The sequence below is a fragment of the Macaca fascicularis genome, chromosome 1 (genome assembly GCF_037993035.2).
Source record: "Macaca fascicularis isolate 582-1 chromosome 1, T2T-MFA8v1.1".
NCBI lineage: Eukaryota > Metazoa > Chordata > Mammalia > Primates > Cercopithecidae > Macaca > Macaca fascicularis.
In genome coordinates this window covers 123,115,799-123,259,977 of record NC_088375.1, presented here as the reverse complement: position 1 = coordinate 123,259,977, position 144,179 = coordinate 123,115,799, and the positions used below count along the sequence as shown (strand labels likewise).

The 144,179-nt window shown below is 39.4% G+C and overlaps 3 protein-coding genes and 1 long non-coding RNA gene across 86 annotated transcripts; 1 reads left to right on the top strand and 3 right to left on the bottom strand.

Annotated features, from left to right (window-relative positions):
- Positions 1-37,522: 37,522 nt before the first annotated feature.
- On the bottom strand, positions 37,523-60,919 carry DRAM2 (DNA damage regulated autophagy modulator 2). Of its 46 annotated transcripts, none has more exons than XM_065548105.2 (13): positions 60,797-60,919; positions 60,274-60,470; positions 59,838-59,895; positions 58,366-58,429; positions 57,505-57,666; positions 52,521-52,665; positions 47,337-47,404; positions 45,841-45,980; positions 41,625-41,802; positions 40,994-41,076; positions 39,933-40,025; positions 38,203-38,241; positions 37,523-38,074 (listed from the first exon to the last, which is right to left on the bottom strand). In XM_065548105.2, the coding sequence occupies exons 5-13, from the start codon at positions 57,518-57,520 to the stop codon at positions 38,039-38,041; spliced, it is 798 nt and encodes a 265-aa protein (XP_065404177.1). In that variant the 5' UTR covers positions 57,521-57,666; positions 58,366-58,429; positions 59,838-59,895; positions 60,274-60,470; positions 60,797-60,919; the 3' UTR covers positions 37,523-38,038. The 46 variants fall into 46 exon arrangements, 39 of the variants coding, with proteins under 39 accessions (XP_065404177.1, XP_045221488.1, XP_073855337.1 ...); XR_012416569.1 differs by lacking the exons at positions 37,523-38,074; positions 38,203-38,241 and adding exons at positions 39,037-39,397; positions 41,160-41,220 and having other exon boundaries at positions 41,641-41,802; XM_045365553.3 differs by lacking the exon at positions 38,203-38,241.
- Positions 60,234-106,714, top strand: CEPT1 (choline/ethanolamine phosphotransferase 1). Of its 34 annotated transcripts, none has more exons than XR_012416497.1 (11): positions 61,007-61,032; positions 68,821-69,235; positions 80,964-81,111; positions 82,746-82,887; positions 88,397-88,481; positions 94,424-94,568; positions 96,175-96,259; positions 103,947-104,078; positions 104,550-104,708; positions 105,188-105,313; positions 105,917-106,714. XR_012416497.1 is itself a non-coding variant. In XM_065548040.1 (9 exons), exons 2-9 carry the CDS (start codon positions 68,897-68,899, stop codon positions 106,034-106,036), a joined length of 1,251 nt encoding a protein of 416 aa, XP_065404112.1. In that variant the 5' UTR covers positions 60,234-60,520; positions 68,821-68,896; the 3' UTR covers positions 106,037-106,714. The 34 variants fall into 34 exon arrangements, 13 of the variants coding, with proteins under 13 accessions (XP_065404112.1, XP_065404121.1, XP_015307313.1 ...); XR_012416494.1 differs by having other exon boundaries at positions 61,007-61,035; XR_012416499.1 differs by having other exon boundaries at positions 61,007-61,067; positions 104,047-104,078.
- A 2,212-nt stretch (positions 106,715-108,926) lies between these two features.
- On the bottom strand, positions 108,927-126,238 carry DENND2D (DENN domain containing 2D). 5 transcript variants are annotated; one of them, XM_005542394.4, is made up of 12 exons: positions 125,996-126,238; positions 121,314-121,489; positions 120,307-120,419; positions 119,595-119,664; positions 118,818-118,895; positions 117,542-117,682; positions 116,205-116,353; positions 113,793-113,970; positions 110,944-110,985; positions 110,450-110,534; positions 109,882-110,121; positions 108,927-109,429 (listed from the first exon to the last, which is right to left on the bottom strand). In XM_005542394.4, the coding sequence occupies exons 1-12, from the start codon at positions 126,051-126,053 to the stop codon at positions 109,353-109,355; spliced, it is 1,407 nt and encodes a 468-aa protein (XP_005542451.1). In that variant the 5' UTR covers positions 126,054-126,238; the 3' UTR covers positions 108,927-109,352. The 5 variants fall into 5 exon arrangements, with proteins under 5 accessions (XP_005542451.1, XP_073855150.1, XP_073855148.1 ...); XM_073999049.1 differs by having other exon boundaries at positions 125,858-126,107; XM_073999047.1 differs by lacking the exon at positions 125,996-126,238 and adding an exon at positions 122,088-122,329.
- Positions 126,239-133,931: 7,693 nt separating this feature from the next.
- LOC141409283 (uncharacterized) lies at positions 133,932-137,562 on the bottom strand. Its single transcript, XR_012428991.1, has 3 exons — positions 136,891-137,562; positions 136,479-136,558; positions 133,932-135,131 (listed from the first exon to the last, which is right to left on the bottom strand). It is a non-coding gene; the product is annotated as an uncharacterized lncRNA (long non-coding RNA).
- Positions 137,563-144,179: the final 6,617 nt, after the last annotated feature.

The following is a 144,179-nucleotide window of genomic DNA, read 5'->3' as shown; positions in this document are numbered from 1 at the left end:
TTTCAATCTACTGCCTATGGCTAGCCAGTTATCACAGCACCATTTATGGAATAGGGAGTCTTTTCCACATTGCTTGTTTTTCACAAATTTTGTGAAATATCAGACGGTTGTACGTGTGTGGCATTATTTCTGGGCTCTTTATTCTGTTCCTTTAATCTATGTGTCTTTTTGGTACCAGTATTGTACTGTTTTGTTTACTGTAGCTTTGTAGTATAGTTTGAAGACTGATAATGTGATGCCTCCAGCTTTGTTCTTTTTGGTTAGGATTCTCTTGGCTATTCAGGCTCTTTTTTGGTTTCATATGAATTTTAAAATAGTTTTTCTGTCCTTCTGTGGAAAATGTTGGTACTTTGATACAAATAGCATTGAACCTACGAATTGCTCTGGGCCATATGGCCATTTTAACAATATTGATTTTTCCTATCCATGAGCATGGAATACTTCTCCATTTGTTTGTGTTGTCTCTAATTTCTTTCATCAGTGTTTTGTAATTCTGGTTATAGAGGTCTTTCACTTATTTGATTAGCTATATTCCTAAGTATTTTATTCATTTTGAGGCTATTGTGAATGGGACTGCATTTTTGATTTGGCTCTTAGCTTGGATCTTGTTGGTGTATTAAAATGCTACTAATTTTTTTTTTTTTTTTTTTTCTAAACGAAGTCTCGATTTTCTGCTCAGGCTGGTGTGCAGTGGCATGATCTTGGCTCATCACAACCTCCACCTCCTGGGTTCAAATGATTCTCCTGCTTCAGCCTCCTGAGTAGCTGGGATTACAAGTGTGTGCCACCACACCCGGCTCTTTTTTGAATTTTTAGTAGAGACAGGGTTTCATCATATTGGCCAGGCTGGTCTTGAACTCCTGACATCAAATGATCCGCCCACCTCAGTCTCCCAAAGTGCTGGGATTATAGGTGTGAGCCACTGTGCCTGGCGTATGCTACTGATTTTTGTACACTGATTTTGTACCCCAAAACTTTGTGGAACTTGTTTATCAGATCAAGTAGCTTTAGGGCATAAACAATGGAATTTTCTAGGTATTTAATTATATCATCTTCAAACAGAAATTTTGTTCTCCTGGCTTCCTATGTGGATGCCTTTTATTTCTTTCTCTTGCTCGACTGTTCTAGCTAAGACTTTCAGTACTGTGTTGAATAGGAGTGGTGAGAGAGGGTATCCTTGTCTTGTTTCAGTTTTCAAGGAGAATGCTTCCAGCTTTTCTCCATTCAGTATGATGTTTGCTGTTGGACAGTCATAAATGACTCTTACTATTTTGAGGTATGTTCCTTCAATGTCTAGTTTGTTGAGGGCATTTAATATAAAGAGATACTGAATTTTATAGAAAGTCCCTTCTGCATCTGTTGAGATTATTGTGTTTTTTGTTCTGTTTATGTGGTTAATAACATTTACTGATTAACGTATGTTGAACCAACCTTACACCCATGGGTAAAGCCTACTTGATCATGGTGGGTTAGCTTTTTGATGTGCTGCTGGATTCGGTTTGTTAGTAGTTAAAGATTTTTTGCATTTGTGTTCATTAAGGAGCTTGGCCTAAAGTTAGTTTTGGAGCTATTGTGTCTCTGCCAGGTTTTAGTATCAGGATGAGTACTCATAGAATGGGTTAGGAAGGATTTCCTCCTCCTCATTTTTTTTTTTTTTTAATAGTTTCAGCAGAAATGTTACCAGCTCTTCCTTATGTATCTAGTAGAATTTGGCTGTGAATCTGTCACTTCCTGGGCTTCCTCTGATTGGCAGAACTTTAATTACTGATTCAATTTTAAAACTCACTATTGGTCTGTTCAGGGATTCTATCTCTTTCTCGTTCAAGCTTGGGAGGTTGTATGCATCCAGGAATTTATCCATTTCTTTTGGGTTTTCTAGCTCGTGTGCACAGACAAAACCTTATTTTCATTATAGCCTTTCTAAGCCTTTCATGGTAGTTTTTTCTAGTCACTCAAGCAGAATTTTAATACCAGAAATATACTGTACTTTTATGTAGTGTATGTATATTTTTGACCCCTAAGAACCAATTTTTCCTGATTGGTGGCAATACCATTTCCATTGATAATGCATATAAGTATGTGTTTTTTATATTAATGACATTGGAGCTGATGGAATCTTTGATACTTTCACTATTTTAGGACACTTGGTAATCTCTTAATGATAACATTTAATTTTGTATATTTTTTACAATTTGGTGTGACTTAGGGTCACAGCTTATAACATCGTTCATTCTACTCATTACATCTTGAGGTATGAAGTGCCTTCTGATTGATGTATGTATGTATCCCATTTATGTATTCTTTTAAAATAAAATAATTGAATTCACAGTCATAGCATGACTAACAAAATTGAACTATAACAAAAAAATTCTAGTTAACTTTATTAAAGTTATGCAATTATGTTTGCAGAAGGGCAAGTATCTGTGTAACCTTGGCCAATCCTACACTTTCCACTCTTGCTTGCAGTTCTTGGGTAGGATGTACCAAGAATGCAACATCCAGAGATAAGGAGGAACTGTACAGAACAGCTCAGTCATTGTCCTCATCTCTCCTAGAATAGGATGTCCACAAATCTGTAGCACAGAAATCCCAGTTACACCCAGAATATAAAACCCAGAGCAAAATGTTTTTGGGGTCTCTCACCTGTGGTACAATGTGGCACACAAAGACAAGACCCTATCCATCCTGGGAAGTTTCCTTGATCCACTGGGGCACTGGCTCAACTTATTTTCATTCTTACTACCTACCAGGGAGTAATGCCTGCCTGACTTATAAGAGTATTCTGTTTTAAAAGACTAAGTTTAAGAAGGAAAGTGGTAGCAGTGTGACTGCTATGCATCTGGGTCTTCTATGAACCCCTGCCAGAGTCAAGAACACTTGCAGATCTCTGGCAGATTGTTCTGTGCAAAATATTCTGCCAAACATAGGAATCTTAGAATAAATTAGTGAGGTATTTAGAGTCCTTTTCTCAGATTAGTGACTAGTACATGGTGCCCCTATCCCAGGGGTGGATACCAGTGCACGGTATTCTGTTTAACAATGTTTAGTGCTTCTCTCTTTTTTTGTACATTTCAGTAGAAGAGCCTCATGTATTTTCACAAAATCAATATATTTTAATCAACCGCAATCAAGTTTTCTTCTTTTGATGCTCAAATGGTAATCCCTGGCCACTTAGAATTTCCTTTATGTTAGGTCTCATTTTCTTTTGACATCACTTAAGTTATTGTTTTTCTTTCCGTCACAAAAATTATTTAAGGGTCTTCTTGTTCCTTCCTGGTCCAAACATAAAATCAGAAATTTCTTAAGGTAGCCATCCTTTCAATAGAAAAAAAGTATTAGAAATAATGATTTGAGCATCTTTAATGTTTATTAAAGATGACAATTTGCTTTACAACAGCTCGAAATAAAGAGCTATAAAATAAACATTGTGAATTTATATTTTGTCATAAATTTATATTGACATTTCCTATTTACTTTTAACATTGTAATGCTACTAAATTTTTTGATCCAATATTATTCCTTTTTAAAAATAAAAGCGTTTATTCTTAACTATTTGATAAATGTTTCAAAAACATGATGTTTTTTTAATTTATGTCTTATTTTTAACAAAAAATAATAGTATATATTTATGGGGTACAATGTAATATTTTGAAATATGTACAATACATTGTGGAAAAATTAAATCAAGCTAACATTGCATCTCATGGGGGTTTGGTGTACAGATAATTTTGTCACCCAGGTAACTGACATAATACCCAATAGGTAGTTCTTCAGTCCTCACTCTCCTCCCAGCCTCCATACTCAAGTAGAAAACAGTGTCCATTGTTCTCTTCTTTTTGCCCATGTGTGCTCAATGTTTAGCTCCAACTTATGAGAACATGTGGTATTCGGTTTTCTGTTCCTGTGTTAACGTGCTTAGGATAATGGCCTCCCACTCCATCCATGTTGCTACAAAGTATAAGATCTCATTATTTTTTATGACTGTGTAGTATTCCATAGTGTATATGTACCACATTTTCTTTATCCAATCTACAATTCATGTGCATCTGGGTTGATTCTACATCTTTGCTGCTGTGAATAGTGCTATTTAGTAAAGACGCCATGTGTTTATGGTAGAATAATTTATATAATAATTTATATTCCTTTGGATATATTCCCAGTAATGGGATTGTTGGGTCAAATGGAGTGAGTTCTCATGAGCTCTGATTGTCTTATAAGGAGCTCTTCCCACTCCAGGCTTCTCTCTCTCCTGTTTTCTTGTGAAGAAGATGCTGGCTTCCCCTTCTGCCATAATTGTAAGTTTCCTGAGGCCTCCCCAGCCATGTAGAACTGAGTCAACTAACTATCTTTCCTTTATAAATTACCCAGTCTTGGGTATGTCTTTATAGCAGTGCAAGAACAAACTATACATATGACTTTACTCATCTTAGAGATGAGAAAAATTTCATTACATTCAGCTCTGATTTCAGTTATTTCTTTTCTTTTGCTAGCTTTAAGGTTGGTTTGTCCTTGTTTATCTAGTTCCTCTAAGTGTGATGTTGTTAATTTGAGATTTTTCTAACTTTTTGATGTGGATGTTTAGTGCTATAATCTTTTCTCCTAACACTGCCTTAGCTATGTCCTAGAGATTCTGGAATGTTGTCTTTTTGTTTTCATTAGTTTAAAAGAATGTATTGATTTCTGCTGTAATTTTGTTGTTTACCTAAAAGTCATTCAGAAGCAGATGGCTTAATTTCCATTTATGGTTTTGAGGGATCTTCTTGGTAAAGATTTCTATTTCTATGGCACTGTGGTCTGAGAATGTGGTTGGCATGATTTTGGTTTTTTAAAATTTGTTGAGAATTGCTTTACCACATGGCTGAGCATGTGGTCAACTTTAGAGTATGCACCATATACATATGAAAAAATGTATATTCTGGTGATGCTGGGTGGAGTGTTCTGTAGGTGTTTGTTAGATCCATTTGGTCAAGGGTCAAATTTAGACCCTGAATGTCTTTGTTAGTATTATGCCTCAATGATCTGTCCAATATTGTCAGTGGGGTGATGAAGCCACCCACTATCATTGTGTGGGTATTTAAGTCTCTTCGTAAGTCTGTAAGAACTCTTTTTGTGAAGCTGGGTGCTTCAGTGTTGAGTGCAGATGAATTTAGGATAGATAAGTCTTCTTGTTGAATTAAACCTTTTATCATTTTGTAATGCCATTCCTTGTCCTTTTGATCATTGCTGGTTTAAAGTCTGTTTTGTCTGAAAAAGGAGTTACTACTTCTACTGTTTTTTGTTTTCTGTATGATTGATAAATCTTTCTCCATCTCTTTACTTTGAGCTTATGGATGTCAATGCATCTGAGACAGGTCTCTTGAAGGTAGTATACAGTTGGGTCTTGCTTCTTTATCTAACTTTGTCACTCTGTGTCTATTAAGTGGGGGTATTTATCCCATTTATGTTCAAGGTTAATAATGATATGTACAGTCATCCCATCATCATGTTAGTAGCTGGTTTTTATAGACTTAATTGTGTAGTTACTTTATAGTGTCAATGGTGTATGTACTTAAGAGTGTTTTTGTGGTGGCCAGTAATGGTCTTTCATTTCCATCTTTAGCACTCCTTTAAGGACTTCTTCTAAGGCAGATCTCGTGGTAATAAATTCTTTTAGCATTAGCTTGTCTCAAAAAAGAAAAATCTTATTTCTCCTTCACTTATGAAGCTTAGTTTGCCTGGATATGAAATTCTTGGTTTGAATTCCTTTTATTTATGGATGCTGAATATAGGCCCCCAATCTCATCTGACTTGTAGAGTTTCTGTTGAAAGTTCCACTGTTAGCCTATTGTGATTCCTTTGTAGGTGACCTGCCCCTTGTCTCTAACTGCTTTTAATATTTTTTCTTTCACATTGACTTTGGAGAATCAGATGACTATGTGCCTAGTGGTCACCATGCATGGTATCTCACAGAGGTTCTTTGAATTTCCTGAATTTGAGTGCCAACTTCTCTAGTGAGGTGGGAAAAAATTTTGTAGGCAACATCCTCAAATATGTTTTCCAAGTTGCTTACTCTCTCTCCCTTTTCATTATGCCAATGAGTCATAAATTTAGTGTCCTTACATAATCCCATATTTCTCAGAGGTTTTGTTCATTTAAAAATTATTTTCTCTTTATTTTTGTCTCACTCAGTTAATTCAATGAATCAGGCTTTGAGCTCTGAGATTCCTTTCTCAGCTTGGTCTATTCTGCTCTTAATACTTCTGATTGTTTTATGAAATCCTTGTAGTGAGTTTTTCAGCTCTATCAGTTCAGTTTGGTTCCTTCTAAAAATGGTTATTTTGTCTTTAATCTATTAAATCACTTTTGTTGCGTTCTTTAGATGCTTTAGATTCAGTTTCAACTTTTCCTGAATCTCGATTATCTTAATTGTGAGGCAGATTTGAATTCTATACTATTTCAGCCATTCCATTCTGGTTGAACATCATTATTGAGGATCCACTATGATCATTTGGAAGTAAGAATATATTCTGTCTTTTAGAGTTGTCAGACTTCTTGTGCTCATTTTTTCTCATCTGTGTGCAATGATGTTCCCTTAACAGTGGTATAATTTGAGTACAGACAGTTGGCTTCATTTTTGCAGGTTTTAAGAGGCCTGGGGCTTTTTCTTGTGGCTAAAATCATGTCCTTGGTTTCACAGGGGAGTATATTCGTAAAGTATGTTTGGTGTTGAAGTTTGGGCTGTGATCCTGTAGATGGTGCTTAGTGTAATGGCCAGTGATAGGCTGTTATTCAGCCATATGAATCCTCTATATTTCCTCACACTTGCAGCTGTGCTCCCTCTCAGTGCTTTAAGAGTTTGAGCTCCTTTCCCACTTAAGTGCTGTTTACAGATCTTCAGTTGGCACTCCCAGGGTGCAGACCACAGCCCTGGAGAGTTCAGTCTTTTTATTCTGAACTCAGCTTGGAGCCAGCAGGCTCACAGACCTTGGTAGTGGCAATGGCAGAAGGCCTTTCACTTGTCTTTTTGGGCTCCCCCCCAGAGAAAAGGAGAGCCATTGCCAATCAAAATAATCAGCCCACGGTGGGGTTTCTGCATATCAGGCCCAAACTGGGAAGCCCCGCCTGGTGAAGGGGAAGGGGGAAGGGGGAACATGGGGAAGATAGTATGTCCTCTTCTCCATAGGGCAGCAGTGGCATGCGGGAGGTGTGAATAACGCACTCAGGCTCTTTGTTTCTTCCCCAGCCTGATGGCGGCAAGGGCATATACTGCAGCAGCAGCTGCGACATAGGGGATGTCAGTTGCCTATGTGAACTCCACCCCAAAGAGACACAAAGCCACTGCCAACAGGAATGTTCAGTCAGGGATAAAATGGCTGTGCTGTGGGCCCAAGGCAGAGGCCCTACCTGGTAAAGAGTAGGAACTGGGGGCTTACAGGGTAGACAGATTGGGTTCCTCTCTGTATGGCAGCTGTGGAGTGCTAGGGGTGCAAGCAAACATCAGAGGCTTTACTCTTTCCCCAGCCTGAGGACAAAAGGGGAACTACTGCTGCAGCAGCAATGACAGAGATCCTGTGGGTTGTCTCTGGGATTTCTTACACAGAGGAACAAACAGCCCGTATTGACTGAAGTGATCAGGATGGGGCAGGGCGATTGTCCTGTCTGGGGTCCCAGATCAGGAGGTTCTACCCAGTGAGAAGTAGCATGGTCAGAGAACCACATGGAAAACATTCTGACAGCTTTTCCTTAAGGCAGCTGCAGTGTGATATAGGCTGGTGAGAGTTCTTTAAAAATCTTCTGGCTGGGTGCGGTGGCTCACACCTGTAATCCCAGTACTTTGGGAGGCCGAGGTGGGTGGGTCACCTGAGGTCGGGAGTTTAAAACCAGCCTGATCAACATGGTGAAACCCCATCTCTACTAAAAAAGATATAAAATTAGCCAGGCATGGTGGCGCATATCTGTAATGCCAGTTACTCGGGAGGCTGAGGCAGGAGAATCACTTGAACCCGGGAGGCAGAGGTTGTGGTGAGCCGAGATCGTGCCACTGCACTCCAGCCTGGGCCACAAGAGCAAAACTCCATCTCAAAAAAAAAATTTTATATTTAATTTTTGTGGCTATGTATATACATTATACACACACATTATATATAATGTATATATTATGTATATATACATATATGCATATACATATATTATGTATATATACATATATGTGTGTACATATATAACGTATATATTATGTGTATATATAATGTGTGTATATATACACACACAAACATATATGGATTACATGAGCTATTTTGATACAGGCATGCAATATATAATAATCACGTCACTCACATTCTGTGTTGGCTTTTCAACTTGCTGATCGTTTCCTTTGCTTTACAGAAGCTTTTTAACTTGATGTGATCTCATTTGTTCATTCTTGCTTTCATTTTCTGTGCTTATGGGGTATTACTCAAAAAATCTTTGCTCAATCCAATGTCCTGGGGAGTTTTTCCAATAATTTCTTTTAGTGGTTTCATAGTTTGAAGTCTTAGATTTAAGGCGTCCATCAATTTTGATCTTTTATTCAAACTTTTATTTTTGGTCTTTTTTCGTTTGGTGGGTATCAGGGTATTCCTATGTTACCCAAGTAGGTCTTGAACTCCTGGGCTCAAGCTATCCTCCCACCTCTGATTACCTAAGTAGTGAAATTACAGGCATGAGAAACCACATTCAGCTGATTGTTTTATATGGCAAAAAATAAGTGTCCAGTTTCCTTCTTCTACATAAAGATATCCAGTTTTCCAAGCACCATTTATTGAAGAGACTGTCCTTCCACTAACACATGTGGCATCATTGTCAACAAATAAAAGTTCACCATAGATTTATTTCTGGGTTCTCTAGTCTGCTCCACAGTTCTATGTGACTGTTTTTATGCTATTAGTATAATGTTTTGGTTACTATAACTCTGTAGTATAATTTGAAGTCAGGTAAAGTGATTCCTCAACTTCTGGGGTTTTTTGCTTAGTCTAGCTTTAGCTATTGGAGTTTTCTGAGGTCCCATACACATTTTAAAACTTTTTTTCTATTTTTATGAAGAATGTCATTGATATTTTTGATAGAAATGGCATTGAATATGTAGATTGCTTTGGGTAGTATGAATATTTTAACAATATTGATTTTTTTAATTCATGAAAATGGAACATCTTTCCATTTTATTGTGTCCTCTTCAATATCTTTCATCGATGTTTTATACTTTTTATTGTAGAAATCCTTTATTTCTTTGGCTAATCCCTAGGTATTTAATTTTATGTACAGCTATTGTAAATCAGGTTACTTACTTGATTTTTCAGATTACTCACTACTGGCATATAGAAATGTTACTAATTTTTGTATGTTGATTTTGTAACCTGCAACTAAACTGAATTTAGTTTATCAGTTCTAATAGTTTTTTTGGTGGAGTCTTCAGGTTTTTCCACCTGTAAGATCATATCATCTGAAAACAAGGATAATTTGACTTCTTCTTTTCCATTTTGGATGCCCTTTCTTTCTTGCTCTTGTCTGATTGCTCTAGTGAAGACTTCCAGTAATACGTTGAATAACAATGGGGAAAGTGGGCATTCTTGTTGTGTTCCAGATCTTAGGGAAAAGACTTTCAGTTTCTCCATTCAGCATGATAGCAGCTGTGGGTCTGTTGTATATGGTCTTTCTGTTCTCCAGGAATATTGGCCTGTAGTTTTCTACTTTTTTTTTTTTTTTTTAATGTGTCTTTAGTTTTGGAAACAGAGTAACAGTGGCATCATAGAATTAGTTTGGAAGTATTCCCTCCTCCTCTATTTTTCAGAATTGTTTGAGTAGGATTGGTATTAGTTCTTTTTCAAATATATGGAAGAATCCAGCCATAAAGTCATTGGGTCCTGAGGTTTTCTTTGCTGGAAAACGTTTTATTATAGCCTCAATCTCATTACTTGTTAATTATCTGTTCAGGTTTTGAATTTCTTCATGGTTCAACCCTGGTGCATTGCATGTGTGTAGAAATTTATCCCTTTCTTCTAGATTTTCCAATTTATTGCCACATAGTTGCTCATAGTAGCCACTAATGATCTTTTAAGAAAGTTTTCAATGTTCTTCTTAATTTCATTGACCCAGGAGTACATTGTTTAATTTCCATGTGTTTGTATATTTTCTGAAATGCCTTTTGTTATTTTTAGATTTATTCCACTATTGTGAGAGAAGATGCTTGATATTACTTCAATTTTTTGAATGTTTTAAGACTTGATTTGTGACCTAACATATGTTCAATCCTTGAAAATGACCCCTGTGCTGAGAAAAAAATTCTTTTGCAGCTGTTGAAAAAAATGTTCTGTACATATATATCATGTCCATTTATTCTATATTGTGGATTAATTCAGATATTTCTTTATTTTCTGTCTGGGTGCTCTGTCTAATGTTGAAAGTTGGGTGCTGAAGTCTTCAGCTACTATTGTATTTGCATCTCTCTCTCTCTCATCATCTCTAATGTTTGCTTTATATATCTGGGTGCTACAGTGTTGAGTGCATATATATTTACAACTGTTATATTCTCTTGCTGAATTGATCCCTTTATCATTACAAAATAACCTTCTTTGTCTCTTTTTGTAGTTTTTGTCTTGAAATATATTATTTCTACAAATACACAAAGAACTCTAATAACACAATTAAAAAAAACAACCTGTTTTAAAAATGGACAAAAGACCTAAAGCAGCAGCACATCAGAGAAAATACACATAGTAGAAAAACCATCTGAAAAAATGGTTGACATCATGTGTCTTTAGGAAATGACAAACTAAAATGATGAGATTCCACTACTACCACACAACTATTAGAATAAGCAAATCCAAAAATACTGACAACATCAAATACTGTGAGAATGTGGACCAAAAATAACTCCCATTCACTGCTTGTGGAAATGGAAAATGGTACAGTCAATTTGGAAGACTGTTTAGCAATTTCTTATAAAACTGAACACACTTTGACCATAAAATTCAGCAATTGTACTCCTTGGTTTTTACCTAAAGGAGCTGAAAAACATGTGCACATAAAAACATCCACATGTATGTTTACAGCCGTTTTATTTATAATTGACAAATGTTGAAGGGTAACATGATGTCCTTCAGTAGATAAAAGGGTAAACTCTAGTACATCCACACAATGAAATATTATTCATTTCCAAAGAGAAACGAGGAATCAACTCATGACATGATTAACCTTAAAAGCATATTACTAAGTGAGAGAACCTGATCTGAAAAGGCTACATACTGTATGTTTCCAAATATAGGACATTCTGGAAAAGGCAAAATTATGGAGACAGTAAAAAGTTGAGTGGTCGCCATGATTTAGAGGAGAGGAAGAAATGAACAGTATGCTCTATGGCAAGGGTCCCCAACCCACAGGCCACAAACTGGTACTGGTCCATTGCCTGTTAGGAACCAGGCCACAGGGCAAGAGGTGAGCTGCTGGGGAGTAAGCATTACTGTCTGAGCTCCACCTCCTGTCAGATCAGTGGTGGCGTTAGATTCTCATAGGAGTGTGAATCCTATTGTGAACTGTGCATGTGAAGGATCTACGTTGCGTGCTCCTTATGAAAATCTAACTAATGCTTGATGATCAGAGATGGAACAGTTTCATCCTGAAACCATCCCCCACCCTAGTCCATGGAAAAATTTTCTTCTACAAAACCAGTCCCTGGTGCCAAAATGGTTGAAAACCGCTGCTTTATGGTACTATAATGATAGATACATGTCATGCATTTGTCAAAACCCACCAAATAAATACCAAGAGTGAAACCTAATGTAAAATATTGACTTTGGGTAATAACGATGTGTCAATGTAGGTTCGTCGATTTTAATATAGGTACCATTCTGGTTAGAGGTGTTGATAAATAGCAGGGCAACCCTACAGGTGTGAGGACAGGGAGTATATGGGAAATATCCGCACTTACCACTTAATTTTATTGTGAACCTATAACCACTCTAAAACATAAAGTCTATTATTTTTTAAAAGCCAGTTAACAAGTGTTGGTGGGCACATGCAGATAACAGAATATTCACACACTACAGAATGTAAAATGGCCTAGCTGCCTTAGAGAACAGTCTCACATTTCATCAAATAATTAATATAAATTTACCATATGATCTAGTGGTCCCTGTCTTAGGTAAATATTTCAGAAAAATGAAAATGTATAGACACATAGAAACTTACACATAAATGTTTATAGTACTATTATTCATTATATCTAAAAAGTAAAAATAACCCACATGTCCCTGAAGTGATGGATAAAGTTAAATAGAAGTGGTATAACTTAAAACCATGGAATTAATTATTCAGCCATAAAAAGGAAAGAAGTACTGATGCATGCTAGAGCATGGATAAACTTTGAAATATTATGCTAACGAAAAGAAGCCATTCAGAAAACACCACACACTGTATGATTAAACTCATATAACAGTCCAGAATAAATAAACCTAAAGAGACAGAAAGTAAATTAATGGCTACATAAGGCTGAAGTAGGGGTTAAGGAAATGAGAGGTAATTGTTAAAAGATACAGAGTTACTTCCTCAGGTAATAAAGTGTTCTAAAATGGTAATTCCTTACATACTATCTCCAATATACATTTAAAAGTTACAAGATGGCCGGGTGCAGTGTCACATCTGTAATTGCAGCACTTTGGGAGGCCTAGGCAGGTGGATCACGAGGTCAGGAGTTCGAGGCCAGCCTGGCCAACATAATGAAACCCCGTCTCTATTAAAAATACAAAAAATTAGCCAGGCATGGTGGCAGGTGCCTGTAATCCTAGTTAATCGGGAGGCTGAGGCAGGAGAATAGCTTGAACCCAGGAAGCAGAGGTTGCAGTGAGCCAAGATCACACCATTGCACTCTAGCCTGGGCAACGGTGTGAGACTCCTTCTCAAAAAAAAAGAAAGAAACTACAAGACATTCTAAGAAAAAAGACAATGTTACTAATAGTTCAGAAAAAAAAAATAGACAATATAAACAGATACACTGTTGATAAAGATGTTGAAAACAGGAACTATACAATAAGTATTATAGTAAACAGAATAAGAGGTGGATAACATGGATGAAATATGTAAAGACTGAACCAAGGTAAATCTTACACATATTAATTAATGTATTATGTCTACCTAAAATATTTAAAAGCAAGCTGTATCCTGAACATTTGGGCACACGTTGTCAGGACCTCCTAAGGTTGCGTTACAGGCGAGTCCTTAACCTTGGCAAAATAAACTTTCTAAATTGAATGAGATCTGTGTCAGATATTTTGGGCTCACATTATTATAAAGGTACACTTGAGACTAGGTAATTTATAAAGAAAATAGGTTTATTTGGCTCATGGTTCTGCAGGCTGTACAAGCCCATCTCACGTGCAAAGACGTACATAGGTTCAAAATAAAGGGATGGAGGAAGATCTACCAAGCAAAGGGAAAGCAAAAACAAAAGCAGGGATTGCAATCCTAGTCTCTGATAAAACAGACTTTAAACCAACAAAGATCAAAAGAGACAAAGAAGTTCATTACATAATGATAAAGGGATCAATTCAACAAGAAGAGCTAACTATTCTAAATATATATGTACCCAATACAGGAGCATCCAGATTCATAAAGCAAGTCCTTAGAGACTTACAAAGAGACTTAGACTCCCACACAATAATAATGGGAGACTTTAACACCCCACTGTCAATGCTAGACAGATCAACAAGACAGAAGGTTTACAAGGATATCCAGGACCTGAATGCAGCTGTGCAACAAGCTAACCTAACAGACATCTAACAGAACTCTCCACCCCAAATCAACAGAATGCACATTCTTCTCAGCACCACATCGCACTTATTCTAAAATTGACCACGTAATTGGAAGCAATCCTCAGCAAATGTAACAGAGCAGAAATCACAACAAACTGTCTCTCAGACCACAGTGCAATCAAATCAGAACTCAGGATTAAGAAACACTTAAAACGGCAAAACTACGTGGACACTGAACAACTTGCTCCTGAATGACTACTGGGTAAATAACGAGATGAAGGCAGAAATAAAGATGTTCTTTGAAACCAGTAAGAACAAAGACACAATGTACCAGAATCTCTGGGACACATTTAAAGCAGTGTGTAGAGGGAAATTTATAGCACTAAATACCCACGAGAGAGCAGGAAAGATCTAAAATGGACACTCTAACATCACAATTAAAAGAACTAGAGATGCAAGAGCAAACAAATTCAAAAGCTAGCAGAAGGCAAGAAGTAACTAAGATCAAAGCAGAACTAAAAGAGATAGAGACACAAAAAACCCTTCAAAAACATCAATGAACCCAGGAGCTGGGTTTTTTGAAATGATCAACAAAATTGATAGACCACTAGCAAGACTAATAAAGAAGAAAAGAGAGAAGAATCAAATAGATGCAATAAAAAATGATAAGGGGGATATCACCACTGATCCCACAGAAATACCAACTACCGTCAGAGAATACTATAAACACCTCTATGCAAATAAGCTAGAAAATCTAGAAGAAATGGATAAATTCCTGGACACATACGCCCTCCCAAGACTAAACCATGAAGTTGAATCTTTGAATATACCCATAACAGGCTCTGAAATTGAGGCAAAAATTAATAGCCTAACAACCAAAAAAACATCCAGGACCAGACGAATTCACAGCCGAATTCTATGAGAGGTACAAAGAGAAGCTGGTACCATTCCTTCTGAAACGATTCCAATCAATTCAAAAAGAAGGATTCCTCCCTAACTCATTTTATGAAGCCAACATCATCCTGATACCACAGCCTGGCAGAGACACAGCAAAAAAAGAGAATTTTACACCAATAACCCTGATGAACATTGATGCGAAAATCCTCAATGAAATACGGGCAAACCAAAGCCAGCAGCACATCAAAAAGCTTATCCACCACAATCAAGTCAGCCTCATCCCTGGGATGCAAGACTGGTTCAACATATGCAAATCAATAAATGTAATCCATCACGTAAACAAAACCAATGACAAAAACCACACGATTATCTCAATAGATGCACAAAAGGCCTTCGACAAAATTCAACAGCCCTTCTTACTAAAAACTCTCAATAAACTAGGTATTGATAGAATGTATCTCAAAATAATAGCTATTTATGACAAACCCACAGCCAATATCATAATGAATGGGCAAAAACTGAAGCATTCTCTTTGAAAACCGGCACAAGACAGGGATGCTTTCTCTCACCACTCCTATCCAACATAGTGTTGGAAGTTCTGGCCAGGGCAATCAGGCAAAACAAAGAAATAAACGGTATTCAATTAGGAAATGAGGAAGCCAAATTTTCCCTGTTTGCAGATGACTTGATTGTATATTTAGTAAACCCCATCATCTCAGCCCAAAATCTCCTTAAGCTGATAAGCAAATTCAGTGAAGTCTCAGGATACAAAATCAATGTGCAAAAATCACAAGCATTCCTATACACCATTAACAGACAAACAGATAGCCAAATCATGAATGAACTCCCATTCACAATTGCTACAAAGAGAATAAAATACCTAGGAATCCAACTTACAAGGGATGTAAAGGACCTCTTCAAGGAGAACTACAAACCACTGCTCAATGAAATGAAAGAGGACACAAACAAATGGACGAATATTCCATGCTCATGGATAGGAAGAATCAATATCGTGAAAATGGCCATACTGCCCAAGGTAATTTATAGATTCAATGCCATCGCCACCAAGCTACCAATGACTTTCTTCACAGAATTGGAAAATACTACTTTAAACTTCATATGGATCCAAAAAAGAGCCCGCATTGCCAAAACAATCCTAAGCCAAAAGAACAAAGCTGGAGGCATCACACTACCTGACTTCAAACTATACTACAAGGCTACAGCAAACAAAACAGCATGGTACTGGTACAAAACAGGGAGATAGACCAATGGAACAGAACAGAGGCCTCAAAATAACACTACATGTCTACAGCCATCTGAACTTTGACAAAATTGACAAAAACAAGAAATGGGGAAAGGATTCCCTATTTAATAAATGGTGCTGGGAAAACTGGCTAGCCATATGTAGAAAGCTGAAACTGGATCCCTTCCTTACACTTTATACAAAAATTAATTCAAGATGGATTAAAAACTTAAATGTTAGACCTAAAGCCATGAAAACTCTAGAAGAAAACCTAGGCAATACCATTCAGGACATAGGCATGGGCAAGGACTTCGTGACTAAAACACCAAAAGCAATGGCAACAAAAGCCAAAATTGACAAATGGGATATAATTAAACTAAAGAGCTTCTGCACGGCAAAAGAAACTAACATCAGAGTGAACAGGAAACCTACAGAATACGAGAAAATTTTTGCAATCTACCCATCTGACAAAGGGCTAATATCCAGAATCTACAAAGAACTCAAACAAATTTACAAGAAAAAAACAACCCCATTAAAAAGTGGGTGAAGGATATGAACAGACACTTCTCAAAATAAGACATCTATGCAGCAGACACATAAAAAAATGCTAATCATTACTGGTCATCAGAGAAATGCAAATCAAAATCATAATGAGATACCATCTCATACCAGTTAGAATGGCAATCATTGAAAAGTCAGGAAACAACACATGCTGGAGAAGATGTGGAGACATAGGAATGTTTTACACTGTTGGTGGGAGTGTAAATTGGTTTGACCACTGTGGAAGACAGTGTGGCAATTCCTCAAGGATCTAGAACTAGAATCACCATTTGACCCAGCAATCTCACTACTGGGTATATACCCAAAGGAGTATAAATCATGCTACTATAAAGACACATGCATGTGTATGTTTACTGCAGTGCTACTCAAAATAGCAAAGACTTTGAACCAACCCAAATGTCCATGAATGATAGGCTGGATTAAGAAAATGTGGCACATATACACCATGGAATACTATGCAGCCATAAAAAAGGATGAGTTCATGTCCTTTGCAGGGACATGGATGAAGCTGGAAACCATCCTTCTCAGCAAACTATCAACAAGGACAGAAAACCAAACACCGCGTGTTCTCACTCATAGGTGGGAATTGAAAGAAGAGATCACTTGGACACAGAGCGAGGAACATCACACACTGGGGCCTGTCTGGGGCTGGGGGGCTAGGGGAGGGATAGCATTAGGAGAAATACCTAAATGATGAGTTGATGGATGCAGCAAACCAACATGGCACATGTATACCTATGTATCAAAACTGCACTTTGTGCACATGTACACTAGGACTTAAAGCATAATTAAAAAAAAAAAGAAAGGTGAAGGGGTAAAAGGCATGTCACATGTCAAGTGAGGGAGTAAGAGAGTTGAGAGGAGGGGCAAGGCTGCTTTTTATTTTTATTTATTTTTTGAGATGGAGTCTCACTCTGTCGCCCAGGCTGGAGTGCAGTGGTGCAATCTCGGCTCACTGCAACCTCTGCCTCCTGGGTTCAAGCAATTCTCCTGCCTCAGCCTCCTGAGTAGCTGGGACTACAAGCATATGCCACCAAGCCCGGCTAATTTTTTGTATTTTTTTAGTAGAGATGGGGTTTCACCGTGTTAGCCAGGATGGTCTGGATCTCCTGACCTCGTGATCTACCTGCCTTGGCCTCCCAAAGTGCTGGGAATGCAGGCGTGAGCAACCATACCCGGCCGGGCAACACTCTTTTTAACAATCAGATCTTGTGATAACTAATAGAGTGAGAACTCACAGATTACCACAAGGATGGAACCAAGGCATTCATGAGGGATCCACTCCCATGACCAAAACATCTCCCACTAGGTCCCACCTCCAACAATGGTGATTAAATTTCAACATGAGATTTAGAGGGGACAAACATCCAAACTATATCATTTCACCCCTGACCTCCCCAAATCTCATGCCCTTTTCACACTGCAAATTCACATTGGGGGACTATTCTCAATAGTTCCCTAGTTTTAACTCATTCCAGCATCAACTCAAAAGTCCAAAGTCCAGTGCTATCTGAGACTCAAGGCAAGTTACTTCCACCTATGAGTCTGTAAAGTCAAAAACCAGTTATTTCAGTTATTTACTTCCAAGACACAATGGTGGTACAGGCATTGGGTAAACATTCCCGTTCCAAAAGGGAGAAATTGGCCAAATAAAATGGGCAATAGGCCCTACAGATATCCCAAACCCAGCAGGGCAGACACTAAACCTTAAAGCTCTAATATAATCCTTGACTCTATGTCCCATATCCAGAGTACTCTGGTGCAAGGAGTGAGTTCCCAAAGCCTTGGGCAGCTCTGCCCCTGTGGCTTTACAGGGTGCAGCCCATGTGGCTGCTGTCACCACAGGGTTGGAGTGCGTTTAGCTTTTCCAGGCTCAGGATGCAAGCTGCCAGTGCTGGATTATTCTCAGGTCTAAAGGGCAGTGATCCTCTTCCCACAGCTTCACTAGGCAGTGCCCTGGTGGGTACTCTGTGTGCTGACTCCTTGGGGAAATGGAAATATGCAATTGGAGCCCCCACACAGAGAAGCTGTGTAGAGACACAGTAGAGGCTTTCTTGCAGCAGGCTTCTGCCTGGGCATCCAGACTTTCCAATACATCCTCTGAAATCTAGGTGGAAGCTGCCAAGTCTCCACCATTCTTGCATATGCTTGCATTCTGCACCCCTGCAGACACCGCCACATGCAAGCTGCCAAAGCATAAAATGTGTGCCCTCTGATGCAGTAGCCCAGGCTGTATCTGGGGATGTATAGCTATCGCTGGAGCTGGAGTGGCCTGGATTCAAGGAGCAGTGCTGAGGCTGTGCAGAGCAGCAGGGTGCTAGGCCTGCTCCCTGAAACCATTCTTTCTTCATAGGCCTCTGGGCCTATGATGGGAGGAGCTGCCTGAAAGACTTCTGAAATGCCTTCAAGGCCTTTTTCCCACTGTCTTGAATGTTAGAATGTGGGTCCCTTTTAGTCATGCAAATCTTTCTAGCCAGTTCTTGCTCTGCATCCACTTAGATTCTGAAAATACTCTTTCCTTCTCTAGCACACAGCCAGACCGCAAACTTTCCGAACTTTTATGCTCTGCTTCCCTTTCAATTGTAAGTTCCAACTTTAAGTCATTCCTTCACTCCCAGATCTGATCATAGGCTGTTAGAAGCAGGCCACATTACTTCTTGAATGCTTCACTGCTTAGAAATTTTTTCTGCCACATACCCTTGGTCATCACTCTTAAGTTCAACCTTCCACAAATTACTAGAGGATGGACATAATGCAGCCAAGTACTGTACTTGGCGAATGGGTAACAAGGATGACCTTCATTTCAGTTCCAAGTTCTTAATTTCCATCTGAGACCTCATCAGCATGGCCTTCACTTTCCATATTTCTATGAGCGTTGTAGTTACATTTAACCAGTCTCTAAGAAGTTCTAGACTTTCCCTCATTTTCCTGTCTTCTTTTGAGCCCTAGAAACTCTTCCAACCTCTCTCCATTACCTAGATCCAAAGCAGTTTCCACATTTTCATCTGTCTTTATAATAATGTCCCACGGTTTGGGACCAATTTTCCACCTAAGTCCATTTTGGATTGCTAGGAAGAAACACCTGAGACTGGGTAATTTATAAAGAGGTATATTTGGCTCACAGTTCAGAAGGCTATACAAGCACAGCACCAGCAACTGCTTTCTGTCAGGACCTCAAAAAGCTTCCACTAACGGTAGATGGTGATGGAAAAACACACATTTTACAGGGCAAGAGAGGGAGTGAGAGGGTGAAGAAGTGGTGCCAGGCTCTTTTTAACAATCAGATCCTCCACTACCACAACAATGGCACAAATCCATGCACAAGGGATCTTCCCCCATGGCCCAACACTTCCCGCAAGGCCCCACCTCCACCACTATGGAAGGTTATGATTCTACTTATATTACATTCTTGAAATGACAAACGACATGGAGGAAAAAAATTGTGTTTTCAAGTATGAATTGTATTGCATTTATGAAACATGCTGTTCAACTATTCTGTACTTTTTTTTCCACTTGACGTATCATTAACTAATACTGAATCTATGTAAAGCAGTTCACTTTTCCAATCTGTTGTTCCATCTCAGGCAAGAGATGTTAAAAGTTTTGCTTCTGTCCCATCTACTCAATAGAGTTCCTTTGTGTAAGACAAACCTCATGATCAGTTCCTGACCAGAATCAGTGAATAACCCCCAGGGTACAAAATGGCAATTACAAGGTCACCCTCTTTCTGGAATTCCAATTGTTTCAAAATCCATTGTCTTGACAACTTTCCAATTTATTTAAAAACATATTTTTTGAAATTTTTATTTTTTAAGTTGTTGATGTGGGAGCATTGGGCTCCCATGGTCTAAAAGATTATACTCAGAAATGTAAGTTTATGATCTATGACACTGACATTTTTAAGAAATGGTGCCAGTTGTTTTGCTTAATATACCAAATTAAGAATTTTTCTGTTATCTCATTGTCATTTAACTTTTTTCTCTAACTTCAATATTTTTGGTAAAGTGAAATTTGGTATAAAGACTTGTAGGAGATTGGTCAGGGTGGTGGGAGAAACTATAGAAAAAGGAGCAGGTCTTCTGAAAGGTCAGAAGGCTCTACATAGCTTTGGGGGAGAATAGCTGGAGGCAGCTGTTCTCTGACCCTGAGGCAGAGGGCAAAAAGTAGGTACAAGGGAGCGTAGGGGAATTTATCCTGATCAAGCTCGTTTACTTATGTTGACCAGGAACTGACCTGTGTGTGACATTTCCTGAAAGGGGAACAATAAATGTTAATTACCTGCAGGCTGTGTTGGCTTCAGCTTTTTGGCATTGTGTCTGCACTGAATAAAAGCAAGCAGCACCAGCTTCCTGGGGCTGCATTTTGACCACTTGAGTCAGGCAATCCCCTAGCTGCTCTTACACTGCATACTTGTGTCTGAGTACCCCTTTCAGTCTTTTTGATGTCACTGTTTAGGGCTATCAACTTTCCTCTTAGCAACACCTTTGCTGTATCCCAGAGGTTTTGATAGATTGTGTCACTAGTGCTGTTCAGTTTGAGGAATTTTTAAATTTCCATCTTGATTTTGTTTTTCACCCAATGCTCATTCAGGAGCAGGTTATTTAATTTCCATGTATTTGCATGGTTTTGAAGAGTCCTTTTGGAGTTGATTTCCAGTTTTATTCCAATGTGGTCTGAGAGAGTGCTCAATATAATTTAAATTGCCTTAAATTTATTAAGGTTTGTTTTATGATCCAACATATGGTCTATCTTGGAGAAAGTCCCATGTGCTGTTGAATAAAATGTGTACTCTGTGGTTGTTGGATGAAATGTTCTGTATATATTTGTTAAGTCCATTTGCTCCAAAGTATAAATCCATTGTTTCTTTATTGACTTTCTGTCTTGATGACCTGTCTAGTGCTGTCAGCATTCCTATTATTGTTTTATAAATTTGGGAGTTCCACTTTTAGGTGCATGTATGTTTAGGATTATGATATTTTCCTGTTGGACAAGGTCTTTTACCATTATATAATGTCTCTCTTTGTCTCTTTTAATTGCTGTTACTTTAAAGTTTGTTTTGTCTAATAGAAGAATAGCTACTCCTGCTCACTTCTGGTGTCCTTTTGCATGAAATGCTTTTTTCCATCCCTTTACTTTATGAGTCCTATGTGTTAGGTGAGTCTCCTCAAGGCAGCAGATAGTTGGTTGGTGAGTTCTTATCCATTCTGCAGTTCTGTATCTTTTAAGTGAAGCATTTAGGCTATTTACATTCAATGTTAGTATTGAGATGTGAGGTACCATTGCATTCATTGTGCTATTTGTTGCCTGTGTACTTTGGTTTTTTTGTTTCTTGTTTTTGCTTTTTAACTTGTATTTTTGTTTTATAGGTCCCATGTGATTTATGCTTTAAAGAGGTTCTGCTTTGATGAGTTTCCAGGATTTGTTTCAAGATTTAGAGCTCCTTTTAGCAGTTCTTGTAGTGGTGGCTTTGTAGTGGTGAATTCTCTCCTCATTTGATAGTATGAAAAAGACTGTATCTTTCCTTCACATATGATGCTTAGTTTCACTGGATACAAAATTCTTGGCTGATAATTGTTTTGTCTGAAGAAGCTGAAGGTAGGGCTCCAATCCCTTCTTGCTTGTAGGGCTTCTGCTTAGAAAACTGCTGTTAATCTGACGGGTTTTCCTTTATAAGTTACCTGGTGCGTCTGTGTCACAGCTCTTAAGATTCTTTCCTTCATCTTAACTTTGGATAACCTGATGACAATGTGTCTAGGTGGTGATTTTCCCAGGTGTTCTTTGTGCTTCTTATATTTAAATGTCTAGGTCTCTAGCAAGGCCAAGGAAGGTTTCCTCGATTATTCCCCCAAATATGTTTTCCGAGCTTTTAGAATTCTCTTCTTCCTAAAGAACACTGATTATTCTTAGGTTTGCTTATTTAACATAATCCCAGATTTTTTAGAGGCTTTGTTCATATTTTCTTTTCCTTCTTTCTTTGTCTTTGTTGAAGTGGATTAATTCAAAGACCTTGTCTTTGACTCTGAATTTATTTCTCTACTTGTTCAATTCTATTGCTGAGACTTTCTAGATCATTTTGCATTGCTATAAGTGTGTCCAATGTTTCCTGAATTGTTGATTATTCTTTAAGCTATTTCCTTGAATATTTCTCCATTCATTTCTTGTATCGTTTCTTTAGACTTCCTTGCATTGGGCTTGACCTTTCTCTGGTGCCTGATAAGCTTAATAACCTACTGAATTCTTTTTCAGGTAAACCATGGATTTCTTCTTGGTTTGGATCAATTGCTGATGAATTAGTGTGATTCTGGGGGGGTGCTAAAGGGTTTTGTTTTGTCATATTATCTGAGTTGGTTTTCTGGTTCCTTCTCATTTGGGTAGGCTGTCAGAGAGAAGGCCTAGGACTGAAGGCTGTTGTTCAGATTCTTTTGTCCCACAGGATGTTCCCTTGATGTAGCACTCTTCCCCTTTCCTATGGATGTGGCTTCCTGTGAGCAGTACAGTGATTGTTGTCTCTTTTCTGGGTCTAGCCAACCAACAAGTCTACCCAACTCTGGGCTGGTACTGGGGGTTGTCCACACAGAGTCCTGTGATATGAACCATCTACGGGTCTCTCAGCCATGGATACCAGTGCCTGTTCTGGTGGAGGTGGCAGGGAGAGCAACGGACTCCATGAAGGTTCTTAGCTTGGTGGTTTAATGCTCTATTTTTGTGCTGGTTGGCCTCCTGCTGGGAGGTGGTGCTTTCCAGAGAGCATCAGCTGTGATAGTATGGAGAGGAACCCATGGTGGGTGGGGCCCTAGAACTCCCAAGGTTATATGATCTTTGTCTCCAGCTACCAGAGTAAGGAGGGAAGGACCATCAAGTGGGGGCAGGGCTAGGCATGTCTAAGCCCAGACTCCCCTTGGGTGGATCTTGTTGCAGCTGCTGTGGGGGATGGGAGTGAGGTTCCCAGGTCAATGGAGTTGTTTCCTAGGAGGATTATGGCTGCCTGTGCTGAGTCATCCAGGTTGTCAAGGAAGTGGGGGAAGGCCAGCAGTCACAGGCTTCACCCAGCTTCCATGCAAACCAAAGGGCCGATCTCACTCCCACCACGCACCCCTTAACAGCCTCGAGTCTGTTTCCAGGTGGTAGGCAAGCCAGGCTTGAGAATTTGCTCCAGGCTACCTGCCTCCCAGTTGAGAAAGGGCTTGGTTCTTCCCCTGCCTGTGGAGTCTGCACATTGGATTCACACTCTCCCCCAAGTTCTGGCCAGACTTCTCAACCCATTCAAATTATTACAAAGTTCAGCTGGAAATGGCCTTCTCCCTATGGTGCTTATCTCCCCACCTTGCCCTGCTCCTCTGGCCACCCTCCTGATGGATTCCTGTGGTGCCAGGTAGGAGTGGCCTGCTTGGGAAACTGGCAAGCTCTCAGGGCCTTTCTGCTGTTTCCTCTACCCCTGTATTTTGCTCAGCTCTCTAAGTTGACTCACCTCCAGGTTAAGGTTGGAAATTTCTGCAAACAGACCTTCAGTTTCTCCAGTGGGGGTGTGTGTTCAGAAGAGGAGCCTCTCCCACTTCCACAGCTGGGGCATTCACAAGATCTGGAGTGTCTTGTGGGTCTTGCAGGAGCAGTCTGCTTCCTTCAGAGGGTCTGTGGGTCCTCTCGGGATTGCTGGTTCATTCTTGCAGTCGATCTGGTGCTAAAATTCACAATGTGGGCCTCCACACACTGTTCTGTCCATCCAGTCAGAGCTGCAATCTAGTCCTGCCTCCTGTCCACCATGATGACCTGCCTCTCCCTTGGGATTTTTATATCCAAAAATGTCTTCCTATATATTTGATATATAGATTTAAGTTGGCAATATCTTTTTAGGTCTCTGACTGAATCACTACCTTCATTACCTTCTACTTTCTACTATTTCTGTTAGGAAATCACTTTTGAGTCTTATTTTCCTCTCTTAATGATAATGTATCTCTTCTTCCATTATTTAAAACAATTTCTCCTTGACATTGATTTTTAGTAATTTTAGTATGATGTAACTCAGTATGGTTGATTTTCATTGACATTACTTTATAACATTTTTTTGAATTTTCGGATTTCTTTATTTGGTCTTGTATCATTCTTTAGCCAGTATTTCTTTAAGTATTGTTTTACCCTATTCTGTCTCCACCATCCTTCTTCACTCCACTGACGATAGTATTTCTCATTATATCAATGCATCTCTTATAATGCTTCATCTAAAACAATTTTTTGTCTCTCTGCAACTCCACCTAAATATTTTCCCTGACAAATCTTTCAGTTTACTATTACTTTTTCCTCTATGTCTACTGTGTTTTCAAATGAATACACTAGTTTCTTAATTTTATTTGTCAAATTTTACTTCTAGAATATCCATTTGGTCCTTCGTATGACTTCCAGTTCTCTGCAAAATGTATTTGTCAATCTTGTTATTTCATTTTAACATCCATGTTTATTAATTCCATTATTTGGGTTTCCTTGTGGTATAAAATGGTTTCTTGGGTAAGTCTTGTTTTCCCATATACTCAAGTGGTTGCCAGATATTTTAATGTCAGATGTAAAGCAAAAACTTATAGATGAACTCTAGATGACTTTATCTTCCACCAGAGATATTTTACTCATGCTTTTGTTAGGCAGATGGGCTACAGAAACTAGAAATCCAGGAGTACATTGATTTATTCAAGAAATAATATCTGAAGTTGGAATTCATACTCTAGGAAGAAATCATATACATCCACTTCAGCCTTATGCTTGTTTAGAGTCTCAACTGAAAGTTGGGCTTGTTTACCAAAGTCTCATCTCCTTCCCAATTATTTCAACAATTGTAATTGTACCATGAGTCTTCTTAGCATCTGCTGTCAAAACTGGCATTGCCACAAGTTGAGAAAAAAGCTGCATCAATGATAGGCTTACTTCATTGGGCTTCCTTTATTTGTAAAGGTTGGCTTCACGATTTACCAGTACCTGTGTACCTCTTTGATGCCTTCTAAAAGACTTCTATATTTCAACACAAAGCTAATTAAAATAAAATTCACAAAAAAATGCATCTATCATAAGTAATTTTTTTTTACAATACAAAAATGTAAGCACTATCACAATCAAGAAGTAAAAGCAAGCCATAACTCCAAAAATTTCCTTTGCAGTCACTTCCCCCACTCCCATGCACAAACACTGTTTTACCTTGTATAATTACAGGTATTTTTGTCTTTTCTAAAGTATCATAGGAATGAAATTATACATCATTTCTAGCTACATTAAGTATGTTTTAAAATTTCATCCACGTTTTTAAAATTTCATTTTACTTTTTAATGTTTAATTCTTATGAATACTCTTGATATAAGCATACAATATGTTATAATCAAATTTGGGTGATTAGGATATCCACTACCCAAAACATTTATCATCTCTTCGTGCTGGGAATATTCCAAATCTTCTTTTATCGTTATTTAAAAACATACAACAAATTATTGTTAACTATTTCACCTTGTGCTATCAAACACTAGAAATTATTCCTTTTAATTGTTCTTTTGTACCCATTAACTGACCTTTCTTCATTCGATCCTCCCCACTACTACTCCTAGCCTCTGGCAACCACCATTCTATTCACTGCCTCCATGAAATAGGTTGTTTTAGCACTCACATGAGTGAGAACATGGAATATTTGTCTTTCTGTGCCTGGTTTATTCCACTTAACTTAGCGTCATCGAGGCTCATCCCTGTTGCTGCAAACAAGAAGACTAGATCTCACTCTTGGCACACAGGCTGGGGTGAAGTGAGGTAATCATGGCTCACTGCAGCTTCGACCTCCTAGGCTCAAACAATTCTCCCACTTAAGCCTCCCAAATAGCTAGGACTACAGGTACATGCTACCATGCCCAACTAATAATTGTTAACTTTTTGTAGACACAGGATCTCACTGTGTTGCCCAAGTTGGTCCTGAGCTCCTGGGGTCAAGTGATCCTCCCACCTCAGCCTCCCAAAATATTGAGATTACAGGAAAGAGCCACCAAGTCAGACCAATTTCATTCTTTTTAAGGCTAAATAATATCCCATTGTGTATATATACTGCCTTTTCTTTCTTCATTCATCCATTGATGAAACACACAGGTTGATTCTATATCTTGGCTATTATGAATAGTGCTACAATTAACATAGTGGTGCAGATATCTCTTCGGTATGCTGATTTCCTTTCTTTTGAATATACACCCACCAGTAATATTGTTGGATAGTATAGTAGTTCCATTTTCAGTATTTTCAGGAACCTTCAGAGTATTTTCCATAGTGACTGTACTAATTTACATTCTCAGCAGTGTATAAGCATTCCCCTTTCTCCATGTTTTTGGCAGCATTTATTTTCTTTTTGATAAAAGCCATTTAACTAGGGTGAGGTGATATCCTCTGGTGGTTTTGATTTGCATGTCCCTGATTATAAGTGATGTTGAGCAGTTCTTCATATATCTGTTGACAATTTGTGTCTTTTTACAAATGTCTATTGAAATCTTTTGCCCCTTTTATATAGAAATATTTTTATTGCTATTGAGTTGTTTAAAATCCTTATACATTCTGGTTATTAATCCCTTCTTGGATGACTAGTTTTCAAATATTTCCTTCCATTCTGTAGGTTGTCTATTCACATTGTTGTTTCTTTCTGTGCAGTTTTTTAGCTTGATGTTATCCCATTTTAAAATTTTGGCTTTGGTTGCCTGTCAGGTCTTACTCAAGAAATCTGCCCAGACAAATGTTCTGAAACATTTGCCCAGTTTTCTTCTAGTAGTTTCATATCTTATATTTAAGTGCCATCTTTTCCCTAATGTATGGTCTTGGCTTGTCGAAAGAGTTGACTGTAAATGTATGAATTTATTTCTGGACCCTTTATTCTATTCTACTGGTTTATGTGTCTGTTTTTTGTTCCAGTACTATGCTATTTTGTTTACTATAGCCTTGTAGTATATTTTGAGGTAACATAATGTGATACACTTGACTTTGTTACTTTGTTACATCTGACTTTTGTTCAGGATTGCTTTGGCTATTCAGGTCTTCTGTGTGTCCATACAAATGTAAGGATTGTTTTCCCACTATCTATGAAGAATGACATTGGTTTCATTAAATCTGTTGATCACTTTGGTTAGTATAAACATTTTAACAATATTAATTCTTCCAATGCATGAACATGGGATATCATTCAATATTTTTGGTATCTGCTTCAATCTCTTTCATCAGCATACTATAGTTTTCATTGTAAATACTGTTAACCTCCTTGGTTAAATTTATTCCTAAGTATTTAATTTTTTGTAGCTATTATAAATGGGACTGCTTCCTTAGTTTTTCAGATAGTTCTTTATTGAAATATACAAATATCATCACATTATTCACTGACATGCATGTTGATTTTGTATCCTGCAACTCTATTGAATTTATCAGTTCTAACAGATTTTTGTCAGAATCTTTGTTTTTCTGAAAATATCATCTCTGAATAATGACAATTTAAGTCCTTCCTTTTGAATTCTGAAGCCCTTTCTTCTTCCTCAGTAATTACCCTGGCTAGAATTTCTGGTGTGAAATTGAATACAATTGTTAAAACTGGGTATCTTGTTTCAGATCTTGGAACAAAAGGCTTCCAATTTTTCCGTTTGTCAATATCATGCGATGAGTTTCTCATACATGGCCTTTACTGTGTTTCAGTATGTTCCTTCTATACCCAGTTTGCTGTTTTTATCATAAAGGAATGCAGAATTGCATTAAATGCTTTTTTTTTTTTTTTTTTTTTGGCATCTATTGACATGATCTATGGTTTTTGTCCTTGATAACGTTAATGTGATATTCAATTTTATTGACTGGGCCAGGCATGGTGGCTCACACCTGTAATCCCAGCACTTTGGGAGGCCAAGGTGGGTGGATCACTTGGGGTCAGGAGTTTGAGACCAGCCTGGCCAACACGGTGAAACCCTGTCTCCACTAAAAATACAAAAATTAGCCAGGTGCAGTGGTGAGTGCCTGTAATCCCAGCTACTCAGGAGGCTGAGGCAGAATTGCTTGAACCTGGGAGGTGGAGGTTGCAGTGAGCCGAGATCACGCCACTCCACTCCAGCCTGTTCTTGCTTGTCTAGTTCTTTAAGGTATACCATTAGGTTATTTATTTGGAGTCTTTATTGATTTGGCATTTATTATTATAAATTTCCTTCTTAGCACTGTTCTGCTGTATTCTTATAGTTTTGGTATGTTATGTTTCCATTATCATTGGTTTCAATAGATTTTTAAAGTGCATTTAAAATTTTTTCACTGACCTATTGGTTGTTAGGAACATGTTTACTTTTGATGTATCTGTATAGTTTCCAACGTTTCTCTTGTTATTGGTTTTTAGTTTTATTCCAGTGTGGTCAGATACTTGACATTATTTTGATTTTTTAAAAATTTGTTTTGTGTCATAACATATAGTTCATTCTGCAGAATTCTCCTTGTGCTGATGAGAATGTGTATTCTGTAGCTATTAGAAAAAATGTTCTATAAGTGTCTGCTAGTTCCATTAGGTCTAGAGTGTAGTTTAATTTTACTGTTTCTTTTTGTCCTAATGGCAAGTCCATTGCTGAAAATGGGACACTGCAGTTCCCTTTTATTATATTGCAGTCTACCTCTCCCTTTAAAGCAATTAATATGTTTCATATGTTTAATTACTCCAATAATGGTTGCATATATATTTAGTTGCTCATTCCTCTTGGTAAATTGGCTACTTTATCATTACATTGTGATGTTGTCTCTAATTTTTAGTTTTTGACTTGAAGTCTATTTTATCTAAGTATAGTAGCTACTTCTGAGATTTTTGATTTTCTATTGCATGAAATGTCTTTTTTCATCCATTCGCTTTCAGTCTACGTGTGTCCTTATAGATGGAGTGAGTTTCTAGCAGGCAGCATATACTTGGGTCTTAAAAAAAAAAAAAAAAATTCAGCCATTCCATTTCTTGCAAATGGAGAATTTAGTCCCTTTACATTCAATTCTAATATTATTAGGAAAAATTTATACCTGCCATTCTGTTGCTTTCTGGTTGTTTTGTAAATAATTTATTCCTTTCTTACTATCTTTTGTGTAAAAGTGATTTTGTCAAGTAGTATATTTTAATTCTTTGGCTTTGATATTAATGTATTGCGAGTTTTTGCTTTGTAGTTATAAGGCTTACAAAAAATATTTTAAAACAAGTTACTTTAAACTGATTACACCTTAACTTTGGTCAGTGTGGGAAAATACTAAAAAAACCCTCTAAGCTCTAAGTTTATTACTCCTACTTTTAGACTTTTCATTGTCTCTGTATCTTTTTATACTATTTCTTAAGCAATATAATTTTTGGTAGGTTTATGTTTTAGTTTTCATTCTAAACTTTCTAGCATCTTACACACAATTATAGCATTAGAGTGCTCTCAATATTGTGTGCTTAGATTTACCAGTGAGTTTTCTATCTTCAGATGATTTCTTGAAGCACGTTACAGCCCTTTTCTTTCAGAGTAAAAAAATCTTTAGGTTGTCTTGTAAGACAAGTCTAGCGGTGACAAATTTCTTTCAGCTTTTGTTTGTCTGGGAAAGTCTAGTTCTTTATGTTTGAAGGATAGCTTTGCTGGATACAGTATTCTCAGTGCAAGTTTTTTTGTTGTCCTTCAGCACTTCAAATACGTCTTCCCACATCCTCCTGATTGATAAAGTTTCTGCTGATAAGTCTGCTTCCAGATGTATAGCAGCTCCCTTATACATATTTACTTCTTTTCTCTTCCTGCTTTTAGGATCCATTTTTTTTTGTACCTGAAAAGAGTTTAACTATATGCCCTGTGGTATTCTTGTTCAGGTTTAATTATCTTTGTGTTCTCTGATCTTCTTGTATCTGGAGATTCATATCTTTTTCTAGGTTTGGAAAGTTCTCTATTATGTATGAATAAACTTTCTACCCCAAATGCTTTCTCTACATCCCCTTTAAGACCAATAACTTGTATTTGCTTTTTGATGCTCTTTTCTACATCATATAAACATGCTTCTTTCTTTTCCATTTTTCTCTCCTCTGTGTATTTTTAAATAGCCTGTTGAGCTCATTAACTTTCCCTTCTGTTTGATCAATTCTGCTGTTGAGACATGGAGGCATCTTTCTGATGGTCAATTGAATTTTTAGCTCCAAGATTTGTTTAGTTTTTGATAATCACTTCAAACTTTCTTACAGTTCTCGGAAAGAATCCTTATTTCCTTCTGTTTTATTGTAGTTTGCTGAGTTTCAAAAAAAAATACACATACTGAATTATCAGTCTGGAAGGTCACATATCTCTGTCACTCTAGGATTGATCACTGGTATCTCATTTAGTACATTTGGTGAGGCCAAATTTTCCTGGATGTCTGTGATGCTTTTGGACATTCCTAAATGTCTGGGCATGCATTGCAGATTTATGTATTTATTCCAGTCTTCACACTCTGATCTTGGTTATAATTCCTTTTTCAGAGGGCTCTCCGAGTTCAAAGTGGCTGTTAACTGCAGCCACTTCAGCAGTAGAGGGTACCCTAAACTTAAGTGTGTTGTGACACTTGCAGACTCCTAGCCCTAATGAATTTAGAAATGAGGGAGAATTCCTTGGGTTCCCAGAGAATTACTTACTCTCTTCCATCTTTCCTCCAAGCCAAATGAGTCCCTCTCTAAGCCTGGCTTCTTGGTGGTGGGGAAGGGTTAATGCAAGCACTGTCAGGGCCACCACAGCTGATACTGCATAACAACCAAGGTCTAGTCTGCCAGACCAGTACAGTACCTGGGTTTGTGCAAGGCCAACAGCTGCTACTGTCTGACTGCCACTGAATTTTATTCAAAACCCAAGGATAATTTAGTCAAAGGAAGGTGAAGCATGGAGGGACTTGGGTCCCATCAGGGCAGTAGATTCTCTTCTGGCCTCAGAAGAGTATAGAAGCACCATCCAGCAGTAATGATCTGGAATCAGAAGCTTCAGGATTTCTGCCATTGCTTTATTTTACTGAGGCTGGACTGTCACTCTCCTTCCCCAAAGCAGGAGTCTCTCTCCTATGCTGCGTTTCCTGGAGTTGGAGGATGGGTGATCCATATGCTCCCATGGTCACTGCAGCTGGTCCCTTGCTGAACCAAGTAAAGAGCCTCTGAAACCAGTGCAGCACCAGGGCTTGCTCAAGAACTGCAGTTGACATGGCCTAGCTGTCAGAGAAATTGATTCAGGGCCTCAGGGAACTTTAGTCAGTTGGTGGCAAAGCAGACCAAGTCTTGGGTTCCTGCTAGTGGGGCAGTGAATTCTCCTCTAGCCCAGGGCTATTTTAAAGGCTCCCTCCATGGGCATTGGTAGAATTTTGCCTGGTGCCGTTTCATTATTACATGGCAGCACTGAGTTATTACGCAAAGTTCCATTCACGTCACTCTCCCCCAAGCAGAGATTCTCTCTTCCTGCTATGCTGCCTGAGTCTGGGGAAGCAGTGTTACGGGCAATGTGAGACCATCCTTCCTACCTTCTTCAATGCATTTTTCCTCGTTATTATGCTAAAACTGTGATCCACCACAATTATTGCTGGTGAGGTACTGGTGACCACTCACTTTAACTTCTCGATCTTATGAAGGTGCTTTCTTGCTCGGATAGTTGTTCAGTTTGACATTCCTGCAGGGTGACCAATTGCTAGAGGGTTCTATTCGGCCATCTTTCTCCACCTCACATTCATGTTTTTGCAGGTTATTTCTTTCCTTGTATTGATTAGCATTTGATACCATGAATACAGCACAATGTATACATCCATTACTCTTTTCTGGAACACTTATGTCCAGGTTGGGGTTAATATGAATAAGGCTATGAAATTTCAGGTACATGTCTTTGTGTGAATTTCTGTTTTCATTTCTCTTAGGTAAAAACATATCCTATGGAATTGCAGTTAATTTGGTAATTCTAGATTTATAGTTTTGTTTAAAAAAAAAAAAAAACCCTGTCAAACAATTTTTTCAGAGTGACTCTATGACTTTACTAACCAGAAATGTATGCAAATTCCAATTTCAAGTCATGATTTTTTAAAAAGATGATCAATTGACTGTGCATTTGTCTATTTCAGGACTCTATTGTGCTATTGGTCTATTTGTCTATGTTAATACTATATTATCTCTTTTGCTGCAACATTATAATACATCTTGAAACCAGGTACAGTAAGTCCTCTACCTGTTTGAAGATTCCTTTGGCTATTCTAAATGCTCTGAATTTCCAGATTTTAGAAACAACTTGTCAATTTATTTAAAACATACTGTTGGAATTTTGCTTGGGGTTAACACTGAATTCATAAACCACCAAGCAGAAATTGAAAATCCTAACAACATTTAGTCCTCCAACATATTTAGTGACATATCGTTCCATTTACTTAGGTATTTTAAGTTTCTTCTCATCAATGTTTTGTAACTTGCAGTGTAATGGTCTTACAGGTCTTACATGTGTGTCACTGAATTGTTCCTAAGTATATGGCTGTCTTATGCTGTTGTAAATGTTTCATTTTCCAATTATTCGTCAATATAGAAATGCATATTATCAATTGTCAAATTACTTTTTTATATCTGTTGATAATAATCACACGGTCTTTCTCATTTTACTATGTGGTGAATTATATTGCTGGGTTAAGCCTCACATATATACAACCTTTTACATTGTTAAATTCTATTTCTTTTTATCTTATTTTTTGCATTCATATTCACATAAAATACTGATTTTTAATTTTCTTTTATTGTACTATTTTGTCAAGTTTTGTAATGGGATTGATATGGTTTGGATTTGTGTCCCCATCCAAATCTCATGTTCAATTGTAATTCCCAGTGTTGGAGGCTGTGTCCTGGTGGGAGGTGACTGGTTCACGGAGGTGGATCCTTCACGAATGGTTTAGCACCATTCCTTTGGTGCTGTTCTTGTGACAGAGTTCTCATGAGATCTGGTTGTTTAAAAGTGTGCAGCAAATCCCCTCTCTCTTCCTCCTGCTCCAGCCATGTAACATGTACCTGTTTCCCCTCCGCCTTCCACCAGGATTGCAAGTTTCCTGAAGTGTCCCCAGAAGCAGAAGCCACTAAGCTTCCTGTACAGCTTGCAGCATCAGAAGCCAATTAAACCTCTTTTCTTTATAAATTACCCAGTCTCAGTTATTTCTTTATAGCAATGTGAGAATGGATTAATACAGGGGTTATACAGGCCTCATAAAACAAATTCAAAATTGTTTTGTTTTCTAATTTTTGAAAGAAGCTCTGTAGAGTTTAATATTATCTCTAACCTACACATTTGATGTAATTTTCCATTGGAGCAACCAGGAGTTAGTGTTTTCTTTTTGGTAACATTTATGATTACCAATTCACTTTAATAAATATGGAGCTTTTTTCATGTACTGTAATCTGCATCATTTTTGACAAGTTGTGTTTCAAAAGGCATTTGTCCATCTAAGTTATTCGATTATTGGCATAAAGTTGTTCATAACATGCACTTATTATCTTTAATGTTAACAGGCTATAACGTCCTTTCTATTCTCAACATTAGTAATTTGTGCTTCCTCTTTTTAACTTGATCAGTTTGTTTCCTAGGCTGCTATAACATCAACTAGATAGCTTGAAACGAGAGAAATTTATTCTCTCACAGTTGTGTAGACTAGAAGTCTGAAATCAAGGCTTCCTCTCAACACTCTAGAGAAGGGATCTTCTTTGTCTCTTCCTTACTTCTGGTTGCAGGCAATCTTTGGCTTAAAGTTGGCATCACTCCAATGTCTGTCTTTATTTTCACATGGACTTTGTATCTCTGCCAATGCCTTCTTATAAGGAAACTAGTCATTGAATTTCGGGATACCCTAACCTAGTACGATTTTATCATAACTAATTACATCTGCAAAGACCCTATTTTGAAATAAGGTCACATCTGAAATTTCAAGTGAACATGAATTTTGGAGGGATATTATTCACCCCAGTATATATGTCTTACCAGGTGTTTATCAATCTTATTTCAAAAAAACTCCGTTTCAACTTGATTTTGTGTGTTAATTTCCATCAACTTTGAAAAAGTTCTTAGTAAATATCTCTTCAAATATTTGTTCTGTATCATTCTTTCAATCTTCCCCTTCTGAGACTCAATTACAAGGATGGTAGGCCATTTCACTTTCCTTCAAATTACACACATTCTATAATTTTACTCATTCTATAATTACAATTACTAAAATTATACTCATTCTATAATTTTTTCTTTGCTTTTCCATTTGTATACTCTCAATTGCTTTGTCTTTATTGATCTTTTCCTCTGTGTACTCTTAGATCATATTCATTTCTAGATTTCTGTGTTTTGTTGTTGTTTCCATATTTCTGCTGAAATTCTGTATCTCTTCATGTATGTTTTCCACTTTGTTTTACTAGATCTTTAGGCACTTTTATTGTCATGACCACCCTCTGATAATGCAAACATATGACAATTTCAATTTGCTTCTATTGACTGATTCCTCTCTGGATAAAACTTTTTTCCTCCTATGCGTGTCTCATATATATATATATGATATATATATATGATATAATATATATTTTTTACTGTGTGCTGTGTATTTTTTATAAAAGGTAAGTATGAACAGAAGTAATAGTTAACACCAGAAAACAGCATGCTCCTATTGTTAGGTTCAGAGTTTGACACTGAATCAATCTGATGTACAGTTGAGAGCAGTTGGGCTTTGTTGCAGCTGTAGTTTGATTAACTTCCTCCCTCCTTTCAATTATATATACAAAATTGTATTATATATGTGTATTACACACACACACACACACACACACACACACACACACACACATATATGAGACAAGGTCTCACTCTGTTGTCCAGACTGGAGTGCAGTGGTGTGATCATAGCCCTGGGTGAAGTGATCCTCCTGCCTCAGCCTCCCAGGTAGGTAGGACAGCATGCATACACCACCATGTCATGCTAATTTTTAGTATTTTTTTGTAGAGATGCGGGTCTTGCTATGTTGCCCAGGCTGGTCTCTAACTCCTGGCCTCAAGCAATCCTCCTGCCTTGGCTTCCCAAAGCACTGGAATTACAGGTATGAGCCACTGTGATTGGCCATTTCATATATTTTGAGTGGACAAAGTTTTAACAGAAAATTTGGATATGAGCACTGGCGAGATTCTAGTGTTTTTTTGGTTTTTGTTTTGTTTTGTTTTGTTTTGCTTTTCAGCTGAGCTGCCAGTTTTTGAAAGAACAGATTTTTCTTTGCACTAATCACAACAGTGTATTTTTGAATTTCTGGGGCATTTTACTTGTAATCTATTGATGTACTTGGCTTTCTGTGCCTCAGGTGAACTCTCAGTCATATTATCATTTCCTTTGGAGGACACAGTTCTTAGACCATAATGCCTCAGAATGACTTCCTTTGTTCCAGGTCTGTTATTTTTCTTAGTTTCCTAATAAATGAGCACACCCTTTCTAAAATCAGCACAGTGGTTGTTTAAAACCAAGAAATATTTCCAACACTAGACTTACAAGGATACTAAAACAAGTCACTATTTGCTGAACTTTCATTTTGCAGCAAGTCTCTACTGGACAATGAAAGATAAAAGTTACCTTCCTTTTTCACAAATTCATTGAGCACTTAAAATATATGACATCTTACTACAAAATACAGTATAATCTTAGTCCTTCTACCTTGTGATTCCCCATCTTTTTTTTTTTTTTGATGGTTTTTTTTTTTTTTTTGAGACAAAGTCTTGCTCTGTGGCCCAGGCTGGAATGCAATGGCATGATCTCAGTTCACTGCAACCTCCACCTCCCAGGTTCAAGTGATTCTTCCACCTCAGCCTCCCGAGTAGCTGGGATTACAGGCACACACCACCAGGTCTGGCTAATTTTTGTATCTGTAGTAGAGACAGGGTTTCACCATGTTGGCCAGACTGGTCTTGAATTCCAGACCTCAGGCGATCTGCCCACCTTGGCCTACCAAAGTGCTGGGACTACAGGTGTGAGTCACCGTGCCCAGCCGATTCCACTATCTCTTACAAGCTTGTAATCAGTATCCAATTGGTACAAAGAGAAAAAACTGGGAGAAAGCATTATGAATTCTCAAAACCTTAAAAATAGAAATACATCCATTCCACTTTCTAAAATTCAGTTTTGCACCTACATCTAACTGCACGTGAGGCTAGGAAATATAGTCTTGCTGTATACCCAGGACAAAAAGGAAACAGATTTTTCACTATCAGTTCACAGTATCTGCCAATTTTGTTAGCTTAAGACCTCTTAAAGTTAAACATTCAACTCAAAAATGTTGATGGAATTGAAGAGAAATGCCTTATCTGTTCAATCAAGCTACTGTATCTGACAATGGAGGCAAGGTATATTTTGATGGTCAGTATGACTGTCTTCTGTCACTTCAGCATTACAGTTAGGGATAAACACACATTCCAAATTCTCTTATAATCCCTCCACAAAGCTACAGCAGTGTCCCCTTATCAGTAGGGATATATTCCAAGATCTCCCGTGGATTATCTGAAACTATAGATAGTACTAAACCCTCTATATACTGTTTTTCCCTACATATATATATATATATACCTATGATGAAGTTTAATATATATGAGATAAAGTTTAACATATATATTAGGCATAGTAAGACATGAACAACAATAATAAAATAGAACAATTATAATAATATGCCAGCTTACTACTCTTGTGCTTTGGGGCATTAAATAAAATATGGGCTACTTGAACACAAGCACCGAGATACTGCAACAGTCCATCTGATAACTGATGGCTACAAAGTGACTAATGAATGGGTAGTGTCTACAGCATAGATATGCAGAAAAAAGAGATGATTTACATCCTGGGCAGCAGGGAAATAAGATTTCATCACACTACTCTGAAGAGCCTATAATTTGAATTTATGAATTATTTCTGAAATTATCTTATTTTCAAACAATGATTGACTGCAAATAACTCAAAACGCAAAAAGCTAAGCCATGAATAATGCAAGCCAACTGTATTAACATTTTTAGCCTATGTTATTTCTAAGGGTAAAAGTTAACTAATGGGATTCAAATATTATCAAAGTATTTTTTTTTGTCTTAAAACAATTTATTTAATATGTTGGTATGTATCGCTAAGCCTCATGTTCTAGGAATGGACAAAGTCCATGTTTTTCCCTGAGCCACCTTCCCCATACAAATTTTATAATTTTATAAACATTGACTCTGTCAATTTCCTTCTCCCCATACTATGATGCTTCATAACTTAAATAATAGCTTCCCTGATACAGGAATCAGGACTAAATAACATTTTGCAGGTGTGTTACACCGTGCTTTTCAAAGGCATGATACTTTTTCATGGTTTGTATCCAAATTATTTCTAGCAATGTCAGCATTTAGTCAATCAATACTTATGGAAATGTCTCCCAGGTTTACTGCTGTTTAATATAGGTATAGTATTTTATTCTCTTTGTCTTATCAGTCCAGAAGACTTCAGAAATATTATTTACTGATTCTTGTATCTAACAACTAATTTATAATTGAGGTCTCCATCACATAAGCATTATTCCTTGACTTGCTCCACCTGACAGTTTAAATGTTTTCTCACCATCTTTTCTTCTGGCCAGGGAACCATCTCTTCTAAAAAGATAAAAACCTGGTTAATCGTCTTCAAAGATTATTTTGCAAACCAGTTCATCACTGGGCACTTTCCAAATGAGCATTTTTTTCTTTTTCATTTCATCAGGGATCTGTAAACTATTCTTTACCTGTACATACAGAGATCCAAGAAGAAACAATCCAATCATCTGCATAACCAGAAAAAATGAAAACATTGTTTTTGTAGATGCATGTATCACAATTATTTTGCATGTAGTTTAATTGGATTGCCAATTTTGTTCTTTAGAATTTGGGCTCTACAAAAGTTACATCCCATTAAAAAGGCTCAATATATACCTGTTCAAGACTACTTTTACATGTAATTATAACTTGCTATAAACAAAAATCTAAGAAGCTCTTGACTACGGTTATGACTTTTGTTTGATATTAATCATATCTGCTGTTATTCCCAAACTTTTCAATGTTATATGAATACTAACCCTTGTTTTATATAAAATATGACTAAATTTACCTATAGGTACCTCTCTCCTTCATTGGTGATTACAGTCTCACACCAGAGACTAAACTTCATGAAACTACTGCAAGCATGTGTATGACAGACCAATCAGCTTAGTATCTGGCATTGTGACCAGAAAAAAAAAAAGAAAAAAAAAATCATCACCTACAAAATCTCTTGGGCAAAACTTAAGCCATGAAAGAGCTCGCACGAATCCAGGTCTACTTTCCAAGTAGATTCTAGAACAACAACAAAAAATTAAGACTATAAGAAATGATTTAATATGATAAAACTCCCATTTCAAAACCCAGTTCTAAAGGATTTACTGACCAATGCTGATTATGTAGTCACGGAAAATGTCTCTCATAAAAGTGCTCCTAACAAAATATGATCTACAATAATTTATAAAATGTGAAGGGCTGGATGTGCAGACTGATTGGTGCACGTCAGGTTGTTTCTCTTAAATAAGGTATAAAAAACTATGATATCATAGTCTTTCGACTTTATTTTCTAGGATAGAAAAGTATAGGCATAGGTGTTTTTAATAGTCTTCTTGATGATATCCTTTAAAATAATCTATCAAATGGCTTCTTTCATGTTTCCTGATTATCAGTATTCATCAATGTTACTGTCAGCCTTGATTAACTGGTTGAAAATTTCAGAGCAGAATAAGCAACTTCTGTGAACCTTTCCCCAATCCCTGAGAATCATAATCATTACAGAAATATTTTATCCTTTCATCAAATATCTCTGGAAAGTAGCCGTGTTCGTTCACTGTTAATAGGGCAAGGTGCAGTGTCATAGAGGGTTAATCCATGTAAATTGGCTTCCACCCGTAAAGAAATTTTCTGGAACAGAAAAGAAAATTATATATAGAAGTTTCCTCCTTAAAGAGAGATCACTCCTTCAATATGTTCTATAGGCTACCTTGTGATTACGAATGTAAATCAATTCTAATGGTAATAAGAGTGAGACAACTGTTTTACTGTCAAAGGTATCTTCTTTGTACCAATTAAAATCTGGAAAAACCAAGCTTCTGTATTCATAAAGTTCCTTGTTTTTCTTTGGTTTCTACTAAGAATCAGTATAATGTTGAGAATGACCTATGTAAAAGTACACAGAATCAATAAAAATTTCTATGTAAGAATTTCTGAAATTTATTTTATAGCCCAATTTTCAAGGCTAAATCTTGCTAGCAATACACTACTTCTTTAAACACAGAAACAATTTACCTGAAAAGTTACATCACTTGTTTATGATACCAAATCATAAACAGTTAATTTTCAAAAAGGCTGAGAGTTGCCTATGGAAAGTTCTCTTAGTCCACCTTCCTGGACTAAGAGAAGGAAGTCTCACTGAATGAAGCTAATACTGTTTTCTTACCTGAAAATCACGAATGTAAGTCAGGAAAAAGCCAAAGAAGGAAAATGACATAGACCATTCTGCTGCGGTAGTGATCATGTGAAGCACATAACCCTGAGTCAGAGGAAAAAAACAACAGTTTTGTGAAATTTCATTTAAATGATCTATATACTATGTTTCAAATAAAAAACACACAATTCTTACAAAACAATGGAGCTTCTGAAAATCAACCCTTGACTTACCAGGCATATATCTCTAGAATTAGAGAGCCAGCATTAGGAAGTCCTCCTAAATGACACTCTATTTATTTCACTGGGAGCGAATAAAATTTCCACTTAAATAGCTAAGACAGAACAGGATCATTTTTACTCTACAAACGAGAAATTACTACTGCCTTACCCAAAGCCATAAGATTCATAATATGTGACTAAGAAAAGTTTAACAATGCTCAGAATAAACTTAGTAAGTGGTGTGTTTATGATATTAAATAATATATGGGTTACAATTGGGAAAATCTAGTAAATTATTTCATTCATTACCACAAACATGTCCAATTTGGGGTTAATTCTTAAATAAACCACCACCAAGTGGTTTGTGAAAACAGAGGAATTCAATTTATTCTTTAGTATATGTTCCCCTTCCTTTATTCTCAGGGTCCAAGATGCTATCTACATTCAGATATTGACAATACTGAAACCTAAATGCAGAGTCTATAATCAATTTCCAGATAACAAAAAGTGGGAGATGTCTTTTCAATTCAGAAAACAAGTACTGAAAACATAAATGATCGTGGTTGGCTATATTATATACTATACCCACATTTAGGGGAGTCAATTTCTCAGAAAACTCTTTTGCCATCACAGTGCTCTTCATATTTTGACAATATCTACAGATCACAGGTAACAGGAGAATATAGAAGGTTCTACATAAACCCTACCATATCCAGAAAATAATTTTAATACAGAACTGATTATTCCACCAGAAGACTTTCATTGTTACTGATGAAATGAAAAACACATCAAGATCAACCAAAATAACCATCTTTAATATAAAACGAAGTTTTATAGACTATAAGTTCTTACTTTGTCCTCGGGGTTCCAATGGAGTTTCTGCTCTAAATCAGTCCCAAAATTGCCACTGTGCAAAATTGATGAGCAAGTCAGCACTATAAAAACATAAGTCAAGGAAGAATCTCAGAGAAGACCTCAGAGAACAAAGATAACTTTACAGTCTAAAAGGATTACTCACACATTTATTGCTAAGGTCTGAACCCATTTTCTTAAAGACTTAATGTTACACAGCAGTGGTACTGTAAAACAAAATGTGCTGCTCAGAGGGTTACAACAAAATGGTTCTCACAGTCAAATCCCACCTCTTTGTTCAGAAAATTAGCAGTTCTATCATAATCTTTAACTAAATAATGGTTCTCAGAGATGGCATTTACTCATCCCTCATTTCTTTAAAGTGAGTATGATCAGGCTCAACATTTTTGTTCCTAGCTCAATTACTGAAGTGCTATGTACAATCTGAATTTTATATTTCAAATTCTTTAGTTTAGGGTTCTGAACCTAAGAATCTCTCCTACAAAAAAAAGAAAGAAAGAAAGAAAGAAAGAAAGAAAAAAAGGCTTCTTACACTGCACCAATAGTGTTCACTTAAATTTTGTCATTCAATTCCTTTCCAAGTGTAGTCACATTGTACAGTGAAGGATACTGCTAAATGCACTTACTCCACACCAGATAACCAACAATAGTCTGATCCAGAAGACTTGCTTGCCATGGATTTTGGGCTGCATTTGGTAGGAAAGGATGGTCTGAACAAACATATATAATGAGCCCATACCAAAGGTAAGCACAGCTCCACTTACATGTGCAGCAAAAAGGGCTGTTTTCTGAGAGATAGAGAGAAGAAATACGTCAATAAAAGAAAATCAGAACACATTGGCAACACAACATTTAAAAGCACAAGTCAGAGATTTCAATAGGACATTCACTGAGTAGAGAAGCTCAGCCAACTCTACAAACAAATTACTTTCTGAGGTAATTTTCTCTCATAATACTCAGCATAAACCTGAGGATTATAGTAATACCAAACTATTTCATACATCTCCACTGGAAATATAATAGGAACTATTCAATTATTATTTTCTTCATTTAATAATATATTTACTTGGTGCCTATTAGGTGCTAGGCACTATTCTAAATCTTCAGATCCATTAGAGAACAAAACAGCAAAAATCCAGCTCTGAGTTTAGTAAAGATACACAAACAATAAATATAAACTTCAGAAATAAGGAAATTCCAGTGTGCCTCATGGTGATAAGTGTCATAGGAAAAGCACAGTGCAGTAAGAAAAGATTAGGATGGACTGCAGTGCTGGGAACTGGGAGTTTCCATTTAAATTCAATTTAACTGTAAATAAAATTTAAAGACTCAAGAAATTGAAACATTTTCCCTTGGCTCTAGCTTGATTGGTTTTATATAGTTACGCTGCCATAAGCCAAGGAACACCAAGGACTACTGGTAATCACCAGAAGCCAGGAACAGATTCTCCCTCTGAGCCTCCAATAAAGAATCAACCCTACCAACACCCTGATTTTAGACTTCTGGCCTCCCAAACTTTGACAGAATAAATTTCTATTCAGTCACCCAGTTTGATATTTTATTATGGCAGCCATAGAAAATTAATATAGATTTCTGCTTACTAAACTTTTACTACTCTCCTTTGATAAATTTTGTATGAAGAAAAAAATTCCTCTAAGTAGGCAGTGAAGACAATTGCCATGTAGTTATTTTACTGAACATATACAAATTTGTTTTAAAAGAAATTCAATTTTTATTTTTTAAGTTAGATTTTTCAAATACCATTTTATAGCAATTATTAGGCATCTCTTTAAATGCAGGCAACCATAGCAATAACAGAATTTTTTATAATCCTGCATAGTCCCTTTAACCTCTCTCAATAAGTTACTAAATAATTAATGAAAGCATGTTTGTCCTAAGTACTACGTTAGGTGCTGGAAATACAACGGTGAACGTTTCAAAACCATTGTGCTTGTAATTAATAAAGAAATACATCAACTAAAAAATAAAAATAATAAATTTACAACCATGGATATAAAGGGCGTTACGGCATACCAAACAGAGGAAACAGTATGTGAAAGAGAATTAAATAAGCTTGTCCTATTTAAGGAGCACAAAAAGTGATATATACAATGGAGACATTAAGAAGGGGAATAATGCAAAATTAGGCTTGAAAGGTAGACATCAGCCAGATCATACAAGATCTTTGAGTTAGGCAGTTTGGTGGTTTAGCAAATTATTTCTTTCTCTCTTGATTGTATCTCTTTCTACATAATTTTTAAACCTGTAGAACTTTAAGCAAGGACACAGGGAAGCAAAGTGAGATATATATACATTTCCAAAAGATCACTTTTACTGCAATATGAAGAAATGACTCAAGGAATGTAAGAGTGAATTCACAGGAACCATTGAGGAGGCTATGGCAGTAGCTCAGATGAGAGATGATTAAATCTAAACTAGCTGAGAATAAGACAGTAAGGAGGGAAGTAAAGACAGAAATGGAAAGAAGTGAATGTCTTCAAAAAATATTCAAGAAGTAAAACCAGTAAGTCCCGACTCCATTTAAAACACAGTGCTAGCCTCTCTTCCAAGCCAATATCTGCAAAGGTAAACCATTTATAGACCTGGTTTTGTAAAATTTTTCCTGTATAAATTACCTAGAATTTGTCTCCACAAAAGAAAAGGGGGAAGTGGAGGAGGAAGCAGCACACTCGCCATTTTAAGTAGTAAACGTTTACTCTGGAAAGGAAGGAGATCCTCATTAGGATAGCGGTGAGTAAAAAAGAAAAAAAGAAAGAAAGAGAGTCGTTTGATATCTGCGTAATGCTACAGGATCTGGTTATAAACAGGGCCCAGCAATAAAGCCATCAGTGAAAGATGAAGAGGGCAACTAAAGTTGCATGAAGAGATGTTAACAAAAGAGAAAAAGTAATTTAATTCAAAATTACACGGCCATAGGTACTCTTGGGGTGAAGGTAAATTAGAATAAAAGCTAAAAGCAAAATAATAAAGAAAGTATATAGGCTACCTTAAGTAAATGAGATAAAGGTGGAAAGGCAGCTTGTGTGGGTGCTATCAAGAACTGCTATTAGCATTTGCTGGGCTGTGTAAACAAATATTGGAGATCCATTTTTACCATAAAAGTGATGAGAAACATTGTTAAATTGACCAAGAGACAGAGAATCACCACCCTCACACTGAAATTCCCCAAAACATTTTTTAACAATGAGCTACAGAAACTGATTAGGGAAGGCAGAACTCTATTTGTGGCACAGACAGCTAGCTAGTAGTACACCCAAATTGTTGGTATCCTTTCATAGTATAAAGTGGCTGCTGGGAAATAATGTCTAGCAAAACTACATTTTCTCCAGGGTCCATTTTTTCTGACCTGTGCACACCTGCTGCACCCCTATATCTAGCAAACATGAATGTCAATGGAATTACATGAGTTACTGTCAGGTGACAAAAATTCTCTCCTTCACCAAACCCAGCTCAGCTTACTCTGAACACTCTTGTCAACTAGGTCCTGACTTCTGGGTTGCCATGTTCATCTCATCTCTGCATTGTCCAATTTTAGCAAGAATCTTGTTCAATTTAGCCATAATCCTCCATTCTCAATATCTGATCACCATAAATATAATTATCACCTCTACCATGCCTCAAGTGATGTCTAATCACCCTGGTCTGCCTTCACCAAGAATCCTATTAGGTCAGCGCTATGGTTTTGACATTTGACCCCTCCAAATCTCAAGTTGCAATTTGATCCTCAATGTTGGAAATGGGGCCTAATGGCAGGTGTCTGGGTCACAGGGATGGATCCCTCATGAATAGACTGATGCGGCGGGTTGCGGGTGGTGAATGAGTTCTCGCTCTATTCATTCCTGTGAGAGCTGGTTGTTAAAAAGAGACTGGCACCACCACCCCCTTGTTTCCTCCCTTGCCACGTAAAGCTCTGCACACACCAGCTCCCGCTTTGCTTTCCATCATGTGTAAGCTTCCTGAAGTCCTCATCATAACCAGATGCTGGCATCATGCTTCTTGTACAACCTGCAGAATCATGAGCCAAATAAAGCCCTTTTCTTATAAATTACCCAGCCTGAAGTATTCTTTTATAGCAACACAAAACAAACCAAGGCAGTTTAACCAGAATTCTTTCTTAACCTTTACGTTTCCAGCTTAGTAATTTTCCATCCACTAACCACTGCACCCTGCTCCACAGCTATAAATTCCCACTTTTACTTGTATTCAGAGTTGAGCCTAGTGTTTCTTTCCTACTGCTCTCTCTGTGGAGAACTGAAAAATATTTGATGAAGGTTGACCACTACTTTCACATTAAGTATTTGACATTATTTTTTCCTGAGAAAAAGCTAGAAGACCTACAGCTCTTCCTTTCATTTCCTCATATATAAGGCAGGACACCTAGGAATGCAGGCAATCAATGAAAACATCCAAACAAGTAGATAAAATAGGTAAATGATTATAAATTGTTAGGCATGCTAAAAACAAAACTTTTAAAATCTGTAATTGTGTCACTTATAATTTGTATCAATTTTGTTTCAGTAGTGAGTTGAAGTAATCTCCAACTAAATAGTAATGAAGACTCTATAGTCCTGTGGATCCTTAAAAAAAGTTAAAATAATTTGTATTTGTTCAGACTTTTAAATATGAATTTTTCTAGTTGTGCAAGTAGCTATTTCTCATAGGGTCAAATAATTTAAAGGAAGTGATTTCTATTTTGTTAAGGTAAAGAAATATCAGTATGTAACTGAATGCTTCAGGTTTCCCTTTTAATATATAGTATATTTATGTACTTAAGGAAAATACCTATGCTGGGCTAGAACACAAACCTGGAAGTTTGCCACAACAGAAAGTCCTAAACAACTCAGTATTCCAAGTACAAGGCCAGCCTTGTTTAATTTGATGATAACGTTCTCTTCAGGACTCAGAGCATGAACTTGCTTATAACGAACATAAATGGTAGCAATGCCTGGGAAAAGATAATCCAAAAAACAACAAAGTAATAAATAACCAAGAAATAAAGTTGCCAATGAAGAGTTCACAAATGTCACTGCTATCCAGAATCACAGATTTCCCTTTTAAAATTAACCAGAGAGAATAAAAAGAAAAAAACAAAAAACAAAATAGCTGTAGTTTTGTTTTTGCTTTTAAGAGATGGGGGTCTCTCTATGTTGCAGAGGCTGGACTCCAACTCCTGACCTCAAGTGATCCATTGGACTCAGCCTCCCAGATAGTTGGGACTGTAGGCACATACCTGTGTGCCTGGCTCATGCTGTGGATGTTGGAGAGCCTTAAGGTTGTATTACAGAACTACTGATGTCTCCAGTGACTAAGCAAATCATTTGCCTTCCATGGGTCTCATATTTACAAATAGTTATATAAAACACAACATATTTTTATGATTAACATCAGAATCAGAAGTAACTAGTTCTAGAATATAGATAAAATGGGCATAGGCAAAAAACCCAAAAGCTTATTTGTGTCACTCTCATATCATTTTATTTCAAATTACAACTTGGCTCAATAAGATATAGCAGCCAATTACACAGGGGGAAAAGCCCACCTTACCATATTTATCAGTCAAGGACTAGCTAAATCAAATTTTCCACTGCAGAAATATTGCCAGAGAATTCAACAGTGTAGAAAGCATTACAGAGATATGCTGGTAAAGACGTGTTTCTAAAGAGTTTGGTCATGAGACGAACTTCTTTAAGTTGAATTATCTTCCTGATTTCCATTTTTGACCCAAGCAAATAATAAACATCATACAGAAGAATGCAAATATTTAAAACAATCACACTTGATGGAAAAATATGTGCGTAAACCATTAATAAAAATTTGGTTCAAAATAAACAGGGCCATGAAATACTTCAGTAGCAACTCTATCCCTTTAGCATTAGAATGTTGCTCAAAAATCAAAACATGGTTCCATCTTTATTCTCAAACACCTAAACTGCTTATCCCAAAGGAATTTAGTTAGGATTAGTTGTGATCAGCTGCATCCACAACTCTTTGTTCCTTACTGGTTGCTTAAGAAGTCCACTACAGTCCTCAAGGAATATATGGTTATACTTAACAACTTCCATTTGAATGAATAGTAGAATAATCCTATACATATTTTTTAAAGGTTTATTCCCATAAGTCAACATTTCTAGAAAAGTGTTTATCTTTTAAAAGGAGCATAATTATGATCAATTATTTAGTGATAACATACTCTCAAATATAACTAGAAAGTAAAACAAGTAACACTCCGGTGTTGAAAGAAGAAAATACAGTAGCAATTTGGCTATTAAGTATTATTGTTAAAATCACTTTCAATACTTACATAAAACTGCCGCAATATTTAGCATTGCCCCAAATAAGCATTTTTCTGGAGCCAGTGTACCAGTGTCACTGAAAGAAAAAAAGGAAGATATGTGCATTTCTCACACTAGATAGACACATATATTTCTTCTAAGGGATAAGAATACCAGGAGTTACTTCAAACCTCTTATCTTTTATAAGTCCATGAGTTCAACTCATATCATTTTACACAGAGAACATGACAATTTGAGTTCACAAATATCTGCCTACTTCACTTTCTACTCACATCATTTTTAAGATTATTTCTCTTCCACATAGTAGAAATCAATATATACTGATTTTTAAAAAGCTATCCTTGATATGTTAAGACTATGTTATTGACCGACCATCATTCAGGCAGATGAATTTATCTGTCCCACCAGAATACTCCTTAAACACCACAGGCTTTTCACAACTCTGCCTTTTTGCACCTTTTGTTGACTATGCCTGTATTCAATTAACACCTATTAACCTACTGATCAATTTTTAAAAGTATTATCAAGTACTTACCATGTGCCAGACACCATTTCAGAAACGGGAACACAGTGATAAGTAAAATAGACAAAGCCCCTGCCCTCGCAGAGCTTACATTCAAGACCAGTTTTGAGTCTCTTCCCCTCTATAACCTTGGATGACTCCTCTAGCAGATAGTGACTCACACAGCATGCTTTCTGAACTTCCATAAACTCACTTACCACACAGCATTGCAATGTATCCACTTACATGCCTGTCTTTCAGGGCAGTATGCAACACACCCAGGCAGATTAAAACCCCACCACTTACTTACTGCAGGACCTTAGGTTCATCCTTTTATCTCCCTAAAACTGTTCCCTTCATTTGCAAAATGGGGCTATTCATTCCCTCCCAGCTTCATCATATCACTATAAGGATGAAATGTAATGGTAATGCATGTTAAGTATCTAGCACAGTAGCAGGCTCATGGGAGATACCCATTAAATATTAGTTATTTTCCCCTTCTTAAAACTACTACAAAGATTAAAAAGACAATGTCTTTGGCCTTGAATTGACATACTACAGGAAAGAGATAATCAGGGTTTCAACTAAGACAATGCAATGGGGATAAAAAAGAAATAGAAAGTTATAGCTGGTAAGAAGCCATAACATTTAGTAAACATTTAGATTAGGGGTGTTAGGAAATGGAAAATATTAAACATGAATTGTAAGGATTGCTGCTTCTAACTTTACAATTCCGTGAGTCTTTCTCTTAAAAAATAAAAATAAAAATCTGCAGTGAAAATAGAGAAACAAAAAATAATGTATTTGTAAAGAAACAATTATAAAATAACAAAACAGATCTTTTACATACAAAAGATTTTGGTACTTTGACCATCTTCAGGAGGAGGGAATAAAAAAGTAGAAGTTCCTTCTACTTTTCAAATTTTCCACAATATATATGTATTATTCTTAGAAAAAAGAAATCCATAATTTTCATAGATATACTTCAAATGGTACATGTAAGTTAACAAAGGCATGCATTTCCAGGATGGTTGGCTAAGAGTGTTTCTTCCTTTGGCTCAGGACAGAATGACAAACACTGGCCTACAAATGAAAACAGCCATGCCCATCACCTCATTATCACAGCACTTCATCTCAGTGGTCACAGCATCACCAAAAAATGTCTGACCTTCTAACATCAAAATATATGTTATCATTATTGTATATGTTAAATGTTGGCAAAGTTTAAATGTTTTTAGATTAAAAATATACATAGATGTTGTAATATTTCTTCTCTTACCCCAGTGGCTAGTCACTCCCTTGGGCATCCACTACTTGAACCAACTGAGAGAACACCTGAAGCACACTTATAGCAAAATTGCCTTTGAAGTGAAATTTACATTTGGTTATGTCCACTGGGGCTGTTAACAGCTAAACTTTTTTTTTTTTTTGAGACAGAGTCTCGCTCTGTTGCCCAGGCTAACAGCTAAACCTTTTGGATAGGATCTATGAACTGAAAAGAATTTTGCAGACTAGCTAGTTTAATCATTTTGCAGATGAAGGAAATGAGCCTACAAGAAATAAAAATAAGTACTAGAGTTTAAATATGTATGTCAGAATGTTGGAGAAAGACCTCAGGGTAATACTAAGTTCAACAGCAGAAAAATTAAAAAGCAGAAGGGGCAGAACAGAAAAAGATGTGCCTAGGGTGCTTTTTAAAGAAAATCACATGCAGTACCATCAAGGAAGTGAAACTCTGAAAAAGAACTAAGTGGCATTTTATATTACAGTAGTCCCTTGGTATCTGTGGGGGACTGGTTCCAGGACCCCCATCAGATAACAAAACCTGGGGATGCTCAAGTCTCTTACATAAAATGGTGTAGTATTTGCATATAACCTATGCACATCTTCCCATATGCTTTAAATTATCTCTAGATTATTTATAACATCTAATACACAGCACTTCATTCCTGTGGATTCAACAAAGTACTTGGCACTTGGCAAACTCAAGTTTTGGAACCTGATGGAATTTCTGCAGAATATTTTCAATCTGTGGTTGACTGGATGTATAGAAGTGGAACTACGGATACAGAGGGCTGGCTGTACTAAAAGTTCTTCAAAATGAAAGCAGACAAGTTCTCAGATGGAGAAAAAAAATACTGTGAAAGACCCTCACAAATGTTAAATATGTACCTTCTGGAGTTACTAAAGAATGGTGTGGCTCCTTAGGCTACCTATTCCACTAGCAGAGTGGTAATTATTTATCAAATTATTCCGCGAAATGGAAGCTTAAATTCTAAAACATTTTTGGGTTTTGTAAATCTTCCCAAACTGCATCCAATTTGTTTATATCTTTTGTGCCAAGCCATACCACTGCAGAAACAACATGTAATGTCCAGATCTTTTCTTGACATTTTTAAAAGATAAATTTAACCTTCCAATTTATCATTCTTTAAAAGATTACTATTTTCTGTGTTGGAAAGGTTATTTTTCTGAAGGTAAACAAATAAATGAAACAACCACAACAACAACAAAACAAAAAATATTACTTAACAATAGCAACAAAATCTGGCATCTCTATGAAGAGACCGATGTTTCAAAAGCATCATATAGAGGTTGAATACTTTCAGGGGCGGACCTAACTATATTCCATGTGAAATCATCTAGATTAAAACCCATTAGTAGTTGCTTAATCATATTTAATAACAATGTTTTAATAATTATGCTTTCTTCATCTCTCTGCCCTATGTAATTTATTTACCTTTTATAGAGAAATTTAAGCCTCAATAGCTCAGAAACCATGTATATGATTATGATTTCCTCATATCCTTTTTGTGAATGTATAAATAGATGCAATACTTTTAAAAGCATGTCTAGAAATGTCAAACGAAAAATGTAGACGCCCTATTACCTATCTAGCAATCTCACTTCTAGAAATCTACCTCACATCAATATCACTATGTAAAGTTATATGTAATAAAACCTTCATTATAGCACTGTTTGTAACAGCCAAAAAAATGGAAGAAAGAATAAGTAAGCAATTTCTGTCAACATCCTATCACTTTTTACACACGAAACAAAATTAAAAACCCAAAAAAGTGAGAAAGGAGGAGAAAAAAAAGAGAGAGTTTTGTACATACAGGATAATAAGATAAAACAAACCAAACTCTGGAAGGAAATCTACCAAACTATGAATTGTCTCTAGGGTATAGAAATTGGAGGGTGTCAGGAAGGGATTTTTGCTTTTCATTTTTATAATCACTCTGGTATTATTTAAAATTTGTTGTAATAATTACTGCCATTGCAATTTTAAAAAAAGAGGGTTATTATAGCTTCTTGGCCTTTTGGCTAAGATCAAGTGTAAAAAAAGAGCATATGCAACTGACTATCCCTTCTTCATTGTGAGATTTCAAAAATGTTATCTATCAATTTTGATACTTAATACGTCAAAAATATCTAGGCAGCATAAAGAGTAAGAGCCTAGCTTCTAGAGTCAAACTGTCCAGGTTTAATTCTTGGTTCCAACACTAACTGAGTTGTATGTTAATGAGCAAATAACTTCACCTCTCTGGACCTCATTTCCTTCTCTCTCAAATGAGGATCATAGTTCCTATCTTATCCAGTTGTTGTAAGGATTAACTATTTAGGACATGAAGAATGCTTAGAAAATTACTTTCTACGAGGCTGGGCGCAGTGGCTCATGCCTGCAATCCCAGCACTTTGGGAGACCAAGGTGGGCGGATCACGAGGTCAGAAGTTCAAGACTAGCCTGACCAACATTGTGAAACCCCGACTCCACTAAAAATACAAAAGTTAGTCGGGCGTGGTGGTGTATGCCTGTAATCCCAGTGACTCAAGAGGCTGAGGCAGGGGAATCACTTGAACCTGGGAGGCAGAGGTTGCAGTGAACCGAGACTATGCCACTGTACTCCAACCTGGGCAACAGTGTGAGACTCCATGTCAAAAAAAGAGAAAAAAAGAAAAAAAAAAAAACACAAAGTTTTGGGCATGGTGGCTCACACCTGTTAATCCCAGCACCTTGGGAGGCTGAGGCGGGTGGATCATGAAGTCAGGAGTTCAAGACCAGTCTGACCAACATCGTAAAACCCCATCTCTACTAAAAATACAAAAAATAAAAAAATTAGCTGGGCGTAATGGTACACGCCTGTAATTCCAGCTACTCAGGAGTCTGAGGCAGAAGAATCGCTTGAACCCAGGAGGTGGAGGTTGCAGTGAGCTGAGATTGCACCACTGCACTCCAGCCTGGGCAACAGAGCAAGACTCCATCTCCAAAAAAAAAAAAAAAAAGAAAATTACTTCGTATGTAGTAAGTATATCAAGAAATGCTTGTTGTTTCCATTATCTTTTCATATTATTATTATTATTGTTTGTAGCTTTTTTTTTTTTTTTTACTTTAAGGGGAGAATAATTCCAATTCTATATTCTGAAATAACTTCAAATACTTACTTAGAAAACAAGGCACTAAGGAGTCACAGTTCAATAACCAGTTCACAAACTGAATCTTACTGAGCTGTCTCTGCATTTATCATAAAGGAAAAGCCAAATTTAAGTTCCTTTATATATTTTCTTTATTGTTGCAATGCCAGTGTAAAATCTGATTTTTAAAAGGTTGACATTAAATGTCGGCTTCAATGTTAAAATAAGAATGAGACATAAAGAGTCTCCTATCTAAAGAATACATTTCACTTACCTGATATAAGGTAAAGCTGGGTCTATATGGTGGAGTGTTACTGCAGTAATGTATGAAAATATGAAAGCAGCAGATGTCCAAATTACAAGAGCTGAAGGAAGGAAACTTAAGCCTTGCTGAAACCACCACATTTCAAACAGGTTTTCTGAAATAGAAAAAACATATTAGAAAATTCACAAGGGTTTCCTCATCCTACTTTAGCCATCCACACCCCACAGCCTTGTATTTACCACCCCAAGCTGTTTCACCTCTGAAATCATCCCTCATGCCATACCCTAACACTCGCTCTCCTTCCCTTTCTTAGTGAGTGGAACCAAGATTCACCCACTTGACATAGCTAGACACCTGCTTTCTTGTCCCATCTTCCCATCGAAAGTACCAAGGACTGTTTATACTTCCTCCTAAATTTATTTCAAATCTACCCTTTTTCTCCATCTTCACTGTCATTACTTTACCCAAACCACCATCATCTCTTGGTCAATTATAACTTCCTAAGGGGTACCTGTGATATTGTGAAATATATATGTATTTGGTCTTCATCCCATTTCCTGGCAAAAAGCTCTTAAAAACGCTTGGAATCTCCAGGGTAATAGGAGTGTCTTCTATATACTAATAAGGCTTGCAGTTCATAGATAGTTTTAGGATGGGAGCTGGTCACAGGAAAGACCAAGGCATAATTACAGGGTTGGATATTTAGTCCTCCATCCCCAATTCCAGGAAGGCAGAGAGAGAGGATGACAGTTAAGTTGATCGTGCCTGTGTAACCCATAAAAACCCAAAAGCACTGGGTTGAGAGAACTTCTAGATAGCCAAGTATGCGGAGATTCCTGAAGGATGGCATACCCAGAGAGGGTGCAGAAGCTCCGTACCCCTTTCCGTATCCCTTGCCTTGTGCGTCTGGTAAATATAAGCGTTTCTCTGAGTTCTGTGAACCACTCTAGCAAATTAATCAAACACAAGGAGTGGGTAGTGGGAACCTTGGTTTACAGCCAGTCAGTTAGAAACATGGGTAAGACAATCCAGGCTTGTGATTGGTGTCAGAAGTTGGGAGGTAGTCTAGTGGGACTGGGCCCTCAACCCGTGCAATCTGATGCTATCTCTAGGTAGATACCATCAGATTTGAATTAGGGGACATCCAATTGGTGTCGGCTGGTGGAGAGAAATCTCCATACTTCTTGATGATCACAGAAGTATTGTGTTGATTATTGAGTGAGAGAACAGGAAAAACACTTTGGTTGGTTTTTCTTCCTCTTTTTTTTTTGAGACAAGGCCTCACTCTGTTGCCCACGCTGGAGTGCAGTGGTGCAATCACAGCTAACAGCAGCCTTGACCTCCCTGGCTCAAGTGATCCTCCCACCTCAGCCTCCCAAGTAGCTGAGACCACAAGTATGCACCACCATGCCCAGCTAACTTTGTTATTTGTAGAGATGAGGTCTCATTATGCTGCCCAGGCTGGTATCAAACTCCTGGGCTCAAGAAATCCTCCCACTTCAGCCTCCCAAACTGCTGGAATTATAGGTATGAGCCACCCAGTCCAGCCTAGTTTTTCTATTATTACTCAGTCCTCCTCCAGTCTTGACCAAACCAATCTAGACTCCATTCTAAAACCAAAATAATCCTTCTAATTTCAAAATACCAATCTGATCACCTTATTCTCCTACAATGGTTTCCCCTACACCCTTAGTCTTTCCTCCTTAACATGGTCCATAAGGTCCTTGCATCGTCTGTCTTTACTTATCTTTTTTTTTTTTTTTTTTGAGCCAGAGTGTCACCGTGACACTCAGGCTAAAGTGCAACGGCGCAATCTCGGCTCACTGCAACCTCAGCCTCCTAGGTTCAAGATTCTCCTGCCTCAGCCTCCTGTGTAGCTGGGATTACAGGCGTCTGCCACTATGTCCAGCTAATTTTTGTATTTTTAGTAGAGATGGGGTTTCACCACATTGGCCAGGCTGGTCTCGAATTCCTGACCTCAAGTGATCCACCTGCCTTGGTCTCCCAAAGTGCTGGGATTATAGGTATGAGCCACCGTGCATGGCCTGTCTTTACTTATCTTTCTATATTCACCTCTGGCCATGCTTGGTTCTCAATTCTTTGCTCTAGCTATCATTATCTCATCATTATTATAAAAGCAAACACCTAGCATTTACTATGCCTTACCAGTGTTTACTAAACACCTTAAATACATGAAATAACGTACTTTCCTCAACAGAATTACAGTGGTTAAGACAACTGCCCAAAGTCATAGAGCTGGATGTGGTGGAGACAGGATTCGAACTCAAGCAATTTGATTCTAATGCCCAATCAACTATGCCACACTGCCATAGCATATTTCTTGCAGATCTTCAAATGTGTCATGCTCTCTAGCACACCTTCAGAACTTCATGGTGACTACAACACTACCTACCCAGTTAACTTTTATGTGTTTTTCAAGGCTCAATCTTTCCAGCTTCAGTTGAGTGTCCCTGCTTTGTTTTTAAGAGCACCCTTTACTTCCCCAACCAGAGCACTCATTACATTTAACTTGCTTGTTTGGTTTTCACTTCCTCACTAAACTTTAAGTTCTGTGAGAGCAGGAAACAACTGTTGTGTTCACTATTATATTTCCAGCTCTTACATGGGGGCGGCGGGAGTCGGGGCAGAGACAGAGGGCCTAAATACCCCCATACCACACATCACCACTTTCTTCCTTGAATTCCAGACTAAGGATGTTATTAAGTAATAATGAGTCAACGATGTGAATTAAGAAACATTGGAACAACTTCATGCTTTTAATTTTTTTAATTTAATTTTTTAAAATATAGGAATACTTTTAAATTAGAATACTCCTATGTATGTGAGAAAAATTTCATGTTTGAAGGTGCATCTTCTCATATTTTTTGATGACCTAAAGAAATTTAGTGTTTCCCATGAACTTTGTGAATACTTACAGCTTCCTCATCTGAGACTGACTTTCCAAAGAATGAAATCTCAGCCATTTTTGATTCGTATTTGTCATTTACTCTGGCCATCTGATTTGCTGCTAAATATATACACTTGCATTTCATAATCTTCTCTTTTCTCTTCCTTTTTCCTTGTCAGTCCTTAACATCCCATCAATATCTTTTTTCTTCATCTATTCAGTTAATCATGACAAGTCCTTGCCAAAATCCTATTGGTGCTTTCGCCTGTATAGGTTTCCAGGACAAGAGTCCTTAATTTACATAATTTTGAGTCATTTCTAAGATCTTTAAATTTTTCATTTTTCATCTCTTTAAATGTTAATTTCTGTTTCTGATCATTCCCATAAATCCTTAGGGGTCTATGTCAGTTTAGCTGTCCCTTGTACATGTTTTACAGTTTTTGACTCTGAGCCTATATTGGACAATCTTAAAATCTGGAAGTATCCTAAAAGGCTTAACTAAGGGTGAGTCATTACAGAGAGGATCCGTATTTGTTTTTTCCAGAGAGTATGGCACATCAGCAACCCGGGCCAACTTTATGTTAATTTCTTGGCTTCTGGTTTTTCAGACCGTGTAGGTATGTGAATTTGAACTTTTTGACTATGAGTGATGGCAGACCCTCCAGTTTCAAGTTTTCAGGTGGTATCTTTATTCCCCCACCTGGAGCTGTGATGAAAATGAACAAATTTCTTTGTGACCTCCCTTTGCCAGGAGGGAGAGATTTTTCTGGCCCACCTATGACTGAGTGTGTAGACTTTCGTGGGTCCTGGCTGAAGTTGGGGGAAGGTGCTTCTCCAATACCATGAGTTGTACAATTTCAAGTGGAAATACTTAAACTTTATTCTATGAAAACATCACCCACTGAAACACAGGTACCATTTACACCAACTACCATGGAATGGCACCCATTGGAGCTATGTGCCTGGGAGGTTACAGGGGTATGAATTCTATCTCTCTGCTTTGGGTAGAGAGCAGCCTGTCACCTGTCCCTGATTGTGCTTTACTTCTGCCATCAGCCAAATGCCCACAAAGGAAATATACTGCTAGTATACTACTCTAGTTTCGGCTTTTTTTTTTTTTTTTTTAACTTTTTAGCCCTGGAGATTTCCCTTTCGTAGAAGACCTGTCATGAATTTAATGAGCTAATTTATTCAGCATTTTGGTGTACTGGTAAAAGGGATTTTCAAATATTTTGTCCACCTCATTGCTAGTAGCAAAATCTCCTGCCCCTTTGTTGTTTTACATGTCTAAATCCTTCCTTTTCTTCAAAAGTTCAAATGTTATCTTCCACAGACAACTTTACCTAAGCCCTTTGTAGACAGAAATAAGCACCCCTTTCTCCGAGAACATTTGATTTTCACATCTTTCAGAGCTCATTATCTTCTATAGTATGAAAATTGAGGATGGTGTCTTAAGGGAATAAAATCTTTCCACTTCTCTACCTAAGCAGAGCAGAGGACCTTACCCATAGTAATCATTCAATTATGTGTTGAATGAACAGCCAAAGCAAAATCCTTTTAATTCCCAAAACTGTTTTTGATTTTTCTATTTCAGTAAACAACATTACCATTTTTTTCAGGTTATGACAATTCTAAGACTTCAGAGGAATCTTAAGGTCTCTCTTATAAAGTCCTCACATGTTGTCACCAAGTGAGGGCAATTGTATTTCTACAAGTCATTTAAACCATTCTTCTTCTCAGTTCACACTGTACCTATGTGATTCTGACTTTCAATTCTCTTGCCCTATGTGCTTTTTCCTTCCCCTTCACCCATTCCACTTGCATTACCGAATTAACATTCCTAAAGTATTCCTCTCCTCAAAACTGTTTTTTTAAATAAAATTGTGTGAACTTAAGCAGGTTTCATAACTTGTCTGAACCAGTTTCTCCTTTGAAAAATGGAATAATGTGAGGCAGGGTGCGGTGGCTCACACCTGTAATCCCGCACTTTAGGAGGCTGAGGTGGGCAGATCATGAGGTCAGGAGTTCGAGACCAGCCTGGCCAGCATGGTGAAACCCCGTCTCTACTAAAAATACAAAAATTACCCAGGCATGGTGGCATACACCTGTAATTCCAGCTATGCGGGAGGCTGAAGTAGGAGAATGGAGGCTGAGGTAGGAGAATCACTTGACCCTGGGAAGCAGAGGTTGCAGTGAGCCGAGATTGCACCACTGCACTCCAGCCTGGGCGACAGACTGAGACTCCATCTCGAAAAAAGAAAAATGGAATAACGTTAAGGTTATCGGCACAGATTGTACCAGCTGATATAGCAACCACTGCTACATGTAACTATTGAAATTAACATCTCAATAGATTAAAATTAAATAAAAGTTTTAATTCCTTAGTCACACTAGCCACATTTCATATGCTCAAAAGCCACGTCATCATCCTGGCCAACATGGTGAAACCCCATTTCTACTAAAAATACAAAAAATTAGCCAGGTGTGGTGGCAGGCACCTGTAGTCCCAGCTACTTGGGAGGCTGAGGCAGGAGAATCACTTGAACCTGGGAGACAGAGGTTGCAGTGAGCCGAGATCATGCCACTGCACTCCAGCCTGGCGACAGAGCCAGACTCCGCCTCAAAAAAAAAAAAAAAAGAAAAGAAAAAAAGCCACACGTCTAGTGGCTACCATTCAAGACAGTAAAAATTTAGAACATTTCCAAGATTGTGGAAAAGTTCTACTGGACTGTGCTGAGTAGTTTTCGTACAGCTTATACTGATAGCACAAGCAAAGAACCTAACACATTGCTGGTGCATAATAAATGGTAGCTTTCAATATTATCTGTTAAATAGTATAAAATAATACCCAGTTCATAGAGGTTTATTCAACGATTAAATAAGATATGTATTTTCAGAGATGATCAGTATATACTTGTTCCTCTTATAATGTGAAAAATGAATTACCTGTTTTACAAGTTCACAAAATGTTAGTCTTCAGATCTGCTCATACCTGCACCTTTTGTAAGTCCTAAAATCCACAAAGAAAATAGGAAGTTTTTCTCTCAATCCAAATAATTTTAAACACGTACAGTTTTAAGTTAACACACCATATTGTTCACGGGCAGAATACTAGGCTATAGCATTGTTAACAGGTTCTTTTTCTTTAAAGAGTTGACACTTGAGTTTTTTACAATGATGTTGTACCATCTGGAATTAAATAACGTTTTAATTCTAGGATATCAATTTTCATATGCATTCTCACATCCAACACCTTCACTATCTTAAAGAGGATAAAAGAAAAATCATTGACTCCTCCTATAGAGAGACAACATGAGGAAAAAAATGATAGATTAAACAAAATAAAGCAATTGCAAATCCATGTGATATAAAGAACACAGCTGTGAGACGACATTTCTCCAACTGCAAGTCCTGCCTTTACTACTGCCCAACTCTGTGATTTCAGGCAATTTACTTAGCTTGAGTTACAGTACTCAAAGAGTTGTTCCTTGGAGTGGAGTAGAATAAGCACACAATATAATAATGATAGCTGATTTATTAATTATGTAGTTATAAGGCCACAGGTATGGAGTACAACTTCTCTGTATGAATTTTTTCTATGTATGAATTATCTTGGATTCGTATCTCCTTAGGCTTTGAGAGTCCTAGTTGTTTAAACTGACAATTTATAGAGAAGCAGGGCTTGAAATAAATGGTTTACCAGTTTGCGAATGACAACTGAGGAATTTAAATGCATGGACTAGTTGAGGAAGACTAATTGTCAATGTGTTTTTGCCTTTGAAACCCGAAAGCATTGCTGAGTAATTGTCAACCAAACAAAATTAGAATTTTAATGATTCATAATTAAAAAAACCTTTCAAAATAATTGAGAGTATGCAGGAATAAATTTCACAGGGCAGTAAGAATGTTTATAAAAATGTTCTTGTAGGCTGGGCGCGGTGGCTCATGCCTGTAATCCCAGCACTTTGGGAGGCTGAGGCGGGCGAATCACGCGGTCAGGAGACTGAGACCACCTGGCCAACATGGTGACACCCCGTCTCTACTGAGGCAGGAGAATCGCTTGAACCCGGGAGGTGGAGGTTGCAGTGAGCCAAGGTCCCGCCACTGCACTCCAGCCTGCCAACAGAGCGAGACTCCATCAAAAAAAAAAAAAAAAAAAAGGTATTGCATCTCTAGCCTATCTTCTCTGCTTTCTTTGAAGTTCCATGAATCAAAACTGTGATTACAATTTTTTTAATAAATATTTAAATACCCGTGGTAATAAAACGAATTCCTCATGCTGTCTCTGCCAAGTGGTGAATGCTAGGAACTAAGTAAATTCTCGAAGTTCCAAGTGAACGGTCAGAAAGCCTTAAGCTGCTTTTAGAGATGCACAGAATCATCAGGCTCAAAGCAAAATACAATTTAAAAATACTTACTTTTCTAAACTCTAACTTGGCCTCCTGACAAACGTAATATTCTCCTAATGGTTAAATCCTAAAGAGTATAGAAAATTAAGTTTTTTAAAAAGCTGCATCAAATGTTACATTAAGAGAAATGAGGACAATCCGATAATGCAATGCAAAATACAGAGTTGCATTTGGTTACTGATTTATAAATTAAAATTTGGGAGAACTGGAAAGATTATTTCTACAGTGTTTCTGTGTTTTTCAGATGTATCCTACTATAAAACACGGTTGTGAAGATACCCAGGACAGGCAATTTCCTTTCTGTGTAGGACCCACCCGCTGCGATAGAATTGAGTGTAAAAGGCTGAGCTTCGTGTAAACACAAGGTCACCAGGGATCATAATTTCAAACTCTCCCCTCCCCCTCACTCCCTCCAGCCACCAAGGTATCTGAACCCAGAACTCACAACAGGAACGTGGACTCAACTGCAGCTTTTGTGGGAAGGGGATGAAGATTCTTGGTAACTGCTTCAACAAACCAGAGGAATTAAATAGACCTTTGATTTTTCTCCGGAGGCGCGAAGCACTAGGCCGTTTGAGGATCTCCGCTCCGTTTTGCCTGGGACCAGGAAAAGACGCGAGAGACGGAACTCGCCACCAGGCACTGCTTGGGGAAGGAGGAGAGTAGGGGAGACCAAGAAAGAGGACAGAAAGGTAGGGCACGGAGAGCTGAGCCCAGCTGCACTCATCCCCGCCCCCGGAAACCCCCGCAGCTCCCGCCCCAACCAGCCCCTCTCTGGCGCCTGGCACAAGGTAGCCCCCGGAGGCAATGAGAGCCAGCACGAGTCTCGCGCGCCCGCGACGCGGGTAAGGGGGCTCCAGGCGGCGCCCACTTCCCCAGGCTGCCAGATCCCAACCTCTGACGCACCCTTCTAAAGGGAGCGGGCTCCAAGCGCTGGGGCCTGTCGTTTCTCCCCTACTTCGGCTTACCTTACCAGACGGACCAGCGCTGACCGATAGCGCCTAAGCCCGCCCGCTAGAAGGAGACAGGGCTGGGCCTTAGGGCGCGCTCCCGATCTGACCGGCCGGCCCCCGGGGCGCGCTCACGGCCCCGAGGAGCGCGCTTACGGCGCTGCTCTTTCAAACCTTGTTTCCCTTTACGGCAATCGCGAAAGTGTCGTGAACGTGCTGCCGCCGATCAGTCATCCAGTCGGCTGGAGTCGGAGGTGGTATCTGTAGGGGTGTGCTTGTTGGGGTCAGGGTAAGGCTGCGGGACGCGGTCACTGGGCGTGAAGGATTTGAAGGGCGTTGTAGGGGCCGGTGGAGAAAGGACTGGATGCTCTGGGGCGGGTCATTAGGATATAGCTGTGTATGGACTCGCGCGAGGCGAACGCCGTCCTTCCTGGCGCAGGGTGGCCTCGCGCGCGGGGTTGTGGGGAGGCGAGGGGCGACTGCCCCCTTGCTCCTCTGTAGAGACATTGGGGTGGCGGAGCGCCGGCGCGGGAGCCGGGGGACTGTTGTGTGAGAGCCAAAGGTAGGGGTGGGAAGAACCATGGAGGGCCAGCGCTGAGCGGGCCGAGGGCTGGGAGCGCTACCCGTGCGGAACGGACCTTGCCTGTCAGGTCCACACCCTCCTGCCCGAATGCTGGCAAGTCCACACACCGTGTGGCATCCTCTGCCGGGTTTGCCTCTCCTTAGGAATGCGGTGCTGATGTTTGTGGCTGGGACTCGATTCTGGTTAGCAACTTTTCTAGAAATTTCAGCCTATATTGATAAGCTGTGAGACTGCTAGCCGGCGCTTATTTCAGCAGTAGTCTTGCAAGGAGAAATAACCAGAAGAGTTGCTGGTGTTTGCCAGTATTCCCAGAAACACTGCATGAATGGGATCTTTACGTTTAGTCGTGTTTAACTTGTTTTCTCCAATTCAGTGCTTGGCATTTTGGTGTCATTTTTGCCATTTTGCATCATTAGTATTAAATATATAATTTTGCTTGAAGTATTTTAGTTCATCAGTAAATCCGTAGTATAATAGTAGGCAAATTCATAGTTGTCTTTCAGCAAATGTTAGTGTCTTGTATATGGACAAAGAATAAAGATGTATTGCCTCCTCGAACTATTAGGAATATGTCCAGTCCGTAGATGTTGAGTTGAACGACTTATAACACAAGTTAGACTTTGGTAAGGGCATTTAGAGCATTACTAAATTAGAGCCATTGCCACTCACATAAAATTCGAGATTGAGGTTCTAAAAGTATTTATTTGCCTATTCGTTTTATGCTGAGAAAAACTAGTTAAAGCCCCCTGCGCAACTTGTCTTTCTAACACTTCTAAGAAATAAATTAGGTAAATCTACCTTGTGTTAATACCAATTACATTTTATTGCACGATTTCTTTGTTTTCTAGGCTGCAGATTTGTTTTTAAAGCTGGCTAAAGGTGCTGATGTCCTTTTTGAGGGTCATGTTGTGCTATTTTTTTAAGAGACTAGAAAAATAATCTATAAAATGCCAAGCTTTTGCTGATGTTTGTGTTGTGTGTGTGTGTTTTTTAAGGGGGAAGAAAGCTATTTCCTCTTTTAAGGAGTGCAAGATTTCACTTCAGCAAAACGCTAGATCTAAATTGTGTTACACAGCCCTGTTTTTGCTTCCGAGTCTGCTGAAAAGGCTTTTGTTTTTGTAAACTTGCTCTATGTATCACTTGTTAAATAATGCTGAACTTAATCCTGTGATCCTATTAGTTTTCTTTTCCTTTTTTTCCCTCCTTTCTTTCCTTGTTCTTTATAATTTGCCCTTCCTTTCTGCTAGTGTTGCCATGAATATTTTTCTTTAGCCAATTACCTGTGAAAAGACTGTAAACATACTGCTGAATCAGTGCAGATCAAAACTTGGCACCCTTAGACATGGCAGGGATGGACATTCTGGAATTTCACACAACAGGTTGTATATTGTGTAAGCTTACCTTATGCACTGCTCAGGAGTTAAGAGTTTTGTTTTTTGTTTTTTGTTTTTTCAATGTGATACTTGTCAGCGGTTCCCCATGCTAAAGTCCACACAGGAATAATGTAGCCAGTATGCCATTATCCTCAGCTGATATAAATGCAACCGTTGTGCATGATAGACTTTTTTAGTAAAGGTATTGATTAAATATCTCTGATTATACTTTTCTACCTTTTTTGGATTTTCCACATAAATATTTATGCTTGCACAAAGAAAATTCTTTGTCAGACCGTATGTGTTTTCCTAGTTCTCCTCTGGACTTAAAACAGTTTGTTGATAGCATTCATAACTTAGCTGTTTATGAAACCCCACCCTCCCCCTTTTGAGCTTCTTAAATGTATGGAATGGTATATTTCAGTCTTTTTGTTTCCTCAGAGTCTGGAACAACTAAGTGTTTATTAAATACTAGACGAGTAATATTTGTTAATTGTTCAGTAAGTACTGGTTACCTACTAGTAGGGTGTGGTGGCACATGCCCGTAATCCTAGCTACTCTGTGGCTGAGACACAAGAATTGCTTGAACCCAGGAAGAGGAGGTTGCAGTAAGCCAAGATCACGGTACTGCTTCCAGCCTGTGCCACAGAGCGAGATCCTGTCTCAAAAAAATTAAATTAAATTAGATTAAAATAAGTATTGATTATCTACATAGTGCTAAGTATGGTATGAGCTTGTGGGAAAAGAATGTTAACAAGACAGGCTTGGCCCATGCACTTGTGGAGTACACAGAAGTGTGGGAGAAAGACCAAAAAAAAAAAAATCAAACAAAAATAGTTCAAAGTGTGATGAGTGCTTTAAAGGGAGCAGAGCACTGGAGCCAGATTTTAACAGAGGAGGGGAGTTACTGATTACAAGTGAAAAGGCTACAATAGCTATAGGACTGTGACAGTATTATTATGAACTGACTTACAGCGTTACAGCTGATGGGAATTTTATACAGTTTAAGATATTCACTTGTGCTATTATGATATATGAAAACATATCCTCAGTGAACAAATAATTTTGGCTGTGTTCTAAAGTTACAGATTTCTTTATAAGCACATTGGTTGCTTTCCATTACATCCAAGTAAAATCACAACTCTGCATTAATTCTCCAAACTTCATTTTATCTCGTTCTTCCATCTGGTTTACTCCTGTCCATCTGTGGTGATCTCTCTTGTACCTGAGCAAGACAAACTCTTTACTGTAATCTCAGGGTGTGTTCCATTTTCTTGGATTATTCTTCCTCCTGCTCTCCTAAAATGTCTGGCTCCTTCTTTTCCTCTGAGCTTGGTATAAAAGCTACTTGAAGACTTCACCCTATTTAAAATGTGTACCCCCAGCTATTTTCTATCTTGGCACTTGTTTTCCTCATTGTGCCTATCACAGTGTGTAATTTTTTTATTTGCTTGTTTACTAGTTTTTATTTATTTTCCCACTGGACATAGGAGATGGGATCATGTCAGCCTAATTCACTGCATTTATATGTTGGTTGAGTGCATTGGAAACTTGTAATCTATTTTCTTATAAAAACTATTAAGACTGGTGGCTAGGTTTCTGAGCTAGCCAGCAATAATTTTAATTTCTTACTTTTTTTTTTCTTTTTGTTACTTATACTGTGGTAAGAAAAGGACATTTTCTGCTCATCCTTTTGGTCATAGGCCTGACTCCATATAAAAATTACAGCTGGCTAGAAAATCTTTTGGGTTTTTTTGTTTGTTTTTGAGACATGATTTTGCTGTTGCCCAGGCTGCAGTACAGTGGCATGATCATGGCTCACTGCAGCCTCAACCCCCAGGGGTCAAGCAATCCTCCCAACTCAGCCTCCCAAGTAGCTGGGACTGCAGGCACAGGCCAGCATGCCAAGCTAATTTTTTTGTGTAGAAGTGGTTTTGCCATGTTTCCCAGGCAGGTCTTAAACTCCTGAGCTCAGGTGATCCACCTGCCTCAACCTACCGGAGTGCTGGGATTACAGGCAATGAACCACCGTTCCCAACATAGAATAATTTTTTAATATTCTCCTTCCTTCGTGTATTCCCATCCCACATCCATTTTTCCTTTCTCGCCACATTGTCCTGATCTTCCTATTGTAGCCACCTACCTACCCTATGCAGCTCCATTGAGATACGCTTGCTTTTAATTTGCTAAAATTCAGAAGTTCCTGTTTTTTTCTGTAATGGTTTTCATGGTCAAAGACCCTGGATCTCAGATATGACAGAAGGAAGAGTGGAGATGAACCTGTGGTAGTGACTGCAAACTCTGTATCTGTATGTATGTGTTGAAAGTAAAGTAGCCACCTGTAGGTCAGAGACTACATGTATCTGAATTTATATTTGCAGTGTTGTTGTTAATAGCTTCACAGAGACATTGTTGCTGTAATGTTGGCAAAGAAAACCTTCAAAAACTCATTGCCTCTTTTCATGTATAAATTTATACAGTGGCTAGATCTAGAAAGGTTTGTCAAAATGTAGATTTTTATAAAAGAGAAATAGAAGGTTAAAAAACCATCTAGGTCGCAGAAGGGAAAAACTGAGAGGGAAAGTATCCGTTTATCAACTAGTCCTGCCAAATGTTCAAACTTAAAACCATTAGGATCAGTTGCTTATAGCTATTCAGTGCCAAAAGCAGGCTAGCACTCATCTTTTTTTTTCTTTTTTTTTTTTACAGTAAGAGAATAGAATACTGCAACAGTAAAATACAAATGGAATTGACTAAATTTTTAATTCCCATTTCAAGTGGAATTCCATAAGAGCTATTATTTACCAAATACGAAAATTTATCATTGCTTGACTATAGAAAATTTGGCTACTATGAAGCTAAGTGTATTGGTGGTTATTAATCTTCCATTTGATCTAAAGTGATCTTATCACCAGTTATTTAATATTATATAAACATTACTTTAAAACAGTTTTAATCAGTAACTTTGTGATACAGTTGTGTGAAAGAATTCCTCAAAATGTAAGGAATTAGCTTTGATTTTTCTCCTTGATTTGAAATATTAAGTTTTTGGGTTTTTTTGTTTGTTTGTTTGTTTGTTTTAAGACAAGTCTCACTTTGTCACTCAGGCTGGAATGTAGTGGTGCGATCTCCACTCACTGCAACCTCCACCTCCCGGGGTCAAGCAATTCTCCTGCCTCAGCCTCCTGAGTAGCTGGGATTACAGGTGCCCGCCACCACACCCGGCTAATTTTTGTATTTTTAGTAGAGACGGGATTTCACCATGTTGGCCAGGCTGGTCTTGAACTCCTAACCTCAGGTGATCCGCCTGCCTCAGCCTCCCAAAGTGCTGGGATTACAGGCATGAGCCACCCTGCCCAGCGAAATATTAAATATTTTTATTTCAGGGCACCTCAGTTGGTTAAGTTGTGACACTGATGAGTCTCTTGAGATTTTTGAAAATTTATTTAAGGGCATTAACTTGACTATAGCGACTATTTTCTAAACGAAATATTGAGATACGTGATTGACAGAGGTCATTCACCTTAGGTCATTAGTAACATTGAAATTTTGGAATTTGATATTTATGGGGATATAGGAAAAAAGTTCTGGTCTGTATGTGACACCAACTCACATGTCCATACTAGGCTGTGGGGTGAGTGTCCCCCTGGCAAGTACCTACTTGTCCATGTGGTTACTCATGAGCTGAGTGCCTACATTACATGTTTTGTGGCATGTGACCCTGTGGCCCACTTCCCAGAATGCACATGTGGCCTGGGTTCATAGTCCTCTAGCCATGGCCCAGTCTCAGTTCAGTGCCTTCCATCCTGGGCAGCAGGAGCACCATGCTCCAGTCTACCACAGCTGCCTCTGGGCCTTGGCCTGGCTTCACTGCATTCCAGGGACTATGTGCTGCCTCCCCTCCACCCCAGACAGGGGGGAACCTGCCGCTCTCAGGACCACCCTGCAAAGGCAGAATAAACCAGATCCTCTCACAGCAAAAATAGTTAAAAGGGACAACTGAGCATGTTTTGATAGTAGATGCATTGTTGAGATGTCCTAAACCCATACCATTTCTGGCACTTTGATCTTGCTTTATGGATAGTTTCCAACCAGAAGATCAAAGTATACCTATGCCACTAATCTTTTTGTTCTATTAAGATTCTTTCTCTCTTTCTTTCTTTTTAAAATAATCTTATGGTCTCTGTTCCTCCTTCTCCTAACTATGGTAAGTTTCTCACAAGGTTCTTTATTCATTTTTTTCTTTCCATGCTTAATCCCTTTGAGAACTTTTCTACTTCCTAGTTTTTAACCAGAGTAGCTTTTAAGTTGATAACCTGAACTTTTCACTCTTACCGAAACTCCAGGTTTTCGATTTTGTCTAAAACATCTCTACTTAAAAGTCACGTGTGTGTGTGTGTATATATATATATGTATATATATATTCCCTTCCTACCCTCATCCCTAGTTCCCTTTCACCCCCTGCACCCTAAAAGTCAAAAAATAACAAACTGATTTTTCTTTTCCAGCTTGCCCTTTTGACAACAGTACCAGTAATCTCTGGCAGTTGACTTTTTCTTGTTTCCTCACCTCTCATATCTAATTCTTAAGTACTTTCTGCTGAATCTTCCATTTAAATAGAAATTACTTACAGATTTGACTCTTTCATATTTTCATTTTTACCATCCTACTATAGGCCCTCACCACTTCAAACCATTGAGATCACTTTAGTTACTAATTTTTAATTGTTCTCACTATTTTCTCCATTCTGATTCATCTTGAAAATACTCCTGTATTTCCTTATGCTACTTGATTACTTATAATTGTTATCTCTAATCTTTACTAAATGAAATACAAATACTTCAGGAATTAAACTCAAGGTCCTTTATCAGCAGTCATCACTTGACCCACTTTTACTTTTTTTCCTTCTACTTCCGCAGTTCATCAGGACACTCTGCTAATACATATATACTGTCTTAAAGTTAATTTTTTTCATTGTTGTTTATCTTCACCAAGAATACCATCTATATTCGTTTTTACCCATAAGAAGTTTTATGTTTTGGCCGGGCGCGGTGGCTCAAGCCTGTAATCCCAGCACTTTGGGAGGCCGAGATGGGCGGATCACGAGGTCAGGAGATCGAGACCATCCTGGCTAATACGGTGAAACCCCGTCTCTACTAAAAATACAAAAAACTAGCCGGGCGAGGCGGCGGGCGCCTGTGGTCCCAGCTACTCGGGAGGCTGAGGCAGGAGAATGGCGGGAACCCGGGAGGCGGAGCTTGCAGTGAGCTGAGATCCGGCCACTGCACTCCAGCCCGGGCGACAGAGCGAGACTCCGTCTCAAAAAAAAAAAAACAAACAAACAAAAAAAACAAAACAAAAAAAAAAAAAGTTTTATGTTTTGGTTTAGTTTAAACAGAAACCCTGTGTTTGTTTGAATACTATTTGGTTTAGTTTAAACAGAAACCCTGTGTTTCTGTTTGACTGCTACTTACCAGCTGTGTGATTTGGACAAGTTAATTAGCCTCACTGAGCCTTAGTTTATTTTTCTGTAAAAATGGGGATAATTAATAGTCCTTGCCTTCTAGGGTGGTTATGAGGATTAAAGGAGTTAGTATATAAAAAGTGCTTAAGTTTTGTAATATGAAGGGCATGCCCGACAAATGTTAGATATTACTATTAAATAAAAATCTAGTTTAACACTCATTCAAGTCATTCCTCTGATACTAATACTGATTTGCTAGCCTTGAGACATCAGTTTCCGTATATGTGTAATGATGAGATCATTTCTAACATTTGTTGCATTATACAACTGAAAACTGTGTGAGATCGAAAAAGAATATGAGCCTCAAAGTCAGGCAAACTATTGGATAATAGGAAGTGTACTACTATTAAAGTCTCTTACTGTTTTTTGTCTAAAGTTGAGGTTATACACTTTCAATAAGAACTAGAACCAAAATCAGGTCCCTACTTTTCTGTTCCTGTTTGATACTTACTACTTTACTGACAATTTGATTTTTTTGTTTCCTTATTAATATTGCCATAAGATGTAAATAGTGGCTGACAAGTGTATTTTTTGTTTTTATTTTTATTTTTATTTTTTTTAGGTAAGCACCAGCCACAAAATCCTACAAAAGAAGGTAAATTACTGTCTTTAAATATTAAAAAAAAAAAACAAGATCCATGAGTGGGCATCGATCAACAAGGAAAAGATGTGGAGATTCTCACCCGGAGTCCCCAGTGGGCTTCGGGCATATGAGTACTACAGGATGTGTATTAAATAAATTGTTTCAGTTACCAACACCACCATTGTCAAGGCACCAACTGAAGCGGCTAGAAGAACACAGATATCAAAGTGCTGGACGGTCCCTGCTTGAGCCCTTAATGCAAGGGTATTGGGAATGGCTCGTTAGAAGAGTTCCCTCCTGGATTGCCCCAAATCTCATCACCATCATTGGACTGTCAATAAACATCTGTACAACTATTTTATTAGTCTTCTACTGCCCTACAGCTACAGAGCAGGTAAGAGTTTCTTAACAGATCTCAATATTTGCTGTATACCAAAAACGTTATAATTGGGATCTTGGGGTCATTTTAACCAAAGATAAAGTAATCTGACAGCTATCTGTCGACTATTTTAAAATATCACACACACTGTGATAAAGCTTATAAGTACAACCTACACACTTGCTTATTAGAAACCAGAAGCAAAGGGTAGACTGTGATCCTAGTAGTTAAATTAATGTTAGCAGGGATTAACATGTAAATTGTTCCTTTTAAAGTCACTAAATCTCAATTTTTTACAAAAAAGTTTTTTCATTCTTTTAAATGGTAGAATAAAGTCTTAGCAAAAAAAAAAAAAAAAAAAAAACTGAGAAAAGTCTCTGGTATTTAATATGGCATGACTGTAAACTAGCCTTATCAAAAGGTTTTTTTTCCATTCTAGTGAGAAGTTTTAAATTACCTTTCTCTCTTCCTTTAAACATGTATGCCTGATGGACTTCAGGTATATGGCTTATTATTCTAACAATTGTGACAAAGGAAGTGTAAGAAAAAGTCAATATAATGTATTTCCTATTCCATATCTTGCTCTGGCTACCATTAACAAATGATGCATGCTATTGCTTACAAAGACTCACACAGGCCTTCTCAGATCCAAGCCTCTCTTCTACTGTTACCCTCTATTACCCTCTGTACTCATTACTTGAAACCAAAACTAGAACTCTTTCTCAGAATAGATAATTGATATTTATTTCTTTGGTTTTAAAATGTCCTTACCAAAACATGAACTAAGCTAGTTAGGTAGATGAGAGAATTATAAGCATTTGTTCTGCCTGTATTAGTTAGACTGATCAGTTTCTGGTAATTCAAGACAATAGAAGGTAATTCTAACTAAACATGTCAGAGTGACTGAGCTAAATGAGACGGTAATGGCCACAACGTTCCTTAGGTTGTTTTAAGCTTGAAGTAATTTTTTTAAGTAATCTTCTAGATTATTTGTCCTTTGAGATAAAATTACCACCATTCAACCCTCTATTCTTTTCTGTTTTCATCAGTTTGTCTGTTGCCATAGGTTAAATTAAAAGTCATTAAAGTGAATGGCTATTGAGGGTCACGGTTACCCACAGAACATGTGATTTCTGTCATTTGCCAGGTTTTCATTTCCCATTATCCTTAATTCCTCTTTTATAAATACAGTCCATACAGATTTTATAGATGTAAAATCTGGTTTCTCCTCATCTTTCTCATCTTTTTTTTTTTTTTTTTTGAGACAGGGTCTCCGTCTGTCACCCAGGCTGGAGTGCAGTGGCACTGTGTTGGCTCACTGCAATTTCCTCCTCGGGGGTTTAAACAATTCTCCCGCCTCAGCCTCCCAAGTAACTGGTATCACAGGCCCACACCACCACGCCTAGCTAATTTTTTTATTTGTAGTAGAGACAGGGTTTCACCTTGCTAGTCAGGCTGGTCTGGAACTCCTGACCTCAGGTGATCCGCCAACCTTGGCCTCCCGAAGTGCTGGGATTACACTGAGCAACCAATACAAAACCAGTGCATTATTTAAATGTGTCCTTGGATTCTTTATCACATATCCTTTAAATTGTTTCACTTGAGGCTTATCTGAGAATTTGACTGCCACTGCCGGAAGGGTTTGGTCCAAATCACACAAATGATTAGAGATATAGTAGAACAGCAGGGAGGTGGGTTGATTCCAATGGAAGACCTCCAGTACTAAACTAGTTCTAGGATGGGGATCAAGGAGTGAGAGCAGGTTCAAGGATAGTTCGGCCACTGATAGTCATTTATTGAACACCCCAGAGTATATCAGGTAATGTGTTCCCCTATAATACTTTTTCTTGGCCTCTGTTCTTAAGTGATTTGGAATATATGACTAACCCAGAAATTAGTTAAATCTTTAGGGAGACTTCCAGAATGGAAGCTATTCTTTTCACTAGTTGTAATGGTTCAGAATTGCTGCTAGGAATGATCAAGGCGGGGTATAACTGAGCTGCTGTTTGTTTCTCTGCAAAGGAAGGTAATGTCCTACAGTGGAGATGCCTGGATGCATCTTCAGCTACAAGGTAGCTATCCTTATTAGGCTCAAAGCAGAATGCATTGAAATAGGTCTTGGTTGTTTTCTATGACAAGTTGTTATTATCTCTGTGATCTTCAGTAAGATATGTAAATTCTCTAAGTCACCTTCTTTAAATCTTATTTTGTGGTGTGATGATCATACATTCAGGGTACCTAGCATATAATGTTCGAAATAGTAGATGGTTATTGTTTCATTGATCAGAAAGATTAGGTATATAATCTATTCTTCCACAGTCACCTTCCCATTCGTGATTTCCTCTAATAATACATAATATGTCCAGTCACAAATTCATCTAAGTCCTTATTTCTTTTATATATTTCTTTATCATCGTGTTGGAGTCAGAGAATTTCATAAATTTTATCACCCAGGGAAGTTCTCTTTTGTTATATCTCTGATTCTTTTGGGCCTTGTGCCAGTGGATGATCATTAAGTTTCATGTCTACTTGTATAGTATTACAAACTTCCATTTATTTTTTATGTTACTAATTTTTTTAATGTATTAGAGTTTCAGACACCAATCTTTCTGGTAGAAAGGAAGGTCATTATTATAATAGTTTAAGCTCAGTTTGTTTCTTTTCTTAGAAAAAGCAATCTTCCTAGTAGATAAGAAAATAAGTTAGTCTTTATTTTTCACATTTTAAAGGTAGAAATACAGACTTCTCTCTTTTTATATGGAGAGCCAAAATTTCTCCTTGATCTGTTCATTACTCAGTATTTAAACTTCATTAGCTAGTAGCTTTAGTTTTAGTGTCATAAGTTAATTTGGAATGTCTCTTGTAACTTGGTACATATATACTTGTGTTCACCTTGCCACCATCCACAAAAAGAGTCGGACTCTGTAAAATATTTGAAGAGATTTATTCTGAGCCAAATATGAGTGACCATGGCCTGTGACACAGCCCTCAGGAGGTCCTGAGAACGTGCCCAAGGTAGTTGGAGCACAGCTTGGTGTTTTTTTTTTTTTTTTGAGACGGAGTCTCGCTCTTTCGCCAGGCTGGAGTGCAGTGGCTCAATCTCAGTTCGCTGCAACCTCCACCTCCCTGGTTAAAGCGATTCTCCTGCCTCAGCCTTCCAAATACAGGACTACAGGCGCATGCTGCCATACCCAGCTAATTTTTGTATTTTTAGCAGAGGCAGGTTTTCACCATGTTGGCCAGAATGATCTCAATCTTTTATTCTTGTAATCCACCCGCCTTGGCCTCCCCAAATGCTGGGATTACAGGCGTGTGCCACCACACCCGGCCAGCTTGGTATTATACATTTTAGAGAGGCGTGAGACATCAATCAAATACATTTAAGAAATACATTGGTTTGGTCCAGAAAGGCGGGACAACTCAGAGTGGAAGGGCTTTCAGGCTATAGTTGAATTTAAACATTTTCTGGCTGAGTTTGTCTAAAGATCTGGGATTGATAGAAAGGGAATATTCAGGTTAAGATAAAGATTGTGGAGACCAAAGTTCTTTTGAAGTCTTATAGTGACTGTCCTTAGAGACAATAGATGACAAACGTTTCCCTTTCAGATCTTAGTTACTATCTCTTCAGGATTGGGACGGTCTGGAAGAAGAAGATCTAGCTATTTTAATAGAGGTTCTTTACAGATGCAGATTTCCCCCTATAAAGAACAGCTTTGCAGAGCCGTATCAAAATATGACCAAGAAACATGTTTTGGGGTAAAATATTTTGATTTTCTTCCTTGTCTTGTAATGTTATGCCAGAGTCAGGTTGGAAAGTAAGTCAAGATATATAGGGTTAAATAAAACCCATCTGATGAGAATTTATGATTTGTAGGGCATGACTCCCCAGACTCCTTAGATACAAATTTGGGCAAGGTAAAAATCAATGGTTTAGTCCTCATCACAAAAGATAGATAAAGGAAGTTGGTGTTAACCTGTATTTTACCCTTAAAAACCAGAAATGCCATTACCAAAAAGAGTTCTGTCAAGTTTCAATATAACTTTTTGAAATATTGTGAGTTGTTTAAATGCTCATTTGTTTTTGTTTTTATATTGCTAGTTTTAATGCTTTTGATTCACCTCACTAAAAAATAACTTGTTAGATTTTTTTTTTTTTTTTTTGGCATAGAAAAGTGAAAAGAAAATGAAAATGGCACATTGTCTGTAATTTCACTGTCCAGTTAACTTATGTTGACATTGAAAAGTGAAGGGGAAAATAATTACATAGTTAGAAAAATTCAAAGAGTGGCATAAAACAGAAAGTAAAATCTTCCCTATCTGCCTTTCCTTCCTATGCCTCACCCTAAGCCCTCTCCTCAAATGTAATAAAGTTTAACAGTGTTTTTGTGTGACAAATCACACCCTAAATTTTATTGAATAGAAAAAGCAACATGCGGAACACGCAGTACACCATTTAGAAATTGTTTAAAATATGCAAAATAAGCATTTATTGTTTAGGATTACATATATATATATAATCAAGTCTAAAAGCAAACATTGGAATAATAAAGACTAAATTCAGGTTAGTGGGTACTTTTAGGGGAAGATTGCATGATGGATTGGAGAGAGCTGTTCATGGTGCTTCAATTATGCTTTTTAAGCTGAGAGGTTTGTCAAGGGTGTTCATCATATTTTTAAAACTTTTTGTATGTTTGAAATAGTAATAAAACTCATATTGTACCTGCCCATATATATGCCCACCAAAATCTTAGGAGTATTTTTTTCCTTTTAGTTGACACATAATAATTATATATGAGATATTGTGTTACATTTTAAAACACATATACAGTGTATAATGATCAAATCAGGGTAATTATATCTATCTCCTCAAACATTTATTTCTTTGTGTTCATATTCCAGATCCTCTCTTCTCGCTTTTTGAAAATATGCAGTACATTATTGTTAGCTATATTCAGCCTACATTACTGTAGAGCACTAGAACTTATTCCTCCTACATAGCTGTAACTTTGCATCTGTTAAACTATCTGTCCCTATCCTCTTCTCCCCTCCTCCTTACCTGTCCCAGCCTCTTGTAACCACAATTCTTCCCTTTACTTCTGTGAGCCTTTTTTTTCTCCCGCTCCTGCGTGTAAGAACTTGCGGTATTTATCTTTCTGTGCTTGATTTATTTCACTTAATATGATGTCTTCCAGGCTCATCTGTGTTGCTGGGAATAACAGGATTTCATTTTTCTTTATGGCTGAATAGTATTCCATTATGTATATTTACCACATTCTTTATTCATTCCTTTGTTAATAGATGTTTAAGTTGATTCTATATCTTGGTTATTGTAAATAGTGCTGTAATAAACATGGGGGTGCAGATATCTCTTTGATATCCTGATTACCCTTCCTTTGGATCAATACCCAGTAGTAGGATTGCTGGATCATATGGTAAATCTTAGTTTCTTGAGAAATCTCCATACTATTTTCCATAGTGGCTATATTAATTTACATTCTTGCCATCGGTGTATAAGAAAGAGCTCCCTTTTCTCTGCATCCTCACCAGCATCTGTTAACTTTATCTTTTTATAATATAACCTTTGTAACTAAGGTAAGATAATACCTCATCGAAGATTTGATTTGGATTTCCCTGATTATTAATGATGTTGAGCATTTTTTCATATATTTGTTGGCATTTATATGTCTTTTTTGAGAAATAGTTGTTCAGATCATTTGCTGATTTTTTGATTGGATGATTAGCTTTTTTGCTGTTGAGTTCTTTGTATATTCAAGGTAATATCCCTTGCCAGATGTATAATTTGCACATACTTACTCCCATTCCACAGGTTCACTCTTCACTCTATTGATTGATATGGAGAAGCTTTTTAGTTTGTTATAGTCTCGTTTGTCTACTTTAGGTTCTGGTTTTGTTTTTGTTTTTGAGACAGAGTTTCACACTTGTTGCCCAGGCTGGAGTGCAATGATCTCAGCTCACTGCAACCTCCGCCTGCCAGGTTCAAGTGGTTCTCCTGCCTCAACCTCCCAAGTAGCTGGAATTATAGGCATACACCGCCACACCTGGATAATTTTGTGTTTTTAATAGAGATGGGGTTGGTCAGGCTAGTCTTGAATGCCTGACCTCAGATGATCCACCTGCCTCCGCTTCCCAGAGTGCTAGAATTACAGGTGTGAGCCACTGCGCCCTGCTGTGTCTGCTTTAATTTTTCTTGCCTGTGCCTTTGAGACCTTAGCCATAAAATCTTTGCCTAGACCAATGTAATGAAGCATTTCCCGTGTTTTTTCTAGTAGTTTTATACTACTAGGTCTTACATTTATGTCTTTAATCCATTTGAGTTGATTTTTGAATATAGTGAGAGATAGGAGTCTAGTTTCATTTTTCTGCATGTGGATATTCAATTTTCCCAGCACCATTTATTTATCCTTTCCCCACTATATGTTCCTGGCATCTTTGTCAAAAATCAGTTGGCTGTAAATACGTAGATTTATTTCTGGGTTCTCATTTCTCTGGGTCTGTATGTCTTTTTATACCAATACCATGCTGTTGTGATTACTATAGCTTTTTATTATATTTTGAAGTCAAGTAGTGTGATGCCTCCAGCTTTGTTCTTTTTGCTCTAGATTGTTTTGGTTATTCTGGGGTTTTTGTGATTCCATACACATTTTAGAATTTTTTTTCTGTTTCTGTGAAGAATGTCATTGGTATTTTGATGGGGATTAGCGTTGAGTCTATAGATTGCTTTGGGTAGTATGGCCATTTTGACAATATTAATTCATGGACATGGGATGTCTTTCCATTTTGTGTGTGTCCTCTTCAGTTTCTTTCATTAGTGCTTAGTAGTTTTCATTGTAGATATCTTTCAACTCCTTGGTTAAATTTATTCCCAAGTATTGTATTGTATTGTATTGTATTGTATTGTATTGTATTGTATTGTATTGTATTGTATTGTATTGTATTGTATTTTGTTTTATTTAGCTGTTGTTAATGGGGTTGCCTTCTTGATGTTTTTCCAGCTAGTTTGTTATTGGTGTATGGAAATGCTACTGCTTTTGTATGTTGATGTTGTATCTTGCATATTTACTGAATTTAACAGTTCTATGCGTTTTTTGATGCAGTCTTTAAATTTTCTCATATATAAGGTCATGTCATCTGCAAAGAGGGACAGTTTTGACTTCTTCTTTTCTAATGTGAATGCCCTTTGTTTCTTTCTCTTGTTTAATTACTCTGGCTGGGACTTCCAGTACTATGTTGAGTGTGGAAAGTGGGCATCCTTGTCTGGTTCTAGTTCTTAGAGGAAAAGCTTTGACCATTTCCCCATTCAGTATGATGTTAGCTGTTGGTATGTCATATATGGTCCTTGTTGTGTTGGGGTATGTTTCTTGTATGCATAATTTGTGGTGATGTTTTATCTTGAAGAGACGTTGAGTTTTATCAAATGCTTTTTCTGAGCCTGTTGAGATGATCATAGGACTTTAGTTCTTCGTTCTGTTGATGTGATATGTCACATTTATTGATTTGCATATGTTGTACCATCCTTACATCCCTGAGTTAAATCCCACTTCATCATGGTGAATAATCTTTTTAATGTGCTGTTGGATTTGGTTTGCTAGTAGTTTCTTGAGGATTTTTGTATCTGTTTATCAGTAATACTGGCTTGTAGTTTTTTTCTTTTATTGCATCCTTGTCTACTTTTGATATCAGGGTAATGCTGGTTTCATAGAATAAATTAGGAAGAATTTTCTCTCCAATATTTTGGAATAGTTTCAGAAGAATTGGTGTAGTTCTTTAAAAGTTTGGTAGAATTCAGCAGTAAAGGCATTTGGTCCTGAGTTTTTCTTCGTTGGAAAACATTTTTATATTTATTCAATCTTGTTATTTGTTATTAGTCTGTTAAGGTTTTCTATTTCTTTTAGTTCAATCTTTATAGGTTATACATGTCTAAAAGTGTATGTCTTTCCTCTAGGTTTTCCAGTTTCTTGGCATATAGTTGTTCATGACAACCTCTAATGATGTTTTATATTTCTGTGGTATCAGTTGTAAAGCCTCTTTTTTTGTCTCTAATTTTATTTATTTGGGTCTTCGCTCTCTTTTTCTTGGTTAATCGTAGCTAATAGTTGGTCAATTTTATTTCTTTTCGAAAAACCAACTTTTCATTTTATCATTTGTGTGTATATATGTACACGCAATATATATGACACATGTCATGTGTGTCATATATGTATATATACATATATATGACATATATATTCACCTTTTTGGGGTTTTTTTTTTGAGACGGAGTTTTGCTCTTGTTGCCCAGACTGGAGTGCAATGACACTGCAGCCTCCTCCTCACCTGGGAGGCAATTCTCCTGCCTCAGCCTCCCCAGTAGCTGGAATTACAGGCATGCGCTACCACACCCAGCTAATTTTGTATTTTTAGTAGAGACGGGGTTTCATCATGTTGGTCATGCTGGTCTCGAACTCCCGACCTCAGGTGATCCACCCGCCTTTGCCTCCCAAAGTGCTGGGATTACAGGCGTGAGCCACCACACCTGACCAGATATTCGTGTACATATATACACATACACACATATACACATATGTGTGTATGTATATATATTCTATTTCATTTCGGTCTGATCTTCTAATTTTGGATTTGATTTGTTCTTGCTTTTCTGGTTCTTTGAGGTGCATTATTATGTTGTTTAATTGAAATCTTTCTACGTTTTTGATGTGGGCATTTATTTTGCTTTATCCTTTCCTCTTAGTACTTCTTTTGCTGTGTCTCTTAGGTTTTGGTATTTTGTGCTTCGGTTTTTATTTTTTTCGAAAAATTTTTTACTTCTTAATTTCTTCATAGAGTCATTGGTCATTCAGGAGCATGTTGGTTAATTTTCATGTATTTCTACAGTTTGCAAAGTTCCTCTTGTTTTTGATTTCTAGTTTTATTCCATTGTAGTCTCAAAAGACACTTGAAATGACCCCAACACAAAGATTTAAAAATTTGTTGAGACTTATTTTGTGGCCTCACACATGGTTTGTCCTGGAGAATATTTCATGTGCTGATGAGAAGAATGTGTATTCTGCAGCTGTGGAATGAACTGTTCTGTAAATGTCTGTTAGGTTCATTTGGTCTATAGTGCAGTGTAAGTTCAATGTTACTTTGTTGGTCTTCTGTTTAAGTCAGGGGTGTCTAATCTTTTGGCTTCCCTGAACCACACTGGAGGAAGAATTATCTTGGGCCACACATAAAACACTGACAATAGCTGATGAGTGGGAAAAAAAAAAAAATCTTACAGTGTTTTAAGAAACTTTACAGATTTATGTTGGGCTGCATTCAAAGCTCTCCTTGGCTGCGTGCAGCCCACGTGCCACAACTTGGACAAACTTAGTTTAGATGATCTGTCCAGTGCTGAAAGTGGGGTAACATTTAATGGTTTTTATGATGCATCCTCGCAGAACAAGAAAAAAATTACTCTTGTACTAGCATGTGGATATATTTGTGTGTATGTAAAATCTTCATTTCTGTTTCAAAAGTTTAGTAAAACCGTAAGTTTCTTGGAATTTTTTACCTGAGTTGACTCACATAACATTTCTGCAAGATTTTATAAGTTGGTTAATTGCTACATTATGATAAGATTATTTGTTTATGTCAGTTCTTTCCCATACACTTATCAGGGCATAATGAGTTCTGACTGATGCGTGAGTTCCTTCATTCATTCAATATCTCCCCCAGGGTCTTACGGCAACTGGGATCATATTTATTCCTGAATTAGAAGGCTTGCTTCTTAAAATACCTCTGAGAAGTATAAAATAATGTGAACAAGGAAGAAGTATATAAATATTAGTGTATCATTGTGCAGATTCACAGGAAGAAAGGAAAATCCAAAGTCAAGAAAACTTTTTATGTCTGTGATTGTTATTTTACTATTTCCTAGGATTGTGTATATACTAGTTATCTTTGTTCCTGAGCAACACTTTGCCCCATTAAAATCTTAAGCTTGGACCCCAGCAAGCCCCTAGATTTCTTGTCCCCTAAAGCAGAGGTATTCAGCAGAATTTTCTGATGATGGGCATGTTCTATGTCTGAGGTCCAGTATAGTAGCCATAGCCACATATGGCTATTGAGCATTCAGAATGTACCTTGTGTAACTGAGGAACTGAATTTTTAATTTTCTTTAATATTAATTAATTTCAAATAGTCACAGATGACTGATGGTTGCTGTACAAGGTAGTGCAGCTCTAGAGAGTTACTGGATTCCTTTAGGAGCAAGAAACAGTAGATCCAAAGTCCGGAAGACAGAGTTCTTAGTCATAAAGGATTAATTACTTAGTTCAATGTGCTTGCATGTAAAGTATGGTTCCATAACCACATTTATTGCTTTCGGGGTTTATAACGCTGGCTTAGTGGAGGTATGTACTAGGTCCTTTGGATAATCTCAGTGTCTTAACAGAACTCAAAAAAGGTTTGTGAAAAGATTCTTACATTTTAAAAACTGATCTCTGTCAGAGAGATCTAAATAGATCGCTATCAGAAACTCCTTTGCAGTACAGAATATACTGAATGTTATTTGCATCTCTGAGTGTTTAATATTCATAGTGTAACTTGATAACAAATACACAGTAAAATACCTTGTGATTATAAAAAATATTTTATAGCCTGGGAAGGGGAAAGTAATGAAAAGTGATACCGTATACTCTTCTATATTCTTAAGGATAAAACAAATAGGACCTCTTCTTTTTGAATATACAACATTTAAATTCAATACCAAGCCGGGTGCAGTGGCTCACAGCCTGTAATCCCAAAACTTTGGGAGGCTGAGGCAGGTGGATCACTTGAGGTCAGGAGTTCGAGATCAGCCTGGCCAACGTGGCAAAACCCCGTCTCTACTAAAAAAAATAATGAAATAAAAAATTAGCTGGGCCTCGTGGCACATGCCTATAATCCAGCTACTAGGGAGGGTGAGGCAGGAGAATCTCTTGAACCCAGGAGGCGGAGGTTGTAATAAGCCAAGACTGCACCGCTACACTCCAGCCTGGGTGACAGAGCAAGACTCCATCTCTAATTAATTAATTAATTAATTCAATACCAGCAGTTCAATTTCTGTTTGGGAAAAAAGAAGCTATTCCTTGAAAATGTGACTGTGGATTTGAAAAATAGTATTCTGAGCACTCTATGCACTGGATATCATGCACTAGTGTTATTTTATGGCCCATTGAAGAGAGATGTTTAAAAATGTTAGAAACTCAAATTTGGAAAATGGCAGCACATTATGTCCCCCTCTTGAATATTCACAGGATGTATTAGCAATATTAAGGACTGGAGGAAGTCCTGTAGTAAAGAAATCTGTTGAACATTGTTTAGTGTTTAACCCAGTGTGTTTCCCATATGAGCTTAGCATGGCATTTTTCATGTAATACCTGCAAACATTTTGAAGAGTACAGTTTTGGAAAAAATTCAGTAATTGACCCTTCTAATCTAAACATTGAGAAGAATCTTATGGAAGACACCTAGTCCAATCTCTTATGGGATTTCTGTAATCTTCCTGGTAAGTTGTTATCTAGCATCTGCTTGAACACCTCTAAATGCAGGAAATTTAATTCTTTTACAATTCTGATTGTTTCAGTGAGTTCTTCATTATGTAGCACTTGGATCTTCTCTCCCATAGCTTCCAACTAGCTTTCCAATCTGCAGGTAAAAATATTATTAGTCAAACATGGTAACTGTGTGTCTGAATATTCTTGCCTTTCTTATTTCACAGGCACCTCTGTGGGCATATATTGCTTGTGCCTGTGGCCTTTTCATTTACCAGTCTTTGGATGCTATTGATGGGAAACAGGCAAGAAGAACCAATAGTAGTTCTCCTCTGGGAGAACTTTTTGATCATGGTTGTGATTCACTATCAACAGGTATTGTTGATTTTTTTAATGTTGTTGATTATTAACAATGATTAAACCAATGCAATAAGCAGTGTTAGAATATATGTTTAGTCATGAAAATAAGTAATTTTGTATTAAATTTTAGTATTTCTCAAAAGACTATGAACCTAGTTAATATTTTATCATTATTGGTAGTGTTAGGAAATTTAGAAATTAAGTTAATTTCTGTGTGTTATTTTTAGCCCCAAATATTGTTTTGGCATCTTTTGTTTTTAAAAGCTTGGGGCATAATTGTCATCATCAAAACTATTATGAACTAAATGAGAGTACGGTGCTGGGAGACTAGTTAGGTAATTTGTGGTCTTCGTGTATTTAAGTGAATGTTATATATACATTCAGAATTATGTTAATAGACTTGGATTGTAACTATGTCATGAGAAGCTTAAAGACTATGACAAATTAGGAGTATCGTTAATATTTCATTGTGTACTGGAAATTTGCTAAGAGAGTACATTTTAGGTGCTTTTACCACAGGAGAAAAAAGATAACTATGGGACATGATGGATAAGTTAATTTGCTTAACTATAGTAATTATTTGTATATATGGCATGTTTTACACCTCATATACAATTTTTAAAAGAAATACTAAAGTGCTAGCAATAACTGAGTTACTCTATTTGGATTATAAGTGATATCTCTTTATTTGCACTGTTTTGCAAGTTTTTTAAATAATAGTTTATTATGTTTTTAGAGGGGAAAAAGATACTTAGAAACTAAATGACAGTTTTTCAACTAGTCTTTCTGACAGGAACTCATCCCTCCCCTCTTTTATTTTTATTTTATTTAGTTCCTCAATTATTTTCTTGTTTGGCATGGCACTTAAAATATTTAAAAAGAAACAAACAAAAACCCCCTATAGTTTTAACTCCTGAATCCAGATTTGCAGGTATAGGTGCATGTCAAAATCATTGCTTCATTGTATCCCAACAGCAGCTTATTTAGTAGAAGAGGAGAAGCAACTAAGCTCATATAATTTTTTAAGAATCAAATCAAGAAATACTCAAAACTTCTGTTGAATAAATGGTAGTTGGCTGTCTTGAAAGGTAACAACTAGCTGACTGCAGGATGGCAGGCTTCCTATTATTTATTTTAAATTGCAGTCATTTTTGCGTTGTAGTTTGAGTTCTAGAGTTTTATAGGAAGTTTTATAGGAAGACATACATAGGTATGTCACCCATAACAATATCTGTTTTTAAAAAAAAGACAGTTATCAATCTGAAGCAAGTAAGTAGGTCCATCTGGGGAATATATAGCCCCTTTGTTTTTCTTTCTTTTTGACTGTCTACGTTGTAATGTTTTGCTGATCGTTAGTACTGGTGTCTCTCAGTCAGGAAAGTGCCCGAAGAAATGCTGAAGTATTTTAGTTGCCTTCAAGAACTTTGCCTCCACTAAGTGATTTGGTTTAAAAAAAAAAAAAAAAAGAAAGATTGAAATTATGGGGTAGAGATTATGTAACAGATTATAGCCTACTTTTCTGTTACAATAGATTACTGAGAGAAGATAGTGCGTTTACAACATATGTTTTTGTCTCATCTAAAATCATTTCCAGCTCAGTTGTTTGCTATTCATATTATTTGGTTTTCATTGTGATCTTTCTTCTGCAGTTTTTGTGGTTCTTGGAACTTGTATTGCAGTGCAGCTGGGGACAAACCCTGATTGGATGTTTTTTTGTTGTTTTGCTGGGACATTTATGTTCTATTGTGCACACTGGCAAACATATGTTTCTGGAACATTGCGATTTGGAATGTAAGTAATATTTAATGGTAATTTTTGTTTTCTCTTTCACGTATGGAGAATGTTGCCTTATAAGTATTTGAGTATTAGAAATTGATCAAATCACTAAGTTAGTTTAATAAATTTTAAAAATTTTTAAGCTTCATTATTATAGCTATTTCCTAATAGTCTCTGCATATGCCCCTCTTTTATACTTTTTTAAAAGGAGATATCAGAACCTCCCAGCCAGTATTTTAAAAGCAATACAAAAAGCAGTAGCCCCTCATCGTTGTCTTTCCCACAGAAAAATTCACTTTTTTCCCCACCATTATTTACCTAAATTCCATTTTTATTTTGACATATAAAAATGCATTTCCAGGAGAAAGAAGATGGTTTCTGAGAGCAGTGCCCTAATCCAATCTTAATTTTTAGTGTTTCTGCTATTTTCAAAAATGGCAGAATTTATAATATCTGGATTTCACATAGTTTGTGTTTCGTTGGTTATTATGTCACAGTTCACTTTCAATACCTATTTTGAAAGCTTATTTATCAGTCAACCCTAATGCATTCTCTTTCCCTTTCGAATAATACAGCATCAACCATATGGTGTGGGAACTGAAGGAAGGAAAGAAAATTAACCACGGAAGTAGGAGAAGAGTAAATAGTGTTTTTAGTAGTGATTTGATATCACAGCTTTCTGTCTTCCAGTCTTTGAATTTCCCTCATGATGTTATCCTGTGATGAAGTGTGTATTTAGAGAACTGTAAACAGCTCCATATGGTTGGATGATAAGATGCCTGCCTGTAGGGGAGTGGCAGGAGATAAGGCTGGAGAAGATCCAGAAAATCAAGGTCCTTCTGTGCTCTGCCGAGAAATATGAGCTTTTATCCTGAATCTGCAGGGAACTTTTGCAGGACCTAAAGCAGGGAAATGACAAAAGTGCCTTTTAGAAAGATCAGTCTGGCAGTAAGGCAGAGGGTAAATTGTAGTAGGCTGTGACAGAAGCAAGGAGACCCGTTAGAGGAAGCATCAGCGCATAATTAATGAGAATGATGAAGCATGCACGAACACAATGGCAGTGCTATTGCAGAGCAAGGAATAAATTGGAGAGAGACTTAAGAGGTAGAAACTATAGGACACAATATATATTTGGATGCAGGGAATGAATGAGAGGGCAGAGACTGAAATGACTCCTAGTTCCCTTCCTTGGGTGGCTGGATGAAAGTAGAGAAAGGCACTATAGGAAGAGGAACCTATTTAAAGAGAACAGTCTACCCAGAAACATATGTGAGGGATTTTAGACATCCAAATAAAATGAGAACAGGAGAAAACTTAGAGAGCAAGCTTAGAAAGAAGCCCATGAAATTTATTGAACAGCCAGAGTAGTAGGAGGCGTACTGGAATGTAAAGCCAGAAGGATGCATTTCACAAAAGAACATTGCTAAATGCTGCCAAGACTCAAAATGAGGACAGAAAAGTGTACATTGAATTTGGCAGTGTGAGCTATTCATAGTAATTTCTGTGTGATGTTGGAGTAGAAGCCAGACCGTAGGGGATAAGAAGTGAATGGAACAAATAAGTAGACTACTATTTATTACACATTATATAAGGTTACTTATAAAATGTGTGACTGTGATGTGAAGGAGAGAAGCATTGGTTAGAGCAGAGGATATGGGCTCAAAGGAAGGAGGGTCTTGTATTTTTATGAGAAAATTTTGAGCATTCAGAAGAAATCTGCTAGAGAAGAGATTGAAGATAATGAATAAAAAGAGAGGGAATGATTTATAGAACAGTAGCCAAAGATTTAGGACCAAAGGAATTCTAGGGTAAAAGGCAGAGGCATTAAATAGGAGGAAACTCTGCCACTGACACTAGAATGCTTGCAAGGCTGGGGTGGGGGTGTGGGGGCAGGGAAACACTAGATAGTTTGAATTTAATATATGAGCTTAAATATTAGTATTACAAGTGATTAGGTTTAATTTGGGAAATTGTATCCAATTTTCAGAAATTCTACATTGGCATTAAAGCAGCACCAAATTTGTTTTTTAAGTTAAAAGCAGGCTATAACATTCATAGAAATGTGCTATGGCCAGGCACAGTGGCTCATGCCTTTAATTCCAGCATTCTGGGAGCCCGAGGAAAGAGGATCACTTGAGCCCAGGATTTCAAGACCAGCCTGAGCAGTATAGACCTGGTCTCTACAAAAAATTTTTTTAAAAATCAGCCAAGCATGGTGGCGCTTGCCTGTGGGAGGATCACTTGTGCCCTGGAAGCAGAGGTTGCAGTGAGCTGAGATTACACCACTGCACTCTATCCAGCCTGGGCAACAGAGCAAGAGGCAACAGAGCAAGAACCTGTCTCAAAAAAAAAAAAAAAAAAAGAAAGAAATATAGGCTAAGTGCTCTACATTAGGGAGCCATTTATCAAAATAACAATGTAATGGAGGCATATAGAATAGAGATGTACATATAGATACATAGAATCTATAGAATACATGTAGATATCCCTAAAGACTTATCAAAGTTTGTATGCATAGAGGAGAAAGTCAAAATTTATTTTGCTTAATAAGGAGGGAACAAGGTCAGCTCTGGAATGTAGTTTGAGTAAAGAAATTTTTTAAAATCCCTTGCATGTTCTTACTCTTTTCTAGAGAAAAGTAAAAGCAACTTTAAGTACCTTAGGAATCTTATTTTTAAACGTGTTTATTTATTTGAATTGTTTTATTTTGATGTTTACATAAGTGAAAGGAATAATGAGAATTTCTTTTTTATTTATAATTTTGGTTGTTATACTTTTAATAACTTCATAAAATAGAATGTTTACCAGATAAGAATTTTTTGTTCCTTAGCCTCTTTAATATTACTGTTTTTAATTGTTATTAAGTTTGCTTATAGTATCTTGAACAAAAATAGTCACGGGATTGTAATTCATCTGTGACTAAATAATTCTCATTAAAGTCTAGCATTTTGAGAAAGCAAATGTGCTTTGGATACATCTTCCCTGAAATTATGAGCTATGTCTTCCAACAGTTTGCTCTCATCACAGCTAAAAGCTGCCTTGCACAGAGAATATTAGTGCCTATCATGTCTATTCAGACTCCTGTTCTCACAGTGCCCTTGGATTGAACAAGTAGAGATCTTACAGAGATGACTAGCCTGGATATGAAAGACTGGGGAGGAAAATGGGGTTAGAGGCTAGAATTTCATGGGAGGATTGGGTTGTAGAAGATAAATATGAATTGAAGCTCATTTATCAACATTTGCAAAATACTCTTTAAGTTATTTATGGATTATACTGAGTGAGAGAGTTCACATTTTCTCCCTTAAGGCCTAAACTATCTATATTAGGATTTTGGGGGTTTTTTTTTGTTTTGCTTTGTTTTGTTTTTGAGATGGAGTCTTACTGTGTTGCCCAGGCTGGAGTGTAGTGGCACAACCTCAGCTCACTGCAACCTCCGCCTCCGGGTTCAAGCAATTCTCCTGCCTCAGCCTCCTGAGTAGCTGGGACTACAGGTGCGTGCCATCACCACACCCAGCTAATTTTTTGTATTTTTAGTGGAGACGGGGTTTCACCGTGTTAGCCAGGACGGTCTCGATCTCCTGACCTCGTGATTCGCCCACCTCGGCCTCCCAAAGTGCTGGGATTAGGTGTGAGCCACGTGCCTGGCCTATATTAGGTATCTTTAAGTATATAACTTGTAGACATATATAGAGAATCATTTCTATAAATTAAATGCTTAGAAATCCTAATCAATCTTTAATAAAACTATACTTACATAAAACATCGGTCTTAAAAAAAAATCTGTGCCGTAAAGGCAGAACTCATTTAAATTATTTCAGGAGCAAAATACTCTTCAATTATTTTTTCCAAGACAAAAAAATAATAATTTGAACTTGGGCCAATATATGTTGGCTCAAATGTTAATCTCTGTTATCTTTTTTATGTATCAGCTTGGGCAAGGCTCGTAACTTTCATGGGCCTCATTTCCTAATTTGTAAAATAAGCTTTAGATTAGATGATCTATAAGGTTCTTTCTGTTTATAAAGTCTGTGAGGCTACTAATTCTACACAGATATTATTACAAGTGTACTTATTTATAATTACAGTAGGCAGAGTATTGATTTTTGCTTTTATTACATTTTTCAGCTCATGCTTCTAAAGTTTCACATTTACATTAGCTAAAAACCCTGTCACCAAATGTTTATTTCTATGTAAGTAAGTAGCTTCCCATTCTTTCTTTTCTATGGTTAAATGAAAAAAAGTTAATAGGCTATGTATTCCACTGGGTTGTCTGACAAATTGAGTTCATCTTTTTGTCCAGGTAATTTTTAAAGAATAATTATTTGAAGACCTCTTGATAATAAAGAACTGTTATTTGTTAATGTATAATCCACTTTGTATGGATTCAGAATTGGGAAACTTTCTAATCCCTGCATAGAATCTATTTATCTTTAAATGTCTAATACTTAACATATGAATTATTAAATACCAGAGATTTTCCTTCCAGTTTCCAATTTCCCTGTGTAGCTTTTTTCCAGCAATGATTTGTTCATTTGGGCCTCAGCTCTGTTCATTTAATTTTATCAGTTGCCGTAGATGATGTCCTAAAACAACCATTTGTATTAATGTAAAACCTAGATTGCAGTCTGGCCTCTCAGATCACCAGGTAAAATCATGGACATCTATCTATCTCACTAGCATTCCTCGGTTCTTAATTTTTATTTAAGTAGTTTTTATTTGAAGCTTAGTCTATACTGCTTTTTTGTGTGTTATTATCTGTGTTTCCAAACTTTTTAAGTGATTGAACTGGATGTTTTACCTATTTTTATCACTAGTAAACTAATCCAATGTAGTAGAGTATTATAATGCTGGTATGGAATTAGGGAAGAAAAAGAGGAAAAAGGAAAACTTCTGGACTAGAGATTATCAGGAAGTAGGATAAGGAGATGGCCAATTTGATTTTTGCTCTAACCATGTCCATATAGAAGTTACTCTTGATGAGATTCTTTCCCACTTACTCTTTCCACATATATGCTAGTTTTTTTTTTTGAGATGGCAGAGGTAGGAGTGTGGTGAGGCTTGGGACAAGGAAGGAACATAAGACGGATTAGTGGTTTTTCAAAATGTACATTGGGACTTCTAAGAAGAATTCCTATCTACAGGGAAGTCTTGATCAGTTCTGGTGCTAAAAGGATTTATGTCGTAGTGTAATTATTTGGCAAGTAATTCACCACTCCTAGGTAATTAGAGTTGATACTGTGTTTTTAGTATTAGTGTTTCCAGCTGCCTACTTAAAAGTCAATTTTTCGGTATATTACAGTTTTAATTTTTTTAACTTTTCTTCTATCTTGATTTGGATAAGAACTATGTATGTTTGTATAAGGATAGTATAGTACTGTATAAATTGTATCATTCCATCTTTAGGTGTCTTTGTAAGAAGAATGCTACTTTTTAAATCTGTTTTTGTTACCTGTGTTAGTAGGGCTCTTTAGCAAAAGTTCCGAGTAAAGTTATTTTGAAATGTTTGTTTCCTTATGTATAGATTCGATGTTACAGAGTCCCAGATCATAATTATAATATGCCAGCTTCTCACAGGAACCCTGGGGCCTTGGTTCTGGAACTTCACGGTAACTGCTAGAATATTCATGCTATCTGATGTACAATGGTGTGAACTCAATAAAGACAGCACCTTTGTCATGCACAGAATAATTAAAACATGAAAAATCAAAAGTCTTCCTGTTGGTATGTCACAAACAGGTTGTTAGAAAACATAATTTTAATATATAATATTAGGGCAATAAAAATCCACCCTATTAAATAAAATTTTTTAAAAGTAGTATTTCTGGTGATTTGATGCTAAAGCCAATTCTCCCATTTGCCTATTGTGCCTAAAATTTTTATTCTATGTACTGTTTTTTAAAACAAATACCTTTCCACCAGTAAATAGAATTTTTTTTATATTTCTATTTTGAAAACAGAATAAAGCAAGCAGAGTTTTTCTTAGGTAAGGAAGTTGAGATGATCTTATATTAATGTAGGAAAGATTCTGCTTGTTCTGTTAACTTCTTTAGCATATACTTTAAGCAGTCTAATACTAGTTCTTCTGCTTGTGTTTGCAGCAGTCTTGGTGTTGTATAATATTTATGCTGGAAGCTATTCTGATTTCTGTTTGTTTTGCTTAATGTTTTTCACTCTTAGTTGTGCTTTTGAAACTAAATATCCTTAGCTTTTCATGTTACTATAGTCATTCTTTGAATACTTTCCTTTTTTGTTTTTTTTTTTTTCTTTTCAGTAAATACATATGTCTCTAGTGTACTGCTAAAAGTAATATATCTTTTTCCTCTTTTTTTTTTTTTGATCGAGATAGAGTCTCATTCTGTCACCCAGGCAGGAGTGCAGTGGCACAGTCATAGCTCACTGCAGCCTTGAAACTCCTGGACTGAAGTGCTCCTCCCACCTCACCTTTCTGCACTATCACACCTGGCTAATTTTTAAATTTTTTTTTGTAGAGACAGGTCTTGCTGTGTTGCCTAGGATGGTCTTGAACTTCTGGCCTCAAGCATTCCTCCCACCTCAGCCTTCCAAAGCACTGGAACTATAGTCATGAGCTACAGCATTCACCCTTCTTTCTCTTCTTATAACTGCAATTTTGACCTTATGACTTTTAAAAACATTGTTAGGAAATGTATTCCTAGTGAGATAGTCCAGAATCATTCACACTTTAGCATAAGAAAAAATAGGGCTTAGATTCAATTTATTTGGCAGTTCAGAGAATGTCAGAGAAATGTTCATATGAAAACCTGACAGATAATTATATCAATGCAAGGGTTCATTAGGTTTCCTACATTAGGTCTCCTGCCCTGAAAAAAAAAGAATTGTAAAAATTTTAATATTGCTTCAATAATACAGAAATAGTGAATTCCTTGTTGGCCGAGTTCTTTCTTTCTTTCTTTCTTTTTTTTGAGGGGGGCGGATTTCTCACTCTGTCGCCCAGGCTGGAGTGCAGTGGCGCTCTCTCAGCTCACTGCAAGCTCCACCTCCCGGGTTCACGCCATTCTCCTGCGTCAGCCTCCTGAGTAGCTGGGACTACAGGTGCCCGCCACCACGTCTGGCCAATTTTTTGTATTTTTAGTAGAGACGGAGTTTCACTGTGTTACCCAGGATGGTCTCGATCTAACCTCATGATCCGCCTGCCTGGCTGAGTTCTTTCTGAAAAGTGTATTTCAGTGTTGTAAATCCAGTTATTCAGTGGCAGTAATGTTGGCTTTGAGGACAAATTCATGGTGAGGGATATTCTGCATCTTTTTTCAAAATAACCTTGGAATGTAGAGAATACAGTTGTGCCTCCGTATCTGTGGGAAATTGGTTCTAAGATCTCATGCAAATACCAGAATCCAGGGATGCCCAAGTTCCTGATATAAGATGATGTAGTATTTGCATAGAACCTATACACATCCTCCTGTATACTTTAAGTCATTCTACGTTACTTATACCTCACACAATGTAAATGCCAAGTAAATAGTTGTTATACTGTAAAGTTTAGGGAATAATGACAAGGAAAAAAGTCTGCACGTGTTCAGTACAGATACAGCTTTTAATATTTTTGATCTGTGGTTGGTGTAATTCATTGATGCAGAACCCACAGATAGAGAGGGCCGACTGTACTAAGAAGTATATCATTAGTCTCCCTTTACCCTTACACTGTCTTCTGGTACTTTCTCCAAAGACCTGTAGCTTTATGCTCATTGCAGTTGTCTAGATTTATAGGTTTATAATTTTTGATAGCCCTTTTTTTATTATTGTTGATTATACTTAGCAAAGGTCTTTTCCACCAATGTTCTTAATGAAATTAACAGTCAAAATATTGACTGTATCTACTTTCACCTTGTCTCTGATAACAAAGTACCCTATATTTATAGAGCCCTTTCTGTTAAAATGTTTCTAGAAACTAATGCATTTTAACATCATAAAAAAAGTTTTCAAAATATTTTGTTTTCTCCGTATATACTGTTTTTTACCAGTTGCTAACTTGCAGAGATTTTCTTTTGCTTTTAATACTTACTGCTTAAACTGATTTGATAATTAAAATGAGATTGTCAAATATACTCTCTTTTTTTATGAAGTTTGGAAAAAACCTTCAGAAAGAATTGTCCTTAATAATTTGTTTCTAAATGAATTTGATTTATTAGCATGTAAACTATATATAAGCTATTTCCTGTTGTATTCTAGCATTTTTGGTAAAATTGTATTAGAATACGAAGAGTTTTAGCACTGCATGGGAACAACGTTCCGGTTTCTCTTCAAGGTTATTTTCACTGTAACCTTGGAAAAGTCACTTGACCTTTCTAAATTTTCTCATCTACAAAATGGTGATATTTCCTACCTCCTAGGGTGGTTGTCAAGATTAAAAGGGTTAAGAATGTAATGTGCTTACTGTAGTGCTAAGCATATAATAAGTCTTCATTATTGTTACATTAGGACCTTTAGCTGACTCCTAATGGTTGGCAAATTTTTTATTGTGCCAGTTAGAGAGGAGGAATAAGCTCATGATCCCTTTATTTAACTCAGAGATTGTGAGAGGATTCTCCTTTCAGGTCTTATTGTTTTCAAAGGCGATAAAGATAGGCTGCCCCTTAAATTTGAGACCTATACTCTATTTCTTTTTATGTTAGAGGACTTGTTCTATTCTAGCCTTTGGCTATATTTTTCTCTTCTTACTCAGAGTTATTCAATGGGCTTTTTCTTTTTAGTCTTCTCAGAAAGTCTGAAGATCCATGTAGTCATTCATGTGGTAGGTAATATGTTTTTAATAATTAAGCTTATTTCAAAAATAGACTTGTCTTGCTGTCTGTTTTCCAAATTTATAACACTTGAATTAAAAATACTCCAAGTTACCACTCAGCTGTATGGTTAATATTATTTAACATTAAGATTACCATGTCCAGTTTGTCCCTTATCAAGGATAGAAAGTAAAATATTCAAAATCAGTATATTTAATTTCTAGGTAATCTTTATTTCAGTCCACCAACAGTTCACCCCACCCGTGGTATTTCTGGTAGAATCTATAATGAATGTCATGCTCTGGTTATCCATAAGTTACCTAGAGCTTCAGATCCATTTACAGATAATTATAAATCTGGAGTTAATAGCTATCTAATCCTTGAGTAAGAATCTAGACTTCTTCAAATAGATGATTTTTTTAAACAAAATGCTTCTCTTTAACAATAGCTCACAGGTCAAATTGTACAAATTGGGGATTCTTTGACATTGTGAATTTATCCCTAATGCATATTCTATGTTAACCAAACTAATACAAACAATTGTGTTGCCAAACTACAACACAATTATATTTACTATGTATAGTTTAACAAAAATACTTATGTTTACAAAATAACTGCATGTGTATCTTTGAAATGCATATGTCACATGTAGAAGAACAATGGATTGTCTGTTTCTGATTTTAGAGGGGAAAGACATTAAAAATTTGTGGGAAAGATGATTAATGTGCTTAGCTTTCATAGAATGCCATTTAAATCCCTTCACATCCCTCAATTAAAACTGAATTCTGGAATTCAAACCAGATGCATTTGTCAGGTAACACTGATAAACAAATGGAAACTTTCAAAATAGAAATTTTTCTCATAGTTAGCTAACTTACTTTGGAGTTGTTCTACCCCCCTTTTAAAAGCTATTTTGCACTTCTGATGTAGTAACTACCTTGATCAGAGAGTTTTCTAAGCTTTTTGTAGTGATGAAGACCTCCTGAGATCATCACTCCAACTAAAGAGATGCTCTGTTCCCTTGTTGAGAAGTTTATTCATATTCATTTAGTACACTTTATTCTCTGTTAATCAGTAGACCATTAGAGTGTTGTAAGGAATGATTGGCCTAAAGTTTATTATGGGCGTTGAAGGTTATTTTGACCTCAGACTGTCACATTTATAGCTTCCCCATCAGATGAATGGTTTGCTTCTTTTTATTTATTTTTGTGACAGCCATCAAAACAGTGTTTGTTTCTGGCTTGTCATAGTAATTTAAGTGTGTCCTGATGAGAATATTCATTATGGGTTATCCCCAGTAATTGGGAGAATTCTTTGTTGTCTTTTGACAACCTATATTAAAATAAAGTAGAAATAGGAAATTATTATTTATTTATTTATTTTTAAGACAGAGTTTTGCTCTTGTTGCCCAGGCTGGAGTGCAATGGCACAATCTCAGCTCACCACAACATCCGCCTGCCTGGTTTAAGCAATTCTTCCGCCTTAGCCTCCTGAGTAGTTAGAATTACAGGCATGTGCCACCACACCTGACTAATTTTGTATTTTTAGTAGAGACAGGGTTTCTTCATGTTAGTCAGGCTGGTTTCAAACTCCCTACCTCAGGTGATCTGCCTGCCTTGGCCTCCCAAAGTGCTGGGATTACAGGTGTGAGCCACCACATGAAGCCAGGAAATTATTTTAAAGCAGCACTAGTCAAGATGTTCATGTACCTTCATAGATATAGGAAATTGTGGTTAGTATCATTTAATTTTCTCCCTCTACAACTTTAGGCTGTAGAAATCTAATGCGACACATAAGTAATTTGTTTTCCCATATAAAACGTTTTGTTAAAAAAATCACTGGTGTTTGGATGCTCTTTGACCACATATCCCATGTGTCTTGAAGGGTTTTTTGGTTTTGTTTTTCATTGTTTTTTTCTTGGTGTGGTACTAGTGGTCAGTTTCTTTGTTTTGGTTTTGAGGAACAGTCCCAACACTTGAGAATATTACCACTGATGATTCTCCACTGATGATAGGCAGTTCTCATGATTCAGAGAATAATAATAATAATAATAATAATAAAAAGGAAGTGATTACAGACATGCCAAATTCCTGCCCTTATATAATATTCTGTCCTCTAAATAACTGTGTATTTCCTGTATGGCCAAAAAGATTAAAATGAGCCTCTTTCTAGTATGTGTTACAGTAAATTGAGCCCATACTGAGACTTCTTAGCGGAAAGGTGGAAGAATGAATTGTCATATAACTAGCTCTCTTCTAAACAGAATCATAAACTCTTGTTTATCATTTCTACCACCTGTCCCTCTTAGCTTGCTTTAGTTCCCATCCCTGGGAATGACTTTGCACTGCATGCACCCTTTTTCATTGACAGTCAAGATTAGAACCACACTTCCAGGAGTTATGATAGGCAGTTCTCATGATTCAGAGCAGAAGATTCTCATCCTGGAGTTCAGAATAGTCTTCTAAATCAGATAAACAAATAAGAAAAAATATTCTTAACTAACTACCAACTGGTAAGTAAGTTTTCCTGGCCCTCTCTCCATAATAGTAAGACATTATTCATCTAAATAAAATGTTAGTATTAGAATGGTTAAGAAAATTCTGTCTTTGAAAGTTTCAAATGACTATTCTATAAAACTTGCCCTGAGAATCCCAATTTGAGACTTTGTAAAGATCTTTTATGTTTCCTATTCTCTTTTATATTAATCCATGGTACAAAGATTAATTGCATGAGGTTCCCTCCATTTTTATTTTGTAATTCTATACTTCTGGCCCTTCCCCTTCCAAAAGGCTACTTCATATATCCAGCAAAATGTTCTAAGATGTCTACCCTCCTCCACCCAAGACAGAATCGATCATCTTTGACACCTACCTGCTTAGTCTCCTGAATCTGCTACTGAGTGTAATTCCCCTTATTGGCAACACCAGTCACCAGGTCAGCTCTACAGATTCTTTTTAGCCTAATTCAGTCCATTTTTTTTTCAATGTGTATATCAAGATAACTACATCACTGTATGTTTGCAGCTAAATAAGCTTCTGTTTAAAAAACATTCCTGGGCAAACAAAGACCCATTTTTTTTAGTTGCAAGACGTTAGTTTCAACCCAGTTATTTATCACAGCATGACAGCTTATGTATCTTAAACTCACATTACAGATTACCTGCTTTATATATTTTTAGAAATGGAGGCTCTGTTCTGTTCTGGGAATTGAATCCCTTTGCTGTTGTTATCTACTTTCAGACTAATTACTTATAATAGATAAATTATTCACTTTGTTGAAAAACTAGCATTATAAGAAGGTATACAGTGAAAAGTCTCCTCATTCTTATCTCCCAGCTCCCCAGTTTCTATACCGTACTCCCCAACAGGTAGCCACTATTCTTAGTTTTTAATATATCTTTCAAGAAATTTGTTATGCAATTACTGGCAAAGATAAAAGTAGAATACTATCTCTTTTTTACACAAAAAATAGCCTATACACATTCTGCAACTTATTTTCACTTACTATATCTTTGCTACTTTTTATATCAGTATATAGAGAGCTGCCCTACTCCTTAAAAGCTGCAAAATATTCTATGTTATGGAAGTACCATAATTTTTATAACTACTCCCTTTGAGGGAATTTTTTTAAATTATGCTATTATAAATTTATAATTCCATAGTGAATAACCTTGTATAAACATCATTTTGTGCAAGCATATCTGTAGGGTAAGTTCTCAAAATTAGAAGGCATTTGAATCCAGTAATCTAAGAATGATAATCTCAAAATTGTAGAAAGTGCTAGTTTACAGGAGGAAAGGAAAAACAGCGTATGTTTTGCTTCTCAGTCTTTTTGCCCATATTCTTTTTTTCACACTTTCAGGCTTCTAATTTCTGCTGCCCTGTTGTGCATGAGGTTTGTCTCTTCTTGACTGTAAAATTATTTTCAGCAACCCCAAAGCTAATTCTTGGCTGCTTTCAGTATCTTCTTTGCAGAAGTCTTAGAGTAGTTAACCTAGTAAGAATAAGAATTTGAGAACTGGAGGAGATTTTTGTTTTCACACCTATACAATGGCAGACATTAAATGAATATATCTAAAGAACAGTAAGTGTTACAAAGTCTCAGTGAGTTAAAGCGCACCATTTATTTCATCTGATACTACAAAGCACTTATTTCAAGATTTCATATTTTATAGCAGTGCAATGTAATCCTCTGCTTGATACTCAAAATTTAATACCTCCTCAATTTTTTTTTGTTTTTTTTTGTTTTGGTGGGAAAGGTTAACCTATGGTTTCAGCCCAACTTCAATGAGTCAGAAATTTCCTTTGCAAAGGAGGGGTTTTTATTGCTCTTTGAAATTCATCAAATTAAATTAAAAGGCTTCGGATTTTATATGATTTTTGCTCATAACAAATTTTTGATGCCTCCTTTTCCCCTTTCCTCAATATTTGAGATTTTTTTTTCTATTGTGCATGATAGAGGAATGCTGCTAAGCTTGCACGTAATTAACTTGAAATTGTTGTGAGTAATTCTGCTCTTTTGGCTTTTTGTACCTAATCAGAATTGATGTGACTGAAGTGCAAATCTTCATAATAATCATGCATTTGCTGGCAGTGATTGGAGGACCACCTTTTTGGCAGTCTATGGTAACTTTTTTCACATTGTGTGTCCCATTTAATGCATGTTGTCTTTTGCTTGTGTTTTGTAATATGGGATAATCCAGTTAAAGGGTAATGTGTGAAATTCTTTTATTTTTTCTGAAAATGAAAAGTCATAGCGAACAGTAGAACACAACTTCCTCTTTAGAGGATGGTGAATTTTACTACTTGGAGTTATGTGGAATGTTAGGACTATTCCAGGGCTGTTATTTTTGAAGGCCATTGAGAATCTGAATTAGTATTGTCATCCCATTTTACAGATGAGGAAACAGCAGACACTATTAACAAGTTAACCAGTGACAAGATTAAATTAGACCTTTTATTCTCTTTCTTAACTACATGAGTCTACCAGTTTCTCTGTCATATACTTAAAGCTGAATAACAAATTTGAGATTGTAAGTTAACTCTAGCTCCAAAACAGGATAAATGCCTGTTGAATGAAATCAGTGTCATGGGATTGTTTGAATGAGCTTGGACCTTGATTTCCAGGTCTACCTGAAATATAGTCACTCCTACAAACAGATTCTGTTCCACAAACCTCTGAGGTAGGGAGTAAAATATGGGGGCCAAGAACACAAGCTCTGGAACCAGACTCTGTGCATTTGACCCAGGCTGCACGGCCTACTGTGTGAACTTAACCTGTTGTGTAACTGTCTCTGGCCTAGTTTCCTCTGTAAAATGAGGTCAGTAGTACCTATCTCATAAAGTTATTTTATGCATTAAAAGAGTTAATATATTGTTTAAAGCACTTAGAATAGTGCCTATCAAATTAATAAGCACTCAATAAAAGTTGTTGCTGCTCTTACAGTTTTAATGTATTCTTTCAGATTTGGGTTGTCATAGTTGGTACTCCCCTGGTCATCAGTTAACTGCCGATTTCTACCATCACCCCTTCAGAATACAGTATTTATCATTCATTTGGTGAAAGCTTAACAAAGAAAAGATTTACTAGACCTAAATTAATGTAATTCTTAAAAATCAGATTAATTTTAAAGTATAAGGGAAATTTACTGAGCAACATTTTTCCCTTACCTAACTCACTTTATGATGGAAAATGAGGTACTTGAGGAAGTGTAATTGATACACTACCCGAAGTATTTATTGCCAGAACTGAATTGTTAAGTGTCTTTTGTTGGGAAGATGAGTCTGTGAAGGGGTAGGAGATGAAGGAATAAAAATAATCCACAGTCAACTGGAAAAATTGTGAAACTATTCAGTTATGTACATAATATCATTCATTTATATATCTTAGATTTCACTATAGAGACCCTATTGGCTTTTGAGACTAATGCATAGGAAATATGAATTTTATTACTTTTGCTCTTCAGTAGACTAGTTCTTTTTTTTTTTAATAACAATTTTGCCTTATAGGAAGGAAATAATAGTTTTTGTTTTCCTGAAACCAGATCATAAAGCCGAAAGCTTACCCCCACTCCTAAAGTTTTGACTATGTTATTATTTTTATAAGCCTTGTATACCAAAATTTTCCCCACAAAATTATTTGTAACATCTTGTACATAAAGTTTTAGCGTACCAATATCCAAAAAGTGGGATTTCTGGCTTGATTATTGGAAAACAAATCAGTGTTTGGTTTATACAGGTTAAGTATCCCTTGTCTATAATTCTTGGGACCAGCATTTCAGATTTCAGATGTTTTCAAATTTTACAGTCTTTGCACATACATAATGAGATATCTTGGTATCTTGAGATACCAAGTCCAAACATGACATTTATTTTCATATACATCTTATACACATTGCCCGAAAGTAATTTTATACAATATTTTTAATAATTTTGTGGATAAAACGAAGTGTGTGTACCGAACCATCAGAAAGCAAAAGTGTTACTATCTTAGCCACCCATGTGGATAATCTGTGGTTTGGCATCAGTGTTACTCCTGACTCTGAATTTACATACTACTGTTAAGCAATCATTTTCTAACACTTATTTACACATAGATATATTTAGCAAAACATAAGATGTATAAGTGAAAAGATAATGTGTTCAGGGTAGTGAAGCAGCACACTAGCATCACTAGAATACCTGTATGTTATCACTATTAACCAAAAATTATCTGCAGGCCTTTTTGACATTTTCAACAATATCTTTATACCACACAGCAGATAATAAGCAAAAAACAAAAACAAAATTAAAAAACAGTAATGCACTTAGTTCTTGGCCCCATGTCGGGCACTGGGGAGAGCCTGCTGTTAGAATGTCCAGCCTGCACAATGTCATTTTATTACCCTTTGTGGAGGTACTTATGTGACAGGATATGGGCCTTTACACAAAGATATATTGCAGCTATGAAGGGGACTGGGAGGGTCGTTTTTCCCTTGGAGATGCTGAATAAACTTTAGTGCACCTACATTTTGACCTCAACCTGTCACATAAGGTCAAGTGTGGAATTTTCCATTTGTGGCATCATGTTGGCACTCAAGGAGTTTTGGGATTTGTAGCATTTTAGATTTTGGATTTTCAGATTAGGGATGCTCAACCTGTGTGCCTAATCATTTTTTGTAAATATGGAAATGCATAAAACATTGTAAATGAAGTTGTCTGTGCACGTTATATACATATCCTTATTTCTTAGGTGATGCCTGGTAGTAAATTGCTTCAGTATACTTTTTACCTTTTTCCATTAGGAAAAATCTACACATGTACATAGTAGATATAATTTTTTCTTTTATAAAGATCAAATATTTTGTCGTCTTGTAATTAATATAACTATCCTTTTTAAATTACATATTTTATCTGAGGAACTCTCAGATTCACATCTGAAATGGAGTTCCCAGACCCAGTAAACTAGCAGTCTAACTAGCAGGATTCGTGAGATGAGGTTAGATTCGTTCGTGAGGTTAGACTAGCAGTCTAACTAGCAGGATTCGTGAGGTGAGGTTGCAACAGGAAAACAGATTCTCCCCGTGCCCCTTCATCCTATTGTTAGCACTTTGGTCCTACTGTTAGCATCATTAAACTAAAAGGGTACAACCTGACTTCTCTGGTGATATATTTGGAGACTTAGTGAAATATTCTGTTTTTTCTTTTCTTTTTTTTTTTTTGAGATGGAGTCTTGCTCTGTCGCCCAGGCTGGAGTGCAGTGGCCGGATCTCAGCTCACTGCAAGCTCCGCCTCCCGGGTTTACGCCATTCTCCTGCCTCAGCCTCCCGAGTAGCTGGGGCTACAGGCGCCCGCCATCTCACCAGGCTAGCTTTTGTATTTTTTTAGTAGAGACGGGGTTTCACCGGGTTAGCCAGGATGGTCTCGATCTCCTGACCTCGTGATCCACCCATCTCGGCCTCCCAAAGTGCTGGGATTACAGGTTCTTTTTTTAAACAACTCCCAATATAGATTCCCATAATTGACCTCAGATCACTATATTATTTTTTTCTTTTTACTTAGCATTATGGGTTCGTTACTGAATATGCTGTTTTGAATTGCATTATGCTAATACAGAAACAATTACTACATATTGAGCTCTCACTTATTTGCGTGCCAAATGGAGAAGAGATACTCACTTAGGGTTCAGGTGTGAAATTTACATCTCTTGTGAGATTGAGGCCATAAAATGGAAATTGCCTTCCAAATCCTCATTAAATTAGAAGGCTTTTACTGACACTTAGAAAGCAAGTTTATGGTCAGAACAAATAAAAACAGTGCAGATGTCTTCATAAGGCTGATTCCAGAAGATCAGCTGTTTTGTAAAGGTAAGTGATTTGCATCTATTACATATGGATTACCCATTCTTTGCCAATTTTTTTCCCCAAAGAGATGAGTTTTTACCATAGGTTATAGTTATTGTTGTTATTGTTGTTGTTTTCCCTTTTTTTTCCCCCAAAGGAAATTGTCTTCATCCATAAAAGTCAGTGCTTGTTTTATACATTGCAAGAAACAAAAAGCATATTTTTTTGTTTTTTGCTTCCCCAAAAGACATTCCTTTTAGAATGCCTTGGAACTATCTTCTATCCTATCACTCTTTAAAAAAACAGAAAAGAATATATTCTTACTTTGGAAAAGACTTACATATAATCAACTCATGGTTACTTTTACTGATGCTTGAGTCTTGTAAATGTAGTAATTGATCAAATTGTATTAAGCCACAAGGGACTTTCTGGCATTCAGTTAAGGCAACTAGGTGAGTGTTACTATTGCAGGTGAAGTTTCAGGATTCATTTGGTCAGACTGAAGACTTTCTATGTAGTATAAATTGATATCTCATTCTTGAACTACAAGACGTTAAAATGCCTTTACACTTAAATAATTCTGATAGGGTGATTTTCCTTTGTGGACACTGTAATTATGTTAACATTTGCTGTATTTTGATGGAATTCATTTACATTAAAATGATTTACAAACAGGCATTCCTACATTCTTTGAGGAAAGTGTCTAATCTCAAAATGATACTTTTTATTTCTGCTCTGGTGTACAAAGCCTATAAGGACATTTTATCATGCTTATAAGAAAACTAGTCTTACAAAAAACTAGCCGGGCGTGGTGGCGGGCGCCTGTAGTCTCAGCTACTTGGGAGGCTGAGGCGGGAGAATGGCGTGAACCCGGGAGGCGGAGCTTGCAGTGAGCCGAGATCACGCCACTGCACTCCAGCCTGGGAGACACAGCGAGACTCCGTCTCAAAAAAAAAAAAAAAAAAGAAAAAAAAAGAAAACTAGTCAAAGTTTACTAACTGATAGTAGTCTGCATTAATACAAACTATTGAACCAGAAAACATGACCTTTGTAATCTGGTAAAGATACTGATAATTTAAGATTTTCTTTTTCTATTTGTAACCTTTTTAAAAGTGAATTACATTACATTGTTATTATTTGGATGCATACCTTCATGGTATGAGTCTGAAGAGTTTTCACCTGGCTATAGGACAGACACCATGACCCAAAGGAATTCTTACTCTTCCCGACTCCTAAAGACTTGAAACTGCAAGCAGTCCTGACATAAAGATGTCTTTGGTATCGCTCTTTGGCTATTTCTAAAGAGTGGATGCACTTCGGCCGCCTTTGATGAGTTCCAAGATGATGACAGAAAGAAAAAGGTTGGGAAATACAGAATGTGCCTGTCCTTTTTGACCTGAGGGAAAGACAGAATGTGCCACCCTCCTTGATCTTAAGTGTGGGGTGAGAATGGCAACACTTTGTGTTTTTTATAAGTAGTGCCAGTTTTTAAAGGATCACCTGCTGAGACTTGGGATTCCTTTGACTCACTTTTTCTTCACTTTGCCTCATATTTTCTTGGTAGCTCATTTCATCACTAATGTAGGGGCTAGATGTTTCTTCATACTCTCCCAAAACAGGACTTCTACATAGAAAGTAAGAGAAAGGGAGATTTTAGTCTTCATTTAAAAAATATGTATTGAGCCACCTACAATAACCAGGGCTCTAGAGAGTGTACAAAATCAATTCAAATAAAATGCATCACTCAGGAGCTTATGTTTTGGTGTATATAGCTAACATATATGACAAAAGTGATGAGAACCTTAAGAATCTATGATGCTTTGCTCCTAGTTTGCTTCCTTTGTAATCCAAGCCAGGTACTAATTTTCCTGGCTTTTCTAATGTTTGTGTTTATTCTTTGAAAAGGCAACGATTTTTACGATCCCAAGGCAATTTCACCAAATTATAAATACAGTTATGACTCTCATTCAGTTCATTTATGACACAGACGACTATTATACAGAGATGGTACTTATTTAGTACCCTGCCCCTAATACAGGGCTGCCCCTGTGATAGAATAATGCTTTGCTTCTTTTGGAATCTGAGAGAAGTATAGTATTTTCCCCTTTGCCAGAGAGATCCTTTGACTCTGTGGAGTCAAAAGTGGGAGGGGTGGGAAGAGAGTCTGGGAACCAGGAAACTAGCCACAGTATTGAGTTTCAGCCAGGTGCATCAGATTGAGAACGCAATGTCCCTAGTTTATTGAACAAGAGCAGAAAAATCTCTTGGAGTTCAAAGCAACCATGGTGTTTATTTTCTCCTTTATTGAAAACAAGTTTTGAACTTAGACTGCAGAGATTGGAGATTTAGGGGGAGAAGATAACCATTTAGGATAGTTTAGGACTTGACTTTTAGGTTGACCTAGTTAATTTCAGAAAATTTAACACTGCTTCAGTACAACTTAAACTTGAACATTTGATTTCAGGTTTTTTTCAGAGCTGCATTTTTGCAAGAGGTAACGGAGTTATCTAAACAAAGTGAGTTCTTGAGAGTTTTGAAGAAATGAAGTATCCAAACATTAAGATTTATGTCTTCCAGTCTTAACTGAGGTTTCCCATATAGTAGGAAGTGCCACATTTGCTATTTGATTTTAAAAGTGTAGATAGATGACAGCCATACAAAGTGTAAACAGCCCTAATTAAAATGCTTTCATTGTGACCAGGCATGGTGGCTCACACCTGTAATCCCAGCACTTTGGGAGGCTGAGGCTGGGAGATCACTTGAGTTCAAGAGTTCGAGACCAGCCCAGCCAACATGGTGAAACCCCGTCTCTACTAAAAATACAAAAATCAGCCAGGCCTGGTTGTGGCCACCTGTAATCCCAGCTACTCGGGAGGCTGAGGCAAGAGAATCACTTGAACCCAGGAAGCAGAGGTTGCAGTAAACCAAGATCACACCACTGCACTCCAGCCTGGGTGACAGAGCAAGACTCTGTCTCAATTTTTTTAAAAAAATTTTTTTCATTGTAAGAACTCATGGCTTATTAAACCATTGGGGGCTTTTGGAATCTCGTTTCTATAATCATTTGTTTCTATTACTAGACTACATCATTTATTTTATTGTTACTTTCTTTTCAATCCATACTGGACAAAATTTGAGACCAAAAAAGCTAAAGGGAGGGGTGCAAAAAAGAAGAGACTCTTAAATGATTTTTAAAATTCAGTACAAGTGTATTTCATTTTAAATGATGGATATTGTGTTTTCAAGATTAAATGCATGATATCAATCCACTCTGTCCCCCATACTTCAGGTAAATACATTTTCAGTATATTTTATGAATATATTATTCACTTTTCTGAAAAGTACGTTTAAACTTTAAAATTTTGGATGCATAGTAGTAGAATCTGTTTGAATGTACTTGACCTGTTTTTTCTCCTGCATGTGAATGCCTTCTTAGTTGCCTTCTGCTTTTACTGCCTGTATCCTAACAATTTGGAGTTGGGAACTCTTCTGAATAGAAATTTTGTCTTCCATTCTCTGTACTCTGCAGATTTTTATATCTAGTTGCAACATTTCTGTTATGCTTCATACTTCCTCACAACAATTATGAATGTTCTACAGATTTAGAGGTAGAATTCAAAAACATATACAAAGAAAAAGGCGAGGTGCACTCCTTTTATTAAAAGGCCAGAACACATCCTGGTTCACTGTTGCAAGATCTCTGGGATGCATTAGGTGAATCTATCTTAACTTGTGACACAAGTTAATAAAGTTGAATGTGTGTTTTTTTTTTTAAGGTTGATATCAGAAGTGAAACTAATTTCTAAATAGTCTCAACTCTTGAGACTTGCTATATTGCTTATAACGAAGAGGAAAAGGAAACTTTCATTACTTTACATATTTATGTAATTGGAGGGAATGGAAAGTTTTTGGGAATATGAATCAAATATTAGACTGTTTTCTTATTTTAGTTTGTATATGTTTTAATTGTTTTCTCTCTCTACCCATTAAAGATTCCAGTGCTGAATATTCAAATGAAAATTTTTCCTGCACTTTGTACTGTAGCAGGGACCATATTTTCCTGTACAAATTACTTCCGTGTAATCTTCACAGGTGGTGTTGGCAAAAATGGATCAACAATAGCAGTAAGTATGCCTTAAGATTTTCAACACTTGTTTACACTAGGACTTGGTTTTGTCGTCATTTTGTTTTTTATTTCAAATGTATAAAATCATTTGTTAATTTATAATTTATACATAGCCTTTAAAGAAACTAATGTTCAAAACTTCAATTTTATATATACTTACCCACATTTATATGCTTTATATAGTCATAGTTTTATGCATACACACACACACACACTTATTCACATGTTTTTTAAAGTGTGAGCTGCTTTGTAAAAATAAGCCTGGTCTCTCAAGTGAAATCTTCAGTTTGTACCTAATCAATTTATGCTGCTACTTTTCATTAGCTCTTCTAGTTTGTGATTTATAGAAATTGCTGCCTATCAGGTACCATGAGGTTCCTGAAAGTTTGAGTTGAACTGTTCTGGAGCAGATCCATGCAGTATCTGATGAGTACTGAATACTATTAACTCTTCTCTTCACTCTGTACAGGGAACAAGTGTCCTTTCTCCTTTTCTCCATATTGGATCAGTGATTACATTAGCTGCAATGATCTACAAGAAATCCACAGTTCAGCTTTTTGAAAAGCATCCCTGTCTTTATATACTGACATTTGGTTTTGTGTCTGCTAAAATCACTAATAAGCTTGTGGTAAGCACCTGAGTTTTTATTTGTTTTGTTTTTCACTTTTATCTTATTTTGGTTTTATGGCCATAGTTTTCATTCTGTGCTTCCTAAATGGTCCTAGAGTTTGCCCTCCTCTAATCAGAATCTCTTGATATCAACATGTGAACTGTTTTTACCCTTTGTGAAGCTACAATTTGAAGTTACTGGAAGTTCTTGGAAAACATACAACTTTTCACCCTTTTTATCCACTGTTTAATTTGGTTGTTCAGTTTATCTACATTCTTCAGTCTCAATCTGGACACTCAAATTAAGGCTCCTTGTGAAAAGCATCTTTTGGCGGGTTTCTCAGACACATTTCTTATTGTTGGGTTTTTAGTTTTGGGAATTCAACAGCTATTCCTAAATAATTACTGGAAGTTGATATCTGAGCACAATATGATTTACTCTGTAGTCCACAATTGTCCTCCTATGAAAATGCCTACGTTATTCTGTTTTATTCATAGGTTGCACACATGACGAAAAGTGAAATGCATTTGCATGACACAGCATTCATAGGTCCAGCACTTTTGTTTCTGGACCAGTATTTTAACAGCTTTATTGATGAATATATTGTACTTTGGATTGCCCTGGTAGGTATTGTACTAAGTCTTATTTCATGGTTTGAGGATTTGAAGGTTGCTTGTTTTCTTATTTTGATGAGCCAGTCATGAGAGAGAGTTCATATAATTGTAATGATTTGGAATGTCAGAAATCCACATAAATGGGGCTGTGTGAGAGTTCTATGACTTTATATTTGAGCCTTTTAGTTTTTGCATTAATCTTACTAGTCCTGCCTACATCAGGCAGGGCTCATAAATTGCAAATTGCTGACTGAGTAAAAAAGCATGAATCGGCATACTACACCCTGTGGGCCCATAACCTGTTTTGGTAAATACAGTTTTATTGGAACACAGCTATGGCCATTCATTTATATATTGTCTTTGGCTGGTTTCATGCTACAATGGCAGAGTTAAGCAACTGTTTCAAAGACAATAAGGCCCATAAAGCTTAAAATATTTGCCATCTGTCTCTCTAACAAAGAGTTTGTATGTGAAGGAAAGATTGCAAGGAAACTGAATTATTGTTTAGAATAGAAGGTCAATCTGCAGAGAAAACAGAGTCCACTCCTCTTTACTTTCAGGAAGCTTAGGGAGAGCCTAAACGGGTGCTGAGAATGTCTCTTTTCTTTCCAGGTTTTCTCTTTCTTTGATTTGATCCGCTACTGTGTCAGTGTTTGCAATCAGATTGCGTCTCACCTGCACATACATGTCTTCAGAATCAAGGTTTCTACAGCTCATTCTAATCATCATTAATGATGTAATTGGTATTATATAGGAACACCATGTTTTCTGCAGGAAGGAATCTGAACATATTAAGGAGAATGGGGGTGGATAAGAACAAATATAATTTATAATAATCAATGTTGTATAACTTTTATTCTTTATTATTGGTAACACTCCCTAACTATCCTGTGTGAGAATGGGAATTTCAAGTCCCATCTTGTAAATTGTATATGTTATCATGCAGGGTTTGGGCCAAGAAAGCATGCAGAAAAAAAATGCCATGTGATTGTAATTATCCTGGATTCAGAATAACATTGTGATGGGGAGCCAGATCCACAGTGGTGGGGAGTTCTAATGTTGACTATTTGCAGGCCAAAAGATGATTGCTTTATAATTTTAACAAATCATCGTCTTTTAGTAACATCCTTGTTTAGTGTCTTCTCAAGCTTTCTTTACTAAGGAGTTCAGCTTGTGACACAGATACATCCCACTAGCTTGTGAGGTGGAACTAGTAATAAAGACCTTGAATTTGGATTGAAAGGTTTCCTATTTTTACATTGTTGAGGAAGTTCTTTTTTTTTTTTTTTAATTGCTCAAGAAATGATTCTCTCACAGGCTTGGGAAATCCTGTTAGCATGCAGAATAATGTGGTAACTTTGTCAATTTCCCATTTTATTTTTTTAAATAAATATATGATCTGAAAGCCAACTTTTTCTCAGTTTTATTCAGTGAAAAGATAAACTAAGTTTTAATATTATTTTTTTAAATTTAAGCAAAATTTATTTCTGTTCTTTAATAAATAAGAAAATTTGGTCCACTGCATTGTTCTAATGTGTCTTGTGACATTTCTATTTTGTAGAAACTTTAACTTTAAAAAGGAGAACTATGTTCATCTTTCCTGTCAGTGGTTTTTTTGTGTTGTAGTCATCACCTATGTAATTATCAGTCACTTAGAAATCTCAGACCCTTCCCCTAAATTTTCAGCAAGTGCCTGGGCCTCTCTAAGGGGTTACTTTGTACTCTCCTTTTCTGGCACTCTCCTCTTTGGTATCTGTACTATAGTTTGAAATGGGAACCAGATATGTTTCCATTTTATACAGATAATTCAGTTGCTTGAAGAAGAGGAACACAGGAGAAAAGATTTAAACTATTGGCTAAAATGAATGTCTTATTATTGATTTTCATCTATATCCTGTCCCATAATCAGGAATAAACAGTAGCTACACTGTCTTGTATGGCAGCCAGAGCGCTCCTTGCTTGCACTTTTAATGATTCCATCCATCCCGTGTAGATTGGATTAGCAAGGAGAAGTAAACCTTTAATTTCTTTGCCAGACTATATTGGGAAATGAAAATCCATCATTACCTTTCCTTGCTAGCAATTGTTCCAATATCTGGGATAAAGAAGTACATACAGGAAAATGTTAGGGCAGATCAAGTATTGAAAGCTAGGACAGAGCAGGACAAAGGAGGAAGGATAATTCTACTTGTTTGGCAAAGTTACATCAGTTGTCTTACTGACACATCGGGTATTATCTATAGTGGAAATTGAGGCCTGGAGAGGTTAAATGGCATGCCAGTGTCAGTTGCTATTTTTCAGAACAAAAATTAGAATCCAGATTTGAAACCTGGTGCAGTGTTCTCTCCTATACTGGGCTTTAGTAGGCCAAAGCTCTAAAGCAAGATATTGAGGGCTAATTGAAATATGTTTATTCTCTTACATTCTTTTTCAGCATAGATGGAATCTGAAAAGCACTCAGATATTTAGTGTGTGTGCATCCTTCAGCCCTAAATACAGCATTAGCATCAAATCAAGGGTACATTTGTAATAAGCCTCAGCAAACCTTACCTGAAGAACCTTTTAACAAAGTGCAGATTTCCAGGTCCTATCACTGGAGATAATTTGGTATATTTGTGATGAGGCATTAGAGGGTGTTTTCACAAGATTCTCAGGATTCCAGTTCCTTTTCTGAAGCCTTTGAAGGTACAACCATATTTAGGCACCACTACCATAAACTACCAAAAAAAAAAAAATGTAATTCCTAGAAGCTGTGAAGAATAGTAGTGTAGCTAAGCATGGTGTGTGGACAGTGGGACATCTGCCACCTTCATTAGGTCTCTGCACTCCCAAAAGCAAATTACATTGGCTTTAACTTCAATATGCCCTGTTCCACCCTCCAGAAACTTTTGTGTTCTTTGTACAGAATTTAGGAACTTCTGAGGGCCACAAATACACCCATTAAAAAGGTAGAATTTTTGAAGATAAGATTCTTCTAAAAAAAGCTTCCCAATGCTTGAGTAGAAACTGATCTGATCAGGTAGAGGTATCAAGGGAGGGGAGACTAGGTGACCACTAAACTCCTTCAGACTCTTAAAATTAGGATTCTTTTCTCAAAGGGGAAGAATGTCAGTGCAGAGATCCCTTCATCTTTAGCTGAAGAATTGAACTGTGCTGCTCAAAATAAAGATCAGTTGGAGGTAGGATGTCCAAGACTGAAGGTAAAGGACTAGTGCAAACTGAAAGTGATGGGGAAACCGACCTACTTATGGAAGCTATGTAGTGTTCTTCACAGGCTGCTGTTGGCTGAAATTCCTATCCTCAAATTACTCTAGACTGAAGCTGCTTCCTTTCAGTGAAGAGCCTCTCCTCCCAGGATTCTGGAAAGCACATCTGACTCCAAACCAAGGACTTGGATGCCCTGTGTCAAGTGCTGCTGCTGCTGCTTTTACCAGTATCTCTTACCCTTCCTCTTAGAAGAAGTAGAGCTGCTGCCCCCCATGATTCTATCACTCCAAACATATCCCCAGGTTCAGGACCACCATGGCCAGGTCCTCCACTTGTAGTCCACTTGATTCTCATATTCATTGCCTTATTTTCCTCATTCTCCACCCGTAGTAAAAGCCAAAGACACACATAAAAATAAGATTTTCCTCTTTACTCTCATCCTTACACGTCCATAGACTTCTTCATGTGGAGAGGCTGAGCCTTTCAAATACAAAGTGTGTTCTCTGTTGAAGATGTTATAATGATGGGAGAGGGCAGTTGCAGCAGCTTCTAACCAAGTGTCTACAACACATGTACTACTGTTTCCTACCTGTCACCTCTGCAAAAAATGCAGCTCTGAGCCCAGTTCTGTGAGCATGGTGTCAGAGCCCTCCAAAGTCCTGAGAAATCGATACCAGGGATCCAAATGTCAGACACCAATTTGAAGCAATACCTGGATACCAAGACTCAGAGTGAGGTTATGGATTTGGGGGGCTGATAGCTTTGCTGATCCTGCCACACTGGCAGGGGCTGAAGTCCAGAAATGGTGTGTAGCTGTAGTCATTCTTGTTCACCACAGCTCTTATTTCACAGTTTTTTCCCTTGGCTTCTTCTGTTTCTTCTGTTCCTCATATTCAAGTATTTTCTGTTGGAAATAGCCTGTGGGTTCAGATACAGGTGTTAGAGGCATCTGATCTGATCAGGCAGACTATAATGAGCTCAGGAATAAGGATCAGAAATATCCTGTCTGCTCCCCATACTCCCATCTCTGCTGGGATGTCTCTGGCCTCACAGGCTTCTGGAGATCCAAACATTCCGTTCTGTCCAAAAAGGAGCCCATAAACAGAGGATAGATACTTAGCAGGAATTAGCTCTAGACTGAAACAAAGGAAAGGGCTCAGTCCTGTTGGCTAATGAGTAAACCAACTTCCACAAAATGGCAGCCCATTAGACATTTTCGTAGGTTTCGGGTTATGTCATTTCAACTCCACTAATAAAAGTCTGCCTACACCTATTTTGTGGGTTTCTAAAGAGAAGTATTCTTTCTTTCCCCTCCTTTTTATTCTAGAGGTAACCTTCTATGGGCTTAGACTGATGGGGACTGTCACTACCTGCAGGAGGATTCTTGCTTTTCTCAGCTTCCTGGATGAAAAGTGAGAAGAGCTGTGTCTTCACAAACTTCTTCACAAATCGGCGGTTGGTCTTGGAGGTCAGAGCCTTACAGAAGGATCGTTCTTGGAAGTGGCCTTGCCCATTTGCCTCCCGCTTGATATAGGAAGCATAATGACCCACAGTCTTGACAAAGAACTGTACAAAAGGGCCTGAAACATGCTCGTTGATTTGTTCTGCAGCTGCAGGAGATATAAAGGCCATCTCAGAGGGTAGCAGAAGGATGAAATTACCCAAACTCACCTCCAAGAATGGCTTTCATGCAGGCTGAAAGCTCCTGTGGAAAGCCATGGGGTAGGGTTCATAATAACTGAAATGGCGATCTGGGTATGGGTTCTCTGCCATTACTTAGGAAGAATGCAATCCCAAATTCAGACTTGCCCTAGGTTCTAGGCCTCTAGGGCTGGTTCTAGGACTTCTGAGTGAGTTCATTTTAGTTCTGGAAGGGAATGATTGAGAATCACGCCCTTGCACTCCCTGGAGAGACCCAAAATAAGAGTAAGGACTTACTCTTTAACTCATTGATCCCCTGACCGAGAGAGTCTAAGATGCCATCCTGAAGCTTCGGTGGCAGGATGTCTTTTTCATCACCAACCTAGAAGAGGACGGAGCTCCAAGGTCAAGCAGGAAGGAAGTGTGGAGTGAAGCGGGTTGGCAGAAAAGCATAAGGAGGGCGTGAATTCTACACCCCTACTCCACCCACAAATAATCAGCCACATGGGACAGAAACAACACAAGCTGTTTCTTGGCCTTTAGTTTGACTCTAGACATTAGCAAGGAATCCTCTCCACCCCGGTGGTACTTGGTTTTTATCCCTTGCTTAAAAGGCACTATCACTGATTGTCTTAATAGTGAAGCCATCTGTGTTTATATGTCCATGGGCTCCTTGAGAGAGATGCGGTCTTTTTAGCACAGATTCTCGCTCAACAAAGAACTTAATGTTTGTTTAAATAAGTGGAAACTAGAGTGGTAGACCTGCAGGGGATCTGAACCCAGACACTTACCGACATTAAGAAGGTTCCTTCACAAAGATTGACCAGCAGGACCTGAAATAAACATAGACTGGCTTTCTCTGGTCCCCTTTCTTCATAGACCTCTAGAGGATTTACCATCTTGATTTCTGCCTGTGGCTGTATCTTTCAGCCCAGGTAGCAACAAAATCAATATCTTCAGTTCTCATTTCCTGTCTAGCATTCTCCTTTCTCACCATTCCCCTCTGGAAATCTCAGTGGGTGTTTGTAGGAAGGGAGTAGGAGAAAGAGCTAAGGTAGAAGGGAAATACAAGATGGAGAAATCACAGCCAGTCACTCCCTTAATAAAACATTGCAGAAATTGCTTCTACCTGGAGCATTTAGTAGATTGCTCACATAAGTGCTTTACACATTTGATCTCAAGCAACAGTCTTGTGAGGCAGATACCATCTCCATTTTGAAGATGAGGAAACAGACCCAAAGAAGCTGCCCGAGGTCATACTATACTGCTAATAAGAGAACCAATTTTTTTCCAAGCCTAGACTGATATTCTTGAGATGACATTCCTCTCTCTCTGATTCCCCTTCAACTCCCTGCTCTCTAGAACAGAGACCAACATCTTTTTATTTTTTTTCATGCTTGCAACAACTTATGTACAATTTTCTATTAGAAAAACTCCCACCAGGCATAGTGGCTCACTCCTGTAATCCCAGCACTTTGGGAGGCCGAGGCGGGTGGATCACGAGGTCAGGAGATCAAGACCATCCTGGCTAACACGGTGAAACCCCATCTCTACTAAAAATACAAAAAATTAGCTGGGCGTAATGGCGGGCGCCTGTAGTCCCAGCTACTCTGGCGGCTGAGGCAGGAGAATGGCATGAACCCGGGAGGCAGAACTTGCAGTGAGCAGAGATTGCACCACTGCACTCCGGACCTAGGTGACAGAGCGAGACTCCATCTCAAAAAAAAAAGAAAAAGAAAAACTCCCTCACAGCTTTGGGCCTTCCAGCAGGAAACAGCAAAGGAAAGAAATGAGCCCAGGGTCAACAGGAAGAGGAAAGGAAGTGAGGAGACCATGTGTCTACAGTCCTCAGGTAAGATAAGCACAGGGCTGGAACTGCCCAGGGAGCCTTCAGTCTAGACCAGAGATTACAAATAGGCACCCTGCTGGCTGATTCCAACCAGCAGATCTGTTTCTTTGATCCTTACAGTATTTTTAAATAATTGATTTGGTTTCCAATATTTGGACTATCTCACATAAAATTTGGATTTGGGGCTTTTCCTGAAAAGTCAGGAGATCTAACACTGGGTCCACATTTCTAAAGGACAACACTCAGATGGAACTGAGCAGCAGTTGCCTGCTTTAGGCAGGGAATGTTCCCACCAGTTTACTGTAATTTCCCAAATCATGTGTTGGTCATTTAAATGCCTGCTAGGCCTCTCTTCCATTTGTGACCCTTGGTCTTGACAATAGAGAGAATGATCCCTCCATTGTCCCTTCTTCCAAATACAAGGAAAGAGAGTGGAAAGTATGCCAAAAAATAGAGCATGCACTGTAATTATCTGTCGTCAGGGGAGAAAAGTTGAACTAGTCCAGGCCTGAAACCACTTGTATACATAGGCTCAGATGCCTTCATGGAGGGAAGACGGTTCCTTTGAGGGATTGGGAGGAAAGTGTGTGTATAAATAATTTGTTTTTCAAGATTGTTCCCAGAACTCTTTCCAGTATTTGGGCATATTATTGTCTGTGGAGTAATCCCTTACCAAAAGCCAGAGTCTGACTGGCCATCAGGAGAGGAGCCACGGCTTCCAGGGAGCTGGAGCTGCAGAGTCAGGAAGTTTCATAACTTCTGGGGTTGGGACATTTAAATGTTTATTGCTAAACATGGGGCTAATACTCTGTCCCAGTTAGTCACAAAGCTAAGGCTGGTTCAAAGGGCACGTGTACTCAGCAGTCCTAAGGAAGGATGAGGGGCCAGTGGAGCAAAGAAAGGAAACAGCCTTCTTCTTTACTTCCCAGCAATAGTTTCTATAGGAGGGGATTTGGTTTTGTCTGTGCTAGGTTCCACTGTTGTCTGTGTGGCCTTGGATAAGTCTCTGGAGCTCAGTAATCTCTTGGAATGAGTCAATGGTTATGGCCAGGGCAGATATTCCCAAGTCCCTCTTCTGGCTTAAGATATAACAACATGCTATCTTTTGAAAGTCCCTACTGACCACTCTAAAGCACATGCTTTGAGTTATTTTTCCAACAGTGGGGATAGATTTATGCTTTTAATGCCCATTTTCACAACTGAGTCCTCTGGTTTGTCTGGGGCACTGCCAAGATGTAAGAAGCTAACAAAATGAAAAAGGATTCAGACCTGTATCCTCATTAACCCATTTAGCTCTGAGCTACTCAGAAAGATGACTTGCTGCATTCTTAAGACTCACAGTTTGCCAGAGGGCCACGTTAGCTCACTTCCAAGGAATTCAAATACATTCCAATGGAGTGTGTGTTGTATAGACCAGCTGTGTCATCCATTTGGATGAGATGGGACACCCCGAAGACTGTTCATCAGGGTCAGCTGGCATGGAACAGTCTGATCACCCTTGAATAAGCTATCCGCTGCGCCTTATGCCTAAAGGGAAATCCTTCAGAAGGGAGCCTGCGTTTATTGAGCATCAACTGTGTGTTGGGTGCCAGGTTAGGAGCTCTATGCAGGTGGTTTCCCCCAGAATCCTTAGGAAGTGACCACTGTTATCCCCATTTTAGAGATGAGAAAGCTCAGGCTTAAAGAGGTAAGGTAACTTGCCCCTAATCACACAGCTGTAAGCAGCAGAGCTGGGATCTGAATCCCAGTCTACCTGGCTCCAAATCATGCACTCTTCTTGCCACATCATACCTCTTCCATAGGGCTGTCCATGACCTCCTGCTGGAAGCGCATTTGTACTCCAACCATGAAGGGGGTGGGGCAGCAGACGGTGGCCAGAAGGCTCTCAGGGACAACAGGGATGTAGGTGTGCGCCCAGCTGAAGGGGTAGAGCAGCGCGGCAGCAGCATGGATGCACTGAGATAGGGTGCTGGGACAGAGCACAGAGGATGAGAGTCAGGAGGCCCCTGCACCTCCATGCTACACACCTGTCATCGCCCACCACCAACAGCAGCTACAGCAGTGCTGCCCGTGCCCATGGCAGAAAGGCAAGTCTGGGGGCCATGCTGGTCACAGAGCTTGAATGTACATTGCTGGGAGGGACGGACAGAAACTAGAGAGGCCGAGGCTTCACTATCAAGAGGGGGACCTCGATTTGACCCTTCTTTTCCCAGTTAGTCTTCTCAACTTACTACTGGCCAAAAATAAAAGTGACTCCGAAGAGAAGAGAGAAGAAGAGTTGCTTTCATTCAAGGAGATAATTGATGGAGCCCCTATCCTGTGCTCAAAGCTGTGAGCCTACCTCACAGATGTGGATACCAGGAAGAGCAAGACACTGACCCTGCTTTTAAGGAATTCGCAGTGTAGTTAAGAAACAAACAACTAAGTAAGCACTGGAGGCTCAGCCGAGAGGCAAAGCCTTTTTACCTTCCTATGTCTACCCAACCTCACCCCCAGCCTTTGCCCCCACACAGCCCCCTCTGGGCACTCAAGGGTGTTAAAGATTACCAGGTTGCTGCTTGAGTAGCTTGGGAAATTCCCAGGTTCTAAGAACCTCTGCCCAGCAATTCCTACACGGAAAGTCCCACAAAGGTGGCTCCTCAAGACTTTCCAGTGAAGCATTTCTCGTCACTCCTGCCCAAGTCACAACTTGGACCCTACTCCTCTCGCCACCACACACACAAAGTCCCACTCTCTGTCTTCTCATTTCTCCCCTGGCTTTCATGGCTCTTTCCTCCAGCCAAATTGCCTCAAAGTCAAGGCCAATAAAAGCACAGATGCGGGAATCCTTGTTTCAATTCTAGGTTTCAAGCTAGCACTTCCTGAATTAGCAAAATTGCGTCTCTGAGAGGCTAGCTGACTGGAAGTCCCCTCCCTGGATAAGCTTCAGGGAGCTGAAAAACTCAGTGTGGGAAGGAAGTGGGGAGTGGTAGGATTTCCCTGAAGAAAGTAAACGTCTGAGAGGTAAATCCTGCCAACCTCCACTTTCCAAACACTGATCTGAGGAGGAAAGGCAGAATCCCAGCTCTAGCCACACAGGAACTTCTGGTTTCCATTCAGGGCTGGGAGTGAAAGAGCTGTTTCCAAAGCAAAATATGATGTCACTCCCTTCAAGGATTACCTACAACTAGTTCCTTTTTGGTTATCACCCATTTTTACAGAATCTTCAACACAGAGACCCCACTGGTTGCCCAAGTTTCCTTTCCTCTGAAACCCATGACATTCACCTGACCCTTTGACTTCTATTGAGTCCTCAACATCCTTTTCTTCCCTAAAAGATAAAAGCAGGGTTGTCAACCTAAAGTCATTGGTTCTCTGCCTCCCCAGATATGAATAGAAGGTCCACCCCACCCCTACTGTTTTATGACTTTTTTCATTCTCCATTCTATTACGTCTCCCCATGTCCTTCTCAGATCTGAAGCCCCTAAGAGGTAGAGACTATGGCACAATAGTACCCTGCTTCCACTACACACAGGGATATACTCAACTGTGAGCTTAAGAATAACAGCTAGCATTCAGCAATATGTGCTTGGCAGGGTGTTAGGTACCTAATGTGCATTATTTCATTTAATCCTCACCACAACCTTATGAGGTAATCACAATCATTATTTCCATTTTCAAGAAGTTAACAAACTAACTTAAGGGGAACCTCATAGCTAAAAGTAGAAGAACTGGATTTGGACCTCCTAAGTCTGCTGAATCCCTGTGCTTTCAACCACTATATAATTCTGCATCCCCTTCAGGTGAAGGGAAGTTTGTATTTCCCAATGCTTGGCATCTGGCAGTTGACACAGAATAAATGTTTGTTGAATGAGTATCTACCTCCTGCCCTGTTCTCCACCCTCCCTCAGCCTTGCAAGGGCAGAATCATGTCTACATCCACCCTAACTGGTCCCACCTGAGCTGTCCCAGGAATACTTCCTGTCCTTCCCTTAGCTAAGTCAGGAGCATTCCTCAGGCCCAGGCAGCAGTCCTGTGTGGAGGAAGAGGCAGTTTGGGTGGTTCAAAACAGCTGTTTCTCTTGGTTTAAAGAACAAGGAGCTAGAAACAGGAGGGTGGGCACATGGGCCCTACAGCCCATTTTCCTTGGATAACCTCCAGTCTGTTCCCTTGAACTCAGGGATGCTGGGCAGTTCAGGTGAGCAGTTCAGGGGCTGGGCCCACCTGAGACCTTCCGCCAGGAAGATGATTTTTCTCTCCAGCACAGCAGAGGCAAAGATCTGAAGTATCTGTTCAAAACTGAGACAGTGCAATAGAGAACTAAAATCCACATGTTCTAGGTGGGAGTCCAGGGGCCGTGTCAGTGAAATGAACTGTGGGGAAACCAGAGAGAGAGAAGGTGTCACTACACTGCAAGATCGTGCAGACCCCAGAGTGCTGGGCCTCTACCAGCCTCTATTCCTTCCCCAAGGAGTGAATTTGACCCTGTCTCTCTTTCCCCTGCTAATTGGCTGGAGGACAGCAGTGATGTGATCTCGAGTATGGCCCATAACGTCCCGCACCCTCCCTCACTCGCCTCCCTGAGCACACACCCCTCTCTCACTGCGCTTCAGCACATGGGCTTCTGTTCCTTGAGCAATTCTATCTTTTCTGCCTGCAGCCTTCACTGTGGGGGCCCTCCTCCTGCACTGCTCTGCTCCCTTCATTCTTACCTTCTTTCAGGTTACAGAGGCCCCCCCCTTGGTCGTGTGATACTTTCCCATCTTCTTCTTATGTAGCACCATGTGTTTTTTTTTTTCCTTTCATCCCAGTTACATAATTTCTAATTCAACATGCACTGGTGTGTTTATTTAACATCTGTCTTCCCCAGTGGACTTATAGCTCCAAAAGGTCAGGGACCACATTCATTTTGGTCACTACTGTATTCCCAGAAAATGGTATAGTTTGGCACACAGCAAGCAGTCAGTACTAATTTTTCTAGAAAGTGAAAGTTTCTAGCCTCTCCCCTTATTTTCCTGTGGGGAAGCCAAGTTTAAACGGGCACAGAGACTATTCAGAGTTCCAGGGGTCAGGACTGGAATTCTTAGAACAGTGTTCTACCTGCTGCCTCAGTGTGCTTGGTGCCTTAAAACAACAGCATTCCCCCATGCATGGGTGGAGACTCGGGGGTGGGGATGGATGATAAGAAATGGACAGATGGAGGCTGTAAGGTAGAGACAGGACAAACAAAGGAGAGTGGAGTGGGGGTGGGGGCAACTGGCAGTCTGGGGGCTGAGGGAAAAGCCCTTTATAGCACCAGAAGCCTCAACTTACATGGTTTGTTTATTATAAATAAAAGTCTTGGTGGCTTGAGCAGTAACTAGGTGCTTGTGGGTATCAAGTTAGAAGGATCAGAAAATTTGGGCTTGATTTCAACTTTGTTCATTCTAACCAAGTCCTAGTCCCCATCTGGCTCAGTTTCTCTGTACTTTAACCCGGTTAATGGAAGAACAGTGGTAAGAGGTGCCACAGATGCCTACCCTCTCCAGCTAGGGACGGTCTCACCCATTTTGCTAACCCACCTCAGTGCCTGAGTCGGGGATGAAGCTCTTGAGAGTGACAGTCTTCCCAGGAGCAGGGAAGGCTGCCTCTCGGAGGCCCTGCATGAATGGGTAGATGACAGCCATGGAGATCTGATGTCTCTTCTCCACTTCATCTAGGATCTGCAGAGAAAAGAACCACGGGAGGCACAGCTCAAAGGGACACTATCGGGCAGGTGGCAGAGACTCTACATGCCCCTGAGCATCATAATGTTCCCATACTGGTTCAGCTGGTCCTCATGTATCTTCTAGGGCCCTCCACGAACTGGTCTCTCCCTCCCTGGCAGAGGCTGGGCTCATGCTAAATAATCTGCAGTTTATTTCCCATGTAAGACCTGCTTTTTTCCAGCTTCCTTTTTATTATCTCTCTACCAGTCCACATTCTTCCCCTCTCCTAACACCAACATAAAAGCACCTCCCTGGGAAGTCATCCCGGAGTAAACTCACCACCCATGATGGTACCATGTCCACTCATGCTGGTTGCAGCAGGAGGCTAGAAGCCTAAGCCTCTTGGTACCACTCTGTGTCCTCCAACTCCCACTATAGATTCCCGGGGTCAGAGACTGCCTCCATCCCTAGGAACACTGCACAAAGGAATTCTTTACCCAAGCAAAGACTGACAGAGTTTCCTCCCTTCCTCCTCCAAAGGTCCTGCTGGGGTCAGAGCATAATGAAGTCCCTTCTGGTCACCAATGGATGGCATGGCCCCCATGGATTCTGCTCAAATCCTGACTCAGATGCACTGGCACTCAAATTAGCTCCAGCAGAAGTCCTGGGGACCTCAACTGTTCTTCTACCCTTGAAGGAGTCAGAATGGGTCTTATAACTCCTTCATATTTGTTTAGTGCTCTGCCTTTTATAACGAGTCTTCCCATATATCACCTCATTTATACCTCACACCACCCAGTGAGATAGGAAGGTGAGATTATTATATCCATTTGACAGATGAGGAAATTGAAACTCGGGGCACAAGTTTCTTCCCCTTGTCCTACTTCAACTACTTTCTTACCTGGCTAGAGCGGGAACAGTAGCTGTCTCTGCAAGGAGTCCAGTCCCCTAGATTCAATTTCCACTTTTCCCTTAAGTCAAGTGCATGCCCCTTTGCCTCAGTTTTCCCAAGTGTACTTTAAAGCTGATTCTGGCTATGGGAGAAGAGCTCCACTAAGGACTTAGGTTGCACAGGCAGGGTTGGCAGCCAGAGAGAGCCTGGAAGATGGGCAGGACAAACAGGCCCTGAGGAATCCTGTTCCATCCCTACCTTGGAGAACAAGCCGAAGCAGCCGATGCAGCTGATGATGCAGTACACTTTGGGAAGGCGAGGGCCAGGGCCAGCAGGCTGGGGAGGGACAGAGAGGCTTCTTCAGTGCTGCAGCCTCCCCAAGGGTTTCTCCCAACTGGTATGAAGGAGCACAAGGCTGAGGGCTGGGAAGGGGGAATTTATGGGGAATGGTGGGTGCAGCAGGGAGGTCAGAGTGGCCACCCCCTGGTGAGAAATCCCAAAAGAAGAAATCCTTGAGGGTACTGAGTGAGTTGGTGGGCAAGTGCTGCCGCCTTCAGTGCCAACACAATCTGGGGTCAGCAAAGAGGGGAAGCAAGTGTGCCTTAGAGATGAAGAAATGGCTAAGGAGGAAAGCACTGTGAAGGTGACTTGGGGAATCCTCCTGAGACTTGAGATTTGAAACTAATTGTCCAAATCCCAGCCTCTGCTCTGGGAGGCTCCAGGGTCCAAGGTAAGCAGGCCTGAGTAGAGCAGCAGGGAGAGGAGTCAGTTGGAGCCTCTCACAAAGAGGAAAGTTATCAAAAGCCGGGGAGAGCACAGACCAGAGCCTGACCAGCAGGGGGAGAAGGGGCATCAGGTCCTCGTGCTTGTGGGGCTGCAGAGGGAGCACTAGCATGGCAGAAGGTCCTGGGCTGTGCTTTCTCTACAACTGGTGCTGCCAACAAGCCTGGACTTTTACAGCTAAGGCTTGAGCAAGCCCAGCCATGGAGCTGAGCAGACTGCAGAAAGGAAGGGGCAGTTCTGAGCTGCACAGACCAAGAGGCGCCTGCAGTATCCAATCTTTCTGCTCCCATCCACATTGGTCAGAACGAAGGAGAAGGTCTCCCTAAGAAAGAGCAGACAAGGCTTGATTTGCATTGCTCACTGGATTCTAAAACAGAAAAGTGGTCAGGATTAGAGGGTGGAGAGGAGGGCAAAGCGGAACTGCTGATTAATCATAGGAGTAAGGGCTCACTGGTGTCGAGCCCTAAACACATCATCTCATCTAATTGTCAAAACAACTCTTTGAGGCAGGTTCAGTTATTATCCCCACTTTAAAGATGAAGGAACTAAGGCCAGAGGGTGCTTCTTCTTCAAGGTCATTCAACTCATAAATAGTGAAGTCAAAGCTCAAGCAGTCGAATTCCAGGGCTCTCGTGCTAGAAGGGTCTTTGCTACATCGCCTTCTTAGAGGCTAACTGCTTTCTGCTAAGTCCAGCTTGGGCCAGTAGCAGAATTAAAAGCAGTAACTATTGCTTCTAAGACAGGTGGGAGAATCTGGCTCTTTGGACAGAAGTGACTGATCAAACTGATAGCTAATATCCTTGGCCTTGAGGGACCCCAGGCCGGATGTTTTCAAATGAATCGATTACACTCCTGGGCTGAAAATCAACAAATGACAACAGTGAGGGAGGCTACAGGAGCCACAGAAGTCACACATGTTCCTTCTCTCCAAATCCAATACCCTTGCTCAAGGCTGAGCAATTACCTGGGATACTCGGTGAGTGATGCCCACTCATTCCCGTCTGGGAAGCAGAACAAGGGGATAGCTTTGAGTAGCCGCTCCTCCTCCTCCTGCTGACCCCGAAGCAGGTTCTCCCGCTACAAGGAAAAGGAAAAGACAAGTGGATGTGAAGCTGGGGGCAGAGGTAGGAGGAGAGGGCTTCAGAGCTGGTGGGTTTCCTTTGAGGCTCTAAAGCAGTCTAGGGATAAGCTTCTCCACTAGCATAGGGGTGAAGGGTGCCTTTGCCCATCACTCTGCACAGTTTGCATTCTGGATCTGGTTGGAACAACTCCAAAGCTGAAACAGCCCCTCCTCAGTCAACTCGACATAAGCTTGACTTCGACCTCAGTATTGAGGATCTACATAGAAAGGGGACAGGGCCATGTTGAATATAGAAAGGCCCTGAAATGACCCAGGCCTCTGAGAGGACAACATCAGAGGGGCACCACATCAGAGAAGAGAAGCGGCCAGCTCAGTTGGCACACCTCCTAATGAGAAGGGTTAATGAGGATTCCCACCCCTCTACCTGGTGCAGGATCAGACAAGAAAGAGTCTGATGCTTGGGCTCGGGCAGAGGGCTGTGCCTGCCTACCAGTTACATGACTGCCCCACTCTTTCCTTCCCACACATCCCAGAGAGGGGATTTATTCTAGGAGGTCTGGCAGAAGGTAAGCTTCTCTACAGAGAAGGGTGACTGAAAATGGGATTTGGAAGACCTATGAGGTCCCCTAAAAGGCAAAATATCTAGCCTAGTTTCCCTGCTAGGAAGCCTAGGTCAGTCCCTCACAAAGAAGTTAGACCTAGATCCTGTGGGTGATAACAGAGGACTGGGGCTGTGCTAAGAAGGAAATGGAGAGCAGCGAGCTCAGAGCTCAGGGCAGCTCCAGGCTTAAGCCCTGGTAGGGTGGGGAGAAGGAGGTAGAACCCCCACCCCTACCACCTTCCAAACACCCTAGTCCTCTGACTGGCCCTGCCCCTCCTTCAGTCCTTACCTTGGGAAATTGGTAGGTGATTATAGGCTCGTAATCATCCTGTGAACGCTTTTTTTTGAGAGAAACCACAAGAAGGTATTCAAAGAAGTGCTGCCCCCCAGCAAAGTTGGGCAAAGAGTGCTCCTGGGCCCTTTCTGGTTCCTTTAAAGCTTCCCCCGAATTGTCCTGGGGCGGTCCTGAAACCAAGACACCGGAGCCCATTTAGTATAATCTCATTGATCCATTCCTGGAGTGGAGTCTGTGAGAATCTGGGTGACCTCCACACCTCAAGGCCACCTTGCCAATGCTGAGATACCTGGATACTGGCCAGCACCACCAGTCACTCAGGATCAGGGCCAAATGGGCAGTTTCCACACCTGCCCTGGTAGACTTGAAACCATGGGGAACCAAGCAGAGGAAAGAAAACACTGACACAGAAGCCACGGAAATGTGCTGGAGAGGCTGCATGGAGGCCAAGGCCCCAGGGTGCCACAGACACTGCCTAACCTGTAGGGTGCTTCTGGCAATCCTGGAACAATATGGCCTGAGAGTTTAGGTCATACTAAGTGAATAAGAACAGGCACAAAGGGCATGTGACTGTGACCACACTAGCCCCACAGAGGGCATGACCAGTTCTTAAAAACCAGCAGAGGAAGCCTCCTGGCCCAGTCACATGGGGAACCATGTGGAGGCCGAGATATAAAAGTAAGAGGAGGAAGGAGTATTTCAAAGAAGAAACAGTCCCGCCTAAGAGGGTCACCCTAAAAACAAGGAAGTGGGCAGTCCAGTCCTGACCTGCTCGACGTCGGAAGAGCCTGAACACCCGGCCTACCACTTGTCCTTCCATCTCTGGGCCTTCAGGACAGAGCACACTCCCCTCTCCCCTAACACAGACAGACTGGTGACAGAAAGCCTGAGAAAGGAGCTGCTTCAGCCTCCAGCCACAACTCCGTGAAGCCAGGCCACGCGCTGTCTTCCAGAGAGGGGAGAGAAGTTTCCATCCTGTGCACCCAGTAGTTGAGCAAGAAGGATGTGACGGGACCCAGGAAGGCAGCAGCAGCCAGCACCAACAGAGTCAGCATCCTGGCACTGCAGTGCAGATCTCAGCTCCTCCCAAAGGCCTCAGGGTGTGGCGAGAGAAAAGGTCAAGAGCAAACACCTCTGGCTGAAAGAAGCCAGAATGGTCTGGCTACTTCTGGGCTAAGGATTTTGAATCTGGGCTGCAGATTGTGCAGAGAGTTTATTTACAATCTTAGAACAGTGGACAACAGTGGATAGTGTCAGACTGTGGGCAGTGGAAACTGGCTGGTCTCAGGATAGGGATCCTATATCTCCATCACTTAGATTGCTGACCTTTCCCTTCTCAACTTGGTCAATGGAAGTCAAAAACCCCAGCAGGGCCACCTGCTGAATTCTAGAACTTCCAGGACTTCCCAACCTAGAGCACATGCCCAAACACTCTCTGCAGCCGGGATGCCACTGTCCTCTCCTGATTGAGATAAATAGACTTGGCCTAATAATTATCCAAATAGATTAATTCTTACAACAAAAGAAAGAGTTCTGGAAGTCAATATCCGATAGCCTCCTTTCCTGATGGTGCAGTGAAGAGCAAAACCCATCTCTAAGCCCAGAGTTCGTGATATTTGGGAAATAGCGACAACGGTGAATTTCACCCGATGCAGAGTTCTGTCACTGGCACTTGTTCCAGGGTTCCAGCAGAGTCCCTCTTCTCAAATAGGAAGCACTAGCTCAGGAGACTGTCCCCAGCTCAAGATAGGGGACTGACTGCACCAGCAGCCTGAGGGTGATTGTGTGGCAGTGGAAAGCATCCGGGTGATCTCCACCCAACCCCCACGCCTGCTCAGCCTTCCTCTGGATCAGGCCAGGTCAGCCGTACTGCCCAAGCTACAGGCAGAGCTGCTAGCCCACTGCTGTGTCTGGAGACTAGGTAAGAGAGAAGGAATAGCAAAAAATCACCTTGGATTCTCACAGAAACCCCTGAATGAGTAAATGCAGAGAAAGCTTTTGCCAGGAAGCTGCCTCAAAGGGAAAGCAGGGGGCAAAAGGGGTTGGCGCCAGTGTTTGCCACTCCTACTAAGAATAAGCAGCCTTCTGGAAGAGAGTGGGGTGCTAGGATAGGGAAAACAGCTGCTTTGCCTCTAAGAGCTCTAGACCTGGCTTCTGTGGGACTAGTAAAAGCCAGGACTCATGGATGGCCAAACTCATTTACAGTAAAGAAAGGTGTTCAAATGCTGTAATGGGTGAGAAGAGCAAACCAGAACACTTGGAGCTGGCACCACACCTTACTTGCAAGCTACACAGACTTGTTGCACAAGCCTTACCACCTGTCTAAGGAACAAGCATCTTCCTGATACAGATGGGGACACTGAGGCATAAAGTAATTCAAAGGCTATTAAAATTGGCAGGATTTGTTGGGAATGGGGATTAGGAAAGCTCCACATCCATGCTCCTGCCTTCTGGATGCATTTGACATCAAATATCCCACAGAGGTTTTCAAAGGACATTGAGAAACAGAATCTTGTCACTGACATTTTCAGATTCTAACGAAATTATGCCTTTCCCCAAATCCTTTGGGCTGCATTTTCAGATCATTTTCTTCTGCTTTATCAGGAAAGCCAAGAGAATAGCAAAATTAAGAAATCATTGACAAAAGAAAGTAATTAGACTTTTGGGATGAGGCCCAAGAAATGCAGCAAAAGACTGTTTTCTCCCCTCTTTCAAAAGGGGTTATCCACAGGAGAGAAAAGCATAAGAGAAAACTAACCTCCATCAAACTCATGTTTCATATAAGGTATCTCATTTAACCTCCAGTGCCCTAGAAAGGAATTATTTTCCTGAGTTTTAGTTGAGGAGGGAGTCACCTTTTCTAGGGAAGTCAGGAATCTGGTTACACTTGTTCCTCCACCAGAAAGCCTCTCCCACAGACACCTGACTGAAGTCCCAGATCTGTCCAGAATATAGGTGAGGGGACCTTCTGGAACCTTAATCTGGGAAGCTGGCCCATCCCTTCCAGCTCAGGTGCTCTCAAGCCAGGACCACCACCACATCACTCCTTGTCACCAGGATACACACACACACACACACACACACACACACACACACACACACCCTCCCTCCTAATACGCAACTGTCCTGGGGCCAAAAAGGCAAAGAGGAAGGGGGAGAATCCCCAGGCAGGTGGAGGATGGTATGGAAGATGAACAGGACACACGCTCCTGGCCAGAAAAGTATTAGGCCTCAGTTCTTACAGTTCCTCAGTATCAGGAAGCTCCTTCAGGCACAATCAGGAAGTGCCTGGTGTTGGGGCAGGGGTGGGTGGGAACAACTGGAATGTCTCCTCTGGGCTGCAGGGGGCAGACCCCTTCCATTCACACAGATGTCCCAGGGTCTGGGAAGACCAGGACAGACCAGGCCAGTGCTCTCCAGAGAAGACAGAATGTTAGCCTCATCCTGCCTTCTGCTCCCACCACTGCATGGTCCCAGGCCTCTGCCCCAAACTGTGGTTTCTGACCTCTCCCTGATGGTGCAGCTGGAATGGCCAGATATTGGAGATCTGTGTCTAGAGAGGACACTGCAAAAGGAGAAGGGGCAGGGTGTGGCAGGAGGAATGGCAACAGGATGAAGAACAGAACACTCGTAGAGGTCACTGCAGTTCAAAGAAGGGCGCACTGACCTCACTCCCTAAGGTCTTCCCAACTCTGGGGCTTGGGCTAAGAGAGGGGCTCACTTGGCCTCTTTGGTGTGCCAATGTTGGAAAGGGCAGGCTGTCTGGGAATGGCCCCTGCTCACTTTCTAATCCACTCTTTGCTCCTCAGACGGTAGGACCTCTAGGCAAAGTATCTAAGGGTCATGGCTGCTCAGCCATAGGACTGGCTAGTGGTAAGCCACACAAATATTTGCCGAAGGAATGAATAAATGAATGAATTTCTAACTGCTCTCCTTCCAACCCCAGGGCTCTGCTAAGAAAGAAAAGAAGCTGCTGCTTTAAATTAGCAGTTGACTTCTAATTTAATCCCCATAATCCTGGACGGGGGAATTATGTCCATTTCACTGTTGCGGGGCTGAGGGAAAAGGCGACACGCTGGAAAGCAGCAGCTGTGCAGGTTCTACCGCCGCTCCGCTGGAGGCCACACTCTGAAGGGCACCTGGCCGCAGGTGGGTTGGGGTGGTAACGTCATCGAGGAGACCTGTGTTTGTGGCCGGTGGCTATCTGCGGGGCAGGGGCAGGGGCAGGGGCGCTGGCTCCGAGGAACTGGGCAAAGGCCACGGAGGAGTCCCAGGGCGGCGAGATGGGGTGGGGGGGCGGGCACGCCGGGAGCTGAGGCAGTGCCTCTGGGAGGGCACCACAACCGGGGCGCTTTCAGGCACACTGCGGTTGCACCACAAGCTTCCTGGATGGAAGGACACGTGGCCCCGGGGCCCCACAACGGTTTCCTGTGTCCCGCCGCCTCCCCCTCGCCCCCGCAGGCCTGGCCTCGCCGTCGTGTCCCGCCCCCGCCCCCACCTGACCCTCTTCCCCTCTCCCCGCGCTCCCTCCCGCTCACCTGCCCCCGCGCAGCCTCCTGAGTCCCCCTCCAACTGCTCCCGGATCTCGACGCCCCGTGCCGCCCTCCCCCGGGCCCCAGCCGCCGGCTCCCCGGTGCCCACGGCGTCCCCGCGCGCTCTCCCCGGCCGGCACTAACCCCCATGGCCGCGCTTCAGTCTCAGGCTGGCTCGAAGGCGGCGGCCGAGCCCATCCATGGCCCCTCGAGTGCCCGGCGCCCGCTCCCAACTCCGCGCTGGCCCCGCCCCCCTATCCTTGACCTCCTCGGGTCCGACACTTTCACTTTCACGCGGGGGGAGGCCTAGGGGACAGGTTCGGGGCGGCGCGGCGCACCTTCCGGGCTCCGGCCCAACCCCCGGCCTCACCTGGGCGGGCCCGCTCTGCCCTCGCCCTGGGCAGGGCGGCGTGGGGTGGCAGAGGGCGCTCGACGCGCGTCCGGGACTGGGCGGCGCCACCTCGTTCCCACCCTCCGTGGGGCTCCCAGGGAGGCTTGACTTAGCGAACCCCCTACAGTCCGCAAAAGCGCGTGTCCTGGCTGAAATCACCGCCTTCCAGGTGGCTCCAAACGAATCCCAAAAGAGACAGTTTTCAGTCCTCACACCTCTCAATCCCTCCACCTCTCCCTTTGCCACTGCTTTAGCCCCTCGACCATCTCCAGGTCTCTTGCCCTACTTGTCCTCTCACTCTTGCGGTTCCTCAGGAGGAACTGGAGATGCGGATTAGGGAGCTGACCCTGCCTTCCATTCAAACTTGGCCCTGAACAGACCAGCAAAATGGGGGTAACCCCTCCCCTTACACGGAAATGTGAAAGTTCAGGAATATAGAAAACTTTTTGTAGGTTGTTACATAATACAAATTCAAGGAACGATTATTGTCATAATTGTTGCAGCAGTCCCCTCTACCCTTCTAATCCTGAGTTTCAATGCAGCCTTTCCGCTCCTCCCTTTTCACATCTTCATTAACTTGCAAATATGTCCAGGCTTTAAACTTCAGGTATCAACCATGACATTGTGGGTCTGCTAAGCCCACTTCCTGCTGGAAGATTTGCCCTAGTTCCCCGCTTCCTCTCAGAACATTTTCTGTAGGGCTGGGAAGTGCAGAGTCCATCTGGGGTTGCCTTGTTTACAAGGTTTTAGGGTCCGTTTCAGGAGGGGTAGGCAGAGGGAAGAAGGTACTCTGGCAGAAATACATCTGGGATCTGTGGGCCTGACTCCCAGACCTGCAGCCCTCTTTCCTCTCCTCAGGCATGGCCTCCAGGTGACTCTCCAGTCACCACGGGTGAGCCAGAATTGGTTATCCAGCCCTAGTATTAACTGTCTAGTCTTAGCCCAGAGGTTCTAAAAGTTGACTTTACTCTGGCCGTATGCAATTTTGCACTTAATTACAGTCTGTTGCTGTTCCCTATTCTTTGTGTATTCCCTTCCCTTCCTCAAGTACCTTTTGTGGCCTGAATCCATGTCTTACGCATCTCTGTGTAAGAACAGTCGTTGCTCATGATAAACTTGTCCAATTGATTGAATATTATTGTGCCTTAACTTCCCCAGTCTATTTTGTGGTGTTCCCAACCAAACTAACTCCCTTTCTTTAAAAACAGATGAAGAAAACTGTGTACATGTGCACCAAAAAGATAAGTACAAGAATGTTCAAGGGGGTCTTATTGAAACAGGCTCACACTGGAAATAACCTCAAATGTCTATTCATAGTAAAGTGAGTGAATCACAGTATATTCACGTAATGAGGTACTACATAGCAGTAAAAATAAACAACAGCTGCATGCAATAACATGGCTACATTGCACAAACATCATGTTGAGAAAAGGAAGCCAGACACAGAAGAGTACATTATGTAAGGGTCCATTTATATAAAGTTTAAAACAGGTGAAATTAATCTACGGTATGAGAGGTCAGGATGGTGTTACCTTTAGGGAGGAAGGAGGAAATAATGACTGGGAGAATACCATAGCGTTTCTGTCTAGAATGCTGGTCATGTCCTATTTCTTAACCAGGTGGTAGATACCTAGATGTATTCGCGATGTGATCGTTCTTTGCAGTGAACACTTAAGCACTTCTCTGTATGTATATGATACTTTAAAAAGATTTTTAAAGTGTTCGTTAAGATGTTAGGGTGACATTAATGAACGTAATGAAACAGGAAGAAGCTAGTTCAGAATAAAATTAGAAATTATTGGGATAGGAGGAAGTGGAGCTAACTAAGTATAATCTGCATTTTTGAGAAGTGTGGATAATAATAGGAACAAGTTAATTGATCCATAGAGGAAAATTGGGGTTTAAAGTGATGGGTTAAGATGGGAAAGATGAGAGCATGTTATGGGTATAGCAATGAGAACTAGCAAGGGTAGACATTTAAAGTATAAGAAAGAGGGTGTGCAGATGGAACAGAGTCTGAGAGAAGAGGGAGGAGGGGGCAATTAGAAGCTTAGGTAGAAGTTTGGCTTTAAACGGGAAAAGGAAACTTTTTTTTTTTTTTTGAGACAGAGTTTCACTCTTTTTGCCCAGGCTGGAGTGCAATGGCGTGATCTCAGCTCACTGCAACCTCCACCTCCTGGGTTCAAGCGATTCTCCTGCCTCAGCCTCCTGAGTAGCTGGGCTTACAGGCAAGCGCCACCACACCCGGATACTTTTGTATTTTTAGTAGAGACAGGGTGCCACCATGTTAGTCAGACTTGTCTCAAACTCCTGACCTCAGGTGATCCGCCCGCCGCAGCCTCCCAAAGTGCTGAGATTACAGGCGTGAGCCACCGCGCCTGGTTGGGAAAATGAAACTTTATCTGAGGGAAAAAATGAAAATGGCTATCGATGTTGATAAATGTATAGATAAGGTAGCAAGAAGTTAAAGGATACCACAGGAGGCCTCAGTTTCTGTTAAGACAAAAGGTTATTTTTCTTCTTGTAGCTGCCATCTTCCACTGTCCCCTAGGTCATTCTCCTAGTCTGGCTGTAGAGTGGAAGTGAATGACCCTAGCCTCCCTTTTTTGAAGGTCTTGAAAGGAAGCACACTAATATTCAAGGAGGCAGTCAGTATGACATAACAGAATGAGCCTGGGCGTCCAACACAGACGAACTTGGACCTGAGCCCACTCTTCTTCTTGCTTGCCCTGTAGCCTTGGGTTACGCATTGCACTGAGCCTCACTTTTCTGACATAATAAAATCACCTTGCAGGGCAGTTGTGAGGATTAGAAAGAATATATTTGTAATACAAATTCCAAACTTCATACATACCTTTAAGGCTTAAATCACTGTAGTCTCAGCTCCATTTCTTTTAATTGCAGAAAGTGCTGTCTATTACCAGGCTTGTATCTCCAGGAATTTCTGAGAAGCCTCAAGAAACACACACTCCAAAGACCAATTCTGATATTCACTGGTCGTTAGAGTCCATCATGGGAATTCAAACTACTACTTTCCCTTCCACAATTATACCCATTTATCTGAAGACATACTGCTATTGTTCTCCCCTGTGCCATTTTGTCCAACTTGGACAATGATTCTATCTTCGATTCCGTATAGAGATACCTGAGGTCAGAGGAGGTTTTGTTAAGACTTAGTCGAAGGTTTGTTAAGACTTTGTTTTATAAGAGAAGCACGTTATAAAAGGAAAACTTAAACATAAAATATCACCGCTTTTGGGATCTGCATGAGGGTCCTCTTTGGAGTACTTCTCTGCCTAACCCTAGAGCTGCCCCCATCTTGCAGGGATTAGCTAACCTGACTCCAGTGGGAATGCCCTTGAACCCAGCCCGTCTTAGTATTTGCATATTCCAGAATGATTGACAAGAGCAATGTTTATTACATTCACGGGGAAACCCTGTCTCATACTTAGAATCTAATCTCTTCTTTTGGCACAGAGATACCAGAACAACAACAAAAACAAAAGCAACCCATATTTCCCCAAGAATAGGCCCATCGATACAGAATGCCACCATCAATTGACCTGCACAATTCCTCTTCCTTTGAGATGAACAAAAGCTCAAGCTGTCTCAAACTATGTGTACTGCAAGTCATCTGAAGTCTTGCCTTCTCATCTCCTATGAGAAATGAGTTGAATAACCTATATGTCTTCCAGAAACAAGCAATGATATCCAGGATTAGGAAAGAACATCTGAATATTAGAAACAAAGATAGCCTTTTCTGTTACCACAAAGAGTTCCTGGAGTTAAAAAGTTCTCAAATCTCTCTCTCTCCTAGAAAGGGTCTCGTCTCTATGTTTGAGAGCCAAAAATGTCCTTGTATTCTCTTTCTTCCCGTTCTTCTAAAGTGCTAAGATTTCAATCCCAACATTTTGTGTGTGTTGATCCCTCTACTTGGAAAGTTCTTCCTCCCACTCCCCACTCTACTAACTTCTACTCATTCTTTATATCTTGCTTAAACGACCTTTTCTGAAAAGACTTCTTTGACCACCTCCCCTTTCCATCTAAATCAGATCCTCCTGTTACAACCTCAATCACACCATTTCCTTAGGAGCATTTATAGCCATTTGTAGTTACATATATGTATTTCTGAGATTATTTGTTCAACTACTCTCTCCCTTTCGAGAGTCGTCCCCAGAAGGCATGGGTCTTATCTCTTTCTCTTACTTCTGTGTCCCCATTGCCTAGCACAGTGCCAGGCATACATTATATAAACAGTAAACATTTGTTGAGTGAATAAATTTATGAATTAATAGATGGGTAGTATGCAGAAAGCTTCTATCTCTAAGGAGACAGAAAATTAATTTAAACATTTTTTATTTTCTGGGTTCTACTCAGGACAAACACTTTGGGTGCCTAAGACTCATTTCCCCCTTTACCCTTGCTGGATGTGTGCATATATTTGTTCAGAGGTGTATCAGATGGTGGAATCTGATCGTGGTAGTCCTGGTCTCCTTCCCCCACGTTGATTCATGGTGGCCATGTGATCCAGGTGTGGCCAGTGGGAGGTAAGGAGGTGTCTAATCTAGTAAGGGAGGCAAGATGCAATCTCCTAGGGACTTTTGGATAGGATTCTCCAGAAGTGATACTGTTTCCTTGCCTCTGGGCATCACTGGGTTTGGATATGATGACAGGAACTGGTGAGATGAAGCCAGCTGGTGTAGCAGAACAGGGACAACAGGCTCTCAGGATAATGGGGCAGGAGTCAGGGATGGCATGTCAGGCCTGAAGCTGCCTTCACTCTGTACTGCTTGTTACCTGAGGTAATAACTCTCCTTATGTTTTAACGCAGTGAGACTTCTAAATACATTTTACATGGCATCTCAGCACCAAGTAATATATACACATGTAATACACAAATAAAAGTTTCACAAAACAATACCACTCCTACTATGTGCAAGGTACGCTCATATTTCTCCTTTTTCTTCCATTCTATTATTGTGCTTTTTAAAAAAATCCTTGTTTGAGGCACCTTAAAATTATTTCGCCCCCAAACTGTGCTGTGACCCACAGTTTAAAACATCTTTGGGTTTTCTGGTACTTTTTCTGCAGACTCTGGAGCCAGACTATCTGAGTTGGTGTCTCAGCTCTGCCAGTTACATCAGGCAAGTTTCTTAACCTCTTTGTGATTCAGTTTTTTCATATTTGATAGAATAATAATGGCATCTACCTTACAGGGTTGTTTTAAGGAATAAATGAGCTAATACACCTAAAGCACTTGGAATGGGAAGCCATTGGCAGGTCTGAACACGAGACTTACATGATCCTACAAAGATGAGTAAGGCGTGGTCCTTGTTCTCACACAGTTTGCATTCTTGCAGGAATAATATAATGCAGAGATACTGGGATTAAGATAAGCACAGGGTAGTTCAAGATCATGAAGGAGAAACACGCATTTTAGCCTAACAAATCAAGTCTGATCTCCAGTACGTAAGCCTGGGAGATAAAATCTCACTTCTTTTTTTGTTAACTAATAGACTAGTTTTAGGTTTACAGAAAAATTGAGCAGAAGGCACAGAGAGTTTGCACATATCCCCTCACCCCACCCCCATATATAGTTTTCCCTATTATTAACATCTTGCATTAGTGTGGGACATTTGTTACAGCTGATAGACCAACATTGATCTGCTATTAACTGAAGTCCATCATTTACATTAGGGTTCACTCTTTGCTTGTATATTCTATGGGTTTTGACAAGTGTACAATGACATGTATTCACCATTACAGTATTATATGGAATAGTTTCATTGCCCTAAACATACTCTGTGCTCTTCCTATTCACCCCTCCCTCCCCCTGTCCAACTCCCCAATACTGATCTTTCTACTGTCTCCATAGTTTTGCCTTTTCCAGAATGTCAGATAGTTGGAATAATACAGCATGTAGCCTTTTCATCATATAATATGAAGCCTTGCTTCTTTTAATTAGAAATATGTATTTACCTTTCAAAACCCTCTCTGAATGCAGAATACATTCATAAGCAAAAGAACAAAGAGTAATAATTTTTAAGTGTATTTTCAGCACTGTTCAGGGGATTGAGCAGCCAATAGGTGTAACCGATTTCCTTAACAAGCATCTGCTTAATAAATATTTGTCAAACAAATGAATGAATGAATTCCCAGCTTGATGACTACATTAGCAGATGGTCAATGCGTGCTTGTTAAATTGAACTCTAGACCTAACATTTTGATTGCATTTAGGGGATTCCCAGTTCTCCTTGACCATAAACTTAAGAGGAACACATAGTTTTCATGGCTTGGTCACTTTATATGTTTCAGACACTATGCTAAGCATTTTACAAACACTATTTCAAATCAGCATTATCAATAATCTTCTGAACTAACAATTACTATTTCCACTTTACAGATGAAGAAGCAGGCTCAGAGATGTTAAGGAACTTGCCCGAAATCACACAGCAGGTAAAGTGAACTTTTAATTCACACTCAGATGGAAACTTTATCCCCAGGAGCATCCTGATGAGCCCACCAGGACATGCTGTGGAGTCTTCCATGGAGCTGACAAGTGGCCCAGCACTCCAAACTTTCCATGATGGTCTCAAATAGATATCCCATGAGACGACACTCAGATCAGTCTGTGTACTGCTCCCAAAATGCCCTACCTTGCTTTCTACACTGAACGATGCCCCAAAGTAGTGGAATTTTTTTTTTTTTTTTAATGGAAGCCAGAGGTTCATCATAACAGGTGTCACGGAAGTCCTCAGAGATGTAAATAAACTCCTGGAGATAAGGCTGACATATAAAAGTCTACCTCAGTGCTGGGGAAACGAGCACACTGTTCACCACTGTAGGAGAAAAGAAGGGGACAGAAGATCACGTAGGGCTTTGTAATTCATCAAAGATTCTTAGATATTTCTACCTACAATTAGAAATGAAATTATCTCCAACACTTCAAACTTCTGACAGAGAAGATTTATAAATCTGATAAGCAGAATCTTTGTAAGCATATAAATAAGTTCTGTAAATCGAACATACCCACCTGCTAAATGTGCTAAGCAGAGACAGCATCATCAAAGCAGCACCATGAGGACAGATCGGTTTCCTTGAATGAACACAATTTACCAAAAGTATTGATCCCATTTTTATCTCTTTATTGTCTCTCTGCTTGCTTGTACAATTTCCCAGAACTACACATTTTTCTCATCCAGATAAGGGAGACTTAAAAACTAGGTCAGTCACATGAGTACAGTAACTGACATTTCAGAATCAGGGTTTGGTCTGAGACTCTGGATGGGAAAGCAAGGCCTGAGCATCAGTTCCAAGTTCATTCTAGATGAGCCATAAGTTAATACACTGAATGCTTCTTGTAGGAATACAACTTCCTAATCATATACTTTTTCTTGCAATATAGTGCATCCTTTATCACCTTTTTGGCTTTTTTGAACAATAGCCTTTGATAACACTTTTACCAAGATGTCTTTTATATAAATTTTTATTGAATAATTTGAGTTAAAATTCTCTTCTTCTTACCTGAATTGCAATGAAATCTTTCTATTGCCCACCTGGGTCCAACACCCTATTTGTTCCTCTGAACTTTTTGTGTTTATTAACCACCATGTTCTGGCCATTTATTGACAGAAAGAATCTGGAATTCTAGAGTGTCGAGTTAGAAGGGACAGTATCAGAAGCATTCTTGTGCCCACCCCTCCATCCCCGCCCCCGCCCCACCCCGCCGTTCCTGCTAAGTGCTGGGAACTCTGCCTAGCAGTTTCAACAATGGGAAAATCCTGCCTCGAGAAAATATAAAGCCTGCCATTCCCTGGCCTCCCTGGCTGGGGTGTGAAGCCTTGTGATTATACAGCCAGTTAGGGGCTGTCAGGACCGGAATCCAGGAATGTCTCTCCAAGCCCCTATCTTCAGCCCAAGAAAGAGATCTGATGGATAACTGTTTTCTATTTTCTCCCCCCTACTTTTTTTTTTTGTTTGATAAGCAGAGATAGACAACAGAGAACAGTGAGCCCTTAGCTCAGTCCTGGAACTCAGAAATCAGAACATACTTGTTAATGGACTGATTAACACCACCAGCCCCCACCTGTCCTGGTTGCCTTAATCACGAACCCCAAGAAGGAATGATGCTCACACCCCCACAGTGTTTCTCCTCTTCCCTCACCCCTGCACAACCCAGGAAGGTGCTGTGCTGAGCAACCGCATCAGGCAGAAGGGTTGCCTGCTAAGTGACCACGGCATTTAAGGGAAGCCAAGAAAGTGATGAAAGGCTTCGAAAGACAACTGCAGGAAGAAAGAAGGAAGGTCATGGTGGACAGGATCCTGGAGGGAAGAGAGACACGGTCAGGTGGAGAGGCTGGGGGCAGATTGCCATCACCCTCACCATGTTGCCTACTTGAGTCTCAGAAACAACTCTCTTTTCCTTCCCTTTGTGCTCCTGCAGAGAATATCATTCCATCTTACATCTTATCAGTAGTAGTGGCAAATCTGTACAGGTCTGCAGCAACCTCAATTCTTGGCTTCTCAGAAGAAAGATTTTGACTGAGGGGAATAAGGCAGAGGAAGAGACTGAATCTAGTTTTAGAGCAGGAGTGAAAGTTTATTAAAATGTATTAGAGCAGAAATGAAAGGAAGTAAAGTACACTTGGAAGAGGGCCAGGCAGATGACTTGAGAGATTCAAGTGAATGGTCTGACTTTTGACTTGGAGTTTTATATGTTGGTATGCTTCCGAGGTCTTGCATTACCTCTCCGCTGATTCTTCCTTCAGGGTGGGCTATCCGCATGTGCAGTGGCCTGCCAGTACTTGGAAGGGGCCGCATGCACAGTGTGTTTCCTGGAGTTGTGCACATGCTCATTCGAGGCTTTCTTCCCTTACCAGTTGAGTATTCCTAGAGGAAGGTCATATACCAGTTAAACTCTGCCATTTTGCCTTTTAGTGTGCATGCTTGGGCCCACTCGCCCGACTCCTGAGATCTTCTTATTGGAAGCTGCCGATCATCAAATTTTGTTGTTTTCTATCTACTGGGAGATGATTGCCTTTCCCTGGTGCCAGCTGCGACCAATTATTATTTTAGAGAGATCGTTAACAACCGCCTGACCATCACCTGAGGGTCACCTGGCATTCCTTGTTGGGGAACCCACTCCTGCCCTGTTCATGTCTGCATGACTACCTACTGAAACATCATGTTTTGTTTAAAGAGATGGATGCACAAAGTGTGTATATGTATAGGTGCCCACATGTCTATTTAACTGTATGTACTAAATTAACACCTGTCCCCAAACTGATCTCTGCTGAATAGAGCCCATCAAAATTGGTTCCCTTGGTGTGCTTGCACTCTTGGAAGTATATACCGACTAGGGCACAGGTCCAGCCTCAGCCCTGGTGTTACAGTCTCACCAATGCACCACAAAGTAGCAGTCTCTCATTGTGAGTTATCACCTGGAGTTCTTTGTCTCACAACTAAGAGAATTAGGGGGAGTGGGCACAAAGGGTGAAGTTAGAGCGAAAGTTTAATAAGTGAAAGAAGAAAGCTCTTGGCTGTGGAGAGGGGACCCAGAAAAGGGTTACCATTTTTATAGTTGAATGCAAAGGCTTTTATAGGAAGCCAATAACGACTGGGGATCTCATTTGCATAGGTACGAATTTCTGGTAGCTCTACCTTGTTCCTAATGCGCATGTGGGCCCTTAGCTTGAGTTACTCCGTATTGCTTTGTTCCGCTTACTGTGCATGTGTCAGGGGATGGAATTGTCCATTGTGGGCATGTCTGGGCAAGCCACCTGTATAGCCTTTCTTATCTGTTTGGCCGTGGGCATGTCTTAGGCAAGGCCCCCTGTGCAAGTTCCTTTACCTGAGCCTGCAGCTTTGATTTTTCAGACTGTTCCTTTGTTTGAAAGAGGACCCACCCTAACTATCTGCCTGACCAGTTTCTTCCTTTCTCCTCCCTCACTAGGAGATGCTCTTATCAGACCTTCCTAAGTGAAAAAAAAAAAAAAAAAAAAAGCCACAGCCTACTCCATCTTTTCTCCACTTCCTTGTTCACTTTTCATCTTACTCTAAGAAGTCTTTATGTAGCTATCATTTCCTGAGCGTCACACTGCTTGGTGCTGGGAGTCAAACCACCCAAACCTGAACTCAGCTCATAGGACATACCATCTGTAAACCAAAAATAAAATTCTAACCCCCCCGACCATCTGAATGAACCCCTTCTCTCAGCAAGGGCGTTCTAAGACTTACCTGAGGGACTGGTTCAGGCCATGATGTGGGCTGGAGTGTGGACGTGCCTCATCGTACACGCCTCCCTCTCAGAACAGACTCTGAAAGTTCGATGAAAAACAGTTACAATCAAGTCTTTCTGAAGCCTGCTGCCTGAAGGCTTCATCTGAATGATAAAACTTTGGTCTCCACAACCTCTTATTGTAACCCAGACGTTCGTTTTTATTAATTCCAGGTCTTCAGACAATAACTCTTTCAACCAATTTCCAATCAGAAAAATTTTAAACCTGCCTATAACCTGGAAGTCCCCATTGCAATCCCCCCACTTCAAGTTGTTCCCCCTTTTCCGACCAAACCAAGTACATCTTGCATGTATTTGACTGATGTCCCATGTCTCCCTAAAATGTGTAAAACTGGGCTTTGCCCTGATCACCTTGGGCACGTGTTCTCAGGATCTCCTGAGGGTTGTGTCACAGGCCATTGGTCACTCATATTTGGCTCAGAATAAATCTCTTCAAATATTTTACAGAGTTTGTCTCTTTTCCATCGACACATTTCAGCCTTTCGAGGAGTTTTCACAACCAACATAATTTGCACAGTACTTGCAAAGACTGACAGTGATTTGAGATATAAAAATGCTTTAAATAATTGAATTATATGAGCTAATATTATTGCCATATATTCCAATGGTAAAACAGAGCTCACTAGTATCCTTGCAACTGAGAGGAAGCAGAATATAGTGGTAATCAGCACCCGATGGGCTGTCTGAGAGATGTGAGGCCTGAGCAGCCATCACGTTGTAGAGTTGTAGAGAAAAGAACGTGAGAAACCACCAGCATCAAGTTCCCAGGTGAATGGGGCTGGGCAATTACTGCTTCATTTTGCTTTTGTTTTCTCCCCCAGCTCTTCTCTCTCTGTCTCTCTCTCTCCCTCTCTCCCAAGACACAAAGGAAACCAAATGCAAATTGATACTTATTCTATAGGGTCCAGATACCAGTCTCCTTCTTAACAGGAAATTGAAAGTCTCAGTAAGTCTCTCCACAGAGGCCTGTTTGCAGGAGGCCAGGGCAGGAGGTAGAGCTAAGTTTGTTTATCAGCTTATTCTGGGGACGGAGGTAGAACCGTCACCCACAACCAGAGGAAACTGTCTGGTTCCCCAAGGTCGTTATGGGACTTCCTGCCAGAGCACCTGATGGAACAGTTCACGACTGAGGTGGGCCCTCACCTTAAAATCTTTCTGTAGACAGACGTGGGGGGTGGGAGAATTTGTAAATGACCAACCAACCACCTGTCAGGTCAAATCTGAACTCCCTGGTGACTCGAGGGAGGTTTTGTGCAGGAAAAGCACCAGGCCTACCAGGCCTGCAATGCAGTCAGAAATTGCTGCATGTAAATCCTGGCCCTGCCATTTGAAAGTTGCTCAACTTGTTCCCTGTAAGATAGGGAGAGGCTATAAGGTACACTATACCCCGGTGATGAGGGTTATGTAACTTCCTCTCCCATTCATTTTCATTTCCCCACTTTCCTTCCCAGTTCCCAAGATCCTGTTATCCTTCCTCTTACACTGACAGCCAAAACTTAAAATTCTACTTGTTTTATTTTGCTGAGCGATTTAGTTCTGTTTCATTTTTTCCTTTCAAGACAAGATTCTGGGACCTAATTTTTCAGCATTAAACAACCAAACAAATGTTTTACTAACACACACACATGTGCACACGCACACACACACACATACATGAGTCCTCCAAGAGGAATTCTGCCTCCAGCTTTAAAACACATGCATTTTTCTTTTCTCACTATATTAGTTTTTCAGTCTATACTTCCCTTGTTTCTCCAGAGAACCTAAAACGAGCAAGACCACCAAGCCAGTCCACCATCCTCTACATGGGTTTCAAGGGTCCCCAGAACACTATGCTTTTTATGGCCATTTTATAATCTGAAATGGTGCCCCTCCATGCCCCTCCCATGTCTTTCAATCAGCTTATTTATAAAGTCTTCCATAATCATAGTGCCATTGTGCCAATATCTTATAAAAACATGTTTATTATATACACCTGCCAAACATAGGCACCAGGTATTTTGCAATAAAAGTGAAAAAAGCAATCAACAGTCAAAATTGTTCATCACTAGCCCAACATCCCTCCTACCACATGCCCCTTCTTCTCTGCTAATAGAACCCCTATTTGCTAGGTAATGGTAGAAATTCTTTGACTTTAAACAGAGGAGGCCTCCTGCCCTGGCCATAATGTATGAATTGTAATTCACCTAAACCACGCATAGTAATTTCATTCTCCTATAACTGGTCATGTGACCCAATGAGATATGAGGGTAAGTTTGCTGCAGGTAGCACCCAGGAAAGCTTTTGCTTTCTGGGCGAAAAAGGACAAACTCAACTGGTAGGGTCCCTTTTGCCCGTCTGCCATTTTTTCTTTCCTGTAATATTGACATTATGCATGGAAGTACTGCAGCAATCTTGGAACCATGAGGCACAAGGAAAAGAACAAAGAAGCGATCTATTAAACTATGGCTTAGCAGAAAGATAGCAAGAGCCTGGGACAGATGACAACTTTGAGTAGCAGACCAGCCTTGGTCTGACTGGTTATGTGAAACAGCTAAGCCCTCATTTGTTTATGTCACTGTAGCTGGGTTTCCTGTTATATATACTTAAATGCAGTCCTAATAGGTACATAGTGCATGCTCTCAAAAACGGTTAAAGGCTCGTTATATACACCTTTGCATCAGTCTTGATTCCAAATCTAGCACATGAGCAAATCCTGTCTGCTGTACCATCAAAAGTGTATCCCAGATTTCAACCATTTAGTACTTCCCACCACTCCCACTGCCATTAACCTGGCTGAAGCCACCGTCATCTCTCACTCATAATGCAGCGTTCTCTTAATGGGCCACCTGTGTCTACTCTTTTCTTCCTTCAGTCTTTTCTCAACATGGCAGCCAGAATGATTCCATTAAAATGTAAATCAGATGGTATCATTTCTCTCGAAAATCTCTCCAATGGTGCCCCGTTACTCAGATTAGAAGCCAAGGTCCTTAAAATGGACTAGGGGGCACCTACCTGATTGGGCTCCTCTCTGTTTTCTTCATTTGTTTTGTTGTGTGTGTGTGTGTGTTTGTTTTGGTTAGATACTTTCTATTACTGTCTTCGAGTTTGCTTGTTCTTTTGCAGGATCTAATCTATTGAGCTCACTCAGTGAATTTTTAAATTTTGAATCTCATATTTTTTAGCTTTTCTTCACTTTTTGTTTAATTTTTCATAATTTCTACTTCTCTCTTCATTATACTCATGTTTTCCTTTAAATCCTCAAACATACTTTTTTTTTTTTGAGATGAAGTCTCACTCTGTCGCCCAGGCTGGAGTGCAGTGGCGCGATCCTAACTTACTGCAACCTCCGCCTCCCAAGTTCAGGCAATTCTGCCTCAGCCTCCTGATTAGCTGGGACTACAGGCACCTGCCATCATGCCCAGCTAATTTTTGTATTTTTAGTATAGACAGGGTTTTACCATGTTGGCCAGGATGGTCTTGAACTCCTGACCTCAAATGATTCACCTGCCTCGACCTCCCAAACTGCTGAGATTACAGATGTGAGCCACCCTGCCTGGTTTTGAACATACTTATAATAGCTGCTTTAAAGCTCTTGTATATTAATATCTGTCATTTCTAGGTCTGTTTCTATTGATACATTTTTCTCCTAGTTATAAGTCACATTTTCTGTTTTTTGGTATATCTGGTGATTTTTTAATTGGATGCTTGACATTGTAAATGTTATGTTGTTGCTGAATGTTTAGTTTTTGTGGCCAGGCAGTTAATTTATTTGGAGATTGACATGAGCTTTTTATTTATTTATTATTATTATTATTATTATTATTATTATTATTTTGGCAAGGTCTTATTCTTGGCCGGGCATGGTGGCTCACGCCTATAATACTAGCACTTTGAGAGACTGAGGTGGGTGGATCACTTGAGGTCTGGAGTTCAAGACCAGCCTGACCAATATGGTGAAACTCTGTCTCTACTAAAAATACAAAACTTAGCCAGGCGTGGTGGTGCATGCCTGTAATCCCAGCTACTTGGGAGGCTGAGGCAGGAGAACTGCACGAACCCAGGAGATGGAAGTTGCAGTGAGCCAAGATTGCGCCACTGCACTCCAGCCTGAGTGACAAAGCAAGACTCCATCTCAAAAAAAAAAAAAAAAAAAAAAATTGAATTCAAGGTCTTATTCTGTTGCCCAGGCTGGAGTGCAGTGGTGTGTTCATAGCTCACAGTAGCCTCGACCTCTTGGGCACAAACAGTCCGCCTGCCTTACCTCTCAAGTATCTGGGACTACAGGTGTATGCCACTATGCCCAGATGATTATTTAAAATTATTTTTTGTAAAGACAGAGTCTCTATGTTGCTGAGGCTGGTCACAGACTCCTGGCCTCAAGCAGTCCTCCCACCTTGGCCTCCCAAGGTGCTGAGATTATAAGCATGAGCCACTGTGCCCTGCTCAACTTGAACATTTTGAAGCTTATGTTTAAACTTTGTTAGAACAGGTCTAGAATCACCCTTACCATGGGGCTAGTGTAGCCCTTAACTAAAGTTTGACACTTCTGAGGTTTCTATTAAATTCCCAGCTGCTCAAGAAGGACTTTCCACTCTAGCCGGTCTTATCAAATGTCTGCCAGCCCACTGCAAGCTCTAGTGGTTGTTCAGCTTCCAGATCTCTGGTGGTGCTTATTTCCTTGGTAATTTTTATTGTTGTTGTTATTGTGGCCCATTCTCCTGCAATCTCACCCCTGTATGGGAGCTTTGTATTCAGCCATGGATCCGAGGGAACCCCGTGAGATTTCTGAAGCTCTTTTTCTGTACCGCTTCCTTATCTCCGGCATTCTATTGTGAAGTTACCAAGCCTCTCAGCCTCTTCAAACTCTGTTCTTTGTCTCAGTGGGACTTGCATGCTCTCCGTAGGGCCCCCTCCTTGTGTTGCAGTCTGCAGAAGGCACAAAGCTGGAGTTGCGGGAGGGCTCACCTCATTTGTTTTCACAGCCCTGCATTGCATGTTGCTCAATGTCTGAAAACAATCATTTTGTATATTTTATATCGTATTCTAGTTTATTGTGTGAGTTACTCAGTCGTGACTGGAGGAGGCCACAAATACTTATTAAATGTGTGAAGCATTTAACTTCCATGCTGGTTAGTAGGCTGTGAAGATGAGTTAGCGTGCATAGAGGAAGTAGAGGGACTGAAACTCAGGGTGGGTGAGTGGGGAGGAATTTACCCAAGACAAAGCTATTGTTAGACCTAGGAGGAGAAGGCTGGTGTTTTGCATCCTCGGGCTGTGCTTTCACACTCAAGCTACATCATCTATTCCCCGGCTTAGCTGCTCTGAGCACTGCCTCCTCCTCAGTTGTCTCCTCAGTTATGTCTTCCAGCACTTGGGATGCTGACTTCTTCAGCCAAGCCCCCTGGAAGCCCTCCCCATACCCACATTCAGATAAAGTGGAAAGAGGTTTTCCATCCCAAGTGTATCAGATCATTTGGAAAAACCAAGACCCACTAGCTCCATCGTGAGCCAGTGGATGAGCTTTCTGATTGTCCCTACTTTGACTCCTGCTTCTGAGCCCCCTCACCACCATGCAGCCTGCAATATGAGACCATGTCTGTGAAACCGTGCCATGAGCAGCAACACGTAAGCAAACTGGATTCTTTAAACAACAATTGGAGCAATAAGCGTCTGCCTCGGTGTGCCAGGCCACAGAGGGCACAGGCAAAAGGCCTGTCTTCTCAAGAAGCACTGATTCTAGAGACTGGCTGCCCACCGTGGGTTTCAGTTCACAGAAAACACCCTGCTGCCAGTGGCTTCAGGGTCTGCCTCAGACGCAGATAAGGCAAAGGATCCCTTTGCCCAAGGTCATGACTTACCAGGGGAGCCCATACTTGTGGCTGAATGAGGAGGGCGTATAAAGACCCAGGCATTTTAGTCTGAAGTGAGACAACTCTGATGGACGTCACTTGCTCTGGATCTCCCAGCTGAAGCTTTGTCGGAGCTGCGCCCAAACTCAGCCTCTTCCTCTGCCCAATCTTGCTCCCTCTTTCCTTTCACAACTGATAATTCCTAATTAACAACTTGTGCCCACACTTCACACGTGCTTCCAGGGGGCCCAACCCGTGACACAGGGAATGACCATGGTCATGGGCTTTGGCATCTACTGTCCAGTCCAGTTTCCCTGCAGACAGGGAAAGGTCAGGTCAGGCAGGGGATGATGACTCCACAGAACAGTCACCCTGACACCACAGGCTTCAGCTTCTCAACACTTTTTATTTCCCTTCTTTATTTTTATTTTTTATTTTTATTTTTTTTTAGATGGAGTCTTGCTCTGTTGCCCAGGCTGGAGTGCAATGGCACAGTTTCGGCTCACTGCAATCTCTGCCCCCTGAGTTCAAGTGATTTTCTTGCCTCAGCCTCCTGAGTAGCTGAGATTACAGGCGCCCTCTATGCCCAGTTAGTTTTTGTATTTTTAGTAGAGATGGGGTTTCACCATGTTGGCTAGGCTGGTCTTGAACTCCTGACCTCAAGTGATCCACCCACCTCAGCTTCCCAAAGTGCTGGGATTACAGGCATGAGCCACTGCATGCGGCCAACCTCCCTTCTTTATCAATGTGACAGAAAGTTGAAATGAAGATGAATTACTGGGACATGAGATCAGATCATGTTTATTGAGTGTACACTCTGAGTCAGGTACTATGCTAAGTGCTTCACTTGCATTATCACATTTCATTCCCTCAAACAACCTCCCAGGGAGGTAATCTCATTATCCCCATTTTATAAAGCCCCTTGCCTCTGTCTTATGAGAGTTGGGGCAGGACTGAGGGCAATGAGTGATGATCTCAGATGCCCTCCAGGCTCCTGGCCTGTCTTCTACAGCAGGAATCCCTGTGAGCAGCTTCATTCTCATTGCTGGCTCCTGCTTATCTCCTCTTTTTCCTCCTTCCTCCTCCAGTCCTCAGTTCTGCAGATCTGGCAGCACCTGCTCAGACCCCACCAGTACATCAGAGGCACTTTCAATGCCCATCCCCCACCCTCAAAACTAGGAAGAGGAGAAACTCTCAGACCACATCCTGCATTCTAGCAAAGTTCCCACCAGTGGTTCAATTCAGGCAAACATTTATGCGAAATCTTCCAGCTCATAGCTAACCTAGCAACCACCAAAGCTGGGCTCCCAAGAAGTCATTCATTCACTCATCAGCAATGGACTACCAGTGATGGACCTGCTATGTGGAGGGGTGGAAACTGGAAGTGTACAGATGAGTGATTCATTCATTTATTCTTACACTTTTTCACCTAACAGTGACTTACTGAGGTCTTATTTTGTTTGAAGCACAGGTCCTAAAGATGTGGTGGGTAGTGAGAAAGAGTCTGGATCTCATGTTCCACTTGGTAGAAGAAATAGGATTTACAGTCCATTATCAAACAACTTTGTAACAGTCCAGTCATATGCACACAAAGTCCAGAAGAATGTGCAAGAGATCTGTAGTTTGGGATGATGGATCATAACATCTCACACATAATGGGTCTCAGACAAGGTGAGTATTGAGGTGGCTGCTGCAGTTTGTTTTCTTCCTCCCTGGTTCTGCACTGGGCCCAGGTCTTTCTATTTAGACTCTCTGGGTGCCTCACAGACCCACTGCTCTCCCCAGGGAGCACGTGCCTCTCTCTGAACCTGC

Coding starts and splice junctions, on each gene's coding strand:
- DRAM2 (XM_065548062.1), bottom strand. Junction 45,981..47,336: donor AAATATTGCGGCAGTTTTAT/GTAAGTATTGAA, acceptor ATCTTTTCCCAG/GCATTGCTACCATTTATGTT. Junction 40,026..40,993: donor ATTGGAACCCCGAGGACAAA/GTAAGAACTTAT, acceptor CCTCTGACTCAG/GGTTATGTGCTTCACATGAT.
- CEPT1 (XM_065548040.1), top strand. CDS start 68,897: ATGAGTGGGCATCGATCAACAAGGAAAAGATGTGGAGATTCTCACCCG. Junction 96,260..103,946: donor CACCTTTTTGGCAGTCTATG/GTAACTTTTTTC, acceptor TACCCATTAAAG/ATTCCAGTGCTGAATATTCA. Junction 104,709..105,187: donor AAATCACTAATAAGCTTGTG/GTAAGCACCTGA, acceptor TTTTATTCATAG/GTTGCACACATGACGAAAAG.
- DENND2D (XM_005542394.4), bottom strand. CDS start 126,053: ATGGATGGGCTCGGCCGCCGCCTTCGAGCCAGCCTGAGACTGAAGCGC. Junction 117,683..118,817: donor GCTTCGGCTTGTTCTCCAAG/GTAGGGATGGAA, acceptor TTTTCTCTGCAG/ATCCTAGATGAAGTGGAGAA. Junction 116,354..117,541: donor TCCCCGACTCAGGCACTGAG/GTGGGTTAGCAA, acceptor GTTTCCCCACAG/TTCATTTCACTGACACGGCC.